A 144,179-nucleotide genomic window follows, 5' to 3' on the forward strand; every position below is an offset into this window, starting at 1 on the left:
TCAGTGCATGTCCTCGTGTTCTGCTGCTCCTCTTCCTGTGAAGAATGTCTCCCACCTGTACCTTCCTCCCCCCAGTGTCAGTGCATGTCCTCGTGTTCTGCTGCTCCTCTTCCTGTGACTAATGTCTCCCACCTATACCTTCCTCCCTCTAGTGTCAGTGCATGTCCCCGTGTTCTGTTGCTCCTCTTCCTGTGAAGAATGTCTCCCACCTGAACCTTCCTCCCCCTAGTGTCAGTGCATGTCCTCGTGTTCTGTTGCTCCTCTTCCTGTGAAGAATGTCTCCCACCTGTACCTTTCTCCGTCTAGTTTCAGTGCATGTCCTCGTGTTCTGCTGCTCCTCTTCCTGTGAAGAATGTCTCCCACCTGTACCTTCCTCCCTCTAGTGTCAGTGCGTGTCCTCGTGTTCTGCTGCTCCTCTTCCTGTGACTAATGTCTCCCACCTGTACCTTCCTCCCTCTAGTGTCAGTGCGTGTCCCCGTGTTCTGTTGCTCCTCTTCCTGTGAAGAATGTCTCCCACCTGTACCTTCCTCCCCCTAGTGTCAGTGCATATCCTCCTGTTCTGCTGCTCCTCTTCCTGTGAAGAATGTCTCCCACCTGTCTCTTCCTCCCCCTAGTGTCAGTGCGTGTCCTCGTGTTCTGCTACTCCTCTTCCGGTGAAGATTGTCTCCCACCTGTACCTTCCTCCCCCTAGTGTCAGTGCATATCCTCGTGTTCTGCTGCTCCTCTCCTGTGACTAATGTCTCCCACCTGTACCTTCCTCCCTCTAGTGTCAGTGCATGTCCTCGTGTTCTGCTGCTCCTCTTCCTGTGAAGAATGTCTCCCACCTGTACCTTCCTCCCTCTAGTGTCAGTGCATGTCCTCGTGTTCTGTTGCTCCTCTTCCTGTGAAGAATGTCTCCCACCTGTACCTTCCTCCCTCTAGTGTCAGTGCATGTCCTCGTGTTCTGTTGCTCCTGTTCCTGTGAAGAATGTCTCCCACCTGTTCCTTCCTCCCTCTAGTGTCAGTGCATGTCCTCGTGTTCTGTTGCTCCTCTTCCTGTGAAGAAGGTCTCCCACCTGTTCCTTCCTCCCTCTAGTGTCAGTGCATGTCCTCGTGTTCTGTTGCTCCTCTTCCTGTGAAGAATGTCTCCCACCTGTATCTTCCTCCCCCTAGTGTCAATGCATGTCCTCGTGTTCTGCTGCTCCTCTTCCTTTGACTAATGTATCCCACCTGTACCTTCCTCCCTCTAGTGTCAGTGCATGTCCTCGTGTTCTGCTGCTCCTCTTCCTGTGAAGAATGTCTCCCACCTGTACCTTCCTCCCTCTAGTGTCAGTGCATGTCCCCGTGTTCTGTTGCTCCTTTTCTTGTGAAGAATGTCTCCCACCTGTACCTTCCTCCCCCTAGTATCAGTGAGTGTCCTCGTGTTCTGCTGCTCCTCTTCCTGTGACTAATGTCTCCCACCTGTACCTTCCTCCCTCTAGTGTCAGTGCATGTCCTCGTGTTCTGCTGCTCCTCCTCTTCCTGTGAAGAATGTCTCCCACCTGTACTTTCCTCCCTCTAGTGCCAGTGCATGTCCTCGTGTTCTGCTGCTCCTCTTCCTGTGAAGAATGTCTCCCACCTGTACCTTCCTCCCCCTAGTGTCAGTGCATGTCCCCGTGTTCTGTTGCTCCTCTTCCTGTGAAGAATGTCTCCCACCTGTACCTTCCCCCCCTAGTGTCAGTGCATGTCCTTGTGTTCTGCTGCTCCTCTTCCTGTGAAGAATGTCTCCCACCTGTACATTCCTCCCTCTAGTGTCAGTGCATGTCCTCGTGTTCTGCTGCTCCTCTTCCTGTGAAGAATGTCTCCCACCTGTACCTTCCTCCCCCTAGTGTCAGTGCATGTCCCCGTGTTCTGTTGCTCCTTTTCCTGTGAAGAATGTCTCCAACCTGTACCTTCCTCCCCCTAGTGTCAGTGCGTGTCCTCGTGTTCTGCTGCTCCTCTTCCTGTGACTAATGTCTCCCACCTGTACCTTCCTCCCTCTAGTGTCAGTGCATGTCCTCGTTTTCTGCTGCTCCTCCTCTTCCTGTGAAGAATGTCTCCCACCTGTACTTTCCTCCCTCTAGTGTCAGTGCATGTCCTCGTGTTCTGCTGCTCCTCTTCCTGTGAAGAATGTCTCCCACCTGTACCTTCCTCCCCCTAGTGTCAGTGCATGTCCCCGTGTTCTGTTGCTCCTCTTCCTGTGAAGAATGTCTCCCACCTGTACCTTCCCCCCCTAGTGTCAGTGCATGTCCTTGTGTTCTGCTGCTCCTCTTCCTGTGAAGAATGTCTCCCACCTGTACATTCCTCCCTCTAGTGTCAGTGCATGTCCTCGTGTTCTGCTGCTCCTCTTCCTGTGAAGCATGTCTCCCACCTGTACCTTCCTCCCCCTAGTGTCAGTGCATGTCCCCGTGTTCTGTTGCTCCTTTTCCTGTGAAGAATGTCTCCCGCCTGTACCTTCCTCCCCCTAGTGTCAGTGCGTGTCCTCGTGTTCTGCTGCTCCTCTTCCTGTGACTAATGTCTCCCACCTGTACCTTCCTCCCTCTAGTGTCAGTGCATGTCCTCGTGTTCTGCTGCTCCTCTTCCTGTGACTAATGTCTCCCACCTGTACCTTCCTCCCTCTAGTGTCAGTACGTGTCCCCGTGTTCTGTTGCTCCTCTTCCTGTTAAGAATGTCTCCCACCTGTACCTTCCTCCCCCTAGTGTCAGTGCGTGTCCTCCTGTTCTGCTGCTCCTCTTCCTGTGAAGAATGTCTCCCACCTGTACCTTCCTCCCTCTAGTGTCAGTGCATGTCCTCGTGTTCTGTTGCTCCTCTTCCTGTGAAGAATGTCTCCCACCTGTTCCTTCCTCCCTCTAGTGTCAGTGCATGTCCTCGTGTTCTGTTGCTCCTCTTCCTGTGAAGAATGTCTCCCACCTGTACCTTCCTCCCCCTAGTGTCAATGCATGTCCTCATGTTCTGCTGCTCCTCTTCCTTTGACTAATGTCTCCCACCTGTACCTTCCTCCCTCTAGTGTCAGTGCATGTCCTCGTGTTCTGCTGCTCCTCTTCAGTGAAGAATTTCTCCCACCTGTACCTTCCTCCCCCTAGTGTCAGTGCATGTCCCCGTGTTCTGTTGCTCCTCTTCCTGTGAAGAATGTCTCCCACCTGTACCTCCCCCCCCTAGTGTCAGTGCATGTCCTTGTGTTCTGCTGCTCCTCTTCCTGTGAAGAATGTCTCCCACCTGTACCTTCCTCCCTCTAGTGTCAGTGCATGTCCTCGTGTTCTGCTGCTCCTCTTCCTGTGAAGAATGTCTCCCACCTGTACCTTCCTCCCCCTAGTGTCAGTGCATGTCCCCGTGTTCTGTTGCTCCTCTTCCTGTGAAGAATGTCTCCCACCTGTAACTTCCTCCCCCTAGTGTCAGTGCGTGTCCTCGTGTTCTGCTGCTCCTCTTCCTGTGACTAATGTCTCCCACCTGTACCTTCCTCCCCCTAGTGTCAGTGCATGTCCCCGTGTTCTGTTGCTCCTCTTCCTGTGAAGAATGTCTCCCACCTGTACCTTCCTCCCCCTAGTGTCAGTGCGTGTCCTCGTGTTCTGCTGCTCCTCTTCCTGTGACTAATGTCTCCCACCTGTACCTTCCTCCCCCTAGTGTCAGTGCATGTCCTCGTGTTCTGCTGCTCCTCTTCCTGTGACTAATGTCTCCCACCTGTACCTTCTTCCCCCTAGTGTCAGTGCATGTCCTTCTGCTGCTCCTCTTCCTGTGAAGAATGTCTCCCACCTGTACCTTCCTCCCCCTAGTGTCAGTGCATGTCCTCGTGTTCTGCTGCTCCTCTTCCTGTGACTAATGTCTCCCACCTGTACCTTCTTCCCCCTAGTGTCAGTGCATGTCCTTCTGCTGCTCCTCTTCCTGTGAAGAATGTCTCCCACCTGTACCTTCCTCCCCCTAGTGTCAGTGCATGTCCCCGTGTTCTGTTGCTCCTCTTCCTGTGAAGAATGTCTCCCACCTGTACCTTCCTCCCCCTATTGTCAGTGCGTGTCCTCGTGTTCTGCTGCTCCTCTTCCTGTGACTAATGTCTCCCACCTGTACCTTCCTCCCTCTAGTGTCAGTGCATGTCCTCGTGTTCTGCTGCTCCTCCTCTTCCTGTGAAGAATGTATCCCACCTGTACTTTCCGCCCTCTAGTGTCAGTGCATGTCCTCGTGTTCTGCTGCTCCTCTTCCTGTGAAGAATGTCTCCCACCTGTACCTTCCTCCCCCCAGTGTCAGTGCATGTCCTCGTGTTCTGCTGCTCCTCTTCCTGTGACTAATGTCTCCCACCTATACCTTCCTCCCTCTAGTGTCAGTGCATGTCCCCGTGTTCTGTTGCTCCTCTTCCTGTGAAGAATGTCTCCCACCTGAACCTTCCTCCCCCTAGTGTCAGTGCATGTCCTCGTGTTCTGTTGCTCCTCTTCCTGTGAAGAATGTCTCCCACCTGTACCTTTCTCCGTCTAGTTTCAGTGCATGTCCTCGTGTTCTGCTGCTCCTCTTCCTGTGAAGAATGTCTCCCACCTGTACCTTCCTCCCTCTAGTGTCAGTGCGTGACCTCGTGTTCTGCTGCTCCTCTTCCTGTGACTAATGTCTCCCACCTGTACCTTCCTCCCTCTAGTGTCAGTGCGTGTCCCCGTGTTCTGTTGCTCCTCTTCCTGTGAAGAATGTCTCCCACCTGTACCTTCCTCCCCCTAGTGTCAGTGCATATCCTCCTGTTCTGCTGCTCCTCTTCCTGTGAAGAATGTCTCCCACCTGTCTCTTCCTCCCCCTAGTGTCAGTGCGTGTCCTCGTGTTCTGCTACTCCTCTTCCGGTGAAGATTGTCTCCCACCTGTACCTTCCTCCCCCTAGTGTCAGTGCATATCCTCGTGTTCTGCTGCTCCTCTCCTGTGACTAATGTCTCCCACCTGTACCTTCCTCCCTCTAGTGTCAGTGCATGTCCTCGTGTTCTGCTGCTCCTCTTCCTGTGAAGAATGTCTCCCACCTGTACCTTCCTCCCTCTAGTGTCAGTGCATGTCCTCGTGTTCTGTTGCTCCTCTTCCTGTGAAGAATGTCTCCCACCTGTACCTTCCTCCCTCTAGTGTCAGTGCATGTCCTCGTGTTCTGTTGCTCCTGTTCCTGTGAAGAATGTCTCCCACCTGTTCCTTCCTCCCTCTAGTGTCAGTGCATGTCCTCGTGTTCTGTTGCTCCTCTTCCTGTGAAGAAGGTCTCCCACCTGTTCCTTCCTCCCTCTAGTGTCAGTGCATGTCCTCGTGTTCTGTTGCTCCTCTTCCTGTGAAGAATGTCTCCCACCTGTATCTTCCTCCCCCTAGTGTCAATGCATGTCCTCGTGTTCTGCTGCTCCTCTTCCTTTGACTAATGTATCCCACCTGTACCTTCCTCCCTCTAGTGTCAGTGCATGTCCTCGTGTTCTGCTGCTCCTCTTCCTGTGAAGAATGTCTCCCACCTGTACCTTCCTCCCTCTAGTGTCAGTGCATGTCCCCGTGTTCTGTTGCTCCTTTTCTTGTGAAGAATGTCTCCCACCTGTACCTTCCTCCCCCTAGTATCAGTGAGTGTCCTCGTGTTCTGCTGCTCCTCTTCCTGTGACTAATGTCTCCCACCTGTACCTTCCTCCCTCTAGTGTCAGTGCATGTCCTCGTGTTCTGCTGCTCCTCCTCTTCCTGTGAAGAATGTCTCCCACCTGTACTTTCCTCCCTCTAGTGCCAGTGCATGTCCTCGTGTTCTGCTGCTCCTCTTCCTGTGAAGAATGTCTCCCACCTGTACCTTCCTCCCCCTAGTGTCAGTGCATGTCCCCGTGTTCTGTTGCTCCTCTTCCTGTGAAGAATGTCTCCCACCTGTACCTTCCCCCCCTAGTGTCAGTGCATGTCCTTGTGTTCTGCTGCTCCTCTTCCTGTGAAGAATGTCTCCCACCTGTACATTCCTCCCTCTAGTGTCAGTGCATGTCCTCGTGTTCTGCTGCTCCTCTTCCTGTGAAGAATGTCTCCCACCTGTACCTTCCTCCCCCTAGTGTCAGTGCATGTCCCCGTGTTCTGTTGCTCCTTTTCCTGTGAAGAATGTCTCCCACCTGTACCTTCCTCCCCCTAGTGTCAGTGCGTGTCCTCGTGTTCTGCTGCTCCTCTTCCTGTGACTAATGTCTCCCACCTGTACCTTCCTCCCTCTAGTGTCAGTGCATGTCCTCGTTTTCTGCTGCTCCTCCTCTTCCTGTGAAGAATGTCTCCCACCTGTACTTTCCTCCCTCTAGTGTCAGTGCATGTCCTCGTGTTCTGCTGCTCCTCTTCCTGTGAAGAATGTCTCCCACCTGTACCTTCCTTCCCCTAGTGTCAGTGCATGTCCCCGTGTTCTGTTGCTCCTCTTCCTGTGAAGAATGTCTCCCACCTGTACCTTCCCCCCCTAGTGTCAGTGCATGTCCTTGTGTTCTGCTGCTCCTCTTCCTGTGAAGAATGTCTCCCACCTGTACATTCCTCCCTCTAGTGTCAGTGCATGTCCTCGTGTTCTGCTGCTCCTCTTCCTGTGAAGCATGTCTCCCACCTGTACCTTCCTCCCCCTAGTGTCAGTGCATGTCCCCGTGTTCTGTTGCTCCTTTTCCTGTGAAGAATGTCTCCCGCCTGTACCTTCCTCCCCCTAGTGTCAGTGCGTGTCCTCGTGTTCTGCTGCTCCTCTTCCTGTGACTAATGTCTCCCACCTGTACCTTCCTCCCTCTAGTGTCAGTGCATGTCCTCGTGTTCTGCTGCTCCTCTTCCTGTGACTAATGTCTCCCACCTGTACCTTCCTCCCTCTAGTGTCAGTACGTGTCCCCGTGTTCTGTTGCTCCTCTTCCTGTTAAGAATGTCTCCCACCTGTACCTTCCTCCCCCTAGTGTCAGTGCGTGTCCTCCTGTTCTGCTGCTCCTCTTCCTGTGAAGAATGTCTCCCACCTGTACCTTCCTCCCTCTAGTGTCAGTGCATGTCCTCGTGTTCTGTTGCTCCTCTTCCTGTGAAGAATGTCTCCCACCTGTTCCTTCCTCCCTCTAGTGTCAGTGCATGTCCTCGTGTTCTGTTGCTCCTCTTCCTGTGAAGAATGTCTCCCACCTGTACCTTCCTCCCCCTAGTGTCAATGCATGTCCTCATGTTCTGCTGCTCCTCTTCCTTTGACTAATGTCTCCCACCTGTACCTTCCTCCCTCTAGTGTCAGTGTATGTCCTCGTGTTCTGCTGCTCCTCTTCAGTGAAGAATTTCTCCCACCTGTACCTTCCTCCCCCTAGTGTCAGTGCATGTCCCCGTGTTCTGTTGCTCCTCTTCCTGTGAAGAATGTCTCCCACCTGTACCTCCCCCCCCTAGTGTCAGTGCATGTCCTTGTGTTCTGCTGCTCCTCTTCCTGTGAAGAATGTCTCCCACCTGTACCTTCCTCCCTCTAGTGTCAGTGCATGTCCTCGTGTTCTGCTGCTCCTCTTCCTGTGAAGAATGTCTCCCACCTGTACCTTCCTCCCCCTAGTGTCAGTGCATGTCCCCGTGTTCTGTTGCTCCTCTTCCTGTGAAGAATGTCTCCCACCTGTAACTTCCTCCCCCTAGTGTCAGTGCGTGTCCTCGTGTTCTGCTGCTCCTCTTCCTGTGACTAATGTCTCCCACCTGTACCTTCCTCCCCCTAGTGTCAGTGCATGTCCCCGTGTTCTGTTGCTCCTCTTCCTGTGAAGAATGTCTCCCACCTGTAACTTCCTCCCCCTAGTGTCAGTGCGTGTCCTCGTGTTCTGCTGCTCCTCTTCCTGTGAATAATGTCTCCCACCTGTACCTTCCTCCCCCTAGTGTCAGTGCATGTCCTCGTGTTCTGCTGCTCCTCTTCCTGTGACTAATGTCTCCCACCTGTACCTTCTTCCCCCTAGTGTCAGTGCATGTCCTTCTGCTGCTCCTCTTCCTGTGAAGAATGTCTCCCACCTGTACCTTCCTCCCCCTAGTGTCAGTGCATGTCCTCGTGTTCTGCTGCTCCTCTTCCTGTGACTAATGACTCCCACCTGTACCTTCCTCCCTCTAGTGTCAGGGCATGTCCTCATGTTCTGCTGCTCCTCTTCCTGTGAAGAATGTCTCCCACCTGTACCTTCCTCCCCCTAGTGTCAGTGCATGTCCTCGTGTTCTGCTGCTCCTCTTCCTGTGACTAATGACTCCCACCTGTACCTTCCTCCCTCTAGTGTCAGTGCATGTCCTCGTGTTCTGCTGCTCCTCTTCCTGTGACTAATGACTCCCACCTGTACCTTCCTCCCCCTAGTGTCAGTGCATGTCCTCGTGTTCTGTTGCTCCTCTTCCTGTGAAGAATGTCTCCCACTTGTACCTTCCTCCCTCTAGTGTCAGTGCATGTCCTCGTGTTCTGCTGCTCCTCTTCCTGTGACTAATGACTCCCACCTGTACCTTCCTCCCCCTAGTGTCAGTGCATGTCCTCGTGTTCTGTTGCTCCTCTTCCTGTGACGATTGTCTCCCATCTGTACCTTCCTCCCCCTAGTGTCAGTGCATGTCCTCGTGTTCTGCTGCTCCTCTTCCTGTGAAGAATGTCTCCCATCTGTACCTTGTTAACACCCTTGATATATGTGAAAGTTATATTTCAAATATATTGGCAGGGGTGGTATTTGTGCAGTTGGCGTTAGTAGGCTGGCTAAACAGCCCTACGCAAGGGTGCGCGCTACACTAATTGGGGGTCCAGGTCAACAAATGCCGACATAGACATCAAAAACATAAAAGATATTTGCTATGTTCACCATATCCATTGAGAAAGTCCGATGATGTAACGCATCTGTGCATGTCTGTTGACAGAACAGGCAGGGTGGAGAACGCTACAGATCAGCAGTGTGCTGACGGCGCTGAGAGAGACCGGACAGACCCGCAGTGACCGTATCTCTTTGGACCACACACTATTTTTACTTTGTTTTCAGATCTTAACCTGATCACATGAAGCGGTTATTGTAAAAGAAATGGAGGCAGGATATTTATAATGCTTCTAGCAGGAAACCGGCTACAAATGACGGTGTGCTCTTCTAGTTATTTCAGCCAACAGATCTTTAGCGCCACCTACCTGTAAATCACCGCAGGACAGTTCACCAAAAAACATTTCTATATAGCAGATTTTGACTTTATAGGAAACATTTTCTAAATAAGCTGAAGATAAAACCGTGATGGCGCCGTATGTATGTATTCCATGCTCTGTGTATATTCCAGGTGTAGACAAAATTGGTGGCAAATATATGCCCTGGCCCATGTGTTTAATTTATTCTCTTGGTTGCCCGTAGCAACATCCCATGTGAACCAGAACTCTCATATTAGTAAATTTCCCCCAAAGAATCTAGTATACCAGATACCACGTTGTGATTGAGGAACATCGAACACGGTTTTTATATTCCCAGCAGCTGGAGGGTGGAGGGTCCTACTGTGCTGACTGATCAGCAGTGATTGGCAGGGGTGTGGCCTAATTTGGGGGCATGGCCTACACTCGCGGCTCTCCCGCGAGGCCACTCCCCCCTTTTGCCGCTATGGGGGCATGACCCAGAGGCTCTGTGAGCCTCTAGCCATGCCCCCAGTCCCCTGGCTGCGGGAATAGACGCTGTGCGCATGCGCACAACGTTTATTCCCCGCTGCTTAGCTGCTGACAGGGGGGACTCCCAACAGCCCCCCCACACCGCGGGACACTGCCGCCCGCGGGTGGGACAGCGGGACAGGCCCTGATAATCGGGACTGTCCCGCTAAAATCGGGACTGTTGGGAGGTCTGGGGGGTGTACTAATTACCCGGGCCCAGGCTTGCTGGAGGGGCCCGGTGGGGACCCTGGTCTGACCTCCCTTCCCCCTCCATCCCTCCCGGGCACCATCCCTCCCGGGCAGCAGCACACACCTCTACAGCATGTGCTGTGCTGACAGCAGGCTATCACTGACACCATGAGAGCTCATGCTGAGCCTGCTGCTGCTGCTGCTGGGGGAGGGGGGGGGGGTGGACATTAACACACACACACCCCTTGACTTTAAAGTGTTTTTTAACCCCCTCTAAACATTTCGGGGGCATGGCCTAATTGTGGGAGGTCGCATGATTAGGTCACACCCCCAACATTATACCAGGTGCCCAGCATACCTCTCAGCGGCCCTGGTGATTGGCGGACACTGGGGGAGGTCTCCCTGAGAGCGGCAGCTCTCACATCACATCAGACAATACACTTGCTGACGTGGTTGCACTTGTTGACGATTCGGCTATGCCCGGCAAGAGATAGATTATGCTACAATCTACTACACAGCCAAGTACGGATTGTTAGAATTGTGTCGGTATGCTGTAAGAAGCGGACACAACACTGTAACACAATCTGGTGTATGTAACACTAATCTGTCCCTGGAAGTGTTTCATCAAACGTCTGCAAGTTTACACACGTAGCTTATTCTGCCAACCTGCATCATTCCGGAGGCGGCAAATCCCAACCCTAAGCAAACAGAAGACAATTGAATTGGCAGCGTCCCCAAATACAGTGACAGCCAAGGGAGGCAGAAATGTAAACATTAATAACAGTATATACATGGAAACAATTCATATTTATTAGAGAGAGAACAAAGATAACACACCCACTATACAAGTAATAAGCTCTTATGAAAAAACCACAGTGTAACAAAAATCATACACAAAGTATAGAAATATATGAAAGTCTGAAATCAGTGCACTCACCTAATCCCACCGCTCTAGTGAGAGATAAATTGGAAAGAGATAAAGTTCCAGCTGTGGAGTTACAGGCGGTGTTTGAAAATGTACACTTTGGATCTGATTCAGGTTGGTTTGCTAGGCAGCTAGTTCGCTAGTACATCTCTATATCTATCTTATAACAGAGAACGAGCCAGATGCACTAAGCTTCAAGAGTGATGAAATGTAGGGTGATAAGCAGCCAGCCAATCAGCTCCTGATATGTCACAGACTGTGGGGGAGATTCTCTAAACTAAAAATGCAGAAAAAACCCCGGCCGGGTTACCGCGACGGGGGGCATCGCCAGAAAAATCTGGCGATGCCCCATAGAAGCCTATGGCTTCTAATGCAACCCACCGCCGCCCCGCACTATGCTGCCCGGACCTGTGACCTCCTCCTCCCTGCACTGTACTGTACATCATCTTCCGGGTGCAGGGAGGAGGAGGAGAGCCATCCCCCCCCCCCCCCCCCCCGCAGCAGAAAAATTAGCCGGATAAGAGAGGGAGGAGCCGCCGGAACCCGCCGCTCATCGCCGGGTCACCGCAAAAGACAGCTCTTAACGCAAGAGCTGTCTTTTGTCATAGTTATCGCATATGTTAGGGCATATTTGATAATTATGTTAGCGGTAGCCGGCGATGGGCAGCGGTAAGGAGGCACGGATGTTAGAGCACCCCCCCCCCCCACAGTTTGGAAAATGTCAAGCAGGAGCGTATTGGCTGGCTGTTTATCACTCTCCATGTTATCACTTGTGTATCCGGCCCAACGACTGTTTGTTTGCCTGGTTGCGATAAACTCTGATAACACCGACGTAATGAGGACGCGGGTCTCATCAGTGTAGGTAATTTCCCCAGGCAGGTATTAGGCTAAGTATCATCACGAGGGGAATATGATGACGGGTCAGAAGTAACTGAAGCTACAATAGGAAAACCCAATAGGAATATCACATAATAAGCAGATTAATTAAACCTATATAAATAGATGCATTCGTTAATTCATCAAGTAACAAACATAATACAATGTAAATGAGACACACAGATGGCCGTGTATAAACATAGAGGACTAAGCAATTAACTAGTGTACATACTAAACGCACATTCTCTGATGGAAAGGGCCTATACCAGTGATTTTGAACCGTTTTACCTTGCGGCACACTAAATAAGATTTAAAATTGCCAAGGCACACCATGAGATCCCCACAGGGCAAAACACATTGGCCCCCACAGGAAAAATCAAACCTATTGGCCCCCATATAAACAAAAACAATCACACTGGTCCCCACAGGTAACAAAAATAAAATACATTGGCCCTTTATATGAAAAGAAAAAAACAGTAAATAGCAGTTGAACTGGTGGTGGCTGTTAACTGGTTCGGGCATCTCTAGATCTGGGGGCACACTTGAGAACAGCTCCAGGCACACTAGTGTGCCACGCAGAGGGGTTGGAAAACACTGATCTATACACTAATAGACTAATCCAAGCCTTATGCTCTGTAGAAGGTCGCAGGTTCTAGACTGCCTAGAGTCTGTGGGGAATCCATACTGACAACCGGCGTACAACGCCAACCTTCCTCGAACACTTGCATTTGTCATGCCGACAGTTGGGATTCTCCATCAAAGTCATGAGTCTTGGCCGCAAGTCAGAATTCTGGTGTCTGACTGTCGACATCCCAACAGCTGCTATATTAGCTGCATCCCATCTGGTCAGACAAAGATTTATTAATGACTCTGCATTATTCATTGTTATGTAGTACCTATTGTTTCTTATAATTATTTTTTATTTCTTTTGTTTAAAATAGTTTCTGTACATGGATCCTAATTATACAGATCAACATATTAGGGAAACATCCGGTCTCCTAATATAAAAATATCACCAGCAATGTGTGAGATACTGCAAAGTAAGGATGCCAATCCCGGGATCGGGATCGGCGGGATCCCGGGATATAGGGCATTTTTGATCGGGATTTGAATCCCGGGATTGGAGGCTCCAATCCCAGGATTACGGAATCGAAAATCACATGAGCATTTGATCCCTTTCTCCCGTGTAGCACTGAGTGGGCCGGGGAGGAGGTGGGTAACTCTGAGTCCGGGCAGACGTGACGGAGTGGGAACACTGTGTGGTTGAGCAGCGTGACCTTTAACATCACGCTGCTTGCCTGGCAACAAGGTTGTGTGGCTGCGCAGCGTGATGTGACTGATCACATCACACTGCGCAGCCACACACTGTTTCCCATGCCGCCGCGTCTGCACGGACCCAGAGTTACCCACCTCCTCCCTGGCAGGCGAGTCACCCCGCCTCCTCCACCGCACAGCTCCACCACCGCATGCCGCCACACAGCTCCTCCACCACCATGGTTAGAGGTAATATATATTCGACATTGGGCATATCAGGAGGCCAATCCCAGGAATCCCGGGAAAAACGGTCCGGGATTGGCCTCCCTACTGCGAAGTAAGAAGCATCAGTTCTTGGACTGGAGAGAATATATAAATCCAGTGGCGGAACTTGTGGGTGGTGAGACCAGGTGCAAATATATACGCAACCGAATTTCACATTATGTACCAAGGCAGCGGGAGACAGGGAGAGGCAGGGGGTGACAATGAGAGGCAGAGTGTGACAGGGAGAGGCAGAGTGTGACAGGGAGAGGCAGGGGGTGACAGGGAAAGGCAGGGGTTGACAGGGAGAGGCAGGGGGTGACAGGGAAAGGCAGGGGTTGACAGGGAGAGGCAGGGGGTGACAATGAGAGGCAGAGTGTAACAGGGAGAGGCAGAGTGTGACAGGGAGAGGCAGTGTGACAGTGAGAGGCAGGGGGTGACAATGAGAGGCAGAGTGTGGCACAGTGTGACAGGGAGAGGCAGAGTGTGACAGGGAGAGGCAATGGAGGCAGAGTGTGACAGGGAAAAACAGTGGGCAACAGGAAGAGGGTGACAGGGGCAGCAGTGGGCCCCTCAGTCCTCAAGGGCCCCTATGCACTGCACCAGCTGCACCAACGGTAGTGCCACATTTGGCGTCACACTTACTCTACATGTTTCCTGTGACAGTCTAGCATGGGGTTACATGCTCCAATGAAGTTCATTCACAGGGAAAATATGTTGCTTGACATTGATTTACTCTAAAACATTTTTCCTGAATGATTGATCATGAATGTGTCTGAGAACAATGCCGGAACACTCGTACACGTTGCTCTAATGTGTCTACCTGGGAAACCGGCCAGGAACATGTTGACTTATCGTTCAAGGAGAGGAAACCACAGACTTGTATACAAAGGTAACTACCTCCAGACATCAGCACACCATTTCTGGTCATACAAACACCACTGATGACATATCGTCATGATTAGAACATCAACAATACATCCTAGTGGTCTAGTGGGGACTTCCCTGGCGGTAAGATGATGACTTTCAGTGAAGGATCCGGTCGCCCTGCCATCAGGTAGTATTGCTAAACCTGACTCTTATCTCCCCTCCCATAGCATTACCCTGCCCTAGTGATTCAACCCGGGGAACACACTGGCCTATATATTGTTCTGATGTGGATCGGATCAATGGATTATAAACATTGAATTTTGTGCAGGGCTGATCGCGTGCTCCAACACCACTGGGTCGTGTAGTGTATACGGCGGCGCATTATATTGTACGATTGGTATATTAAGATGTCTGAATAAATTCATGTGATAAGTATAATTATTGCATTGCAAGTTTAATCAATAATTTAATTTCATAACCGTGATAACTACTGTGCGTATAAGGGACCATATGTTATGGTATAATATGAATGAGGGGAACTACATGTGGTGTAATGTGAGTAAGATTGTGCTACTGTGTGGCGTAAGTGTATAAGGGACAATATGTTGTGCTATAATATGAATGAGGGGAACTACATGTGGTGTAATGTGAGTAAGATTGTGCTACTGTGTGGCGTAAGTGTATAAGGGACAATGGCCCTTATTCTACTCGGCTCGGTACGGCCCGCGTGCGGCCGTACCGCCGATGTTTTTGTTCTGCACATGCGCAGAGGTCATTCTGCGCATGTGCAGCCCCCTTCGCCGCAGACGGATTTCGTCCGCCGCAAAGGGGGCGTATAGGGGCGTGAGGGGCTTCAGCCCCTCATTACCCTATGTGTACGCCCCGCGTTTCATGGGCGTTCCCATGCAAACGCGGGGCGTATGCATGGTAATGAGGGCATGACGCCCTCATTACCATGACATGGGGGCGGAAAGCTGACGTCGCCGGATGTCAGCTTTCAGCCCCCTTTCAAGCTCCCACACGGACGATTGTCCGTGTGGTCTGAGCTTGCGGGAGCTGCCGCGGCGTGCGGGCCTGCCTTCGATGGTCGTCGACCATCGAAGGCAGGGGGCAGCTCCCACCATGGTGGAGGCGTAGCCTCCACCATTTTTGTGCGGATCGCCAGCCGTCCGTGTACGGACGGCCGTGGCGATCCGTCGGGTGGGCGGCCCTTGGTTTGTGCGGTCGGAGCCCCGTGTGCGGCTCTGACCGCACCAACCAGAATAAGGGCCAATATGTTGTGCTATAATATGAATGAGGGGAACTACATGTGGTGTAATGTGAGTAAGATTGTGCTACTGTGTGGCGTAAGTGTATAAGGGACAATATGTTGTGGTATAATATGAATGAGGGTAACTACATGTGGTGTAATGTGAGTAAGATTGTGCTACTGTGTGGCGTAAGTGTATAAGGGACAATATGTTGTGGTATAATATGAATGAGGGGAACTACATGTGGTGTAATGCGAATAAGATTGTGCTACTGTGTGGTGTAATTTGAACTGGGAGTCCCAATCTAGATTTGCTTATCAAAAAAATTACGTTTGGTCCAGCTATTTCCGCTCTAAACAGCAGTCACACAATACCCTTGATGCAGGGTACTCATCAGTGTAGCAACAGCCCCCCGCAGACACCATTTTGGCTTGGAGGTGCTGGGTGGTCTATTGTTAAGTCACAGGCAGGACCTGCAATGATTATATTACTGGTAGTCCAATCCTCCCCCTCGGATTGGGCCAGCATCACCACCAGAAGTTGGCACAATTACCCATTTCATATCATGTTTGCCAGAGCAGTATATATCCTCTGTATTAGTAATCCCGTCATTTACTTTTGATGTTTGAGGGGAGTTGAAGGAAAACATGACATGGTCACGCATAAGGAGCTCTGTAGGCATGCCCAGGGTGGCGTTGTGGGTCTCATCTACCCCCCTTATTAATTCCTGGTTAGGGAGACATTACAGCTGTCAGCAGTTACCAGCCCTGCAGGCGTCGGGCCTTCAGAAAGGTTACCGCGCTATAAGCCCAGGGACAGGACTGCGCTCTTTAAAATGATGTTGAAAGACAATGACAGATTGTTTCTGCCACTGAGACCGTGGATCAAGAGAGAAATCGCAACCCACAAAAAAACACTGAGGCTGGAGAAGCGCACGGTGCTACGTGCTGGGTCTGACAGTCACTGGTCTGTATGCACAATGGTGATGGAAGCTGAGGACTGTGACCCGCATTGTTGCACGCTATGGGGCTTATTTATTAAGCATGTTTGGTGGGAAGTGCAATAGATGGCAAGCTTACACTTTTATTTATCACTGCGGTGATGACCGGTTGTGTGCGCCGCACATGGACCAGTAGCTCCAGCAAGACCAAACGCAGAAAAGCGCCATCGATCAAGCCGTCACATGACTTGTTAGACTTGGTAGGGACGGGCACCTATCAGGGTCAGTGTCCCTGCCAGAATGTATAACTCCCCACAAGACAATATTCTACTAATCAGGATTATTATTATTATATTTTTATTTATAAGGCGCCACAAGTGGTACGCAGCGCCGTACATATAGAACACATTATAACAGTACAGAATACACAGAACTAGACATAACAGTGACAGAAAAAACAAAAACAGAGCACAATTAACCCCTTGAGTGGTGGGTTTTGCTGGGGCAGGACAAACCTACTAGGGCAGGTTTGTCCTGCCCCAGCAAAACCTACCAAAGATAGTAGGAAGCCGCCGCCCCTCCGTTCCGGGGTTAGTACGCCCCAGCTCCCCTGTTGCCGCCTCCCCCTGCCGCCTGTCAGTCATCACACAGGCGGCAGGCTCGCGGATGTTTCGCGGCTGCTCGGGAGGACTCGGGCGCCTGAACTCTCCCGAGTCCCCACGAGCCGCGCCGACCATCCCGGAGCCTGCCGCCTACGTTACTGATGCAAACAGTGAATGGCGGCTGGTGGCAGGCGAGCTCCGGGGTGGGAGTGGGGGGCAACTGAAGGGGGGTGATGGGAGGACCCCTAAAGGAGGTAGTGCGCCAGTGGCGCTCCGCTCGCACTGGAGTGCACCTAATGCAAAGTGGTATGCCAGAAAACTTTCCGGGACAGCCTGCTGCGGCATACCACCCAAGGGGTTAACAGCACAAATCTTGTTACACAATACAGCTGAGATATAGGGAAGTGAATGAGAATAGATGCAGGTATAGATTGTAGGTGAGTAAGAGAGCTGTAATTGAAAGGCAAGAAGAGTACTGTGAGCGGGGCGGGGCTAAAATGATGCCATTTGCATAATTTTAGCCCCTCCCGGATATCATTCAGTAGCCACATCATGTAATGATGTCGCTGATGATATAGTCAGGATTTTACTACAGGTACAGGTGACAGAAGGTGTCATCAATGACCCGCGGAAGAGTGCAGCGCGTACACATTGGCCGATACGCACGACAATATTGTTTATGATGGTCGATATCGTGAATATCGTCTGTCTCCTAATATTTACCCAGCTTAACCCTAATAAAACCCAGCTACATAGAGGGAGAAACGCATAATTGCCTGGAGAGTGATAAAGTAGAGAGAGATAACGTTCAATCAGCCCCTAACTGTCCTTTTTTAATACATAGCTCCAGAAGTACTAAGCTTGAAAAGTGATACAATGAGGGGGTTATTTTGGTTCACTCTTTCTGACAAATTCCCTCTTAGATGGACAAACCATGTGCACTGCAGGTGGGGTAGATGTAACTTGTGCAGAGAGAATTAGATTTGGGCGGGGTTTTACTTCAAAGTGAGATCTATATTGCAGTGTAAAAATAAAGCAGCCAGTATTTACCCTGCACAGAAACAAAATAACTCACCCAAATCTAATTCTCTCTGCACATTTTACATCTGCCCCCCTGCAGTGCACATGGTTTTGTCCATTTAATAAGGATTTTGTCAGAAAGAGTGAACTAGAATATGGCCCTTAGAGTGATAGTTGCCAGCTGTGTTTGAAAAATGACAGGTAGGATCTGAATGATAGGTGGTTTATCACTCTCCATTTTATCACTTTTCATGGATTAGTACATTTCACCCATTGTCTGTAACATGGCAGTTAGGGGCTGACTGGTCTTTATCTCTCTCCACTGTTGATACATATTTATACAGAGGTTTCATAAAGGAATGCAGGGGAGGCATGTTCCTCTGGTTACCAATTATTACAGATTGGGGTAGCACCTGGAGCCATGCAGAGTTGATCCACAGATTGCTCCATCTGCAGTCACCCACCTGCTCCATTTCCCCTATGATCTGTTCCATCTCTGAAGACATTTATCTACACAGGCTGAAGCCCAGGCCTCATGACGGCGGTGCCATACCTCCCAACAGTCCCGATTTTAGCGGGACAGTCCCGATTATCAGGGCCTGTCCCGCTGTCCCACCCGCGGGCGGCAGTGTCCCGCGGTGAGGGGGGGGCTGTTGGGAGTCCCCCCTGTCAGCTGCTAAGCAGCGGGGGATAAACGCTGTGCGCATATACACAGCGTCTATTCCCGCAGCCAGGGGGCTGGGGGCATGGCTAGAGGCTCACAGAGCCTCTGGGTCATGCCCCCATAGCGGCAAAATGGGGGCGTGGCCTCGCGGAAGAGCTGCGAGTATAGGCCACGGCCTACGGCGCGCAGCAGCAGCGTCCCGCCTGCTAAGCTGCCAAAGTTGGGAGGTATGCGGTGCCGTGCTCGCATCTATTTATACTGTAACCAAACGCTGCTGTGATTACTACACTGCAAACAATAAAACGGTTTATAAGTTTCCAATTAATTCATATGTTCCTGTGATACTAGGAATACAGAGGAGGACATTGTAGCCACATTCAGAAAAGGTTTTGTTTTAATTGTCAACACTATATAAAAGAAAAAACTTCTGACACACACGGCGGCTTATTATACAGGGAGGTGTCACTTTCAAGAGGCTTATAAACTGTGAGCACATTTCATGGACTGCCCGAGTCATGTCATCCCTAAAACCAAAGTTTACCTCCCAACATGACCCTCTCCAGGAGGACACAGTGTTCTGCTCCTGGGCTTCCCTGGTAATGTATGATTGCCAGCACCTGTGGTGACACCTTTCTTATCAGTTACCTAGCTCCCCACAGGTGCTGGCAATCCTACATTATCCATACCTCCCAGCATGCCCCTCTCCAGGAGGACACAATGCTCTGTTCCTGGGCTTCCCTGGTAATGTATGATTGCCAGCACCTGTGGTGACACCTTTCTTATTAGTTACCTAGCTCCCCATAGGTGCTGGCAATCATACATTATCCATACCTCCCAGCATGCCCCTCTCCAGGAGGACACAATGCTCTGTTCCTGGGCTTCCCTGGTAATGTATGATTGCCAGCACCTGTGGTGACACCTTTCTTATCAATTACCCAGCTCCCCACAGGTGCTGCCAATCCTACATTATCCATACCTCCCAGCATGCCCCTCTCCAGGAGGACACAATGCTCTGCTCCTGGACTTCCCTGGTAATGTAGGATTGCCAGCACCTGTGGTGACATCTTTCTTATCAGTTACCTAGCTCCCCACAGGTGCTGCCAATCCTACATTAGCCATACCTCCCAGCATGCCCCTCTCCAGGAGGACACAATGCTCTGTTCCTGGGCTTCCCTGGGAATGTATGATTGCCATCACCTGTGGTGATACCTTTCTTATCAGTTACCTAGCTCCCCACAGGTGCTGGCAATCATACATTATCCATACCTCCCAGCATGCCCCTCTCCAGGAGGACACAATGCTCTGCTCCTGGGCTTCCCTGGTAATGTATGATTGCCAGCACCTGTGGTGACATCTTTCTTATCAGTTACCTAGCTCCCCACAGGTGCTGGCAATCCTACATTATCCATACCTCCCAGCATGCCCCTCTCCAGGAGGACACAATGCTCTGTTCCTGGGCTTCCCTGGGAATGTATGATTGCCATCACCTGTGGTGATACCTTTCTTATCAGTTACCTAGCTCCCCACAGGTGCTGGCAATCATACATTATCCATACCTCCCAGCATGCCCCTCTCCAGGAGGACACAATGCTCTGCTCCTGGGCTTCCCTGGTAATGTATGATTGCCAGCACCTGTGGTGACACCTTTCTTATCAGTTACCCAGCTCCCCACAGGTGCTGGCAATCATACAATAGCCATACTTTCCAGCATACCCCTCTCCAGGAGGACACAATGCTCTGTACATGGGCTTCCCTGGTAATGTAGGATTGCCAGCACCTGTGGTGACACCTTTCTTATCAGTTACCTAGCTCCCCACAAGTGCTGGCAATCCTACATTATCCATACCTCCCAGCATGCCCCTCTCCAGGAGGACACAATGCTCTGCTTCTGGACTTCCCTGGTAATGTAGGATTGCCAGCACCTGTGGTGACACCTTTCTTATCAGTTACCTAGCTCCCCACAGGTGCTGGCAATCATACATTATCCATACCTCCCAGCATGCCCCTCTCCAGGAGGACACAATGCTCTGTTCCTGGGCTTCCCTGGTAATGTATGATTGCCAGCACCTGTGGTGACACCTTTCTTATCAGTTTTCCTAGCTCCCCACAGGTGCTGGCAATCATACATTATCCATACCTCCCAGCATGCCCCTCTCCAGGAGGACACAATGCTCTGCTTCTGGACTTCCCTGGTAATGTATGATTGCCAGCACCTGTGGTGACACCTTTCTTATCAATTACCTAGCTCCCCACAGGTGCTGGCAATCCTACATTATCCATACCTCCCAGCATGCCCCTCTGCAGGAGGACACAATGCTCTGCTCCCGGACTAACCTGGTAATGTATGATTGCCAGCACCTGTGGTGACACCTTTCTTATCAATTACCTAGCTCCCCACAGGTGCTGGCAATCATACATTATCCATACCTCCCAGCATGCCCCTCTCCAGGAGGACACAATGCTCTGTTCCTGGGCTTCCCTGGTAATGTATGATTGCCATCACCTATGGTGAAAACCCTTTCTTATTAGTTAACCTGTAAAAAAACAGGTGATGGCAATCATACATTACCAGGGAAGTCCAGAAGCAGAGTATTGTGTCCATCCTGGCATGGACCATGTTGGGAGGTATGGCCAAAGGATCCAAAGAATAAATAAAGGATGAAAAAACAATGATTTAGCTGGGTAAAAACAGTTATTGTTGTGCCTATGGGTGCCATCATCCCTAAATCCGCCCCTGAGCGCAGAGAAAGGGTTAATTCTGTCTATATATATATATATATATATATATATATATATATATATATATATATATATATATATATAGTTTACAAGGTTGTAAAATCGTACAGGTTATGAAAGGTTATAATAAACTGAAGGATATTTATGGAATTTTAACCAATTACTCGGTATACTTGCCCAGTTGGCTGTATCAAGGGACAATACAATAAAAACATTTTTTTATAGACACCCTTAAACAATTAAATAACTTTTTATGACCTCAATTTATTAAAATAGTACTTTTACAAGGTATAAAATCTAACAAAGTTTGCAAAGTCGTCATACGATTTGTCACTTCTGCATAAATGAAATTCATCCTGTGACACTTGCCCAGCTGCTTGCTCCAAAGTATATATATAAATATTTGGAAGTCCAACCGCGCACAGTCACTTGTAATGAACGTGCATCCTTTTGTAAAAAGTATGGCTGCTCAGGGCCGGACTGGGACCAGAAATCGGCCCTGGCATTTGGAGCACACAGGCCCACCTATAGTAGGCGGAACCCTTGCGCAGCAAAAAAAAAGGGGCATGGCCTCATGGAAAGGAGGCGTGGCATCACAAAAAGGAGGCATTACACATTATGGAACACAGTTATGCCCATTTCACATTGCCACACACTGTATTTTCCATTACATATTATGACACACACCGTTATTCCCATTAAAGACTATGACACAATCCGTTATGCCCATCAGGGGTGTAAATACAACTTTTGAGAAAGTTGATAAGCATTATTTTGACCCCCCAAAGTACAAGTGGCACTGTGCAGGGCTACTTCTCACCTGCCTCATAAGTACCAGGCCTCCTCTGCTCCAGCAGGCTTGGACACTGGTGTTAGCAGGTGTCCTGTGCCCCGCATCGGCTCCAGCAAGCGCATGGTGGGTGTCGGGTGCCCCAATGCCAGAAGTTGCAGTGTCTTTCCTCCGGGGGTGAAAGGATTCCTGTGCCCGGTGCCAGCGGGTCTCTTTGGCTCTGGCACTGAAAGTACAATAGCAGAACTCCGGAGCTCGAGGGTCTCCTGCGCCCGGCACTGGAGTCTTTTCTGTGTCCTGGTGCCAGAAGTGTTAGTGGCAGGTGTGTTGTGCTCCAGTGCACGGCGTCCGAGGGTCTCTTGCGGCCGGCGGCGGAGGTTGTCCTGTGCTCTTGGGTCAGAAGTGGAGGTGGTGGGTGTCGTCTGTGCCCCTGCACCGGAGGTGTTCTCCCGCACTGTCTCTCTCTACTAGCAGTCGCAGGTGATGGCATCATGATGGGGGGGGGGAAGGCGGAGGTGAGGCAAAATCGGCCCACAAGGCCAGAAGTGCCAGATGGCCAGTCCGGCCCTGTCTGCAGCTGTTTTTCTCACAGGGTCAGACCACGACTCATAGATGTCCCAATTTAGGTATGTAAAGGTATGTAAAAGAAGAGAAAATAGCGCAACCAATAAGCAATCACATAAAAGTGTTTTACTTATAAAATCAAGCTCACATACATATAAAAAAGCAGCAATCGGGCGTGGTTACCTTCTCACAAAGACCGGTCTGGTCTCCTGGTCCAATTAGAGATGCACCAACGGTGGAGAACGAGTCCCGGCTTCTTCTGTCCTCTGGATGCGGTGGTGGACTTCATGTGTGGGGCAAGCTGATTGCTGCTTTTTTATATGTATCTCACATATAGTCCTTGATTTTATAAGTAAAATACTTGTATGTGATTGCTCATTGGTTGCGCTATTTTCTCTTCTTTTACATACATATATATATATATATATATATATATATATAAATGCAGGGGGAGCCGGCACTCAGCTCTGGGGAGAATTGTTGCCCTGTGCCCTCGCTGGCGTCCAGCACCGCTGGACCAGTATTAAAATGGAGGAAGATCGCGGCACTCGGGACTTATTAATGAAAACGACAGATAGCCAATATAGGTTGACAATTCAGCCCTTTATTTGGGCTTTTCTCAACCTATATTGGCTGTCTGTCATTTTCATTACTAAGTCCCGAGTGCCGCAATCTTCTTCCACTATATATATTAGGAGTTGGAGGCTAAACAAGGATCAGATTGACTCTGGTGCAAAAAAATCCCCCCCCCCCCCGCTCTCTCTATAGTGCCCAAGTCGACATCCTTCTGCACTGGATCGCTATTGAGACATTGAATTTTTAAGAATCTTATATATGTAAGATCGACATACCGTTCTTCTTGTTTACCCCGGAGGAAGTCTCTTTGAGACGAAACGCGTCGGGTTTTATCTATGCTGTTGTCCATCAACTAAAGTGGAAACAAACAGATTTCATATTTTATTATTTTGTTTTATAAATATTACCAACATTTATATTTGACTGTAATGCAATTCACTTAATGCAACCGCTTGAAGGTGGTGGTATCTGCCAGCGCTCTCTACTTACCATTTCCTGTTTTGTTCTTTTATTCTGTCTCCCGCTAACAGGGGAGATTTTGTAGAGGTAGCAGCCCATTATTGTTGGAGGCGCAACCAGGGTCAACCCCCTTTTCACACACACACACACATATATATATATATATATATATATATATATATATATATATATATATATATATAAAAATTATTAGAATATGCTAATCTAATAATAGTGGTACCACCCAACAGTTTTAAAAAAACAATAAAATATGTTAAAATCAGATCACAATATAAGTCACTCGTCACGTAACCCATGTCAGCATATATTCAAGTAAGACGCAGGATCCATATAGCCATTAATTTATAAAAATACCAACGTGTTTCATCTAACAACTTCATCAGGGGCATGACTGGGGGTGGTACAGAAAAAAGAAAGGGATTGTAAACATAATAATACAATATACAACATTATGACATCCATACATAAAAAAGCCGAACTTATACATATCAAAACGGATCTTAAAATTTAGACTAGGACATCAAAGAATATTCTTTATCATACAGATAGTGACAAGTTCTCATTCACTGCCGGCGCTCGCCAGATAGTCCACGCTGGCGAGTGCTGGTGGTGAGGGACACAATTAGAGTGGGAGGTGGGGGCAATCAGCGGGTGCCGACGGGGAGCACAGTCAGAATGGGGCGAATGAGTGTCTCGTGCGCCCCCTTCCAACTGGTCCTGGTTTTCTTGTCCTGGCATAATTTGGTACAGGTGTACCAAATTATGCCAGTAGGACAAGAAAACCAGGACCAGATTTGTAATGGTCACAAAAAAGATCCCCCCTTCTTTGCAATAGGGCCGAAAATACAATGGATAAACCTGAACATATTCAAAACGGTTGGTGCTTGTATAATCATTCCAACCAAACAGGTCCCATATTATCTGACAGATCAGTCAGAAATGGGGCTCTTTGAAGCAAATGGTATCTAATGACATAATTAAATATGACCTATTTTTACTTTGAAGCGTCTAATGGCATGATATTTTACAGATATAGATGAAATATAAACATCTATTAAACTATGTCCACCTTACATGACTCCACTGACAACAATCACAATGCAATGCAGCCTTCTGACCCACAAGCTGGGAGTGAATGAGAGGCATATTGTAATTGCTGACTAATTATAGACTTTATGACTCCCATAGGTGGGGCGCGCGAACATCCGACATGCGTTCCACCTAGCCAGCTTTGTGAAATTAGGGGTTTTGCCCCCATTTTCTGACTTATTTAGTACGTGGTACTAGGATATCCCGCATCTATTTGGTGTATATTTCTAAGGGGTAGATGTATGAAGCAGTGATAAGGAAGGAGAAGTGATAAAGTGCCTGGTACTTTATCACCGGCCAATCAGATCCTGACTGCTAACAGGCTGGGTTTCAAACGGTACAGTCAGGAGCTGATTGGCCGGTGATAAAATACCAGGCACTTTATCACTTCTCTCTTATCACTGCTTCATGCATCTACCCCTTTGTCCTTTAAGTACTGTTTTTAGGGCCATTCTGAGATCGGAAAGACGTCATTGGATGAAATCTGAAAGTATCTGGGGTTTATAAAATTTATATAGTTTTTGCTACTTCTATAATTACTTTATGAGATACAGGAAGTGATGTCAATGTTACTTCCTACTTATTATAGAGGGAGGGGGATGCTCTGTAATTGAAGTGACCAAGAAAAAAACTCATGGTAAATCCCTATGTTTGCTCTTAATAGAATAGTGCGCCTCTGTATCTTCTAATGTCCAACTCTCTACTGAATGATACAGTAAGTAGGAAAAAGGATACTTACCTCAGCAGTTCCGTGCCTAGCTCTTGGTGGTTCAACCATTATTCTGCATTCAATGTTCCAGCCATCGTTCTTGTCTATGTTCTAACCATCGTTCTGCATTCGATGTTCCAGCCATCATTCCTGTTGATGTTCTGACCATTGTTCTGCGTTTGATGTTCCAGCCATCATTCCTGACGATGTTCTAACCATCGATCCAGTTATCGATGCTCTAACCATCGCTCCAGTCATCGATGTTCTAACCATCGATGCGGTCATCAATGTTATAACCATCGATCCAGTCATCGATGTTCTAATCATCGATTCAGTCATCGATGTTCTAACCATTGTTCCTGTCATCGATGTTCTAACCGTCGTTCCTCTCATTGATGTTCCAACCATCGTTCCAGTCATCGATGTTCCAACCATTGTTCCAGTCATCGATGTTATAACCATCGTTCCTGTCATCGATGTTCTAATCATCATTCCAAGTCATCAGTATTCCCGGGCAACCCCAAGTAAGGTACTTTGCCCTCAGTGTGGTTATCGACTCATAGCGCTTATGAACTTCATCAGTGCGCTGTACTGCGTCTTTATCATCTTCTTGGTCATAGTCATCGTGTACCGTTCCTGTTGCCGTGCATATGTTACTCTCTGCCAGTTGCCAAGTACACTCTTCCTTATTATCATCTGTTTCAATAAAACTGATTGCACTTTTACTCCTGCCTGCTTCCTGCTCATCCTGCCTCTGGGTGCACTGCGGTACAATGTATGTACAAGGGTCTAATGAAGCCTTGCCGATTCATACATCGGTCTGAACCTATTCCTGAGGCCTTCGTCACACTGACTCAGACCCCAGGCGTGACAGCAAGAGTATAACAAGTCTACTGAGAAGCTGGAAATGCCAATGGGTAATCGTAAGAGACCAATATTCAACCAGGGATAAACCATCCCTGGTTGACAGTTCATCATGCCGACATATCCATGAAGACATACTGAATGTCAACATGGTCACTGTTGACAAGTCATACCACACCCATATGCTATGCAAAAATTTGACACAGCAACTTTCAAGCCATAATCCTAAATCAGATATATTGTGTGTATTGAAAATAATAACAAAGGGGTCGATCCGATTACGTACGGATGATTCATGAGTGCGAATCATCACAGCACCGAATTATGGGGGGCCGAATTCGCGAGGGTGCGAGATAGACTTAATTTGGGTGCCGTTTTCAGAGTTTAAACAGCACCCGAATGGCAACTCACACCCTTCTGCAATAATAGGATTGACCACATACTCTACTGGATATGCTATTGAGAGTTATTCATTCTACCAGTGGTGTCCAGCAGTACATACAGTATATGCCAATCACTGTGTTAATTACTAGGCAGGATTGATCAGCAATACTTTATTTCCTTTTTATGCGCTTACTGACCCAATTTAACAGTCTAATAATAGTGGACATCAAACAATGTGGTTTGTATAAAACTGAACTCAAAACACAACATAAAAAATAAGAAGACAATACTGTATGTGCAACATCTTTGAAACCTGTTTTTTTTTATCAAAGTTCTTGATTTTATTTTTCTAAACATTAGATTTATGTGTTTATTACAGCATAATGCACTTTATGTTAATATATTGGCTTATCTTTGGCATAATTATATGCTGTAATGCAGCCCAATCATGTTCATAGGGGATGCAAAACTGTTTTTCAGACTAATTCATGTTTAAAATAAACTGCCACAAGTAAAGACAATAAACAGAAGTGTTTCAAATACTGCATCTAAATAACAGAGCATAATGCATTGTTTATTGAACTTACTGAAGCATTCAGTAAAGAGTTTGTCACCGGCCAATTAGAAGACACATAGGGCCTTATTTTGGTTCATTCTTTCTGACAAAATCCTTCTTAGATGGCAAAACCATGTGCACTGCAGGGGGGGCAGATATAACATGTGCAGAGAGAATTAGATTTGGGTGAGTAATTTTGTTTCTGTGCAGGGAAAATACCGACTGCTTTATTTTTACACTGCAATATAGATCTTACTTTGAAGTAAAACCCCACCCAATCTAATTCTCTGCACAAGTAACACCTGCCCCACCTGCAGTGCACATGGTTTTGCCCATCTAAGAAGGATTTTGTCAGAAAGAATGAACCAAAATAAGGCCCATAGTCACATTATTCTATTAAGGGCAGAAAAAAAAGGATTTACCCTGATTTTTTTGCCCCAAGTTTTTTTTTTCTTGGTCATTTCAATTACAGAGCATTCTCTCCAATGACCATGAAAATGGGTCAATTATCAGGGATTTTTTCTCCCGCCAAAGGCAGTCACTTTGCACTAGGACAAGCTCGTACTCTTTTTTACTATGCTAAAGTATATTAATGAACCACTCCAAGACATCCTGACATAATTTTAATTAGATCGGAGCTTTTTCATACAATTCGTTATTTTCATCTAAAAAGCGAAACTTTAGGTGTCTTGCCAGAACAGAAGATAAAAATGCACGTTTCTTATTCAAGTCAAGTCACAACTTTTCCACACTATCCGATTTTGAATACCTCAATTTCAACGTTTTCACGCCTCCCTAGTGGACATACTTTAACAGATGTTTGTATATCTATATCTGTAAAATATGATGCCATTAGACATGCTTCAAAGTAAAAATAGGTTGTATTTAATTATGTCATTAGATACATTATGTCATTAGATACAATTTACTTCAAAGAGCCCCATTTCTGACTGATCTGTCAGATAATATGGGACCTGTGTGGTTAGAATGATTATACAAACACCAATCTGAGAAAGTTTATTTTGAACTAGCTGACCCGCCCGGCGTTGCAGGGGAAAACCTTGGTGGTTTTTTTTAATTTCCAAAATTGCTGTAAAATATCATCTTAAGGCCCAAGATTGTATTTTGTTCAAACCTCACCATGGGCCTTATCCTAGTTCACTCTTTCTGACAAAATCCTTCTTAGACAGACAAAACCATGTGCACTGCAGGTGGGGCAGATGTTACTTGTGCAGAGAGAATTAGATTTGGGTGGGGTTTTATTTCAAAGTGAGATCTATATTGCAGTGTAAAAATAAAGCAGCCAGTATTTACCCTGCACAGAAACAAAAAAGGGATTTTTGTAAGAACTTACCGTTCGATTCCCTTTCTCTGATATGGTCCTGGTGACACAGCTCAACACTGGGATGTAGGAGGGTCCGAAGGAGCCAGGCACCTATCCTAAAGCTTTTAGAGGGTAGGCTCCTCCCCTACTGCATCCCGGACTCTTCAGTTCAATCTTTCAAAGCCACTGGAATACATTAACTCAGTACAAACGCCTGCACATATTATATGCACATTTTTCAACAATAACTTTTAACCATATAACATGAAACATCATGAACCTGGCATACTTACTGAGCGTAAGGGAGGGATCGCTGTGTCACCAGGACCATATCAGAGAAAGGGATTCGAACGGTAAGTTCTTACAAAAATCCCTTTTTCTCTTTCAATGGTCCTGGTGACACAGCTCAACACTGGGATGTTCCAGAGCCGGTCCTTTGGGTGGGTACGCTCAGGTCTGCAGCTCTCATTACTGCTCACCCGAATGATGCGTCCTCCAACGCGAACTCATGGAACCTATAGAATTTGGCAAAGGTATGAACAGATGACCAAGTGGCAGCCCTGCAAACCTGCTCAGCTGTTGCCCCATGTCGAACCGCCCAAGAGGTGGCAACCGACCTGGTGGTATGCGCATTAATCCTGGCCGGTACAGGCCTACCAACTTTAGTATATGCAAACGCTATAACAGAGCGCAACCACCTAGCAATGGTCTGCTTAGAAGCAGGCCAACCAATTTTGTGTATGTCATACAAAACTAGCAAAGTATCAGTCTTTCTGACACTCTTAACTCTGTCCACATAAATGCACAAGGCGCGCACAACATCCAAATTTCTCAATTTGTCCCTTTTTCTAGAACCCTCTGGGGGTTGGAACACAGGCAGAACTATCTCCTGATTTAGATGGAAAGCAGAGACTACTTTCGGTAAAAATTGGGGTACCGTCCGAAGGACAGCCCTATCATCATGAAATATAAGGAAGGGAGACTTGCATGACAATGCTCCCAACTCCAATACTCTCTTTGCTGACGCCACTGCCAACAAAAATACCAGCTTCCACGTAAGGAATTTAAGATCAGCCGACCTTAATGGTTCAAAAGGCGCCTTTTGAAGGCACTCCAACACCAGCGATAAATCCCATGGTGCTACTGGTTGTTTGTAGGGAGGTTTCAACCGAGACACCCCCTGCAGGAAGGTCTGTACTTCCGGTAATAATGCAATCCTTCTTTGGAAGTAAATAGACAAGGCCGAGATCTGTACTTTTAATGATTGAAGGCTTAACCCGGAGGAAAAGCCATCCTGCAAAAATTCCAACATTTTTGCCAATTTAAAGCTTGATGTATGAGACTTCTGTCTTTCACACCATCGAATATAGGTCTTCCAGACCCTATAATAATTCGCTGAAGACACTGACTTTCTGGCTTTTATCATTGTGTTAACCACCGCCTCTGAGAATCCTTTATTCCTCAAAATGGCGGTTTCAACAGCCAGGCCGTCAAATTTAATCGAGCTAAATCCAGATGGTTGAACGGTCCTTGTTTTAGCAGGTCTGACCTCAGAGGTAGACGCCACGAGTCCACAGACAATCTCTGAAGCCTCGAGTACCAGGATCTCCTTGGCCAATCCGGGGCCACTAAGATTACTGGGCTTTCCTGGGCCTGTATCTTTTTCAACACCCTTGCCAGCATTGGAAAAGGTTGAAAGACATAAAGGAGATTCCCCTCCCAGGGGATAGTCATGGCATCCACTGCTTCTGCCAGTGGGTCCCTTGTTCTGGCATAGAACCTGGGTACCTGATGATTGAACCTGGATGCCATCAGGTCCACATCCGGGGTTCCCCACCTCCGTGTAATCTGGTGAAACACCTGTGAGTTCAGGCTCCATTCCCCTTCCATCAGCTCCTCTCTGCTCAGGAAGTCGGCCTCTATATTCTCCACTCCTGGTATGAATATAGCTGATAAGGCTGGAACATTCTGTTCCGCCCACAAGAGGATTCTGGACACCTCCCACATAGCCAGCTTGCTGCGTGTGCCTCCCTGGTGATTCAGATACGCCACAGCTGTGGCGTTGTCGGTCTGAATCCTTAAAGGGAGCCTCTGTAACCTGTCTCCCGCCAGAGAAATCACTTTCCACACAGCTCTCAGTTCAAGATGTTGATCGGTAAAGCAGACTCTTCTGGAGTCCACAAGCACTGCAGACGCTACTGCTGCCCCCCAGCCCCTGAGACTGGCGTCTGTAGTGACTACCAGCCAGCTCCAGGACTGCAGGGACTGACCCCACTGAAGGGAATCCACCTCTGTCCACCATTTCAGGGAGGATCGAGTTTCCGAAGACAACACTATCTGTTCTGACTTCATGGTCTGCGTGTTTCCTGACCAAACTGTTAATGCTGATGTTGATATGAACAAAGGACAATAAGTGAAATGCCTAGATTACGTATTGTGTCAGTAACCAGCGTACCTTTTATACCTAGCTACGTGCGAACAAAACGTGGCGCAGAGTAGCGTACCTTTTGTGTGTATTATACACCCAAGAACCAATACCTTAATAATAGATTCCTTCGCAGTACTCTGTCTCTAGTCTGCGAATACACCTTTAAGGACAGTGTTCGTAATATACCTTATCGCTATATGCGAATAACAGACGAGACCACAGTATAGAAGTAAGGAGATAGAAACTCCGTAAATGATGTATTAAAGTCCCTAATGGACAAAAGGGGGTTACAGGAATAGGAAATAACAGGTATAACAAGTAATACAATAGTCTAACAATGAGTATAATAAACAAGCTCTGCTAGGGGAAGAAAAACAGACACAGGATACAATCAGCCAACAATACAAAAAAAGAAAGTACAGTGAATGCAACCGTTTACCGTCTCATCAAATATGCGCAGCGCAGTCCGGTCGGAGCTCACTATGTTCAGGTTTGAACTATAGTCCGGTCAATGGTCAGGGAAAGGAAGATGTGCCGAAGTGACCAAGGCCGCCCTGGGTCACCTATCTTATAGGGTCAGAAAGGGGAGGTCAAAGGCCATTCCTATTGGTCAGGGTTCATATGTCAAGTCCTCTGTGATTGGGGTAAAATGAGGCACCTGGTTTGGATAGGTGCAGGGGAGTGACCTTTGGAGTCCTTTGTCTGTTGGTATCGTCGTCAGGGGTTGTAAATAGCAGTACGAACTGGTTACAACTAGATTCTTTTGTTATACACTTTTTAACAGGAACCGTCTTGGGAATATGGATTTTGTCCATAACTATCGGACCGTATGAATTGCGAAATATTCGCAATGACCGGAATACTGCGCATAAGAAACGGAACGTAACGGTACTAAACATTATACAGACGGATGTATGGAATGCTAGCTAAGCTATGTGTGGTGCTCTAAACCTTTAACTATATACATATTTAGTGTAAGAATTTTAGAATGTAAGCTCTCACGGGCAGGGCCCTCTCTCCTCATGTGCCTTTCTTAGAATATATAAACCACTGCCACCCTGATGATTGCTTCAGTGTCCTGTCCCCTGATGCAACTATCCATATTAACCATGTACTTGTCCTAAACTGTCTTGTAATGTAATTTGTTATGTGTTTTTGATTATAACTATGCTCTGTAAAGCGCTGCGGAATCTGTGTGCGCTATATAAGAAACTGTTAATAAATAAATAAATAAGTATGTTATTATGAATTTATGTGTAATAGTATGGTTGCGCTTCTGGTCCACTTTGTCACACAGACTCGGGTATGGAAACTTTATTTGCGCAACTCTGCGAACCAAAATGGCGGCCATACTATCCTAAAATGGCGTGTGTGCAACTCGACTTTAACAGTACACCCTTTGACAGTAAATATAAAACTGTCACAGTACAAAAATTTTACATAACAATACAGAAATTCATAATCCTAACAGAGAAATTGGGATCCGTGAATTGAACATATAAGGGGAGTAAACCATCTGCTCTTTGGCCGATCCAGGATCATGGATAAACGATGGGCCGCATTTATCGAACAATCTACTCACGGTGACGAAGGATAATGTACAATTTTTGGGATAAAAATATGAACAAGGGAGATTACAACATATACACTTTCACAAATATGGTTTCTTTAAAGGGTGGTGGTTTCGATTTTAGGGTCATATACCAAACCCTGGTCTTCCTCTGCATCTCTCGTTCTTACACTCATGATTTCAGTACGTTTTGTCTTTCCCCGGGTCACCACTTTTAAACATTTGAACAATAACACAAAGACTATGATTGCACCACCGATACAGAGGAGGAGTTTTCCGATGTTAGCTATAATTCCTTGCGCCCATTCTCCTAAACCGGAGAACCAGTGCATTGGGTTCAACCAGGAGGTCCATTCACTGACCTTATCACCTATTTCTGCCAGGCTGATATTGTGTTACCTTCTAAATTCCCATTTAAGCTGAAGAATCTCATCCATCCGATGATTGATGATTTCTTCTGGGTCTTCAGTATTGTTGGTGATGTATGTACAACATTTCACCCCAAACTGTGTAGAGAGGGTGACACAATATCCTCCTGTCATGGCTGTCAGATAGTTCAACACCATCCGATGTTGAACTAGCTCTCTTTTATATGCTTGTAACTCTCTCCCAGTGTATCTAAAGGTGTCATCATAAATCTCAGTGATGTTATCTACCAAGCTGGCTAATGCTTGGATATACTTAAAATGTATGACTCCTCTGGCGGTATGGGTGATATCTAATGCAATGAGGAGTTGGATGCCGAATGATTCGTGTATCAATTCAGAAGCTAGGGGTTCTTTCTTGATTGTTAAATCCCTTTTATGGATTTGGTCATAATGGGTATGAGTGTAAGGAGGAGGTACACCTCTGTGTATGCTTACCATTTCATCATGTGTAAGGGTCATCACTTCAGGTAACACTCTACCTAAATAACAAATTCCCACGTAGTTCATGGAGAGCCATTTGTACGCCCTTCTACCACAAATATAATAAACATCGTCAAGGGACAGAGTATTTCATGATTTTGTCACACATTATCCATAAGAACATTCCTGTCCCCTGCTCCCTGACCTGTTCCTCACAGATTTCTGGTTGTAAGGTCATATTACAATAACCGGCGGATACTCTGCTGGCCATCATTTTACTTTTCTTCACAGTGTAGACATATTTATAGTGTCTCCCACTGGTGCGGATCTTTAACAATAATTCCTTATCGATAGGCTCTCCATCTGGACGCTGGGAGTAAGTTATTGTCTGGTTGTGCCATGTCACTTCCCAAGTACCAATCATTCTGGAACTAGAGAAGTTCATACATACCAGGGACTTATCCACTTGGTATGGGTGTAATCTAAGACTAGGGGACCTGGTATACAGGTATCTCTTATCCAGGGGCCTCCCTTTATTTAAGACGCTTATCTCTGAGATATTTAGCGGGTATGGGACTAGGCCTACACTACTTCTTTTATGTAGTACTTGTGAACACACCCAGCATTCTGTTTGGTTTAAGACCTTACCCACTAGTGAGTGGTAATCACTCAAGGGATGTCGGCCCGTAGTTGCCTTACTCATCGACTGACATCGCTGGATGCATTCTTCTTCCATTTTCGGCTGACAATATCTACAGACACAGTACTCACCAGACAATAACTCATCGCATAGCCCTTGAACTACGTTTTCCCCATACCTTTTACCTTCTCCTGTTATGGGTAAAGTATCAAGCTGGTTTAGGGATTCTACTTCACCCATATCTGGGTCCATTATTACACTGTCAGAACTCCGCTCCGATCGCTCTAGAATGTGGCAGCCACCGAGTATCCTTGGATGAAGAAGAGGAAACAGGAAGAAAACAAAGAAATAGATATATAACTGTGAACCTGTTGCTTGGAGTCCTTCCATCATCTCTACCAGGGGACTTTTATTTGCTCTGTTCTTTGACCTTTGCTCGCTCAGGTTGCTTGACCTTGGCTGCCTTTCAGTCTTCCCGGAACAATGCTTCTAGCGATACTTCTTCTCTTTCGCTCTCTGCACACGGGAACTCTGGGTTACTGGCTTTCTTGCAGTGGGACGAATGTATCCAAGTCTCTCTCTCTGCGACTTTAATTGATGTAGTGCTGGTCAACAAAACTTGGTACGGTCCTTCCCAACGGTCTATCAAACAACCTGAGCGTAAAAAATTTCGGATCATAACAAAGTCTCCTGGTTTAAGATTATGACAGTTCTCGATAGGCATATCAGGTGTCAATAAATTCAGCTCCTTTTGTTGTTTCCTTAGCTGTTTGTTTAGCTTTAGGATATACTGTACAATTAGCTCATTGTTACACTTGAGATCATCCTGTGGGTCTATCATGATGTGTGGCTGCCGACCAAACAATATCTCGAAGGGGGACAAGTTGAGCGGAGCCCTGGGAGTGGTCCTAATGCTATACAGCACAATAGGCAGTGCCTCTGGCCATAACAACCCTGTTTCAGCCATAACTTTACCCAATTTGTTCTTAATAGTACCATTCATTCTCTCAACTTTGGCGCTCGCCTGGGGACGATATGGAGTATGAAGTTTACTATTAATCCCCAGGAGTTTACACATGATTTGGAAGACCTCTCCTGTGAAATGAGTGCCTCTGTCACTCTCAATGACCTTTGGGATACCATATCTACAGACAAACTCTTGACATATTTTCTTTGCTGTAAAGGTAGCAGTGTTGGAGGCAGCGGGGAAAGCCTCCACCCAGCTGGAAAACATGTCAACACATACTAACACATACTTCAAATTTCTACAGGGTGGTAACTGTATGAAGTCGATTTGTATTACCTGGAAAGGGCCTTCTGTAGGAGGGATGTGGGATGGCTCTGTTGGGATGGCTTTTCCAATGTTCTTCCTCAAACAGGTGAGGCATGACATTGCCACTCTACCTGCTTGAGAAGCGAACCCTGGTGCACACCAGTAGGCCTTTACCAGCTTGCACATACCTTCCTTCCCAAGATGTGTCAGCCCATGGGCCGCCTCGGCTAGACTAGGAAGGTATGCCCTGGGGGCCACTGGTTTCCCGTGTCCATCTCTCCAAAGTCCGGTGGACTCTTGGCCACATCCCTTCGACTTCCATACTGCTCTTTCCTGTGGGGAACACAAATTCTGCATGTCTATCAGTTTGGATGTGGATACCATGTTCAGTGTACAGAGGTTTGTAGGATGAGTGGGAATATTTACAGGGCATGCGGCCCTTTTCGCTGCCTCATCAGCGCGGCTGTTACCAAGGGACACCGGGTCCTTCTCTGATGTGTGAGCTTTGCACTTGATAACAGCCACTCTGTCTGGAAGCTGGATAGCTCCCAGAAGTCTTCTAATGTATGTCGCATGCGCCACTGGTGTGCCAGCCGCCGTCATGAAATTTCGGAGGGCTCCAAAATCATGTACTACTCCGAAAGCATATCTGGAGTCGGTATATATGTTAACTGATTTTCCTTTGGCCAGTTCACATGCTCTGGTCAGTGCCACCAGTTCTGCTACTTGTGCTGAGTGAGGTGGTCCTAAGGGTTCAGCTTCCACAATACCTTCTCCATCTACTACCGCGTAGCCTGTGCACAGCTCTCCCGTCTCCATTTGTCTATGACAGCTACCATCAGTGAATAAGGTTATGTCTACCTCACTTAATGGGCTGTCGCTTATGTCAGGACGTGCTGTAAAGGTCTGATTCAGGTAGGTCATGCAATCATGTTTGTCCCCACCTTCACCAAACTCTGCCTTACCATATTCAGCAACATTCCCATCACCCTCCACCCTTTGTGCCTTGGAGGGCACATGAGGAAGGAATGTGGCTGGGTTTAGTGTGTTGCACCTTTTGATGGTAATATTTACTGGGGCCATCAGCGCCAGTTCCCACTTGGTAAACCGTGCTGAGGACACATGACGTGTTTGGGCAGAATTTAGGAGGGCAGAGACAGCATGGGGAGCATGAACAGTTAAATCGTGTCCCAACACCACATCCTCACTCTTGTTTACTAGTTGTGCTATCGCAGCCACACTTCGTAAGCAAGTTGGGAGTGAGCGTGCTACTGTGTCCAGCTGGCCACTGTAGTACGCTACTGGTCGATTGGCATCACCATGCTTTTGAACAAGTACTCCTGCCGCACACCCAGCTGATTCAGTTCCGTACAGTTCAAAGGGTTTCCCATAATCTGGCATTCCCAGTGCTGGGGCCTTTGTTAGGCTCACCTTTAGTTCCTCGAAAGCCAGCTCAGATTCCTCAGTATGAGAGACCCGGTCTGGCTTAGTTGAGGAAACCATCTCTTGTAGTGGTAATGCCAGAATAGAGAATCCTGGGATCCAATTGCGACAGTATCCACACATGCCTAGGAACGTACGGATCTGGTGCTGGGTCTGTGGCAGTACCATGTTTTGAATCGCTTGGATTCGGTCGTCGGTGAGGTGTCTCAGCCCTTGGGTAAGGCAGTGGCCCAGGTACTTAACCCTGGTCTGACATAATTGTAGCTTATCCTTTGATACTTTATGTCCTGTCTCTGAGAGATGCATCAGCAGCTGTCTAGTGTCATCCACTGATGACTCCAGTGACTCAGAACACAACAATAAGTCATTGACATATTGTATTAGTATCGAACCACTCATGGGTTGAAAGGATTGTAAACAATCATGCAAGGCCTGGGAGAAGATGCTGGGGCTGTCTATGAATCCCTGGGGGAGTCGTGTCCAGGTATACTGTACTCCTCTGTAGGTAAAGGCGAACAGATACTGGCTGTCAGGGTGTAAAGGGACAGAGAAAAACACAGAACACAAATCAATGACTGTGAAATGAGTACAGTGAGGTGGTATTTGCATCAGGATGACAGCTGGGTTTGGCACTACGGGGAATTGGCTCTCAACTACTTTGTTTACCCCTCTTAGATCCTGCACTAGTCTGTAGCCCCTCCCCCCGCTCTTTTTCACAGGAAAGATGGGACTATTGGCCGTGCTGGAAGTTCTAACTAGGATTTCTTGTTGGAGCAATCGCTGGATCACTGGGTATACTCCTAGTTCAACTTCAGGTTTTAAATGGTATTGCGGTATTTGTGGGGCTATCCTGCCTTCTTTTAAGCGGATCTCTACTGGAGCTACATTTGCCATCAGCCCAGCATCCTGTCCATCTTTAGTCCAAAGGGAACTCGGTATTTGTGCTGTAATTTCAGCTACCCTAGATGGATTTGACTCTACAACAGTTGAATACAACATTAGCCTCTGAGGACTGTCCAGCATATCTTGCACTTCTTGTGTAAGATTTCTAGGAGTGTCCAGAAATACCCCATCCGGGGTGCAATAGATGACACATCCCATTTTACATAGTAAATCTCTACCCAGGAGGTTAGTCGGGGCCGCTGCAGCCAACAGAAAAGAATGTTTGGTATGCAGAGGCCCGATTGTAACCTCCGCTGGTTTCGTCAGTGGGTAATGTTGTATTTTTCCTGTTACCCCGATTGCTGCTACTGATTGGTCAGTGAAACCCAAGTGAAGAGGTGTGTTGAGAACAGATCTGGCCGCCCCTGTATCAACCAAAAAGGTTTGCCTTACTCCAGCTATATCAACCTTTACCTGAGGTTCCTCTCTAAGGTGTTGTGTTAATCTAACTGGCTGTAGGATACAGGTATGACCTGTTTCCTATTGTCTTACCTGGGTTGCCCTTAGTACAGTGTCAGCCATCAGATGGGGAGGAGGCATGTTGCGTAACCTGTCTGTCTCCTCCCATTGTCTAGGGGTTGGGTATCTCCGTGTCTCACCCTGGTGAGGCTCCCAGTCTCGCCTATGTGTTTTGTAACTCGACTCCACTGGAACACCCAAGAGTGGAACCTGGCAAACTGCAATGTCTCGAAAGACGCCACCATCTTCCCCAGCAACTTGAGGCACCTCCATACTGATGTGCTCTGAGAACCGAGAATCACCTGGACCAAGGCAGCCAGATCCCTGGCCTTTGCCTCTGGTAAAAATACCCGATGTAAGTGAGTATCCAGAACCACTCCCAGGAATTGAAGTCTCTGTGACGGCACCAACTGAGACTTTTGCAAGTTTAAAAGCCAGCCGTGCGCCTGCAAAAAACTGATGGCTTCTGCCAAATGACTCTGCAACATGTCTGCTGACTCCGCTTTGAACAGCAGGTCGTCTAAATATGGTATTACCGTGATTCCCCTCAGCCGAAGCACAGCCGCCATTACAGACATTATTTTGGTGAATACCCTTGGTGCTGTGGCCAGACCAAAGGGCAACGCCTGGAATTGCAAGTGCAGGTCTCCTATCGCAAACCTCAACAGGGCCTGATGTTCTGGGTGTATAGGGACATGAAGGTACGCGTCCTGGACATCCATGGACGCCAAAAATTCTCCCTGGTCCAGGCTTAGTAGCACTGACCGTAGAGACTCCATTTTGAAATGGTCTACCCACAAATGGACATTCAGAGACTTTAAATTCAGAATTGGTCTGAAGGACCCGTCTGGTTTGGGCACCAGAAACAGAGTGGAATAAAAACCTCTTTTTCACTCCGCTCTGGGAACCGGGATAACCACCCCCTTCTCTGACAGAGAGTGTGCCGCTCCCAAGAGGGCTGTACGGAGCCGAGCCTCCTTTGGTAGTGGTGTGGGAATAAATCTTCTCGGAGGAAGACCTTTGAAGGGAATTCTGTAACCATGGGCTATAATGTCTAATACCCAGGAATCCTGGTCTAGCAATGCCCATGCGTCCCTGAACTGTGACAGACGCCCCCCTACCCTGACCACAGCCGGGCATATCCCCTGGTAGTCATGCGGAGGGTTTGTCCTCTCCTTTGGTGTTAGGTTTCTTATGAAAGGAACCACATTTTGACTTTGGGGCTTTACCCCTGGAGGACTGAAACTTTCCCCTAAATGACTGTCCTCGAAAGGACGCAACTCCTCTAGGGGAGGGCCGAAAGGACGGCCTAAAAGCAGAAAATCTTGATGTCTGCTTGGCTGCGGGGGCAGGCAGGAAGGTACTTTTGCCACCTGTGGCCTGCTTAATAATCTCTTCCAGCTCAGAGCCAAATAACAGCTTTCCTTTAAAAGCTAATGCTTCCAAGGCTTTCTTAGACTCATTATCTGCCTCCCAAGCCTTAAGCCAGAGCACTCTCCTGGCATTGACAGACACTGTGGAAACTCTGGTAGCCATCTTGAGAGCTTCCTCCTCAGCCTCCAGTACATACTCTGCGGCCGCTTTAAGCTTTTCCGCCAGCAGCAACACACAAGGGTCAGCATGTAAAATCGTGCACAAATCATTTGCCCACTCAATCATGGCCTTAGAGACCCAGGCTGAAGCAATCAGGGGACGTAGGGTGTAACCGACCCCCTCAAATATAGCTTTGAGGTTACCCTCCAGCTTTTTGTCCACAGGATCCTTAAAAGCTGCCCCTCCTTGCACTGGTAATACAGTAGCTTTTGACAGACGTGCCACAGAAGCATCAACCACTGGAACTTTCTCCCAAAGCTCCGCGTGAGACTCAGGCATGGGGTACAGACTTAGGAATCTCTTAGGCATCTGCAGCCTTTTATCAGGTGCTTTCCAAGCCCCTTCCAACAAATCCTGTAAACCTTCATCTGAAGGGAAAGTAACAGCTTCCTTACGCTGCCGTTTAAATACACCTTTAGCAGGAGTTTTATCCTCCACAGACAATTTTAAAGCCTGTTTAACAGCAGTAATCAAATCCTCCACCCCTGCGGCTGAGGAATCTTCAGAATCATCACCCTGCTCCCAGGGAATGTCTGCATATGCTCCTTCCTCCTCATCCACCAATAAAGGCACTGAGTAAGACCTTTTAGGGGTCCCCACAGTATCAACATCAATTCTGTCTAGCAAGTCACTAAACCTGTTGATCCCCTTAGCAGTGTCCTGCATCACCTGTAGTAAAGCAGGATCTGCCTGGGTAAGAGGCAAGGAGCCAGAGGACTGCTGAGATGATGGCATAGGTCTCTGAGAATCTACCAAGACATCACTCTGTCTGTCCAGCAATTGCACTAACGCGTTAACAGACCTGCCCAGGGCACTAGCCCACGCGGGTTCAATTTGCTCTACCCTCTGGGGTTCACTCCCCATGGGTCTCACAGCAGCGCAAGCAATACACAAACCCCCCTTGGCCATCTGCTCAGGTACAAATTTTTGTGTACATACATTACAAGCGCTCAGTGCATTAAGGGCTCCCTCCCCCAAAACCACAGCTTGTTGTTCAGACATGATGTAAAGTAACCACACAGTGCATTCAATGTACCACAGCGTTTATACAGAGTCAATGCACCCAGCCACTTATCTGTCTGTCTGTTTCAAATGCGGGGAAACGATGCCCAGGAAATCCAAACACTCTGTCAGGATCTGTCAGCCAGCTCAGCTCCACTGCAAGCGTTCCGAATGGCGCCAAAACAGAGTGAGGGAAGAGACCAAGTCCCTGCTGCTGCGGGGTCCGTGACTTTTGGCGCCAACCACCCCCACACAGCCGCTCCCTTAGTAGGATCTCCTAGTTCCAGTATCTCCCCCTCGGCTGGGGACCACATGGAACATGCCTGTAACACACTGCTGTCCTCTCATAATAGGAGCTCAGTGTGTAAGCTCCGCAGAAAATGGCTGCCGCCATCACGGAGCGCCTGTCCCCCATGATCCCCACCTAGCGTGAAGCCGGTTTCAGAGCGCTCCGGAGCCCAGGCAGCTTCTTAAAAGAAGCTGTAAGCGCTGCACAGGGAGGCCAGACAGTGTCTCCCCTGTGCACAGCGAGCTGACAGGACGCGCTTCTGTCAGCTCCTGCTGCGCTAGCAGTGTGAGGATTCACTAATGAGAATCCTCACACTGTGCCTACCTAGCTAGAGTGAAAGTTAATAAAATAATAAAAAACCCTAACTACTCTAATTCTTCAGCTGCTCCCGCAGCCCTTTAGAATAGCACCCACTCCAGTGGGCACCTAACACGAACTGAAGTCCTTCGGACCCTCCTACATCCCAGTGTTGAGCTGTGTCACCAGGACCATTGAAAGAGAAATAACTCACCCAAATCCAGAGGTGGATTGGGATGGAAAACCAGCCCGGGATATTTCTCAGAGCAGCCCTAATGGTGGCGGAGCCTGTTAAGGGGTGGGGTCTGTCAAAAGGGGTGGAATACGGAGTTAGACACAGTTGCAGCCTTCCTTGCTAGTTTTAAATGTGAGTTTATACTATTGCCACTATAAAGCGTTCAAATATAAGGATTGAGACGTCCACTGTCACAAACATTGTCTGTCCACTGGAGAAAAAACAAAACAAACCCATTCGCCACTACAGAAAAAAAACATATAGGCCTCAATAATGATAAATAAAACACTCTGGCCCCCATTTTGAATAAAGAACACATTGACACGCCACAGGAAAATACAAACAAAAACATTTGACCTAGAGGTCAAATAAAACACATGGACCCGACATGTGGAAAAAAAAATAGTGGCCTTAATAGGAAGACACACAAACACACTGGCTTCACACTGCTTCCCCCTGCACACACACCATTCACCTTGCATTGTATCACACTTCCTCGCCATGTGCTCTATCACACTGACACTCCCTCCCCCTTCCGCCTGCACTCTATCACTAGGGTTACCACTTTGTGTTGAGTGATTGCCGGACAGTGATCCGCCCCTTGACACACCCACAGCACACCCATTGACATTGGCCCCACCCCCACCCCTTGACCTGCCTTATGGTTGTTGTTTTTTACACTTGCTTCAAATCTATTATTGATTTTGCACATGTAATGCCACATACACGTCACGTCACACACTGTAATGCCCATGACACATTATGCCACACACTAATGCCCATTATACATTATGGCACACACCGTGATGCCCATTAAATGTTATGCCATGAGTGGACAATGTAAGAAAAAAACAGTGACAAAATGGACAGTGCCCGCCGCAGGCGTGGACCAAAAATTTACACCAAAATGCCTATTACACGTCACACATCCATATTATACCACATGCCATAGTGCTTATTACACGTTATGCCAGGGCTCAACAATTTTTCTTGAAAGAAGGACAACAGTGACAGTGCGCACCAGAGGCCATAATGCCCATTACAAGTTATACCAGGGCTCAACAATTTTTTTAAACTAAGGACAACAGGGAAAGTGCGCGCCAAAAACACACCAGAATGACTATTATATGTCCCACACAACATTACATAAGTATACTACATGCCCATTACACATTATGCCCCACACCATAATGCCCATTGTGCCGCTGCCACACAACTGATGCCCATTACTATTATGCCTCCACAGTGCTAGGTATGACCCCACAGTGCCACACATATGCCCACACAGTGCCAGACTGTACCAAATATGCCCCCACAGTGCCACATATGCCCTCACAGTGCCAGACAGTACCAGATGTGCCCCCACAGTGTCAGATATGCCCCCAGTGCCAGATATGCCCCCCACAGTGATAGATATGCCCCCAGTTCGCGGTATGCCCCCCACAGTGCCAGATATGTCCCCCACAGTGCCAGGTATGACCCCCACAGTGCCAGATATGCCCCCCACAGTGCCAGATATGCCCCCAGTGTGCGATATGCCCTCCAAAATGCTAGGTATGCCCCCCACAGTGCCAGATATGCCCCACACAGTGTCAGGTATGTCTCCCACAGTGGCAGATATGCCCCCCACAGTGGCAGATATGCCTCCCCCCAGTGCCAGCGGCAGCACAGCATAACTCACCGGGCAGTGCTGGCTGGCAGTGTAGGTCGGCTGTCACACTGGGTCACTATCCTGAGAATTTCAAGACAACTTGAACTGTGCCACACAAACTCACACCGCGCCGACCGACCAGAGGCAGCTGCTGAGCACAGTGACAGCTCACAGCAGGTCACATGGCCGCAGCCCGCAGGAGTAGCCGGAGCCCGGAGGATGAGTGACACTGTCACTCTGACTCTGTGTCCCATCTCCTCCTCTTACCTGCTCTGCCAGCACCGGAGCTGCCCGCCCATCCTGATGTTGATCTGATCCACAGCGTGCGCAACTTTTCCTGCGCGCTGCTGCCTGCCGGGGATCAGATCACAGGAGCAGCCTCACACACACACAGGACTGCGGGAGAAGCTGCGTGCGCCCGCACATGCGCACCAGCCCTCCCGCGGCCATCTTGGCTGCTGTAACAGCCGAGGCTGGCAGAAGTCATAATAATTTGGGGCAAAAGTGCTGTGGCCATGGAGATGTCGGTTGCACGGTCCGCTGCGGCCCAGCCATGGGGCTGAGCGGCCACTACATTCCTGGAATCGGGCGGCCCACCGGGAAATCGACCGGTTTCCCGCCACGGCCAATCTGCCCCTGCCCAAATCTAGTTCTCTCTGCACATTTTACATCTGCCCCCCTGCAGTGCACATGGTTTTGTCCATCTAAGAAGGATTTTGTCAGAAAGAGTGAACTAGAATAAGGCCCCATGTTAGAATGTGTTTGATTTCATTGCTGTCATTGAGTATCAATGCAATCAGGTGTGGTGGTGTTGTTTGAAATACACTGCTCCTCACTTGATAGCTTGTGTGTGTCGATGGATTTCACATCTACTCCTGAGATGTAGCACCTACGATGCATTCATTTTTTGTGTGTATCTGTCCAATGTGTAAGTGTGTGAGGTGCGCTACTTATATATGTGTGTGTGTGTGTGTAGGGTGCTGTGTGTATCTGTGCAATATTTATGTGTGTGTTGTGTGTTTGTGTATCTGTGCAATGTTTATGTGTGTGTGTGTATCTGTGCAATGTTTAAGTGTGTTTGTTGTACTGTTTTTGGCTGTGTGTGTACTGCATGTGGTGTGTTATGTATGTGTGTGTTGTGTGTATCTGTCCAATGTGTAAGTGTGTGAGGTGCACGATGTATATATGTGTGTGCTGTGTACGTCTGGTGTGATGTATATGTATATCAGAAATGTTAGTACTTATGTATTATCACGGCGCCCACAAAATCGGCCGAAAATCGCATGCAAAAATCGGCGAGGGGACGCGGAAAACGATCCCGAAGCGTGGCAGGCGCAGTGAGCCCCGCGAGGGGACACGGATAACGGACGTGTATTCCGCTTCCGCTCGCCACGCTTTGGGATCGTTTTCCGCGTCCCCTCACCACGCTTCGGGTTCGGTGGCTCACTGCGCTCGCCACGCTTTAAAAAATCAACTCCGCGCCGACGTGGATAGTTAAATCGCTAAATCGTATGCGATATCGTATGTGATTTAGATAAAATTGGACGCCGTGATAATACACAAGTACCGAAATGTTTAAACCCCCCACCATAATGTAAAGGTGCAAACACACTGTACAATTTTTTTGACCAATTTCGTTGAAAGACATTTCCCTTGAACCCAGTGTTCTGGACGAAAGATGTTGACGACAGATGAAAGACGAAAGATCTAGCTACAGTTTATAGGCTCTTTTTGAAAGATATCCAAATTGAGCTTCATGCTAAGTTGACGAACAATCTTAATGAACAACTGGCGGGTATGCGCATCACCATTCGTCGTTCATCGCAGTCACACTGAAAGATATTTTTACCAATTTCGTTCAGAATGGCCGAAATTTGTCAAAAACAATTGTACAGTGTGTATGCACCTTTAGAATGTGATTGCATTCATACACAATGACAGCAATGAAACCAGGTGTGGTGTTGTTCCTTCGTCATCTGTGTCAGAGATCGTCAATCTTTTTTCCATCAATCAAGGCAAATCGAACCTTGGTGTTTCTGAAATTTCGCAAAATTGGCTTTGAGGTGCACACCACCGGGTCTAGAGGTATCTTGTTGCCAAATTTGGCCTCTCTGAATACCACGGTGTCTCTGCACTGTGACAGACACACACACAAACACAGACTCCAACTTATTCTATAGATATATGTTCAGGTTTATCCATTGTTATCACTACATCCCAAGAAGGGGGGATCTTTTCTGTGACCATTATAAATCTGGTCCTGGTTTTCTTGTCCTACTGGCATAATTTGTTAGGTGGAAATTCTCTTCTGTACGGCTATTGGATTGTTTTTTGCTTGCACACTCCTCTAATCAAGGACTTGTATATATGTTTATTTTAGATGATATGAACTAGTCACTATCTGTATGATAAAGAATATTCTTTGATGTCCTAATCTAAATTTTAAGATCCGTTTTGATAAGTATAAATTCGCCTTTTTTATGTATCGCTGTTGTAATGTTGAATATTGTATTATTATGTTTACAGACACTTTCTTTTTTTCTGTGTCACCTCCAGTCATGCCCCTGATGAAGTCATAAGATAAAACGCGTCGGTAATTTTTCTAAATAAATGACTCTATCCTACAATGGATCCTACGTCTTACTTAAATGTATGCAGCCATTGGATACATGAAGAGTGACTTATATTGTGATTGATTTGAACATACATACATATATATATATATATATATATATATATATATATATATATATATATATAAATATGCGTAGGGCAGATGGCGGCACTCGAAATAACAGACCACACTGTGGATGTATTCACCTATATATAAATGGGTGTCAGAAATACAATTTGCTTACACAAAGATATATACAAACACGACTTTCCCTTTCACACATAAATATGTATGTGTTGGTGATGAATTGATGTTCCTAAAACTGTATTATAATTCTCCGCTTCTATTTGGCCAGTCTAATACACTGCCAAGATAATATTGTCAGCGGTTGCCAGGACCTGCCTTCCGCTGTAACCCAATACATAGTGTTCTACAAACGACATTATGCCACATAGATGTTTTTGTTAATTAACACGGGTACAACAAACATACAGCCAGCCTGCAGACGCCACACCAGTTATTAGGTAACGTCATTTGGATGCAAGGGTAAATAATACAATTTAATCATTACTGTAATTACAGAGATGGAGACGTTGCTATGTGTTTGCATTACGGGCTGTAATTGTAGCTCAGTAACGGGGCAGCTGGCGGCTGCTACAGACTGTGCTCCGTGTATGTGACTGGCTCTCTATCTCTTCGTTCTAAATACGCTGGGTGAGTATGGTAGGTGATCGGCGGGAGAGTCTACAGCTGTGGGTATACTGTCAGCCAGCGCATTATCAGTTGTAACATCTTACTGGTCACTTCACGGTACCGTGGGCTTAGGTAATGTTAGCCCGCAAATACAATTGCGATTCTCGTGGCTAGACACTACTGTTAGCAAGTGCGTCTGTTGCACAGGAATGAGAAGAGACCGTTTCCATCGCAAACACATTGGCAATTGCGCACACATTCGCTGACTACACGCAGAAATGAGGAACGTCACACACCCTCCCCTAATACAGGTATATCCGGCCTGGTGCGGACGTCACACACCCTCCCCAAATACAGGTATATCCGGCCTGGTGCTGATGTCACACACCCTCCCCTAATACAGGCATATCCGGCCTGGTGCTGACATCACACACCCTCCCCTAATACAGACATGTCCGGCCTGGTGATTTCTCGGTTAGGCTTATCAGCACTAAGGAAGAGTTTTTGTTGTTATTGCTTCATTAAGAGCATCCATCGCCTACAGGGGGTTGTACCAAACCTTCTGAAGACAACATGTGGTTAGTTATAGTAACTACCAGCTTTCATTTGCCCTGAACCTATTATAAAGTAACAGAAGCGGATTGGGTTGCTATGGCCAATACCTTAATGCCAGGGGAGGCCAAGCTAGTTTTCAAGATCTAACACCAGTCTGTGTTTGCAGGCCACCTGTGTTTCTGTTGTATGTGTTGGTTAGGAATGGATGCAGCAAATTTAAAAATGTGAGTTAGTAATGACTGCACCTGTGCACCAGCTATATGGTTTGGGAAATGTGAGTTAGTAATCACTACACCTGTGCACCAGCTAGGTGACCTGGGAAATGTGAGTTAGTAATGACTAGACCTGTGCACCAGCTATGTGGTTTGGGAAATGTGAGTTAGTAATGACTAGACCTGTGCACCAGCAATGTGGTCCGATATATGCAAATTTCAGCCAGTAATGCCACTGTAGGCTGCAGCACACCAGGCACTCAATGGCTGGGGCGGTGGAGCCTTGCTGGCGTAGATTTCCATAGAAATAGGGGTGTCACATAGCTGCAGGTGATGCAGAACAGTATTGAGCTACAGTATGCATACAAAAAAAATCTGATCATCTCTGTGAAAGCCTGATGTAGTGTGATCAGACGGCCACAGGGTGTCAGCGCTGCACTGCCTGTAGTGAAGTGAATGGGGGTCTGTCAGAGAAGGATGTTTTACATCATCTGACCATTCCTGGACAATGACTTTGCATCCAAAGGGATTAAAAACCCTACAGAGATATATGATCAATTTATGAAATAGTGCAGGTTACCCATAGGTAACGGATAACGTGCAATAACCTGACCAACTGCATACAGGCAGCTTGCAAACTCTCCATCTGGACCAACTCTTACACCCTGAGCTTCAAGAATGTTCCATCTGCACTGTACAATCAGGATGGGCCCACTTCCATCATGGCATTACTGTCAATCAACTGCAGGCCCCCAGATATATATACCAGACAGGGATGATAACCTCCAGCCAATTACCGACGCAGCGAGTACGTGTGTGTGTATTCAGGACTACTGCTCTCCATCATAGCAACTGCTCACACAAAAGGATCCAGCTCCTGGCAGCAAGTGGCCAGACATGAGAGGACATCCTCGATATTAGATACCTGGAAGCAGGAGAACTAAACTTTCCCAACAGACATCTCCTCCTAAGTTACCCACCATACTGGAACTTTGGCTGCTGGATGGACGCCGCCTCAGGTTCACATAGGACAGCTGTATGGACACCCTACTTCTGGAGAACATACAGCTGAGTCTACAGGGGGGGGGGGTTCCCGCCTTTGACCTTATGCAAGAGTCCTTCAAAGCCCTTTCCCAGTGTACATGCGTGTGGCCGAACATGCAAGGGCCGAGACACCCACTTTTAGTGCCCGCTGTACCGTCCTTATACCCCACCAGCAGCCTTAAAGCAGCTGCAGTGTCTCAGTCAGGCTTCGGCCTCCTGATCCTGAGAACGCAGCGGCTCAGAAGGACACGTCCGCAACACTCCCGTTTAGGTGTAGACATCGCATCAAGATGTTTCTTAACCATCGATGATTCTTTTGATGGTAGTACTTTTACCATTTGATGGCGGCATTCCGATGTTTGCTGCCATTGTATGGCAAACATTTAATGGTGATTTGATGGTCCCAACCTCCTGGCCAGCCATGCTGCAGTGCTTCTGTGCATGCGTGGCTGTGCTGAAGATATTTGCGTATGCACAGATCATATTAACTTTTTTTTCTATCAAATTCTTTTGATGCGATGGTCAGTTACCATCACATCGAAAGATTTGATAATGGAAACTCAGCCATCATTTAATGGTGGGCTTCGGATGTCCATCCCAACTCTCGCCACAAGACCACCGCTTGAACTATTGCTGTTGCAATAGTGTCCTGATTATAACAGCACTGTGTGTACGGGGTTGAGAAATTTTCCGGGCCACGCTGCGGTGCCACAGCGGGCAGTCCCGGAAAATTTCCGGCCATGCCACAAATCTACAGGTGTGCACCACTGGCACATCACCTCACCAGCGACCCCCCACCAGGCAGCTCCCTTCCCACGTACGGCTCCACCTGCCGCGACCATTACTTCAGGAGAGACGGCGGCAGGCTCGGGGATGTTTGTGCCGTGCCGGCTTGGGGAACTCGGGATCGCTCGGGTGTTCGGGCGCCCGAGTCCTCCCAAGCCGCCCCGAATATCCCCGAGCTCTGCTAAAGACCGCTGGAGCGGAGGGGCTGGGGAGGTTCACAGGCGCGCTGGGACTCATCTACCCCATCAGTGGACAGTTTTACTGGGACAGTAAAAACCTGTCCTATTTAGGTACTCCTGCCCCAGAGAAACCCACCACTGAAGGGGTTAATCAGAGAATCAGCACTTGTGCGCCTCTGAGTGAGCTTCAGCTGTGCGCCGGATCCCAGTAACCAGCGCCTTGCGCACACACACACGACATGAATACATATATCCTTACAGGTCCCGCAGCAGAGTCCGTTTGCTGAAGAACCACCACTCCGCCATGTAAGTATATATCTATATTTATTTATTTCAGAAATGCTTGATAATATTTTCACACTTCATCAAGGAAAAACAAGAAAGTCATCTGAAAACTAGAAAATTCATTCAACACGTCATTTTCATAACTGCTCACAATTTGATTATTCTTCCTCTTAAATAAGAGCGAGAGAGAGAAAATAAAGAAAGTCACATTCCCCACACGTTATATTGGCATTAAAAAAGGCACTTTGGATTTAAAGTTAATACTGGTTTAAAGTTCCTTTGCATTCAAGTGTCTGGTCGATTCCTTTCCGTCGTGTTCCCGTAACGCGAAGCCTGAAAAGATCAATAAAACAAAACAAAAAAGTACAGAGCGCAGATTAAAAGATACAGGAAACCGATGTGGGGGGAGGGATCACGAGTGATTGACTAGGAAACAAGTCTGAGCGTCAGTCCACCGGGAGAGAGTGTCACATGTCCATTCCCATCCAATCAGCACCCGGGAAACTGGCCCGGGAAAATGTTGCAGACTTGCCGAAAAAACAGAAATGGTGAAACAATCTGAAACGTGCTTGTTGTGGTACAATCAATATTAAAAGAGCGATGCGCCGGAGAGAGAAAACATCCGGAACAAAACAAAAAAACAGCACAAATTGCACTTTCCGGAAACGTGTAAAGTTGATTAGATGGACATTGAACACTGTAGAAAGTCGCAGCACCACAGAAATAATCCTCGGCGATTTGCATGCGTCTCCTGCACTAGGCCGTGACCGTTCCCGGTAGATGGTGGGGGAGGGGCTATCCCTCGAATGTACTGACCTCTATCAGGGTAGCAGACAATTACACGTCACTGTACCACTAACCGGCGAACGCTGTATCCAATCTTTGGTTTCGCATTTCTCGAGAAAGGTAGAGAGAAGGGGGAAAACGTGAATGATGCATCACAACGTATTGTCCGCCAGACGTGAGCCCCCGCCTCCTTCCGTTACAGAGCGGGGGCGTTCTGGTGAATAGGCCACAGCTGGTAGGTGGAAGTCTGGTCTCACGTCAGGGGCTTAAAGCCTTTTTCTGAGCCAATGTCTACTGTGATATTTGTGTACAGCGGGAGGAGCTCCCGTGATAATAGGTTATACCGCAGAGAGTTCATGCCGTCTTGTCGCCAAGTTCGACGCGTTTTCGCCAGGAGGTTGAACCTAGAACAAGAGAATAAGAGCAAAGTTAGAAAATACAAAAACTTCTACCGATAAGCCACCTTCCCCGGCACACAGATGTGAATCCTGCTCTCTAGCACCCCTTGTGTTGCTCCTGGATATTGCGCCCCGGCAGCAAACAGAGGAGATCGCTACACAATGAACCCATCCTACTAATATCTGCAGACGTCATTATTATAGAAACGAATTAAGTATCCTCTGACACTAAATACAGTATTAGGTACTTGTGTACTATCACGGCTCCCATCTCATTGCATACCATAAGGCTTAAGATGGTATGCAATGAGATGAGATGTGCTGCGATGGGACCCGATCTTATACAATTTAAAATTGTATACCATTGTATATGGCATACAATGAGATGAGATGAGATTTTAAATTGTATAAGCACACTAATGGGTGCTTTCAAGGTCAATTGGCCCCCCTATAAGATTTTTAATTGTATAAGCACCCTAATGGGTGCTTACAATGTTAAGTGCACCCCCACGCCACCCCCACTATCAACGCCAACCCGAAGCGTGGCGAGCGCAGCGAGCCCACGAGGGGCGGCGGTACGCGTCCTCCGACCTTTTCATACCCCCACTATCCATGTCAGCATGGAGTTGATTTCATATAGTGTGGTGAGCCCCGCGAGGGGACGCGTAATACATGTAAAGTATTACGCGTCCGCTCGCCACGCTTCGGGCTCGGTGGCTCGCCACACTATATAAAGTCAACTCCACGCCGGCATGGATAGTGGGGGTATGAAAAGGTCGGAGGACGCGTACCGCCGCCGCTCGCCACGCTTCGGGTTGGCGTTGATAGTGGGGGTGGCGTGGGGGTGCATTTAACATTATAAGCACCCATTAGTGTGCTTATACAATTTAAAATCTCATCTCATCGTATGCCATATACAATGGTATACAATTTTAAATTGTATAAGATCCCATAAGATGGAAATTGTGGGAGCCGTGATAATACACAAGTACCCAGTATTATATTATATATCACAGCAATACAGGGAGATCAGTACACCTGGCATGCAGCTTTGCACAGAACCCTTGGATACCGCCTTAACTGTAATATTATAAAGTAGGAAGCGGTGTTCTTCCTGTTATTCATACACGCTTGGACATAGCAGCAATGCTCATCCTGCCCCAACCAGGCCACACTAAGGACAGCGGTTACCGGGCCATGTGTACAAACACTGACCTAGCCTTGTATGTACTATGGAACGTCACAATTACCTATGGTGAAAGTGACAGATGACATGGGGTGAGCTGGGAAGGCTCGCTGGAGGACACCTTTCTTTGTACTACCTGCGGCAGGGCTGCCTAAAGTCACAGCAACCAGCCAAGACAATGCTTGCTGATATAGAAACTTGTAGTGTAACCCTAGCGGGCGGCGGTGACCCGCTGGAAGCGCCGTTGGAAGGGGATGCGCACGCCTCTCATGTGCGCATGTCCCCTTCTCGCTATAGATGGCGCTGGCGGTGGATGGCGGCTGGCGTCGCCATTGCCACCCCCTGCAAAGATGGGACCTGCCCCATCTGTATCTACCTAATTCGCCATGCCTGTGTTTTGTTGGAACGGCCACCATTTTTATGGGGAAACCCATAAAACGTTGGCCGTTTCCTCCGCCCGCCCTTTCCGAAATGAACGGCTTGACGAGTGTGAAACTTGCTGAAGCCGTTCGCTCACGAACATCGGAAACGGGGAAGAATTCGGACCCAAACGGACGGGTCCGAATCAGCACCTATGTGCAAACAGTGACCGTGTACGTTATATGAATGCTTTTCCGATGGCTTCAAAGGTACAAGGCGGATGGTCCATGATTGGTCCACGTAAGGCGGGGGTCCGAACATTTTAGGTCGTGACACCAGTGGCCAAATAATTTACTTCTAGCCAGTAACTTTAATCTCCGAAAAAGACCAACGGTACTGAAGCAAATCCATACAGGGAAAGGTCACTGGGAAACTAGCAGAGATAGCCTACACCACGTGCCAGAGAAATCCGCCTTCAGCCACCACGCACCACCGGAATATGCCTACAGCCATCACGCACCACCAGAATATGCCTACAGCCATCACGCACCACCAGAATATGCCTACAGCCATCACGCACCACCAGAATATGCCTACAGCCACCCCTCGTCACCGCAATCCACCTACAGCCACTGGAATCTGCCTACAGCCACCCTGTGCCAATGTAATCCGCCTACAGCCACCCCACATCACCAGAATCTGCCTACAGCCACCCCGTGCCAATGTAATCCGCCTACAGCCACCCCACGTCACCCAGCTACAATGTAATGCTGTTTTTCATTGTAACACATTTGGCCAATGTAATGTTACCATATCCAGAAAAAGTCATCTTTTTTTTTTACACAACAAATTTTATTTGACTTTATATAACAAATGTAGGCGATGCTGGCAATTTTAGCGGATATTTTGCACATTTCTCGCAGAGATGTTGGAACTCAAAGGGTTAAAGATGCCCAGTGTACCAGGGCACACCTATACTGTACCGGCAGATCTCATCGCAATGCAAAAGTGGCGACATGGTGTGCACTTGGCTGAAAAATGGGCAGAAACTAGCAGATGGTGCAGCACTTAGTGCGGTACGTATATGATTCCGACTCCATTGTCTGTTCTCTGTTGTTTGGCGTACAAGGAAATATAGACACAGGAGGTGCTGTGGCAAATTAGGAACAATGCCATGTATTTGCACAGACTATAATCATTAATCGGGACATCTGCCACTAACATTGACTTTGGCGCTGGATCAGGGGCACCGTACGCATTCAGAGCCAACGCTAAAAAAACAGGCCTGGAAGATGCCTCTCTTACAGGAAGCAGGAGACGTTCTGCAAATGAGGCAGTGATGGAACACTTCCCACATGTACAGAGAACGTCATGTAAAACCAGCAGGCTGGGCTCCATCATATAACATTACATGTAACGTGTGTCCTGGGAGAAGTCTAATGGCTCTGCCCGGCCTCTTATTGAGGTGATTTGCAGCCACTTAAGCTTAAAAGTTCGGAACTGGCCACCTAATGGGAACTGGAACTCTCTCTGCGGAAGGGTAACCCTAGACTAAAGTGATCTCTCTCAGCGTGAGGCAAGAAAGAACAGAGGGGGGAGGTGTTATGGTGACCGATCAGATGCAACGCCTGCACCTACGCCATTTAAGCTAGTTCAACAAAAGCTGGTGTGTCAAAGTTAGCCATCACGGTCATAGAATATGTGGCACGATATGAAGATTGGGGTCTGTGTACCCATCTCTGCTCATCAGTGTTATCATGCGAATGGATGTTACTGTGAGTCGCCCTTGGGAATGGGTGGCACCAGCCAATAATTTGCAAGGCGGGGTTTGGTGGACTCGCAAGGCTGTGAATTTGCAGCCTTGTGAATCAAACAGAATAACCCCCTTTATCTAGTCTAGCCTATTAAATGACATATACTGATTGGTTGCTTTACAAATCTTCTCCACTTTACCTTTCTCCAAGGACTGATACGCCTCCGATGAGATCAATATTATTCCAGGATCAATAAGGAATAGTCTATAGGTCTGCTGTCTATGCCAGGATTTCCAATGTTAACGGCAGATTCAAATGTTACAAAAAACTGTGATTTAATGTGTACGGGGGTCACCTCCACCAAGCCTTATGCGGGCTACAACAGTGACATCACGATACCAATGACATCACTCTGCAAAGGAGGCCGGTACACTTTAAATGGCAAAGCTAATATCTCATAGAAGACAGACTGTCGCGGCTTAGTCTCTGGTCTTACCGTTTTGGGTTTTGTTCGTTTCCTTTGTCGTGCCCGTGCTTTATCATTTTATATTTCCCGTATTTGACTGCGGGTCGGGATATCAACATGCCGCTGAGCGCAACTCTTTGGGGGTAGGAGAGAAATCCAGCGTTAAAAAAAAAAAAAAAACCCTTACACCATATAAAAAATATATATATATATTTCTCAATGAATTGCATGCAGTTTCCCTAAATCACTATACCAACACTCTCGTACACACCGGTCCAACTGCCTCATTACCGTATGATCGCCTTGTGGCAAGGGACGGTTATGGCTAAATGGGACCTGTTCTTGGTTTTGCATAAAATAATGTAACACCTGAATGACCAATGCCGATCATTCTCCACAAAGTCAAAACCTGATTGGACGTGCTGGGAAAAGGAACAAGAACCTATTAGGTACCTAATGTTAACTCATGGGCAGTACGGACGGTATAATGATTAGGACATGGCTTGGAGTCCCACCACGGCCCTGTGTGGAGTTTGCAATGTCTCCCTGTGCTTGCGTGGGTTTCCTCCGGTTACTCCCACAATCCAAAGATATACTGGTAGGTTACCTGGCTCCCAACAAAATCAACCCTAGTGTGAGTGTGTGTACATTGTAAGCTCCACTGGGGGCGGGGATAAATATGTACTGTGGGGGGGGGGGGGGTGCTTCGCTGCTGCTAATTGGCCTGCTAGGGGCTACAGTGTAAGCCCCGATACCCATCGTTTTCAGGTATTGTACATTGCATTCCTGACCCTGGGATCAGGGACTTTTAAATTGGATAACGTGTTTTTGGCCCCCGCTAATTGGATATTGGAACAATGACTATCGGTCGTTAATTGAGACATTGGGGCTAATATATATTCTATATACTTTGGTAACCTCATTCGAAATGCTGCCTCAAACTCACCAATTGGAGGCTGCGCACTCAGAGACAATGGGCTGTAGGCTGAGCAAAGGATATGTAACCTACAAAGAATGCATTGTTCCTGTGTACTTAAGGCTCAGCGGGTCTTTAAGCAATGACATAGTGGAAATCAGATCTTGCTTAAGCAGCGTGTTGTGCAAAGCTTAGTCACGTTATTGTCAGCGCACTCACCTTATTGCAATGTCATCGTCCTCGCCTCCCCACCCCCAGTAGTTATTCGGGAAGCCGTTTATCTTCATGTACTGCTCGGGGGTGAGAGCGGAGACTCCCCCAAAGTAGGACTTGTAAGGCAGCCTGGAACAGGGAACACGTGTGAGTTTCAGGCATCGAACGTGCTTCAGCTTTACAAGAATACAATCATCACATTCCGGCTAAGGCAGGCATGTCCAAACTGTGGCCCCCCCAGCTGTTGTGAAACTACACGTCCCAGCATGCCTTGCCATGGTTTTAGCATTCCCTAATTGCAAAACTGTGGCAGTGCATGATGGGACTTGTAGTTTCACAACAGCTGGAGGGCCATAGTTTGGACATGCCTGAGCCAAGGTCACCTGTTGTGCCTTCTGGCTGAGTGCATGCTGAGAGTTGTAGTTCTACACCCACTCAAAAACTGATTGCTGATAATGTGCAATCGCTTTGTTGTGTAGCGAAGCCCTTGCACAACAGCAATGCACCTGCAAAATTTGGGCTGCTCGTGTCGGAGCGCCAGGTGTCTCACGACATAGGTCTATAAAAGGATAGGGGTACGAGTACACATCGGTAAACCTTCCCTCTCTGTCTCAAACAAATCGCGGAATTGTAAGAGGTCGTAGTGCTCCGCTACACATCTGTGATAGTGTTCACTCTAGCACCTGCCATCTTCAAAAATCCATGCAGTTACTGTTCCCTGCCTGGGGTGTTGCTGTAGTGCTTCTAGCACAGTGTGGTCTGTATATCAGCACTAATAGGCAAACCAGACCTGTGCTAGAAACACCACAGCAGACAGCGACACCCCAGGCAGGGAAGAGGAACTGCAGGGGTTTTCAAAGATACTGGGTGCTAGAATGAACACTACGTGAGATTATCTGCTTTTTGAGGCACAGGAACAAAACGTAGGTGCTGTGTTAGCTTCCAATCTACACCTTATAGCACGGTCCGGGTCCTGTCAAACTGGTTCCCCCATCCTCACACACACCCACTCTGAAATCCCTGCAGTCTACGGGCGAGATGTAAGATAACAGCAATTAGCACAATTATAATGTAATCACAGAGCACGAAACCATGCTCACAGGATAGTGAAAGCCGGCATTAGTAATTATCAGGGAGTAAACGCTTCCAGAATAATCACGGTTATCTTTATGCCATGGCAATTTGTAAGGTGAGGAAGTCGTAACATGTCTAATCATCGAGAAGAGTAAGCTGGTATGTTAGTGACGTGGGACATTACTGTACACCTACGCTTTCTTAAACATACAATCTGGGAATCAATCACGGAACTCAAGTTCTCAGAATGACACTATGAACCAAGGTTAGGATGACGGAACAAGCCCAGTTGGACAAAGGTGAGCCGCTTCCAAATGGGCATACGAATGGCCAGTGTTCTCCCCAGGCTTACATTTTTGGGTGGTCCGTCCAGCAAGAGACGCCCTGCCACCTGGCACTAATGGACCCGTAGTCCCCAGACAACAGGCACTCTCACCAATAAGACCTTGTCGCAGGGTGGACGCTGATTCCAGACGGACCGATCCATGTGAAGATCATGTGACTGACATGACCGAGTTACGACCGCTATCAGGAACCCCATGATGCAACAAGGTCAAATTGGCGAGAGCCGGGTGTCAGCTGCTTCGCATTTCGTGCGGGAATTATTTATTTTGGGTGCTGCTTGTCATTCTGTGGGCTACTTCTTGATACAACCCGGCTGGAAATAATTTCTGGGGAGAACACGGTCGGTCTTATAGACAGAACTACTCACTTGTATCCAAACTTGTCCATGGCGATGGACGCATGCTTGGGGAACTTGTCGCAAGTGTACAAGTTGCGATCGTCCTCAGGGATGAGGTCCACATCATGATAGAAGAGGCAGTTCCAGTCCTCGTCCTTCATGGCTTCTTTGAAGCCTACGTTCAGCAATTTAGCGCGATTGAAAGTGGCATTTCCTGCCTGGAGAGAAACAAAATGTTACGTGATAACAGCAGATACAGTTATTTGCACAGCAATCTTCCGGTCTTTACCAAAGCACTACCACATACTAAAGAGCCACCGATTACCAGCGACGTACTGGCTACACGGCGCGCTTTCGGTACAGCTGGACCTGCGCATTTCTGTTTGCTGCCCCATATGTCTGAGTACAGATCTGGGTTGAGATAGGGCCGCAAGTTGCAATAATGTTGCAGGACTTTTGTACACTGTTTCGGGCCAAGTTAATTGGAGTAACCCCTAAAGATTAAAGAATAGGGGTGGTGTGGTCAAACAGCTGCTTGTAACACTTTAAGAGGGATATTCAATACCAGGACACATTTCCTGGGCAGGTGAAAAATTGGCAATAATTCGCCAATTAGTACTCAATCATGGGCGGTTGCACCCGTTTTAGAGTCCATTTTTTTTGTGTGTGTGTGTGTGTGGGGGGGGGGGTGATGACCAGAAGTTCACCAAAACACGTGCATTTGTGGCAATTTTGCCGTTACGAGGTTTTTTTTTTGCCAATGCTGGCCCAGGCGAAAAATCAGCACGGGGATTGAATAGGGCGAGTCGAATTCACCAAAAATATGGACAAAAATTGCAGATTTTTCACCTGTCCAAAAATTTGCCTGGGATTGTATACCCCCCTAAATGTTCTAAAATATCTGTATTCAGCTCCATGCACAGAGCTAGGTACTTATATGTTAGTTGGGCGCCCAATTAGCATATGTACGGTAACTTAGGAAAATCGCATTGCATCGCATGAGCCATTTAAGGGGCATGCGATGCGATTTTCCTATGTAATTTATTCACTGCTCTTTTAGCCCTGGGGGATCGCATTGCACGTACCGCAAAATCGCATGCGATTTTATAGGGTGTGCGATGCCATTACATTAGGTATACAATAATATGATTATATGTCCTAAAAATAGCTTTTACGCACCACCCCCACCATTCACGCCACCCCAAAGCGTGGCGAGCGCAGCGCGCCCCGCGAGGGTCCTTTTCATACCCCCAATATCCACATCGACTTGGAGTTGATATTATATAGTGTGGCGAGCGCAGCGAGCCACTGAACCCAAAGCGTGGTGAGCCCCGCGAGGGGCCGCGGATTACTTTACATGTACTCCGCGTCCCCTAGAGGGGCTCGCTGCGCTTCGTGCTCAGTGGCTCGCTGCGCTCGCCACACTATATATAATCAACTCCAAGTCGACGTGGATAGTGGGGGTATGAAAAGGTTGGAGGACGCGTTCTGCCGCCGCTCGCCACGCTTCGATGTTGATAGTGGGGGGGGGGGGGGTAAAAGCTATTTTTAGGACATACAATCATATTATTGTATACCTAGTGTAATGGCATCGCACACCCTATAAAATCGCATGCGATTTTGCGGCAGATGCGATACCTTGGGGGCACACAGAGCAGTGATTAAATTACATTCAAAAAAATCGCATCACATGGCACTAAAATGGCCCATGCGATGCGATTTCCCTATGCAGAATAGCCCACTAAGCAAATAGCTTAGTGGGCGCCCAACTAACATATAAGTACCCAGAGCTGCAATAAGTCACCTTGCGCTCCACTCTGAAGCGGCTTTGTAATGTGGGAACGCAGCGATAAGGTCAAACCTGTAGGAAACGCAGTGGGCGGGTCATGCGTGGACCACTGTTACCTGAGCAGTAACACAATGCAGAAATAACGTGGCTGACTGTGGGCATGCTGCTGTAAGGCAGGGAGAGGTTACACAGACAGAAGGCTGCAAGAACAAAAATGTGCTGCAGATAAGGAACCGAAGATAATATTTCCGCTGTACCAGCAACGGCTTTATATGGAAGCGGGCTCAGGCCAAGAGAAAGCACCGGGCTTATCACTACTACATGGAATTCGGGGTATAACACGCATTGTCACATGTTGATCCCATGTGATCTAAGATGGTCGCTAAATATTAGTGAAGGGATCATGAAAAGCTGTCTAATAGCTGTCTTTGGATAAGGGATTATTCCAGATTTCGGAATTAAAAAAAAATATATACTCCCTTGGCGGTCCCCCTGTATCCACGGCGACCATCTGCTTTGTGTTCAGCAGCATCCCCGGTCCCAAGGATGTATTGCACATGTGCGCGGGTGCACCGGTGACGTAACCAGCGCACCTGCGCAATGCATCTTTGGGACAGGGAATGCCGCTGAAAACAAATCCGATGGCCGTGGTGGCCACCGGGGGGATGAGGGGAGTATAAAAAAAGGTGCGGGGGGATATCCGGATTAGGGATAACCAACCTGTATAAAGCGTGCATACACCCGATCATCATATTGTAAAATCAGTGGAATTTACAGTTAGGCCTCCTCTACCGCTCATGTTAAACCATGGAGGCTGTATGGCTGGGTGTTAGCGGTGGGTGTGGCTAATATCCTATATGCTAGCAGGACGCTATTGGGTCACTCAAGACCACCCGCTGTTCCATCAGTGGCCAATGAGCAGTCAGACAGCGTATTACTGCGGAGCCTTGAGTTTGCATGTGTAGGAGAATGGGCAGTGATTGTCCCAGAGGCCGCTGCTGTCTGCTTACCTGGTGTATGATATAGATCCCATAGTCCAGCTGCTGCCTCTGCAGGAACGGGTGCAAATAATACAAGAGATATTTGAGGTGCTGCTCCCGGTTGCGATGAGGAATGATGACGGCCGTCTTATGGGTGGACTCGCAGTCAGGAGGCTTGTAGCGGCCTCCTTTGGTCACGTAAGGGTTCTTGCGCACCACGTCTTCCAGCGTAAGGGTCTCTGGCAGCTGTACCCGGATGGGTCCCCCTGTAGTTTTGAAGGGAACGTTAGGTCAGTAAAAGGTAGCAGAATCACAGATCTCGTATGACACATGTATAGAAGTCATACAACAGTCCCATAACTCAGCAGGAACAGAATATACTGTAGAACCATTACTGCAGGGGGCGGAAGAGCAGCAACATCCTGTCAAAAAAAGCAAATGGCCTATAGGAGGCATCAATTGTACCATACAGATACCATCAATTGTACCGTACAGATACCATCAATTGTACCGTACAGATACCATCAATTGTACAGATCACCTGCAGGTGATACTGGTTCTATAATAATGTCCACGGATCCCACATTCTCTGCACTAGGAAGACCATAGAGACGGGGACCAAAAAGGACAAATCGCGGTTTGGAAGAAAAGCAAAAAAATTCCAGTAACTGTATCTGGTAGACACCAAATACATTGGAGCAAATACATTTATAGTTTTTTCTGTACAGGATAAATACTGGCTGCTTTTGCATGTAGCCCACAGATTTTTAGATTAGATTTAATCTACATTTTAAACACCACGGACCAAATCTAACTCTCTCTGCACATGTTACATCTGCAGTTACTGGCTTTTTATTTTTATGCTTTGCTTCTAAAACAGAAGCAAGCCCAACACGCAGAGCTTGCTGCAGCTAGTACCCCTTTTACACCATCCTAATAACCAGGGTTATTGCTGGGTCAGCCCGGTTCGTGGTTCAGTGTAAAATCGTCAACCCCAGGATGAGAGCCCATGCATCCAATCACGGCTAGTGAGTAGGGATGGACACAGGAAGAGATCCAGGGGCACGTTGCGGTGTCAACAGTCCAATCTAAATATTCGCTCCCAGGTCATTGGAAAAACTGCTGATTGGAGCTTGCTGGGCGCAGAGAGATGATGTCACCTGCCAGAGCTCCGCAGAGCACACTCTGCAGATGCAGGAGAAAGAGCCTAAATTCAGCATAAGAGGAGAGGAGAAGATGTTAGCAGGGGACCGTCCCCGTCGGTGAAGGATGCTGTTGTCTGCAAAAATCTCCCTAAGATGCCGGCTTCAAGGTGTATAGAGGACACAGTGAAAGTTGAAAACAACCCGTGCAAGTAATTTTCAAAAAAGTTTACGTTGCAAATCGAGCGGCCGTCCCGCAACCTCTGCTACAGTGTATCCGGCGGTAACACGGCACCGGTAAACCCCACCGCTTTGTCCCTCTCTATCACAATTTTCAAAATCACTCAAGGCACAGAACAGACCGTGTATAGTCAATTGCTTTCATGTACAATTTTCTTATTGGACAACGTTTTGATTGTTTGATATTCTTAAAAAAGTCTAATGCCCGGTACACACCAGGACGATGGTGCTCGTGAGCGGGTTGTCACAGGAATGTACGACCCCGCTCGCGATCCGATCACAACCCCCACCCACTGCAATGGTCGGTTCTCAGAAAAGATGCGCTGAAAGCTGATGATGTCACAGGAAGTTCCTCAGGCGCTCAATGAGGAAGGAAGCGTTCCTACCAGTGGCGGATCCAGGGGTTCAAACTGACGAGCAACACTAACTACCAGTGAGTCAGTTTGGAATGGCAGTTGGTGGCAGTCGCTGTGCTTCCCCTATTTGAATTTTGAACTGTGCTGCAGCTCCCCACTGGGTCCTACTCCTCCGCTACGGAGTGCCGCTATTTACAAGAGAATATGGTCTATAGTAGAATTTACACATAGAAGGTTGGTATCAGCGTTAATCCTTGGCTCCTAGGATGGCTCATTAAAGGCCATTATCTCACACACATTAACTACAATTACATATGTAATCTCTTTATGACCAGTAAGTGCTGACATTTGAGTTCCACGCTATCATAATTAGCTGATACCATTAGCTGTACACACAGAAGTCAGATACTAAAGGCTCATTTCGCTTGTAAGAATAATTTGGCTACGGTCCCTAGTCTAAGCCCCAGGGCCAGCAGCCAGTTCCCTGAGAATTCCGACATCCAATTATGTATTTGGGCTAAAGCAATGTATAACGTGACCGGGGGTCCGGGGCGGAGTGCCCTGCTGGATTCCTCCCTCTGCACACATGAATGGGAGCCCAGGGAATTATTAGTTAAAAAAAAAAGGGGGGGGGGGGGGGGGTGTCCAGGAGAGATTCATATTTATAAAGGTCTGAGTAATGATCACCAGACCTTACTGATAATGCTATCAGCATGGGAAAACCGACGGGTTACTACCAGCCCGCAAGCTCCGTTGTCAAAGAAACAAAAGAGCAAAGCGCGCCCGATTAAATGGACAATAAAAGCCGGAGATTAATTTTCAATTGAGCGTAGAGCTTCCAGCCAGACAATCAGCAGCCATGGGGCTGGGTACACTAATATAACTGCAGTGTACAGTGATAAATGGTTTTATGGCCTTGCTGGCAGGGAACGCTGTGTAACCACGTCTGAGCGGGTGCTAGAGTCAGATAAAGAACATGGTAATGAAGGTGCGTGACCATGGAGCGGATCTTATTTTATACGGCGGACGCACTTGTAATGACTGTGGAGCAGCCCAGCGAGGCACCCCCTCAATACCCCCCTAATCCTGAGATAACCCAGTATGAGGATGGTTTTGCCGGCTCTACTAACATCGGTCAGAAGAGCGTCGTAAAACGAGACAACTAAGGGTCCGATTCAGCACCAGTCGGCCCCGCATCGAATTCTGATGTTGTGGCTCTGCGCATGCATATCGGCGAATATACCCATGTGCAGGGTCGCAGCGCGAACATCTTCGGCGGCTGCCACAGTCGCCGAGGCATTCACGGGCCGAGCATTTTCTGGGCGTGCCAACTAAAACGCTAGGCGCGCCCAGAAAAACGCTGGGCGTCCCCATGCGAGTGCAGGCGTGGTGAAGCCTGCGCGGGACTGGCGGCTGATGTTCCGCAACGTCAGTGCCCGCCCCCTGTTCAGCAGTCTCCGAATCACCCCCTAAATCCACTGTCCCAGGTTTCTTCTTACACCGGAAAAAAAAACTGCTGTAAACGATTGACAGAGACCTCGACACCGCATTGGCCTGCTACAGAAAAGAGCGCGGAGCTTCGTCTTCTCCCCGATGGCCGCTGAAGCTTGGCAGAATCTCCGTCATCTCTGCGCAGTGCCGCTTCCGGATGGAAAACTGCGATCAGGTAAATACAGCCTCTGTAGACATCGGACTGCAGCAATTAGCATGCGCTTTATAATACTGTTATCATAAACCTGAGCAATGATCGTATACAGCTGTCATCACAAACACACGGACTGCAGAGATCAGTGACAGCTCTATGGTGTCATCTTCTATCTTCCACGTGGAATGATCGCTCATCTCTCAGCTGCCATCACAACCCCGATCTATGGCGGACTCACCAGAATGCTCAAACCGTATCCGTTCTAGGGGTTTGTCCGCCATCAATGTGTAATGATTCGCTGCCTCCGCGCGAGGTCTCTGTCCTAGATTGTTCGTAGCGTAGGGACTCTGTAGAACCAGTAAGGACTGAACAGATAATAGCTGCGTATCCCCAAGAGAAGGGACCTTCCGCAGAGAAGATTAGAGTTCTAAGGCTGCAATTCTGCCATCTTCCATGATAATGCCACCATAACCGAGGCGGTGCCATAGGCTGTCTGGGTGCCCAGGAACATACCCTGGCATCATATATCCAGATGTGTCCTGTTAGAACTAGTACGGTTCTATAGCTTTGCCGCGATCCGCCAACCGCAGTGAAACTAAGCGAGCAGTCTCGTGTGTATGCACCTGACCCTATGTGATGCATTTTGCTTCCTGCGGTAGGTACAGTACGTGGCTGAAAGAGGACATTAAATAGATCGACAGGGTCAAAAGACCGACATGGAAAAGGTAGACCGTCAAAAGGTTGAGAAGTTTTTTTTGGGGGGTCACTTTGTATGTTTGACGGTGTTAAAAACGTGTACACTTGGGGCTCAATTCGCTCGCAACGCTTCAGACAAGGTGCCTCGCATACGTGACTATATCCATCAGTTGTCTGCGTGGACGGTAAATGAAAAGAAAAGGTTGATAAAATAAATGTGTCAAAAATTGGCACGTTGACCTTTTTTACCAGTCGACATTTCACCTGGAGCCTGGCTGCCTGATCTCATCAAACTGTGCTGCTGGGGACCCTGCTCCTCCCACTATATAACTCTCAGTCTGTGGCTTCCTGCTGCCTCCATTCCCCTCCTCACATCATGTCACTGCCCCTGTCACATGCAGCCCTGTCCTCACTGACATATCACTCATCTCCTGATATACTCTGTGCTGCCGGGACCCTGCTCCTCCCACTATATAACTCTCAGCCTGTGACTTCCTGCAGCCTCCATTCCCCTCCTCACATCATGTCACTGCCCCAGTCACATGCAGCCCTGTCCTCACTGACACATCACTCATCTCCTGATATACTCTGTGCTTCTGGGGACCCTGTTCCTCCCACTATATAACTCCCAGTCTCTTGGCTTCCTGCTGCCTCCATTCCCCTCCTCACATCATGTCACTGCCCCTGTCACATACAGCCCTGTCCTCACATCCCTCATCTCCTTATATACTCTGTGCTGCTGGGGACCATACTCCTCCCACTATATAACTCTCAGTCTGTGGCTTCCTGCTGCCTCCATTCCCCTCCTCACATCATGTCACTGCCCCTGTCACATGCAGCCCTGTCCTCACTGACACATCAGGGCTGTTATCACTCAATCACAGCAATCTGAAGGCCACACAAGCTTGGAAATGGTACAACCAGCACGTCTCAGGCCACCAGTGAAAGTGAATGCTGCGAGATGGAACAAGTAGCAACAGGTCCATCTTCACGTAGCCTCCAGCAACAGCAGTTAGTGCAGGTAAGATGGGTAGACAGGGAGACCCCAGGTAGGTGACCTAGAGCCGTTATAGCACTATAAGTCCCAGCATGTCAGCAGTAGGCCAACAAACTGAATGTGTGTGTATAACACTGGGTGTGGTTCATCTATTATAAAATGGCTTGCACTTACCCAGAGCTTTCCTAACATTACCCGGCCTGCATTCCTCTCAGGAAACCACAGAACTAGACAGGGAGAGTGGATGTCAGCCACCAGCGTGATCACTAGTGCTCTCCCCATATGGGCAAGGAGGGGAGAGCACTAGTGCAGAGGGTGCGCTGTCTCCCCCAGCCACTGCGCCATCTCCGCCAGCCACCGCAGAGGGCGCGCCGTCTCCCCCAGCCACCGCAGAGGGCGCGCCATCTCCCCCAGCCACCGCGGAGGGCACGCCATCTCCCCCAGCCACAGCGGAGGGCGCACCATCTCCCCCAGCCACCGCAGAGGGCGCGCCATCTCCCCCAGCCACCGCGGAGGGCACACCATCTCCCCCAGCCACCGCGGAGGGCGTGCTGTCTCCCCCAGCCACCGCGCCATCTCCGCCCAGCCACCGCAGAGGGCGCGCCGTCTCCCCCAGCCACCGCGCCATCTCCGCCCAGCCACCGCAGAGGGCGCGCCATCTCCGCCCAGCCACCGCAGAGGGCGCGCCATCTCCGCCCAGCCACCGCAGAGGGTGCGCCATCTCCCCCAGCCACCGCAGAGGGCGCGCCATCTCCCCCAGCCACCGCAGAGGGCGCGCCATCTCCCCCAGCCACCGCGCCATCTCCGCCCAGCCACCGCAGAGGGCGCGCCGTCTCCCCCAGCCACCGCAGAGAGCGCGCCATCTCCCCCAGCCACCGCGGAGGGCGCGCCATCTCCCCCAGCCACCGGAAACTGTGAACGGCTTGCGACCTTAAATGACACCACCGTATAACATGACCCAGGTAGTGTTCATTCTAGCACCCGCCATCTTTGGAAACCCATGCAGTTCCTCTTCCCTGCCTGGGGTGTCGCTGTCTGCTGTAGTGTTTCTAGCACAGTGTGGTTTGTATATCAGCACTGATACGCAAACCAGACCTGTGCTAGAAACACCACAGCAGACAGCGACACCCCAGGCAGGGAACATGAACTGCATGGGTTTCCAAATATGGCGGGTGCTAGAATGAACAACAATCCAGGTCGGTGTGCGCACAGAAAAGGGGCAGATTGCTGGCACAATTCTCGCTAACCAGCCTGCACCTAGGAGGTTAGGCAACCGGAGACCAGGATTCACTTACTGCAAAAGTGAACTGCCCGATTGGTGACTGCTGTAGGCTTCTACCCACCTCTCCATTAAATGCACCCTTACTAGCTGCTGTCTCTGAGGTCTCCAATCAATCACCAATGCCACCGGCATCAGGGGGGCACGTCAGTAGCGGGTACGCATTGCATAGATAGGTTTACAAAACCCTGCCATGCAAAGAACAATGTAGGGTCAGGTGACCGGAGTTATGGTCCCCACAAACCACGGGCACCAGCGCAAGGGGGGTAAGTCGGCACGATAATGAAGCGGACGGGTGTTGTCCATTTCTGAAAAAGAGAGTTCTGAAATGTAGTCATTCCACCAAGTCTGAAGTGCAGGGAAAGTCACAGATGTCTACACACCACTGACTGAGCATCTGATTAATTTTTAACTTCCCAGCTGGGGACTAATGTTTCCCTGTTTTCCAATTGATGCAGAACGTGGAGCCATTAGTGTGATTTGCAGCAGAAAGCTGAATAATACAGTCCTACCCCACGTCTGAGAGGTGCCGGGTGAATCATGCACAATACGCTCATTTTCCATGACAGCTTGGGAACAGGATTCTATTGCCGTCTGTGGCAAACGTTTCACTTTATCCCTGACACTGAGCACGCCAGCTACCAATAATGGGACATATAAACACCCTGTAAGCTTGCGAGCAGGGCCCTCCTATTGATTTGACTGAGTGTAACTACCCGGTTTGATGTATTGCGGTTCCCAATGGGAAAGAACGGCGGCTTTTGATGCGCTATATAAAACTGGTGATAAGTAATGTGGACTTTATCTATGTGGTCGCTGAATGGGAATGGTAAAGTGGTCCAGATCTGCGCGCTATGCGATGGTACGCAGTACACTAATTTAGGGTTAACATGATGAAAATGTACAAATTGAAAACAAAAAAACTCATGTTGACGTTTTCATGTGTCGAAATTTCCATATCGACCTTGTGTCAACCGTTTTGTGTCAACCTATTATCGCCTACCATTTACACCATAACCCTCCAAGCATGTATGGCCAGCCTTGGGACTATTAGTTCAGCAATGTGTGGCACTTGGCTGCTTGGGGAACTTGGTCTTCCAGCATGTATGGCCAGGCTTGGGACTATTCGTTCAGCAATGTGTGGCACTTGGCTGCTGGGGGAACTTGGTCCTCCAGCATGTATGGCTAGCCTTGGGACTATTCGTTCAGCAATGTGTGGCACTTGGCTGCTTGGGGAACTTGGTCTTCCAGCATTTATGGCTAGCCTTGGGACTATTCGTTCAGCAATGTGTGACACTTGGCTGCTTGGGGAACTTGGTCCTCCAGCATGTATGGCCAGCCTTGGGACTATTTGTTCAGCAATGTGTGACACTTGGCTGCTTGGGGAACTTGGTCCTCCAGCATGTATGGCCAGCCTTGGGACTATTCGTTCAGCAATTTGTGGCACTTGGCTGCTGGGGGGAACTTGGTCTTCCAGCATGTATGGCCAGGCTTGGGACTATTCGTTCAGCGATGTGTGGCACTTGGCTGCTGGGGGAACTTGGTCTTCCAGCATGTATGGCCAGGCTTGGGACTATTCGTTCAGCAATGTGTGGCACTTGGCTGCTGGGGGAACTTGGTCTTCCAGCATGTATGGCCAGGCTTGGGACTATTCGTTCAGCAATGTGTGGCACTTGGCTGCTGGGGGAACTTGGTCCTCCAGCATGTATGGCCAGTCTTGGGACTATTAATTCAGCAACGAGTGCTCTTGGCTGCTGAGGGAACTTGCTTACTTAGAGAACACAGGAATGAATGTACAGTATACAGAGATCCAAGCCAAGGATCCATGAAGTTTTTAATCCCCCCGTACACCCCCTGCTGAGACAGTAGTTATGTCATTACCTTTACGACTTTCCGCCACAAAACACAGAAAATGACATACCGCGTTCTCTAAATCCAAGCCCGTGTTTCTATCTTTGCAAGCTCTAATTATTACATGTGTGCTGGTGAAGGGTTTGCGGTGGGCACAATGCCTGCGGAACAGTCACATCTCGCCGCAAAGTGAACAAATGACGCAGCCCTGTTCGCCTGAGCATTGTCCTTCGTATCATCATCAATGGACAGAAGCAGCGGAGACCAGCGGTCGCTGTGACAGGTGTATTTAACATGGAATTGCCCAGTAGTCGGGTCACAATATTGCAAATGCTTTGCTGTATATATAAACACCACTATAAACCCTCTTACGACTTTGTTACTCTGCTGTTACCATTTGTAACGTACAATGGTATATGCCGGTGCTATATATATATAGATAGTAACTTGTAACAAACAAGTCACATTTTAGAAGCTGAACTCACAAAACCACAAATAAGCCATTTATAATACCGTAGCATTTTTTTGCGTCACCGCAGAATCTCGCTGCAGTTCGGTTAGTGTTCAAAAGTTCAAAAATTTGCATGAAAACGCACCAGTTATGCGAAACCTGGGTGACTGATAAATGCAGCCCCGTGTCCGCAGAAAATCGGGCTACTTTCAGGTGTTCGGTTTTGCCTGCGTGTGATGCGGTTGAGCAGCCCGTGGCGACGTAATGACCTACAGTAATTTACCACGGGTAATTGGACACCCCCTATATTTCTACTAGTTACCAACCCATCAAAACTAAGGAACATCAGAACACTACTGTGCTCACCAGCGGCTGGGCGCACCTGAAAGGAACAACACTGGATTTGCTCCAATCTGGCACCATCTAGTGGCGACCGATGCGCAAAGCACTTGAATTCCCCGAATAGAGGTGAGGAGCAGATTTAGCCCTTTATTGTATAGAATACTTGAACCAACACATTCATTTTGTTTTCGATTTTATGCTGGGAAAAATACATACATACAATAAATTCTGGCCGGCTAATGACTTACCAATGAACGGAGAGGCCTCCGGGCAATATGGCAGCAATTCGACCCGCACAGCCGGCTTGGCGATCAAACTTAAATTGGCGTAAACGTCACCAGGCAGAGTGAGGTTCTGGGGGTTCAACAGCGTCACAGATTGGGGTTCATTCTTGTAAAAAATACCAAAGAAGTAAGCCACCCTCTTCCGGTATCCCTCCCGGTACAGCAAAGCCATAACCACCAGCTGGACGCACAGAAAGATGAGCAAATACCGGCCTTTAGCGATGGCCATATTTCGTTCTAGGGATGGCGGAATCCAGCGGACGAAACCAACGTCTATATCAGTATTCCACTTTAAGGTTCAGTAAGCAGCGAGTTCATACTGGTTTCCCACCCAAGCCAGCAAGCGAGATGTATCATCACTTTCCTCCGTGCAGGGAAACTTCAAAAAGGAATTCGATACGGCAGAGGAATTAAAAAGCCTTGGCGTTAGCCGTGGACTTGCAGGAGAGAGGCAGCAGTGAGGTGTAAGGCACAGGAGACTGGCTCTGCTCTTTACATGTCGGACATGGATCCAGGGCTGCCCGAGGAGTCATTTGCAGCTTGAGCCAGAGGTCTAACGCATGACAGACGTTCTGTGCCTGCAAAATACAAAAGAGGACAAGTCTCAGAGAAAGCGTTCATGACAGCGGCTTTATCCAGGGCTGCACCCAGCCCAGCATTTCGGGCATACAGAAATATAGTGTGCAGAGGAAGCTGAGAAGGTCTGATCAGTCAGCTTCCCCTCCCGCTAGCTGAGCTTGTGGCACTCACAGGGAAGTGTAACAGAAGAGGAGGAGGAGGAGGAGGAGGAGGAGAAGGAGCACAGCTTATGTGATGAATAGGGAAAGTGGAATGAAGGAGGAATAGAAGGAAAACAATGCACACACATAAGGAGTAGTCGTGCGAGTCACTCTACATAATCGTCACCTGACACACAGCACATTTACTCGGCTCCGTCCCATGCAAGACCTGGAGCACAGATGCCAAACATTGCAACAGAGGAACACACACATTGGGTTGACAAATCACGTCACACAGGTTCCAAATTCAAAGGCCACACCACACAAAGCCGAATTACACAGATCATTGGGAAAATCTATGCTCCGTCTACAGAAAGGCTCCGATACACCGTAGGTAGCAAAGTGCAGCAAGCCAACGGGGGTTTATATTACAACGGTCTAAGCTGATAAATATTAATGATTGCTACATGAAATATGTGAGCAAGCATTGGCCGGGCATGGGCTGCTGGACGTTAACCCTGCCGCCGCTACGGAGCTGTGTGCCAGCCTTGTGCCGGAACTTATTTGGGCTAGGAATTCAGTCTTTAGCACTCTTTGTGTTACACTAACCGAATCCAGGTGTTACGTAGAACCACGGACTCTGCATTCTCTGAGATACAAAATATTTATTTTATTATTACAAATACAGGTACTTGTTTCCTGGCACCCCCATTTTTAACGCCACCCCCACTATCAACGCCAACCCGAAGCGAGCGAGCGCAGCGGTATGCGTCCTCCGACCTTTTCATACCCCCTACTATCCATGTCGGCGTGGAGTTGATTTTATATAGTGTGGCAAGCGCAGCGAGCCACTCAGCCCGAAGCGTGGCGAGCGCAGCGATCCCCGCGAGGGGACGCAGAATACATGTGAAGTAATCCGCGTGCGCTTGCCACACTATATAAAATCAACTCCACGCCGACGTGGATAGTGGGGGTATGAAAAGGTCGGAGGACGCATGCGATGGCATAAGATTAAAATTGTGGGCGCCGTGCTAGGAAACAGGTACCCAAATACAACATTTGCTGGACTTTGGGAAATGGCGCTGAGAAACACTTGTGGCACCTTATAAATAAAATTATAATAATAATAATAATAATAAAATGGCAGAAAATAATGTTTTTTCAGAAAGTCGGACAAAGCCGATGATGGATTATTATAAGTTTCTGTATAGATGCAGATCTCCCTAGATCAGGGGTCCTCAAACTATTTGGCTCTGGGACCCCAGCAGACAATAAAAATAATTACGGGACCCCAGCAAGCTACTGCAGAAGGTCATCACATCACATGTGTAGTCAGCAGACAGCATTGTGGAGAAACAACATGATGGGAGGAGTCTAAAATAACAGACAATTCAACAGATTTTTTCAGACTCCTTTAATCACTGACTGAGATTAGGAAAGTTATCAGCTTGATGGTCAGCAACAAGGGGTCACGACCCCATGCTGAGAAGGTCGGGACCCACTTTGGGGTCAGGACCCACAGTTTGAGAACCGCTGCCCTAGACATACCTCCCAACAGTCCCGATTTTATCGGGACAGTCCCGATTGTCAGGGCCTGTCCCGATGTCCCACCCGCAGGCGGCAGTGTCCCGCGGTGTGGGGGGGCTGTTGGGAGTCCCCCCTGTCAGCTGCTAAGCAGCGGGGAATAAACGCTGTGCGCATGCGCACAGCGTCTATTCCCGCAGCCAGGGGGCTGGGGGCATGGCTAGAGGCTCACAGAGCCTCTGGGTCATGCCCCCATAGCGGCAAAATGGGGGCGTGGCCTCGCGGAAGAGCCGCAAGTATAGGCCACGCCCCCAAATTAGGCCACGCCCCTGAAAATTTCGGCGCGCCTCCGGCGCGCAGCAGCAGCGTCCCGACTGCCGGGATGCACAAGTTGGGAGGTATGCCTAGATGATGGTGGGAGCGAGGTTGCCACAGCGGTTAAACGCCAGCAACTGTGCCCGACCTCGCACCCTTCGCACCAGTAACGAGTTGCACCAGTGAAATTATTTGGGTTAATTGGATCAACCCGATATCTAGGGCGACAGTTCAACTTTTTTTATGTCGACGCCTGAGCTCACTATTCTCCGGGCCAAGTACATTGCTCCCCTGCTCTTGGCGCACTGTACCGTGCCCAACTGCAGTCCAGGGGATTCGTAATAAAAAAAAAAAAACAGGAAAAACAAAATTGGGAAATAGTTATGTTGACATTTTTCGTACGTTGATCTTTTGTCAATGTCAATCTTTTGGCAACATACTGCCCGTCGACCTGGATACCATCTGTCGCCCATCCGGATACCAAATGAATGTCACAGATTTTTATTGACTTTGCAAACTTGTAGATCCAGATAGGACTGCAATAGAAACAGTCATAAAATCTCCGCAAAATGAGTAAGACAAACTATTTGGGGAGTAGTCAGCCTATCGCATCTCGGCAATTACCTAACCAAAGGCTGGAATGCACTATAGATTCCAGCATGTGCGCAAGAGAGGAAAAGGTTTTGCATATTAACAGAATTTAAAGGATGAAGTTAAGGAATAAGGGTGAATTCAATTCGCCATAAAGCAGCGGTAATTTACCGCAATCTCAATTTTGACTCAGACTTGTCCCACTCATAAAGCACCTGAAAATATACTAGTCGCATATCTTGTTACCTAATCTCCATCATTTTGCACTTTTTTCACCCTACAAATGTCAGGTCATTATCGGCCAATTAAATATTATAGAAAAAACAATTCTTAAAGTCCTAATTAGTCATTCAGGGGTGTGTCCCAGTGGTTCTGCACCAATCCCAACATTTTTAACCCATTGAGTGCGAACGTTGCCGTGAGGGAAGTCCAAAATATCCCTTAAAAATGCTAGGGGTCAATGTCAAGAGATATAAATCACTTTAGTTATTGCTGGCAAATGATCTGAAGTCGGATGAAATTGAAGTTCTGTTAAACACTGAACCAAAAATATGTTGACACAGACAGTGCAAAAACTTGAAAAAGTAATGTAGACATTTTAAGCGTTGACCTCAAGCTTGTGTCGGAACTTCTGTTAATGTCGATCTATGGTATGTTGTCCAATTTTAGGTGTCCGCCTAGTCACTGTCGACTATTAGTGGCCGACTTACGCATTATCGACCTCCTATACCAGGGGTCCTCAAACTATTTTGCTCTGGGACCCCATCAGACAATAAAAATAATGACAGGACCCCAGCAAGTTACTACAGAAGGTCATCACATCACATGTGTAGTCAGCAGACAGCACATACATGGCAGCATTGTGGGGGCACAGAGTGATGGGAGGAGTCTGATATACCATAACCCATCACATCACACGTGTAGTCAGCAGACACCACATACATGGCAGCATTGTGGAGGCACAGAGTGATGGGAGGAGTCTAATATACCATAACCCATCACATCACACGTGTAGTCAGCAGACAGCACATACATGGCAGCATTGTGGAGGCACAGAGTGATGGGAGGAGTCTAATATACCATAACCCATCACATCACACGTGTAGTCAGCAGACACCACATACATGGCAGCATTGTGGGGGCACAGAGTGATGGGAGGAGTCTAATATACCATAACCCATCACATCACACGTGTAGTCAGCAGACGGCACAAACATGGCAGCAGTGTGGAGGCACAGAGTGATGGGAGGAGTCTAACATACCATAACATCACATCACATGTGTAGTCAGCAGACAGCACATACACGGCAGCATTGTGGGGGCACAGAGTGATGGGAGGAGTCTGATATACCATAACCCATCACATCACATGTGTAGTCAGCAGACAGCACATACATGGCAGCATTGTGGGGGCACAGAGCGATGGGAGGAGTCTGATATACCATAACCCATCACATGTGTAGTCAGCAGACTGCATATACATGGCAGCATTGTGGGGGCACAGAGTGATGGGAGGAGTCTAATATACCATAACCCATCACATGTGTAGTCAGCAGACTGCATATACATGGCAGCATTGTGGGGGCACAGAGTGATGGGAGGAGTCTAATATACCATAACCCATCACATGTGTAGTCAGCAGACAGCACATACATGGCAGCATTGTGGGGGCACAGAGTGATGGGAGGAGTCTAATATACCATAACCCATCACATCACACGTGTAGTCAGCAGACGGCACAAACATGGCAGCAGTGTGGAGGCACAGAGTGATGGGAGGAGTCTAACATACCATAACATCACATCACATGTGTAGTCAGCAGACAGCACATACACGGCAGCATTGTGGGGGCACAGAGTGATGGGAGGAGTCTGATATACCATAACCCATCACATCACATGTGTAGTCAGCAGACAGCACATACATGGCAGCATTGTGGGGGCACAGAGCGATGGGAGGAGTCTGATATACCATAACCCATCACATGTGTAGTCAGCAGACTGCATATACATGGCAGCATTGTGGGGGCACAGAGTGATGGGAGGAGTCTAATATACCATAACCCATCACATGTGTAGTCAGCAGACAGCACATACATGGTAGCATTGTGGAGGCACAGAGTGATGGGAGGAGTCTGATATACCATAACCCATCACATGTGTAGTCAGCAGGCAGCACATACATGGCAGCATTGTGGGGGCACAGAGTGATGGGAGGAGTCTAATATCCCATAACCCCTCACATCACACGTGTAGTCAGCAGACAGCACATACATGGCAGCATTGTGGGGGCACAGAGTGATGGGAGGAGTCTAATATACCATAACCCATCACATCACATGTGTAGTCAGCAGACTGCATATACATGGCAGCATTGTGGGGGCACAGAGTGATGGGAGGAGTCTAATATACCATAACCCATCACATCACACGTGTAGTCAGCAGACAGCACATACATGGCAGCATTGTGGAGGCACAGAGTGATGGGAGGAGTCTAATATACCATAACCCATCACATCACACGTGTAGTCAGCAGACAGCACATACATGGCAGCATTGTGGAGGCACAGAGTGATGGGAGGAGTCTAATATACCATAACATCACAGGTGTAGTCAGCAGACAACACATACATGGCAGCATTGTGGGGGCACAGAGTGATGGGAGGAGTCTAATATACCATAACCCATCACATCACACGTGTAGTCAGCAGACAGCACATACATGGCAGCATTGTGGAGGCACAGAGTGATGCGAGGAGTCTAATATACCATAACCCATCACATCACAGGTGTAGTCAGCAGACAGCATTGTGGGGGCACAGAGCGATGGGAGGAGTCTGATATACCATAACCCATCACATCACACGTGTAGTCAGCAGACAGCACATACATGGCAGCATTGTGGAGGCACAGAGTGATGGGAGGAGTCTAATATACCATAACCCATCACATCACAGGTGTAGTCAGCAGACAGCACATACATGGCAGCATTGTGGGGGCACAGAGCGATGGGAGGAGTCTGATATACCATAACCCATCACATGTGTAGTCAGCAGACAGCACATACATGGCAGCATTGTGGAGGCACAGAGTGATGGGAGGAGTCTAATATCCCATAACCCATCACATCACACGTGTAGTCAGCAGACAGCACATACATGGCAGCATTGTGGGGGCACAGAGTGATGGGAGGAGTCTAAAATACCATAACCCATCACATCACACGTGTAGTCAGCAGACAGCACATACATGGCAGCATTGTGGAGGCACAGAGTGATGGGAGGAGTCTAATGTAACATAACCCATCACATCACACGTGTAGTCAGCAGACAGCACATACATGGCAGCATTGTGGGGGCACAGAGTGATGGGAGGAGTCTGATATACCATAACCCATCACATCACACGTGTAGTCAGCAGACAGCACATACATGGCAGCATTGTGGAGGCACAGAGTGATGGGAGGAGTCTAATATACCATAACCCATCACATCACATGTGTAGTCAGCAGACAGCACATACATGGCAGCATTGTGGGGGCACAGAGTGATGGGAGGAGTCTGATATACCATAACCCATCACATCACACGTGTAGTCAGCAGACAGCACATACATGGCAGCATTGTGGAGGCACAGAATGATGGGAGGAGTCTGATATACCATAACCCATCACATCACACGTGTAGTCAGCAGACAGCACATACATGGCAGCATTGTGGAGGCACAGAGTGATGGGAGTCTAAAATAACAGATAATTCAACAACTTCTTGAATCACTGATTGAGATTAGAAAAGTCATTAGCCTGATGGTCAGCAACATAGAGTTGTGACCCCATGCTGAGAAGGTCAGGACCCACTTTGGGGTCTGGACCCACAGTTTGAGAACCGCTGTCCTATACTATAGCCGTGGGGAAGAGAAACTGCACTGGTTTTGAAAGATGCAGGCGGCTACAATGAACGCAATTATAATGGTAACATAGTACAGTAGATTATAACCAACTACAGAAGCAGTGGGAGAGCGACAACACAGAATGTCTTCCTGTATACATGGTCTGATTCTGCATGCAAAACCACATTCTCTAATGGGCAAACCAATGCTGCGCTGCGGGTGGGGCAGATGTAACATGTGCAGATAGTTATATTTGGGCAAGTTATTTTGTTTCTGTGCAGGGCAAATACCGGCTGCTTTATTTTTACACTGGAATATAGATATCGGTTTGAAGTACAAACCCGCACCCAAATCTAACTCTCTCTGCACATGTTACATCTGCCACACCTGCAGTGCAGCATGCTTTTGTCCATTAGAGAGAGAATTTGCTTTTATGAGTGAACCAGAATCAGTCCTATAAACCATGGCAGATAGGAGATCGGTAGGATTGCAGATATGTTGCAGTTGGCGCTGTAGAATGACGGTAACACAACAACTCGGGGTATTGACAAAATAAACGTCTGCTTACGCCTGACCTAATTTAAAAATTCTCAGATTGTGCAAATGTCAAGGTAATCTTCCTTTTGCCACTTCAGTTCTGGCACTGCCCCCGGTGGCATCATGCCACGCCACAGTGATGCAAAGAGATAGGATTTATCGGCGAGGATTATCCCACATGGCCTCAGCACTTCCTGTGTGCAAACAGGAGACAGAATGAGCAGCCCTCGTAGTTGTATGAAAATAAAAATAGCTTTGGTATTTCTTGTCCTTTCTGGCAGTACGAACATAAAGGTTAATGAGACGTGCTTCTAATAGTCCACATACCCACCTCGAAAAGTGTCAGAATAAAGGCAAAAAAAAAAAAAAAAAAGGGCAGTGTTTATACAAGGCTGATCCATATTACAGCGCACAGATTTCTATGCAGGACATTGGCTATTCAGTAACCTGCAGATCAGTCGGTTCTCCCGTCCCTTGTGACTGATTAATGCTGTTTGCTTTGGGAAGGTGGTTTCATGCAAATGATTGTTCCCTTCAGTCAAAGCGGAGATCTTTATCTTACTCCGCTAAACCCTTATTTGATTGACCCCTCCCCTCCCCCGCTCTCTGCAGTGATCATTCTGATTTAGGATATCTGAACATTAGGCGGAATATGCGCAAGCAGTGGCTGCAGACACGTCTGTAGGGTGTCACATAGTAGTAGCCGGTTTTCAAGGAAACCAAAACAAACAGACTAAGGGCGGTAATCAATCCCGCATTCCGACTGTCGGAACGCTACAGACAGTCCGAAACCGGGGCCGTTTATTCTTAACTCCACAGAAACTGTGACATCCGAAATTCAGTGTTCAACTGTCAAAAAGTGGGAGTGTCTGCAAAAACGGCCGTGGATTGTAAAATAAACGTCCGTGAATTCCAACAATCCACGTCCGTTTCCGACAAAACCGATCCGATTTGTTTTCAAGTTGTAGCGGTTTTGTTGAAATCTGCCTTCAATGCTGTTGGAAACTGCATTTCCACTGTTGGGCAGAGGGGCCGGAATTGAATACCGCCCTAAACTACAACATTTACATGTATTCAACACAGAAGGATCTTATACTGTGTAGTTTACATGCTATAATCCCAGCTGTGGGGGTACCAGCGGTTATAAGACTGACACCGGCATTCTGATACGGAGAATCCAGACAGGGGCTCCATTAGCCCCTCCCCCCCAACCTGACCCAACCCCCAACTTTGTATCTGGACCACACACATCCGGACACATACCATGTGGAAGGCAAAGTTTTATCAAAGTTGGAGAAACCCCCACCCTCCTGTTGCCTGTGTCAACTGTATGGACCATATGTATGTCGACAATCTGGTGTCGACATTTTTAATAGTTATTTATATAGCGCACACATATTCCGCAGCGCTGTACAGAGGATATTTGAACATTCACATCAGTCCCTGCCCCAGAGGAGCTTACACTCTATAATACATTTAATATTGTATTGTGCAGAGTTAACAATGGCTGCTTTATTTGTACACTGCAATATAGATTCACAGCCCCTACCTTGTCATTGATACTGCCGTTACCAGACAATAAGGGCGACTGCCCCTACACAGGACACTAGGACGTGAAAGGCCTTAATCAGTGACTCACGGATGTAACCTTGGTGCCGCACAGGTGACACTTACACAGCAGGACTCTCACATTACCGCTGCCATCATTACTTTCCAACACAGCCTCTGGCAATATCCCAGCTCAGGTGTGAAAGTGGTGTTTGGCGGAGACTAAGCAGGTCAGCTGAGGGGCGGACGTCCTTGGCAGTGAGACGAGGTCGCATTCCCAGACTTTCCTTTTTTTTCCCTAAACATAGCATTTCAATAAAATAATACTGAATTAGGCACTAGGGGGTTATTCAATCTGTGTCGCTCTTTCTCGACAGGGGAAATAACGGCACTCATCTAGTCAACGCTGCCATTAACGGAAGGGTGTCAGTCGACTTTTTAAAAGTCGGATCAGTTTTGTCAGAAACGGACGCATATTGTCAAATTCACTGCAGTTTTTTGACAATCTGCGTCCGTTTTTCGCCGAGTCACAGACTTTCCGACACTCGGAACATAGAATTCCGGGCTGCCGCGTTACATTTGGAAGAAAGTCGGAATCCAGGATTGAATACGCACCCGGGGGTTAAATTTACAAAGATAAGAGTTTTTTTGAAAATGGGATGTCGAGAAGGTGCTAAATAAAAAAATATATCAGCCCCTCACTGTCATTTTTCAAACTCAGCCTGTAACTTGACCGTTAAGAGCTGATTGGCCGGTGCGTTAATCACGGGCACTTGATCACTTTCCCAGGCTTAATAAATTTGCCCCAGTATCCGACTTTCTATGGGTAACTTGCCATCTTCAACAGAACTCCCGTCTCAGAACAGTTACCCCACAAACAAATTGGCATATAGACCCAGATTAAGCAGAAGGACGCATTGGCATGCGCCACGCCATCAGCAGTGTGCAGGGCACGGCCCTACGTGGCACCGAGCACTTTCATGCGAATTCCAGCTGCTGTAAAGTGCGCCCGCTGCCACGATGATTCGGACAAACGGATGCATTGCATTTAATAACATCGACCGCTAGGGGCATGGACATACCGCTACGTAACTATTCAATGAACCAAGAAAGTCAGCAGAACGGTTTACGACCTTAAGAGAACAACGTTCTAAGGCACCTTCAAGGTGAGTAAGAGGCGCATTTCCGACATCCAGCTGTCAAATTTGAATTCTCTGACCAGATCGAGGACGCAGAGACTACGGGGCTGTAAGGAAGTGACAAGAACTTATACTGCCGTCGCCAGGTACTTCTCCGTTTTTCTTTGATATATGTTGACGACTGCTCAACGGTTTGCACAATATCGAGTATCTCTATGCGAACGAGGCTCTGACACAATACAGTGAAACATTAATACAGTGAAATCCAACATTAAATCAATACACAAGACCGGAAGGTGCTTTGTTTACAGAGAACACGGGGTAATCGGATTTCTGAACGTCTGCTTTTACGTCATGGAACATCAAAGTGTAGGGTCTTGCCCGGACACACAATAACCCATTGAGCCCCTGTAATTGATGGTTGGATTGCAGGGTTTTGAAGACAAACCAAAAGGAAAGATAAGGCCTTCAAACAAATGTTCCAGCGTTTCACGGCTGAGCTGAGCTGAATGCACGCCGCATGTGACAAGCTGTAAAGCAACAATTGCTGGTCTGTCTCACATGACGGTGAGGACTTTGCAGGTCACTGAATAACCAGCCAACACATTCCCAGTATTGCTGCAGCGATGCGCATATGCGAATCAGTAACTATCAGATCATGGCTTTGCAACTCGCCCTCATCGGTTATATTCTGCCTGCGGAGGGTGAACAGTACAGCGGTGACCCATCACCAGGATGGCGGGCATGTGGAAGGACCTGCGCAGATTTTACTTTTTAACGTCGATATTGATTAAAAAAAAAATATTCAGTTCAACAAATATGCATCTAAAACAGGCATTCCCAACCACGGTCCTCAAGGCACACCAACAGTGCAGGTTTTAGTGATATCCAGGCTTCAGCACAGATGGTTTAATCAGAATCACTCAGGTACTAATTAAGTCACCTGTGCTCAAGCCTGGATATCTACAAAACCTGCACTGTTGGTGTGCCTTGAGGACCGTGGTTGGGAATGCCTGATCGAAAAGGTCCAGCAAGCCAAGAATGCATTGCGATATATGACATCACAAAGACCGGTTTCATGATGTAATTTGCTAGAAAAATGCCTGTTCCATCCATTATCATTATTCTCCGATGCCAGTGGCTTCAGTATGCAAACGGGATTAAGCTGTTTCAGCGCTTTCTTTTGGCAGAGCAAGAAAGAGGTTGCCTGAATCTTACGCGTCAAAATAGCGAATTATGAAAAACTAATCGCAGGTCCAACTACTCATCTCAGGGTTAACGTTCGCCCGCAGCGGGCATAACGTTCGCCCGCAGCGGGCATAACGTTCGCCCGCTATGAGAGAAACTGGACATTACTCATCTGTGACCAAGAGCAATGCATTGTTGTTATTCAAAAGCTACATGGACAATCAAATAATGTGACAGGTCACTACCACGGCACAGAACACCGTAATGATAACCGTATATAAACTAAGGCAAATTCTAGTATTGCCCACTGACCGCAAGGCGAGATGAAAGCAACTATAAAGGCCCCCATACACTATGCGGTCCATTATGCATACAATCTATTGGATGTGGTACCAGTCACGAATCCTAGTGGCAGCCATAATGATTTCTGGATCTGAAGCACACGTCCCGTGTGCTTGGATGGGAAGTCAAATACGATATGTCACTTTGCACACAATTTATCGGCCATATGGGCTAAAATCGTGTGAAAAGGGACCATATCGTACTAGTGTATGGGCACCTTTAGAATACAGCAACAGCAGCAGGCTGAGTATTATCAGATACACTATATTTCATGAACTGTAGGTGGCGCTGTGTCTTGCATGGTCACGATTGTACTTGACTCAAGTTCCACATTACTCTGAAATTTTCCCTGCCCTGGTCGCTGTAAAGTTTATGCCACAATATCCTGATATTATGAAAGAGTATCCGTGTCTCGTCACGGAATATTCTACGTAGACCGCGTCTTCCGATTTTGAGATTATTTTCTGGTTCTCGTGAACTGGACGAGACGTGCGGCAATGTCTCCGTACAGCTGCGCTCCAGAGACCGAGGTTCTGTAATGAGGACGGAGTACGCTCCGAGCACATCTGTCATACGAGTCCGCACAGATGTTCCACAGGAGAAGTATTTGCCTTAGCACGCTGACCGTTCTTTCCAAAGGCCAACTGGCATCCGATGAGAAGACTTTGCACTATTTATTGATTTAGAGGCGACCGCAAGAAAGCCTGGAACGCAGCCTCGCACCTTCCAGGTTATTGCTGCAGCAATTTAGGAACAGTGTCCTCAATAACTACAGCGCTCCTCTCCTGCAGACCTCCAGCTTGAGGTTATACGGAGGGTGGATACAGAAGGAATGTGCAGTGCCATTCATCCATCATTCAGATGACAGTTTGTAGCATTTCTCCTGATGGAAAGCAATCAGAGATTACTGCAGCAAAAAGCCAGTGTACTGTATCTGCAAGTAACCGTGAACATTTTACAGATGAAATTAGAAAACGCGATATAATCCAATAACGGTATACAGACATAAAATCTATCCCCCGAACCGGTAGCATTTAACCAAGTTGTAGCGCCTATCCGATCATTATCGAACTTTCCCAGGTTATGTGTTTGCTGTTTATACATTTGCATTTTACGTCCTGTTGTCTTTACAGCTGCTGTAGTCTCCGCGTGGTTTTGACGTCTGACTCGCGCTGGATTTAATGTGGTCCTCTTACAATAACCGGTCAGATCTAACAGTTTTAAATAAACCGGTCTGGCAAGCCCCGCGGCAGATCACATCTATTGCTGCTGAATATCTGAATCCTCATCATCCCACCCGCCCCTCTTCCAACATCTGCTAAAAAAACCTTATTAGGAGAGATCAAGCGGAATTCGCTGACCTGGATCGTCATCTGTTTGTAATGAGGTGGATTGAAAGATGATTAATATTTAATGCACGAGATTCAGAGATTCCTGCCATTCAAGGGTTACAGATTAAACCAGAATTACCAGACAATTCTAAAGAGAAATTATTTTATACTTATTGCTTTTGTCTAATCAGTTTCACCACATGACTATATATGAATGCTATTACTGTACTAATTGGTCACTCCCTAACATTGAGGCCTTTATACAATGAAGAAGTCCCCTCTGGGAAAGGTGCCTGTTTAGGCTAGCGATGAGGAACATTTCCTACACTATGGCCGAAATAGATAAAGCTTTCGATTTTTTATTGTACGAGATGGGCTGGGTACAAAATGCCAATGATCAGGATCCTGACAGTAAAGTCCCGTACACACTAGACAAGTTTTTAAAAGATATCGCTCAGAAGGTCCCTTCTGCACTTAAAAAATAAAAAATAATCCCAATGTTTATGGAGCTCAATGTTGACTACATAGTCAATGATGGAGCGAAGGTTCCAGTGAGGTCACTATATCATTTATCCACGGCAATATACTGTAGCAAACAAAATCAGCCATGCCGCTAATTGTCTAAGAGTGTACAGGGCTTTAGGAGACAGACCACGTTATCCAGACGGACAGTCCAAATACAAGTATTTTATCGCTAACCCAACCCCAGGAATAATTTGATCTTTCCGGGATGTTCACAAAATGTTGTGGTCAAGGTAGGATGCTGGCATCTCTCAAACGCAAAGATCACTAACACTTTCCCTTGCACCAGCTGAAGGTGCACAGAAAAATAAGCGATGTGAGTCTACGGCAATTCCCGGGGGTGTACGAGAGTAAAACAATACGCCAGTCACATTTCAGCAGACAAAAACTATTACAGAGACGTAAAATACCGCATTTTGTTATCAGTGTATTTAAACTAGAGATTAAAGTGAAAATATGAAAATTGTGGCATTAAGTCTTCAGGATAAAACACATGGAGAATTGGCGGCTGGCGAGGGCCTCAGTAGAGTACAGTTACACCTTGGCCTCCAAACAGGATTCCTGTATATTTTACAGCAATCCACATGGTAAATCCTACTTTGCCTGGGATCTGGATCTGAAGGGACAATCCGGGGTTACTAGTGCACGAATAGTTCAGTGTTTTTTTTTTTCTGTGGTGTCATTCCAGGTTTGTTTGCCGTTCCGTTGGGTGCTGGCCTATCTGGGGAACAGGTGCATTTGAAAGGTTATCCATGCATTGTGGCAGGACTATGTACGTATGGCGGGGGAAACACTATTAATCTTTCAGCCAATGTTTATTTTGGAGGTTCTGACAATTTACAACATAAAAGTCATTCTTAGAATGCACCAGAACATGCAGCATCCCTCTATTACAGAGCCAAGTACGAGCTTCTGAACACTGGCACATGGGCAGATGCAGCATGGATAGAGACGGGTGAGCACATGGCATGGATAGAGACGGGTGCTGCCAGCCAAGCCAGTCACACTGCAGGAGGTATATTAGATCACAAATGAAAACCAAAATGTGTCCCTGTTTGTTGTTATAATGATCGGTCCCGAGAAACCAAAACATGGAGACTCCATTCATTTTCAGTGGGGTACACTGGCTCCAGGTGCTGAGAATTTGGAGTATGGGTGGTGGGAAGTCAGGTTGTATAACAGGGATGGGTGATGGGAAGTCAGGTCATATAACACGCCTGGATGATGGGAAGTGAGGCCATGTAACAGAATTGTCTGGTTTTAGGCTTTGGCTTCTGCTGGACCGCTGACTGATTAATGCAGGGCTGGGCAACACCGGCCCTCCAGATGTTGATCAACTACACATCCCAGCATGCCTTGCATCAGTTTCAGCTTGACCACATAGCAAAACTAATGCAAAGCATCCTGGGATGTGTAACTCATTAACATCTGGAGGATCGGTGTTGCCCAGCCCTGGATTAATTAGAAGATCATGCTTATTATTTAGTTCAGAATTAAAATGTCACAATTTTAAACTCAACCTCCTGTGTAATATCGGGAGAATGTATAAAATGTAAATCCAGTGTTGAGGTACTTAATGACTGAAGGTGAGAGCTAGTGATTTAAAGTATTAGTGAAGCTTTAAAAAAAAAAAAAATATATGAATACCTCTGCCAACTTCCCCTTCCTCCCCTCGTGACCTACCTCTGCCAACTTCCCCTTCCTCCCCTCGTGACCTACCTCTGCCAACTTCCCCTTCCTCCCGTGACCTACCTCTGCCAACTTCCCCTTCCTCCCCTCGTGTCCTACCTCTGCCAACTGCCCCTTCCTCCCCTCGTGACCTACCTCTGCCAACTTCCCCTTCCTCCCCTCGTGACCTACCTCTGCCAACTGCCCCTTCCTCCCCTCGTGACCTACCTCTGCCAACTTCCCCTTCCTCCCCTCGTGACCTACCTCTGCCAACTTCCCCTTCCTCCCCTCGTGACCTACCTCTGCCAACTTCCCCTTCCTCCCCTCGTGACCTACCTCTGCCAACTTCCCCTTCCTCCCCTTGTGACCTACCTCTGCCAACTTCCCCTTCCTCCCCTCGTGACCTACCTCTGCCAACTTCCCCTTCCTCCCCTCGTGACCTACCTCTGCCAACTTCCCCTTCCTCCCCTCGTGACCTACCTCTGCCAACTTCCCCTTCCTCCCCTCGTGACCTACCTCTGCCAACTTCCCCTTCCTCCCCTCGTGACCTACCTCTGCCAACTGCCCCTTCCTCCCCTCGTGACCTACCTCTGCCAACTGCCCCTTCCTCCACTTGTGACCTACCTCTGCCAACTGCCCCTTCCTCCCCTCGTGACCTACCTCTGCTAACTTCCCCTTCCTCCCCTCGTGACCTACCTCTGCCAACTTCCCCTTCCTCTCCTCGTGACCTACCTCTGCCAACTGCCCCTTCCTCCCTTCGTGACCTACCTCTGCCAACTTCCCCTTCCTCCCCTCGTGACCTACCTCTGCCAACCTTCCTTCCTCCCCTCGTGCCCTACCTCTGCCATCTTTCTCCCCTTGTGACCTACCTCTACCAACCTTACTTCCTCCCTTCTTGCACTACCTCCGCCAACTTCCCCTTTTCTCCCCTTGTGCCCTACCTCTGCCAACATCCCCTTCCTCCCCTTGTAAACTAACACCAACCTCACTTCCTCCCCTCGTGCCCTACCTCCCCCAACTTCCCTTACTCCCCTCATGACCTACCTCCACCACTTTCCCTTTCCTCCCCTTATGCCCTACTTCCGTGAACTTCCCCTTCCTCCCCTCATGACCAACCTATGCCAAATTCCCTTCGTGACCTACCTCTGCCAACATCCCCTTCCCCCCTTGTGACCTACCTCCTCCACTTTCCCTATTCTCCCCTCATGACCTACCTCTGCCAAATTTCCTTTCCTCCCATTGTGACCTACCTCCTCCACTTTCCCTACCCTCATTACCCACTTCTACAATTTCCCATTTCCATCCATCATGACCTACCTCCCCTTATGACATACACCCCTTTGTGCCCTACATCCACCAGCTTCCCCTTTACCCGCTAATGCCCTACCCCCCCTTGTGCTATACCTCTGTTAGCTTCCTCCCATCATACAATATTTCCCTGCCTCACCTTGTGCACTACCTACCCCCAATGACCCTTTATCCACTCATTCGATAACTGCCCTTGTGCAATACCTCCGGCCAGCTTAATTGCCTCATGCATGGATAGATGGCATGCTAAATCCAAAATTATGTGATGGTATGTGTTCAACAGCAATCGTGGGGCTGCTTAATGTCCACCCCTGCCTCATAGCCTCTGCCTAGGACCACCCCTTACATTTTTGCTACACTTAATCTGTGATTTTGTAGAAACAAAATCCCACCTCAGTTTGCATGAATTTGGCATCGTGAGCGACCAACCCCAGCCCACTGCCACCAATTAGAGACTGCTCATTAAGCCATTTACTAAAGGATATGATTGACACAAACGAAGGCAAACAGGAGGGCTCTGGGACAAAGGTAAGCATATTTTTGTATAAAGAAAAAAAAACAATAGATAGAAAAGGCCAGGTGGACTTTAGAAGCTGGGGAAATTCCAGACACGTGACTACTGCATTTCAGCCCTATCAGTATGTACAAGAGACACACAAAGAGGATGGTCCGCCTGTTGCAACATGACACGCATGCCAGTCATCTCAGGAAACACTTTTACATCTAAGTAAAGACATGAAAGCACAATAGTTATAGGACAAAAAGGGTCCAGGCATCCAACCAGGGGGTTATGTGGCGATTAAAAGTTTTAGAACGGCATCTTCTATACATGTTCTAGGTTAGTGTGAACAATGGGCCTAGTCAGACCTGACCCCTGCTGTGCGAATGCGCACAGAGGCTGATTATCGATACTGCGTGTGCGTCTGGGCCTGCAATGCACATGTGCATTGCCTGATAGCGAAGGAATCCTGCTGCGCTTGGGGAGGTAACCAGCTGTTTTGTGGGTGTGCCCAAGCATTTTAGGAGATGGTGTGCGACGTCCGCTCCAGGCCGGATATGCCTGTATTAGGGGAGGGTGTGTGACGTCCGCTCCAGGCCGGATATGCCTGTATTAGGGGAGGGTATTTGATGTCAGCACCAGGCCGGATATGCCTGTATTAAGGGAGGGTGTGTGATGTCAGCACCAGGCCGGATATGCCTGTATTAAGGGAGGGTGTGTGATGTCAGCACCAGGCCGGATATGCCTGTATTAAGGGAGGGTGTGTGATGTCAGCACCAGGCCGGATATGCCTGTATTGGGGAGGCTGTGTGATGTCAGCACCAGGCCGGATATGCCTGTATTGTGGAGGCTGTGTGATGTCAGCACCAGGCCGGATATGCCTGTATTAGGGGGAGGATGTGTGACGTCAGCACCAGGCCGGATATGCCTGTATTGTGGAGGCTGTGTGATGTCAGCACCAGGCCGGATATGCCTGTATTAGGGGGAGGATGTGTGACGTCAGCACCAGGCCGGATATGCCTGTATTAGGGGAGGGTGTGTGATGTCAGCACCAGGCCGGATATGCCTGTATTAGGGAGGCTGTGTGATGTCAGCACCAGGCCGGATATGCCTGTATTGTGGAGGCTGTGTGATGTCAGCACCAGGCCGGATATGCCTGTATTAGGGGGAGGATGTGTGACGTCAGCACCAGGCCGGATATGCCTGTATTAGGGGAGGGTGTGTGACGTCAGCACCAGGCCGGATATGCCGGTATTAGGGGAGGGTGTGTGACGTCAGCACCAGGCTGGATATACCTGTATTAGGGGAGGGTGTGTGATTTCAGCACCAGGCCGCATATGCCTGTATTAGGGGAAGGTGTGTGACGCCAGCACCAGGCCGGATACGCCTATATTCATCGCAGCCGCCGAGTAAGTCTCTGGCTGCCCTGAGCTTGGAATTAAAATCTGATGATGGTGAGCATCTAACGAAGGATTTTGGACATCTTTGCTCGTCTTCGCTAGCAGTACACATCTAATCACACGTTAATACGCAAGGTGGAATTTATACTCTGGCGGGACGGTGTCTACTAGTTGAGTCCGAAGGGTTAAAAAACAAACACAAATATATTTATATAACACACACACTTTTTACAGTATAATAGGACAATGATTGGACTTTATGGCCCCGACTCTATTGTTCCCATGTCTGCTGCACAGAATACATTAAAACTAAAGAGCTTTACGACTGAATCAAATTATACAGGTCAGTAAGTTAATGGCGCTTATAAGACTCCAATGTAAAATGAGACATACGTTAATTTTATGTCTTAGGGAAGGAGAAAGCGATGATCATTAGCAAGCTGATCAATCCGGAATAATGGGCAATCCTGCGAAGTAGCGAACCCCATCGCACTGCAGGAAGAGGCTCACCACAAACAATAGATAGCCAGGAATAAATAAGGTACGAGTACATCATAGGGCGTATGAGGGAATTCAATTGTATGAATGGACGCAATGTGCCAGATGCTATATCTCATCTAGCTCTATATCAGGGTTGCCGACCCTCCCGGAATTTCCGGGAGTCCCCCGAAAATCGGGTACCCCCTCCCGGCCCCCGGAAGGGTGGGCAACCCTCCCGGATTCAGGGGGGACCCCCGCTGACCCCCGGATCGCGGCATTAAAATGCCGCAATCCTCGGGTCTCAGAGGAGGGGGCGGAGCTAAAACAGCACAATCGCGTCATTTTAGCCCCGCCCCCTCCATGGAAGATCCCTGAATTAGCTGCTTTTACCAGTATGGAGGCGGGACTTAGTGATGTCACTCGTAAGCCCCGCCCCCTGAGCGGCTGCTGAAACTCTCCTCTCCGGGCTTCTCCCGGAGAGGAGAATGTTAAAGTCGGCAACCCTGCTCTATATCTCAATAAGCACAGTGCAATTGTCGTACAATAGTCCAGACAACAGGCACGTTTCAGCTGGCTGCGAATCTGCAGTCCTGACGATTATCAGAGGACCATGCATGCGCAGGACCTCTGATCACAGGCCGCACACTGGCTGATTGACAGCCGGATAGCATTTGTGGGCGGCATCTCAGCCCTTTCTGGGAATGGCACAAAAAAATGTGGCCCGATCTCTCCACGGCCATTGCAGCACCAAGTATTAGTGTTTACACTAGTTTTTTTTTTTTTTTAGCAGGATGCCACGCCCTGCCCAATTTTTAATGTTGGGATCATTTGGTCTACAGTATGGTCGACATGGGTCTAGGACGACACAAGCATTAGGTCAACAGTGTCTAGGTCGACATGGGGTTTTCACTGTTTTTTTTTACCAGAATGTCGACAGTCAACATGGACCCAGTTTAAAGTGCACCACGTCGCTCGCAATGCTTCGGGCGCGGTGCCTGTCAGCACATGTCGGCTCAAAACACAGTGGAAAAACACGTCGACCTTTTCACTGTCGACCTAATGACCATGTCGACCATCGTGCTGTAGACCAAATGACCGCATCCCGATTTTTAAAAGGGAAAATGTGCCCTGCTAGAACAGCCTGCAGTATGTCCCCGTCGGTGCCCGCGGCGAAGCCCAGCGCCACCGTAGATGCCCAGCACTTACCCCACAGTGACTTTGGAGGGGCAAGGCCCACCCCCAATGGTAACCTCGGCGGGCCCAGCCCTAACCCCGTACCCCAACCCCCTGCAAGATACTAGAAGGATCATGTAGCACACTGGGGGTGGGGGATTCAATGGGTAGTGAATTTCCCCTCTTCACAGCATCACAGGGGCGGCCCTCCTTTCAGGCGGGGAGGGGCTAACTGGTCGCAGGGTTGCAAAAAGTTGCAGCCCTGCAATCAGGTACGAAATGACCTCAAAGGGCCTAATTCAGGATCCAGTGCAGCTTTGCATAAACTGCATTTGCATTGCCAAAAAAAAGGACACAGCAGAAGCAAACGGCTTCCCTTGGACTGGGGCTTTTTTTGTAACTGGGAGCCAGCCTGGCAAAACAAGTTGGATATTGGACAATTTCAGATTTGCCTCAAAGGAGCCCTGGACCAGGATCTGGGCACTATGGTTTGGTTTAAATTCGGGGGGAAAAAGGGGAAAAGGGATTTTTGAGCACGGCGGCTGCTCGTGGCTCCCAGCTCTAACACAAGATCTCCGGTAGCAAGGTACCCACATATTTTTTCTCTATACCAACACTTATAGATTGTGTCTGCTATTGAAGCATATATTGACTATTTAAATACCGGAGACCTGGGAGATCGGGGGATTACCCCAATACCTGCCTGCACTTTTGGGTCGTACCTGTCTAGGAAAGAGAATACTCAATGTTGATGAAATATTGTTTTCATTCCCTATTTTTTTTTCATTTTTTACTTTATCATCTTTGTTGTGTGATTTTTATGCACGTGACCAATGATTATTATTCCCAGACTCATTACCAACACAGTGGTAGAAACTATGGGATGTATGAGGATCACAACAGGTCCAGGTGCCTAAAATCACTCTCTCTTTCCACAGCTCCCAGACATTAAAAGTCTGACAGACACTATACACCACAATATATTTTTTGCACAGCGCTGTAAGGCCCCATACACACCAGAACGACCAGGATCGTCTAACGATCGGCTACCGATTTGGCGTGCACTTTCCTGGTGCGCTCTCCCGCTGCCGGTAAACGACTAGGGAACGATCATGTTCCCTGGTGCACACGATTAGCTAACGATCCGACATCGGTAACGATGGTCGTACGACCGTCGGATGTGCGGATCGTTAGTAAATCGCGAGTACAGTGGTACAGTCGTTTTTAAAATGTTAATAAGGGGCAGGGCTAGCATAGTGGGGCAAGGGGGAAGGAAAAAAGAAAACAAAGAATATGGGCTGGGCTAGCAGAGGGGGTACAAAGACTAGGGGCCATTTTGCAGGACCTCATTTCTGCTTTGTGACTAGTGAGGCTTGGTGTATACCTGCTGAACGCTGCACATTGCTATTTTTGGCTGCTTTGTTTTTGCTTTGCACTACAAAGTTTGCTTTTTGCTTTTCCCATACTGCTATTTGCGTTATGGATTCTGCCCAGCAAGATTTCCTGCTTTCCTACGCTGTGCTCAGGGTGAGGAGGATGAGGGCCCAGCGCAGGAAGGCTCGATCTTGCTGGACCAAGCAGTGGCTCCTGGGCCGACAGGCGCGGTCTCATATGCCCCTGCTGATGGAGATTCGCGAGAATAATCCCCAGGATTATCGGAATTTCCTTCGCATGGACGATGAGACCTTCCAGGAGCTGCTGCGTCTGGTCACCCCCCACATCCAGAAGCAGGATACCAAGTACCGGATGGCTATCCCTGCTGAGGACCGGCTGGTGGTGACCCTCCGTTTCTTGGCTACAGGACGATCGCTGGCGGACCTAAAGTTTGGATCCATCATTTCCCCGCAAGCGTTGGGACTCATCATCCCGGAGACCTGTAAAGCCATCGTGAAGGTCCTGCAGCATCAGTATTGCAAGGTAAGTAAAAATGTACTAGACACGTGTAGTGAAAATAACTGTTTTTTTATTAAATAAGTAAAAGACTGCAATATTTTTTTACAAATGTACTGAGGTAGAGACAATTTTTTGTTGTAGAAATATAAAAAAGGTACAAAAACAGTATTGCTACTATTACAGCTCTGTCCTGGCATGAGGTAGAGAAAAGTAAATTTTTTTGAAAAAAATGCACTTTTTGGCTACATCACGTGTTGCATAGTGCAGATGCAATGGTCCCGGCACCATTGATGTGCACTATGCACCACGTGAAGCTTTGAGGCATCTGCAATGCTGCACCCTGCATGCAGCAATGGTGACATCACGAATAAAATATTAGCAAAGTGCCCAAAAAAGTATAATACTGAACATACAACCAAACAGAAGTCACCTTGCCATGCGGTCACAGGTAGCATTGCAGATGCTGCATGTAGCACAGATCATAAAAACACCCTCATGCATCTGTGGTGCATAGAACAGAAGCAATAGTCCCGGCCCCATTGCTCTGAACTATGCACCACAGCTGCAGGAAGGTGTTTTCAGTATTTGTGCAACAAGCAGCATCTGCAATACTGCACCCTGCATGCAGCAATGGTGACATCACGAATAAAATATTAGCAAAGTGCCCAAAAAAGTATAATACTGAACATACAACCAAACAGAAGTCACCTTGCCATGCGGTCACAGGTAGCATTGCAGATGCTGCATGTAGCACAGATCATAAAAACACCCTCATGCATCTGTGGTGCATAGAACAGAAGCAATAGTCCCGGCCCCATTGCTCTGAACTATGCACCACAGCTGCAGGAAGGTGTTTTCAGTATTTGTGCAACAAGCAGCATCTGCAATACTGCACCCTGCATGCAGCAATGGTGACATCACAGATAAAATATTAGCAAAGTGCCCAAAAAAGTATAATACTGAACATACAACCAAACAGAAGTCACCTTGCCATGCGGTCACAGGTAGCATTGCAGATGCTGCATGTAGCACAGATCATAAAAACACCCTCATGCATCTGTGGTGCATAGAACAGAAGCAATAGTCCCGGCCCCATTGCTCTGAACTATGCACCACAGCTGCAGGAAGGTGTTTTCAGTATTTGTGCAACAAGCAGCATCTGCAATACTGCACCCTGCATGCAGCAATGGTGACATCACAGATAAAATATAAGCAAAGTGCCCAAAAAAGTATAATACTGAACATACAGCCAAACAAGAAGCTGCAACATGCAGCATCAGAAAAAATGCATAGCATCTTACGACAAATCCTGTAATAAAACAGGGGTGTCATCAGTCCCCGTACCCTCTTCCAGCAATGAAGAGTACAGATGGGTGTAGCGAGGAGGTGTGGTTGATATGCTAGAGGATTGTCCGCTAGTTGGTGTTGTTTCCTGCAACGAGGCAGGGATGGGCGATGTTAATTCGGTACTGGTGGATGGTGTATCTTCCCACGGTACAAGGCCGGCCAAATGCGTCTGAAATGACAAACGGCGAATGCGACCCATAAACACCAGCTCACTGCAGACACGTTCAAAAGCCATCTGTTGTGCGGGTTCCAATTGGCGTAAGCTCTCTGCCACATATTTCCCATATGTGTCAAAACGGTCTGGGGGCCTACGCAGCACCTCTTCAGCTCGCTGTAGCAATTCATCCTCTGGTTCATGGACCGGCTTACATCTTTTTTTTTTTCTTTTTTGGGTCGTTACCGGCGGTGTGGGTGTTTCTGGCACTCCGCTAAATGTACCTGAGGATACAGGGCCAGACTGTTCCAGGGGTGGGTTTGTGCAGATCTCTTTTTCTGTACTTGTGGTCTGTTGAAAAAAAAACACAAAGACATGTCAAACTAATGTTTTTTTTCTATTTCTTTTTCTCCCAGTTCCCCAACACCGTGCAAGAGTGGAAAGATATTGCTGCGGAATTTGAGGACACTTGGAATTTCCCTAATTGTGGAGGAGCTATTGACGGCAAACACGTGCGCATCAACCAGCCACCCCACAGTGGATCTTATTACTTTAATTATAAAGGGTACTTCAGCATAGTGCTGATGGCTGTGGTGAATGCCAATTATGAATTTATTTTTCTGGATGTCGGCAGGAATGGGCGAGCCTCAGATGGTGGAACTTTGAAGGACACAAAGTTCTACCACAGGCTCGTCTCCAACAGCATGCACTTGCCGACAGTCCAGGAAACCAAACATGGTCTGAATTTTGTGTTCGTGGCGGATGAGGCATTTGGACTTCATGAACACATCATGAAGCCATATGCCAAAAGGGGACTAGACCACGACAAAAGGGTCTTCAATTACAGGCTGTCCAGGGCACGGCGGCTTGTGGAAAGTGCGTTCGGTATCATGGCTAGCCGATTTCGCATTTTCCACACGGCCATAAACCTGCGCCTGGACAAAATAGATTGGGCCGTCATGGCGTGCTGTGTCCTGCACAATTTGTTGCGCCGGAAAGAAAGGCCCAATCGCCAAAGTGGACCAGCGCCTGATGAGGACCCAGAAGAGCCAAGGGAAGTAGCCCCAATCTCATCCCTGCAAACGCCGGCACTGCAGTATCGAGGGAGTGCGCGTGCCAAACAGGTCAGGGATGAGTACAAGGCCTACTTCAATGGAGTGGGTGCTGTCCCTTGGCAGGAGGACCACATATAATTGGCCGGCAAATGAATTTAAAGTGGAGACAAAAAACTGAAAAAACTTGTGTAATCAGTGGGATGGTACTTACCGATAAGGCCTGTGAACTTTCATCCTGTACTGGCACCACGTCATCTGTTTCGCTCTCTACCATGAGGCAAAGCCCCGTCCTTGGTAACTCCTGGCTCAAGGTGAAGCAAATCAGGTCGTAGTACCAAAGGGACGTTTCATAGACATCTGCTGCTCCTGCCCCTGATTTTTTGGACGCCTGTATCTTTTTGTGTTCCTTGAGGAACACAGTCCGCAGGTTTTGGATTTTCTTTTTGACCCATTCGGAGTTGGCATCTGGGTTGTGACTGCGGCTGAACTGGACAAGGTCCTCCAGGGCTTGACTGCGCTTTACTTTATTGCTGTAGTCCTTTGATTTGGTTTTCCAAAGGCACTCATGTTCCCTGTATTGTTCGATGAATGCCTCAATGAACTCTCTTTCTTTTTGTATGGCTTGTGACATGTCTGCCCAAAAAAAAAATATTTAACAATAAATATACATTCACACAATGAAGGAAAATTAAATGTATTATTATTTCTTAAAAGGACATTAGGAAGACAGTACAGTTGGGGTGGGCTGCTGTGTCCTAATTAGCAGGCCAGTGGATACACAGTACAGGTGGGGTGGGCTGCTGTGTCCTAATTAGCAGGCCAGTGGATACACAGTACAGGTGGGGTGGGCTGCTGTGTCCTAATTAGCAGGCCAGTGGATACACAGTACAGGTGGGGTGGGCTGCTGTGTCCTAATTAGCAGGCCAGTGGATACACAGTACAGGTGGGGTGGGCTGCTGTGTCCTAATTAGCAGGCCAGTGGATACACAGTACAGGTGGGGTGGGCTGCTGTGTCCTAATTAGCAGGCCAGTGGATACACAGTACAGGTGGGGTGGGCTGCTGTGTCCTAATTAGCAGGCCAGTGGATACACAGTACAGGTGGGGTGGGCTGCTGTGTCCTAATTAGCAGGCCAGTGGATACACATTACAGGTGGGGTGGCCTGCGGCGGCCTGTTTACATTGCTGCGCCTGGCACACTGTGCAACCTGCGGTGGGGCACCATTGGTGGACAGTGGGGACACATACAGGTGGGGTGGGCTGTGCTGTGACCAACAAACAGTGGTGGGCAGTGGGGACACATTACAGGTGGGCACCATTGGTGGACAGTGGGGAAGGGCTTTTGTAGAGGGCTGCGTGCAGTTCACATACCTGTTTTTTGTTTTGGCAGCTTCCCACGCCGAGAACCTCCGTAGCTGTGCTGTCTGCGGCATCCACGAGGCAAAATGGCTGCGGTGGGAGTGTCTTTATAAACAAGCCGGATTGGAACGACGGTCCGTACGACGGGAGCACACACAATGTGCTTCAGATGTGCATACAATCAGCACCCGACCTGCGGTCGGATTGGAGATTCTGCTGCAGGAGGCAAAATCTCCAATGCGACACACGACGTGACGGGAGCGCGCATCCCGTCGCAAACGATCCTGATTGTGAGTGAAAAACGAACGATTGACCCACAATGCATGCACAACCGTCGTTACAACGGTCGAAATTAGCCCTAATCGTGAGCTAATCTTTCTGGTGTGTATGGGGCCTAAGGAGCAGGAATATAAAAATCATGGTTCTTAATTTTATAATGATACCAATAAAAGCTATATTTTAACTGAAGCAAAAACAGCCATTTCGTAGTCTGTGAGATAAGAGTGCCCCCACCAAGAGACCAATGCTGTCACGTGTGTCACAACAGAGCATGTTTACACCTTCCCCAACACGGAATTATAAAGGTCAGCTGCAATGAAGGGGGTGGGGCAGTGAGGGAGCTTACAGGTAGATCAGGACAGTACAGTCCCAAGGGGTGCTGGTCCGTATACGTCACTAAGAGGAGAAAGCAAACTCATGTGACATCACCAAGCACCGCAGCTATCTGGTTACATGCCGGAGTCAGCAGTTGTAATTTAAACCCAACTCTTCTAGAAGGGAGAGTCGCACAAGTCATCGCATCCTGGGAGCCGCCGTGCAGGAGGCCGGCGAGACCCACAAATCATCTGTTTGTATTCATAACTGAACACGATGCGGTTTGTTTTCTATAAATATATACATGTACACAAATCCGTTCCGTATCTGCCAAGGCTCATGTCACTATTTCCTGGTACAACCATATGCCGATCCGGCAGCAGTGAGTCGGTGCGCGCAACTGCCAAGGACTTGTTGCTGAACGAGGCAACCTTGCAAAATGCTGGCATCTCGGCTTAGACAGAGCGCATCCCGCAACGCAACCACCTCCAAGTGTCCAGAGGTTCCAGTCGGTCTTATTTGGCTGAAGCTACTGGCCTCGCCCAATTCTGCACTGTTGGAGGAAGAGGGGGGGGGACGACAGCGAAGTGCGCACCAAGCGTGGTGCATGCATCATGTGGGCCCCCAACTGAACTGAACATTGGTGTCATATTGATAGGTCATGATCTTTCCATTGAAACAAAACCATCTCCTAACTGTACATCACTTCTAAAAGCAGGAGGGTTGGACTGTTCCACAGGGGTGCAGGGGACACTACTGGTGGCCCCACCTCCTCTAGAAATCAGGTTCCAGACTCTGCACTTATACAATGGGTCACCAGCATGATGGTCGACAAGTCTTAGGTCGACAGGTTTTTTTTTTACTGTTTTTTGAGCCGACAGGTGGTATTTCATGCCCTACCATCCACTAGGGCGTGGTGGGAGAATATAATCGTGTGCCCGAAGCATGGCAAGCGTAGAGCGCGATGCGAGGGGACGCGGTGGTACGTTTTGTGTCCATGTTGACACGACATGTGTCGACAGGTGGTATTTCATGCCCTACCATCCACTAAGGCGTGGTGGGAGAATATAATAGTGTGCTCGAAGCATGGCAAGCGTAGAGCGCCATGCAAGGGGACGCGGTGGTACGTTTTGTGTCCATGTTGACACGACATGTGTCGACAGGTGGTATTTCATGCCCTACCATCCACTAGGACGTGGTGGGAGAATAAAATAGGGTGCTGGGTTTAGCGAGGCACTGAGCCCGAAGCATGGCGAGCGGACGTGGTGCTACGTTTTAGTGTTTATGTTGACTGCCTCGGGACTCCCTGGGTGTCCCAAGGCACACCCCAGGGAGCCACGGCACAGTTTGGGAACCACTGCCCTATACGATATACGTGTTACCATATACTGTACAAGACTACAAGTGCATTGGTGTTATTGGTCATTATTTACTATATAACAGACAAAAGGGCAGCACTCACAGGACGAGCTTTGCAGTGAATCAATCAGCAACTTTAATCCAACATGTTTCAGCAAAAACCCATCAGGGAAAAATGTGCAGTGAAACAGGACATATATATATATATATATATTCCCGCTAGGCTATTTTAGCGGGGTGTAGTGCCGATTTTTAAAGGGCAAAATGCACCCTGCCCCTCCAGCAGCGCCCCGCTAAAAGAGTCTGCTGCCTGTCTTGCTGGTGTGCCCGGGGAAGCTTCAGGCATCGCAATCTCGGAGGCGCTAGGCTTCCTGGGCAGCTCAGGAACTTCGGCGGGTCCAGGTCCGCCACCCTTGCACAACGGTGGCGGCCCGGGCATGCCCCCTTTAGTGATGCGGCGCCCCGGGACCGCCTACAACGATGACGTGGGCGGCCCCGGTCAGCACCCATTGCGCTGCCACCATGCAGCTGCACCCTGCCCCCAAAAATTCCTAGAGGGAACACACACACAATATATATATATATATATATATATATATATATATATAAATATATAAAAGAAGTAGATAAAGATAGCGGCGACTAATTGCTGAGCTGGATATAGTAAAAAATATTTATTTTAGATGACAATATAAGACAAAAAAGTACGTATAAAAAGGAGGACTATTTTTAAGATATAAATATAAAAAATACATACAAAAAATACAAGGAAAAACTGGAGTAGAATAAAAACACAATCTTCCTAAAATCAAATAAAAAGATATAAAGGAGATTTGCTTAACTTAAAAAGGATGGAGATCAGAGGTTGCCCAACGCGTTTCGTCGATGTGACTTCATCAAGGGGTAACAGGCAACTGAGACCAGACCGGTATTTATACCTGTATGTCTGTCTCCTGGCTATATGACATCACTTCCTGTGATAAATTGGTATGCAGGGCTATAAGGCTATTTAAACAGTTATTTTCTTTATCAAAGTGCTGTTAGTATTACTGGCTACATGTAATCAGACAATCGCTTGGTTCAGAAAGAACAGAAAATAAATATAAACATTTATATAAGTCCTAAAAGCATATAAAACGGTAATTCGCGGCACTTCCGCCACGTTTCCGGCATCCAGGCAGTCCTACTGCGCATGTCCAAGTTTGTATAAGGCTCGTTTTGACCTTCTTTGCGCATTGCGCATGCGCCGACCGTCAGACGACCAGATATAGTCCTAGGCATTCTCAGGATGGAGTGTCCGTTTCACTGGGTGCCGGCGGCCATTTTCTAGTGGATCTTAGTAGCTTGTAGGAAAGATTGATTTTGTACGGCGGCCATCTTGGTGGAGGTAGCTTGTTGAATTCCGCGATATATAAAGGCAGATAAAGGGGGACATCGTAAATATATAAAACATACTTTCGTATCTGTGTATTCAGCGCTTATATGGTACACTTAATGGGGGATATTTCAAACGTTGGTGTTCTGAATAAAGTGCTAAAATGCTTTACATTGATAATACAGTACATTGCGGCGGCCATCTTTGTTGAGGCATTTAATCAGAGATATATTTTACTTCTATGTGAAAAAAGGGGACCGTGGATAATAAAAATCTATAATTCAGTAGAATTGCACATATTAGTGCCTATGAAAACAACTAGTGAGGATGCTCCAAATTAGATGGATATTTTAGATAAAGGTCTGCATATTTTAATGCAGTGAGATTATTCTAGGTATTTATGCATGAATAACAGGATTTTTCGGTGTATTTTGGAAAGAAAAAAGAAGGTGATATTCAAGAAGCGTGAGGACTAGACAATAATATTTATTTAGTATGTGCATATATACATGTGTTTTCTAGCTGTGGTATATATAGATGGATAGTGATTATACGTGAAGATAGGTTTATGAGAGTTGGTGATACTTAATAGGTGAGAATAGTTAATAGTGTGGGTTTAGAAAAGGATAATTGGTGATTTTATTAGGACAGCTGATATATTAACATCAAGGTCAGTCGTCATTTTTGTCACTACAGCACCTGGTTTTCCCAAGGGGTCTCCCTTCTTGGTACTAGCCAGGCCCAACACTGCTTAGCTTCCAAGATCGGACGAGATTGGGCGTCACATAGTGTGGTATGACTGTAGATAAATGCCATGACAATTTTTAGATGTTTAGAGACTTTATTTTATTAATAATTTAAAAAAGATTTTAAAAGAGTGTACATGGGTTGTGATAGGAGAAGTGCCAGTAAGAGAAGGTAGTGATACGTTTTTGACCTTATAAGAATGGTGCTATTTCGTAGCTGTCATTGAAACCCTGTGGGTGCATGGTATCCAACTCGAAGATCCAGAACATTTCTCTCTGGGATAATCTTGTCGCCAAATCTCCACCTCTAGGTCCCATTTTGACCAATTCGATTGCCTTAAAAGTTAGTCCATCAGGATTGGCGTTGTGATGACTTTCAAAGTGTTTGTAAATGGCGTGGCTGTCAATCTTGTTCTTGATATTTCGGTTGTGTTCTTGGATCCTCAGTTTCAGCGGTCTCTTAGTTTTCCCAACATACTTCAGGTTACAAGGGCATTCCAGAAGATAAATTACTGAGCTTGTGTTGCAGTTGATGAAATCTTTTATGGTGTAGTCCTTTGTGTTATTGTGGTTGGTGAACTTTTTTCTGTTTGGATGAACAAACTTGCATATGTTGCATTTCCCACATTTGTATGAGCCTATACACTTAGTTCCTGTGTTTGTTTGTGGATTCTTTAGAAGGCTTGGTGCTAGAATATCCTTCAGGTTTTTAGATTTTCTGAATATAACTTGGGGGTTTGGTGGTAAGATGTCCTTCAAGGTGGGATCCATCAGGAGTACGTTCCAATGTCTTTTCAGGCTCTGTTTAATCTTATATTCGTGTTGATTATAGGTGGTGATGAAAGATACTGTTTCCTTCCTCTCTTCTTTTTTGTTGTATTCCAGTAGGTCATTTCTTTGGATGTTGTTAACTTTAGATAATGCATTATTTAACACTTCGGTGGGGTATTCTTTTTCTTCAAATCTTTGTTTGTACAATTCAAGTTGGGTGGCACATTCTTCTTCCTTGTTGCAATTCCTTTTAATGCGGTTAAACTGGGAGAACGGAATGTTCTCCTTCCATTTCCGTAAGTGATTACTTTTATAGTGGAGGTAGCTGTTTGTGTCAACTTGCTTGATAAAATTCTTTGTGTGTACTTCGGTACCCTCACCTACCAATATTAGGTCCAGAAACTCGATCTGGGTTTTGTTAATGCTTGACGTGAATTTGAGGTTCATTTGGTTGTTACTGATGTATTTTAAAAAATCGGAAAACATAGCTTCATCGCCTTCCCACACGATTAAAATGTCATCAATATACCTTCTGTAAAACTTGACATTGTCCTTAAAAGCATGGTCTGTGTATATAAAACGTTTTTCCCAGTACCCCATAAAAAGATTGGCAAAACTTGGTGCAAAGATAGTGCCCATCGCTGTACCGCATCTCTGTAGAAAAAACTGGTCTAAAAACTTAAAATAATTGTGACTTAAAATAAACATCATGATGTCACATATAAAAGTTTTATGTTGAGGGGTGATTGTGTCGTCCTCCTCCAGGAATTCTTTGCATGCTTTGATTCCGACTTCATGTTCTATGCATGTGTACAGCGACTGGACATCTATCGTGGCCCAATAAAAAGAATCCTTCCATGTGAAACTTCTAAAAAGATTTAAAACTGAGGTTGTGTCTTTTAAAAATGCGGGTAGGTTCATCACATATTTACGTAAAAAAATATCTACATACTCAGAGAGATTAGAGGTCAAGGAATCTATTCCTGCCACTATTGGACGTCCCGGTGGATCGACTAAAGATTTGTGGATCTTTGGCAGGAAATAGAATATAGGGGTGATGGGGTTGGACCTCATAAGGTATTGATACTCTTCTTTGGTTATTATTTTGTCCCGTAGGCCTTGTAGTAGCAGTATTCTGAGTTCTTCAATGAAACCTTCTTTTGGGTCCTGTTTCAGAGTCATGTATGAGGTCTTGTCATTCAGTAACCTATTTGCTTCGCGTACATAGGCCTCCCGATCCATAATGACCAAACCTCCCCCTTTGTCAGCTTGGGAAAAACGTTTTATATACACAGACCATGCTTTTAAGGACAATGTCAAGTTTTACAGAAGGTATATTGATGACATTTTAATCGTGTGGGAAGGCGATGAAGCTATGTTTTCCGATTTTTTAAAATACATCAGTAACAACCAAATGAACCTCAAATTCACGTCAAGCATTAACAAAACCCAGATCGAGTTTCTGGACCTAATATTGGTAGGTGAGGGTACCGAAGTACACACAAAGAATTTTATCAAGCAAGTTGACACAAACAGCTACCTCCACTATAAAAGTAATCACTTACGGAAATGGAAGGAGAACATTCCGTTCTCCCAGTTTAACCGCATTAAAAGGAATTGCAACAAGGAAGAAGAATGTGCCACCCAACTTGAATTGTACAAACAAAGATTTGAAGAAAAAGAATACCCCACCGAAGTGTTAAATAATGCATTATCTAAAGTTAACAACATCCAAAGAAATGACCTACTGGAATACAACAAAAAAGAAGAGAGGAAGGAAACAGTATCTTTCATCACCACCTATAATCAACACGAATATAAGATTAAACAGAGCCTGAAAAGACATTGGAACGTACTCCTGATGGATCCCACCTTGAAGGACATCTTACCACCAAACCCCCAAGTTATATTCAGAAAATCTAAAAACCTGAAGGATATTCTAGCACCAAGCCTTCTAAAGAATCCACAAACAAACACAGGAACTAAGTGTATAGGCTCATACAAATGTGGGAAATGCAACATATGCAAGTTTGTTCATCCAAACAGAAAAAAGTTCACCAACCACAATAACACAAAGGACTACACCATAAAAGATTTCATCAACTGCAACACAAGCTCAGTAATTTATCTTCTGGAATGCCCTTGTAACCTGAAGTATGTTGGGAAAACTAAGAGACCGCTGAAACTGAGGATCCAAGAACACAACCGAAATATCAAGAACAAGATTGACAGCCACGCCATTTACAAACACTTTGAAAGTCATCACAACGCCAATCCTGATGGACTAACTTTTAAGGCAATCGAATTGGTCAAAATGGGACCTAGAGGTGGAGATTTGGCGACAAGATTATCCCAGAGAGAAATGTTCTGGATCTTCGAGTTGGATACCATGCACCCACAGGGTTTCAATGACAGCTACGAAATAGCACCATTCTTATAAGGTCAAAAACGTATCACTACCTTCTCTTACTGGCACTTCTCCTATCACAACCCATGTACACTCTTTTAAAATCTTTTTTAAATTATTAATAAAATAAAGTCTCTAAACATCTAAAAATTGTCATGGCATTTATCTACAGTCATACCACACTATGTGACGCCCAATCTCGTCCGATCTTGGAAGCTAAGCAGTGTTGGGCCTGGCTAGTACCAAGAAGGGAGACCCCTTGGGAAAACCAGGTGCTGTAGTGACAAAAATGACGACTGACCTTGATGTTAATATATCAGCTGTCCTAATAAAATCACCAATTATCCTTTTCTAAACCCACACTATTAACTATTCTCACCTATTAAGTATCACCAACTCTCATAAACCTATCTTCACGTATAATCACTATCCATCTATATATACCACAGCTAGAAAACACATGTATATATGCACATACTAAATAAATATTATTGTCTAGTCCTCACGCTTCTTGAATATCACCTTCTTTTTTCTTTCCAAAATACACCGAAAAATCCTGTTATTCATGCATAAATACCTAGAATAATCTCACTGCATTAAAATATGCAGACCTTTATCTAAAATATCCATCTAATTTGGAGCATCCTCACTAGTTGTTTTCATAGGCACTAATATGTGCAATTCTACTGAATTATAGATTTTTATTATCCACGGTCCCCTTTTTTCACATAGAAGTAAAATATATCTCTGATTAAATGCCTCAACAAAGATGGCCGCCGCAATGTACTGTATTATCAATGTAAAGCATTTTAGCACTTTATTCAGAACACCAACGTTTGAAATATCCCCCATTAAGTGTACCATATAAGCGCTGAATACACAGATACGAAAGTATGTTTTATATATTTACGATGTCCCCCTTTATCTGCCTTTATATATCGCGGAATTCAACAAGCTACCTCCACCAAGATGGCCGCCGTACAAAATCAATCTTTCCTACAAGCTACTAAGATCCACTAGAAAATGGCCGCCGGCACCCAGTGAAACGGACACTCCATCCTGAGAATGCCTAGGACTATATCTGGTCGTCTGACGGTCGGCGCATGCGCAATGCGCAAAGAAGGTCAAAACGAGCCTTATACAAACTTGGACATGCGCAGTAGGACTGCCTGGATGCCGGAAACGTGGCGGAAGTGCCGCGAATTACCGTTTTATATGCTTTTAGGACTTATATAAATGTTTATATTTATTTTCTGTTCTTTCTGAACCAAGCGATTGTCTGATTACATGTAGCCAGTAATACTAACAGCACTTTGATAAAGAAAATAACTGTTTAAATAGCCTTATAGCCCTGCATACCAATTTATCACAGGAAGTGATGTCATATAGCCAGGAGACAGACATACAGGTATAAATACCGGTCTGGTCTCAGTTGCCTGTTACCCCTTGATGAAGTCACATCGACGAAACGCGTTGGGCAACCTCTGATCTCCATCCTTTTTAAGTTAAGCAAATCTCCTTTATATCTTTTTATTTGATTTTAGGAAGATTGTGTTTTTATTCTACTCCAGTTTTTCCTTGTATTTTTTGTATGTATTTTTTATATTTATATCTTAAAAATAGTCCTCCTTTTTATACGTACTTTTTTGTCTTATATTGTCATCTAAAATAAATATTTTTTACTATATCCAGCTCAGCAATTAGTCGCCGCTATCTTTATCTACTTCTTTTATACCTTTTAAAGTGTTCTACCGACACTAATTCTTAAAGAATTGGCAGACACCCTCTATAATATAAGGGAAAATTGCTGGTGATATTATTATTTTTCTTGAGGAGCACTAGTGGCGCCGCTCATCCAAAATACATAGATATATATATATATATATATATATATATATATATATATATATATATATATATATATATATACATATATATACATATATATATATATACATACATACACCGCCAGCCTGGGGCTCTTGCTCCTTGCTGCAGCAGCTTAGCCTGTGCACCCTTGTGAACAGTGACCCTGTTCTACTCCCCTGCACAGACCTTACATGTGTTCCTCTCTGTACTCAGACAACCCCCTGACCCCAGATAACCTCAAGCATCAATCTTCTGTGGTCCATAAGTCGGCAGTTTCCTCCTCTCACTTCTGTGTCTGTTATGACCAGTGTCATGGTGGTTATCAGCGGTGATGGGGTTAGTCCGCTGTCATGGAGTACCAGCTCCGACACTGCGACCTCTACCGATAAAGAAGTAAAAGAGTAAACAGGCGTCAGTGCTGGTAATGTGCGAGTCGGCGACGTCATTGCCCAAAATGAGTTATGTCTACGGGGGGATTTATCAAGAGATAAAGTACCGACCAATCAGCTTCTGTCATTTTACAAACACTGCCTGTAAAACGGAAGCTAGGGACCAATTGATCGGTACTTTATATCTCACCAAAATGTGATAAACCACCCGCTAAATGTTTAGCGGGTTGCCCCATATGTGCAATACCACACAAGGCTGGAATAAAAGAACACATCTGACATCCGGCTATGGAAGAAAAATGCACAAACCGATTTATTTTTACCTAGATCTATAAGTACCGAAGTCGAACTTGGATGCACCAATACTGGAAGGATTCACGCTGGCGATCGATATAAAGGTGTGTACAGACACATCGGTTTGCTTTTGCTTTGCGATTTGATTTTCCCTCTTCGCCTCCTTTCGAATTTGCATTTGTTTTCACATTCCATCTGCACTTCTGCATTCAATTTGATTTCAATATCGAATTCGATATTTCCTTGGCTGCATAGTATATTTTTTTTTTCGATAGAGAAAAACGGGAGCGCGCATCGAATCAAATGCCAGTTGAAAGCATCCTAAAAACCATTCGATTTTGCTTCTACAAGAAAAATCAAATCAAAAACAGGGAAAATTGAAGCATGTGTACATAGCTTAAGTCAGCATCTGTACCAGACCAGCCTGGGCTGATAAGTGCCAGCCTTGCCAAGTGGCCCCATCGGAAACCTGCCACAGACTGTAAACTGGCAGGTACCAGACCTGCTAATACAATAGCTCGTAGCCAATGAATTAACTGAGTAACCCAACAAGCCCCTCCTCCTGCGCTCGCCGGTGACCGGTACACTAAGACTCTCTGTCACCAACACAACAAGTTAGCGGGCCATCAGTACTACGAGGAGTCCTGGACCTTTACGTGAGGTAGCCGATACAGCAGCAAAACAGTGTTTGCACGGGAGCAACATACCTCCGCGCCTAGAATTATCTCTGATCCCTGATTACTACACCTAAAGATAGGAAGACCAATATTTACTAATCTGCGGCTACAGACAACAATAGACAAAAGTTACCACAACAAAACCACAACTAAAGAAAACAACACATTACTAATTAGGCATATTATAGGGAGCGGCGCCCCCTGCGGCCTAATGACCGGACAGCACATACTAGGCCCATTATCCTGAGCTTACTTTACCGCACCTGGCGCATGGAAATTCCCTCTCACCGTGATTGGCCACCTGCTATTAACTCCTCCTACTGCATCATAAGGGGTCAATTCATGACACCACAAGGCTCATACACTGGAACCTGGAAAGGCTTACGTCTGGGTATGTGTGGTCAAGCTTCCATGGACATGGGTCATTGGGTTGACCACTGAAGTTCGACAGGGTCAAAACGTTGAAACAAGCATTAGGTCGACAGTCAAAAGTTCAACATGAGGTGTTCAGTTTTTTATGGTCCCGAATGTCAACACCGTCAACATGGACACAGTCTGAGTACTGCTGCACTCACAATGCTGAGATTGGGCGCTGAGAATGCTACTGGCACTTGAATCTCCCCCATAGAAGGGAGGAGCCACGTTCGACTTTTATTATACAAGGCGAAGGGAGAACCTATATTAGCTAGTACCACACACGAACGGTCAAGCCTGCCTGCATTACTGCAATCAATAACAGTTTACCTTCTTGTCTACACTCGGCCTGAGTGGTAAAAGCATCCTCTGTGCTGCCCGGCTGCTTATTAATGGGTTGACTCACATACAAAGCTTAAGAGCTGCCAACAAACTAGTCCATTGAGGTGTAGTATGTTCATCTTAATTTGACAGTTTGAACAATGACTTGGAACAGTTTCATGAAAGGAAGTAACAGCCAACAAATAGACAGCAAACAATGGATTAAATCATTGTAGCCCATTCCAGGTTTCATGTTTTAGCACTGGGAGAATATAGATTTTATTTTTATCCTTCATCCTTGGGACACTGAAACTACTACACTGGGGATAGAGTGGTGTATTGGAGGAGTCGGCACTTTACGAAATTGAAATGTGGCATGGCTCCTCCCCCTCTATCCTTCCCTCAGACTCCAGTCTTAGTTAAGTGCCCGGAGGAGTCGGATCGTTGGGCAGGGGCTCCTACTAAAAGGGGCTCTTATTGCTTTTAATTTTATTTACAGTTTCTTATATAGCGCAGCATATTCCGTTGTGCCATATTTTATATTTAAGAGTGACAGAGGCAGCCAGGGGACCATACTGGCTGCCTGCTTTGTGGGATGCCCTCCGGGGGGTCAGAGCGACACTGCCTGCGGTGCACGCTGCTGACCCCGGCCACTGGTGCATCGGTACCAGAGACCTGCCACAGCCACTCGCGGCTAGTGTTAAGGGTCTACGGCCGCGTCACCTGCTGGAGGGTCCAGGGACTATGGCTAGACCAGCATTGCGCACTGGTCTAGCGGGGAGAGTTGTCAATCAGCGTCACGGCCAATAGCGCACACTGAGCAGGACGGAAGGGGTGGAGTTCAACAGCTTCTCTTCCCATGTCTGTCATCGGTGCGGCACCATTACCAGCCCACGCTGCCTCTTCACTCTTGGTGTGCCTCCACAGACCCTTCAAGAACCGGACATCCAGGCGCCTCTCCTCCTCCTCAGTGGTAGACACTGCGCTGGGCGCTCCTTATAGGATTCCCCTGCTGGAAACCAGCTTTTAATGGGTTAAATTCGGGGAAGGTGGACTCCTCTCCCCCTATTGTATTCTTCCCTTCTTCACTGCTTTATCTCTCTCAATCTGGTTGGGACAGCCTGTCAATTTTGTGGGAAGCTTGTGGTGTGTGTGTGTGTGTGTGTGTGTGTGTGTGTGTGTGTGTGTGTGTGTGTGTGTGTGTGTGTGTGTTGCAATTCACCATGACAGCACAGAGTTCTCTCTCCAAGGCCTCTCAAAAACTGTTCGTGTGCAATGAACAATTTACACAACATATCAAGGGTGTGTCTCAGTGCAAAGATGGTTATGGAGGGGAAATGTACAGGAGCAGCCTCCTGCCCTCCTTAATGCTGAGGGGGTCACCAGTGTTTTATCCACACTGGCATCAGAGCTGGCAGCGTCCTGCAGGAACAGGGAACTTTTACATACACAGCTGGCTTCTATCAGTTCTGCCTAGCCCTCCTGGGCCAGGGATCTGATTAATTCTGTGGACTCCCTAGTAAGGTCAGCCAGGGCACCCACGCAGGCTAGGAGTGCCCCCCCTCCTCCCAAAAAGAGGAGTGTCCCCTTATTACTGCAAGTTGACACTTCGGAGGAAGAACAAGATGACCCTCTGGAAGAGGGTGAATTCCAAGAGGAACCCCTTCCCCCTGTGGAGGAAGATTCCCAGGAAGGGACTCAAGGGGTAGAAGCCCTCAGTCAGGCTCTTAAGTTTACTCTCAATGTAGCGGAGCCGGAGCCTCCGGCCATTGTGTCAATATTCAGCCGATCCACAAAATCCGTAGTTACCTTCCCAGAGTCCATACAGCTAGAAAAGCCTCTATTGGATATTTGGAAATCCCCATATAAAAAGTTTAAACTATTAAAATGCTTTAAGGTTTCATACCATTTTTCCCCCACCAGAGGCTGGGGCCAGATGGGAAAACCCACCGTTGGCAGACGCTTCCGTGTCTAAGCTTTCAAAGAAAGCGGCCCTTCCCATTCCGGGGATGGTGGCGTTAAAAGATGCACCTGACAGACAGGTCTTAAACATATTTACACCACAGCAGGTGTAAGTCTACGCCGTATTGTTGTCATTTCCTTGGTCAGCAGGGCCATGGAAAAATGGGAGGAAATATCCAGGGGTCTGACGGAACAAGGTTCGCTGGAAGAATTGGCTTTACTAGCGATCATATGCGTGAATCCGCTATTTACATAGGGGAGGCCGCAAGAGATTCAGCAGCCCTGGTTGCTAGAGTTTCGGCCTTATCAGTTATTGCCAGACGTTCCCTATGGCTACAATCCTGGCAGGCCGAAGCGGACATAAAAAAAGGCGGTTGGAGCACTTACATTAAAAATGAGCTGCTAATGAAGTCACATGTTCTCCAGCATGGCTATCCTGAAAACCAGGACGGTTATAGGGCTATGAGGACCGTGTCCAGGCAACGCTATATTGGATCGAAGTTTCGGGGCCTCGAGAGGACAATCTGATCACAGAGCTAATCTATGGCGTTCTACAGGTTTATTTATACTGTAAATAAAACAGAATCTGTATTTGGTATTACTGAGCGATTACCGTCGTACGCTGTAATAGTGTGTACAGACGGTACGATTTGGCTTCCGATGTTCCCGGAATAGGGAACATCGGAAGCCAAGTCGCATGCTTTTTTAGGGCTTGTAAGCCCCACGTGCGCTCCCGTGTGAGCGCATATCGGCAGCCAGATAGAGAGGGCAGGCAATACTATATAGTTCAGATCTGCATTATATATAGTCTAAATTGGGCCCCTCTAGCATGCCGTGAGATGCGAGTCCCGATCCGATCTGATCGCGTCGGGACTCACATCCCACAGCAGTATCTGCCGTGTGTACACACCATAAGACTGGAAGCAGAGTTATTTCAGTCTAGTAGGGGGATTAGGGAACTTGTACAGCTATTAGAATACTATAAAGTCCATTTAAACCCAGCACTGAATGGAGTGCAGCGAGCAGTGAGGCAGAATTCGATCCTGACGATTCCACCTCCAGGAACCGTACTGCCGGCACAACCGATCAACAGCGTACTCTTATCTACATCAGCTGTAAGCACGTCTGCAAGTTCATCAGTTACACAGAGATGCTGGCCGGCGTCCCCTCCCCGGAGGACTTCTCAGACAACTGTCTCGCTATAGGAAATCAATGAGCGATGAATTAAATATAACAAGTAACAATTCCAGAGAAAGAGACTCAGACAACACAATACGATCCGTTCACCACAAGGTGCAATTCCACAGCGTGTATGTAAAACACAAACTGGCCAATAGGGGAATCCCTCTTACAGCTTGTTACTGACTCCACCCACTGCGCAGTGGGCTGGCATGATATTGCCACCACCAGGTTGCTTTGTGGCACCTGGAACCGCGTGCTGCAGTGTATGTGTAGACATGCAGCCAACACCCCTCCCTGACTGGTATCTGTTCACCCCTACTGGTCGCTGACCTGGACCAGGCCCTGCACTGTACCTGATGCAGAGCATACTGGGATGTGTAGTTCAGCAACAGCTGGCGTGTCAATGTTAGCCATCAAGGATCTAGGCCATGTGGGCCTGTTCTCCAGCTACCTTGCAGCTACTGTAGTGTTCATTCAAGAACAATGCATCTTTCAAAACCCATGCAGTTTCTCTTCCCTACCTGGTTGTGTCGATCTCTGCTGTGGTCCTCCAGCACAGGCCTGGTCTGTATATCAGTGCTTAAACACAGATCACGCTGTGCTAGAAGTGATCAATCTGTGCTAGAAGTAATAATCACGCTGTGCTAGAAGTGATAATCAGACAATAACCGCAGGACTGTCGATAAATGCAGGTGTCCTGGTTTAATGACAATTCTGAGACAATCTAATTTCAACAGAAGAGTTCCCCCTTACACACCATATTTCCCCTTATTCGTTATTGTCGGACAACTCCAACTTCCTTTTCAGACAATGTCACAATTTCCTGACATGTCACAGGGTTCAATGTCCCCTGTCTGGGGTAGTGTTCCTGCTAGGCTGTTTGTTTGTCCCTCTGGCAGTGTCCCCCTAAAACAGCCTGTCTCCGACCCCTTTGGTGTGGCCGGGGAAGCCCGGCTCCACTGTAGATAGTGATGCTATCCCGGCAGTGCAGAGCCTTCGGAGTGGCCGGACAGGCCCGCCCCTTTTCATCACGGTGCGGACCGGGCACACCCCGTTGGCAGCCCAGGACCGCCCAAAACAGTGACTTTGGCGTGCCCGGTCCGCACCCCTTATGCTGCCCCCATGCAGAGGCGCCCTTCCCGCCCTAGAAGGAACACTATGGGGTCAAATAAATATTGGGGGTCATTGGATGCTGTAAATATTCTAGTTTTTAAACTCATGTGCCCTGTTGGGCCTCTATATTACTCCCACATAATGGTACATATTGTCACTCCTTGTACCCAATCAGTGATGACAGAATATTTAAATGAGGGGAAACTTTTAAACGTAATGTATCGCTACAGATACAGAAGCTTGAGAGATACGTCACTTCTACAATGATGCCCTTCAAAATTAAAAATACGCCCTCATCACTGATTGGGCGCAGGGTGCTAAAGTACTATGAATCCTAGGATCAACAAAGTCCAGTGACGACACAAGCAAAAGGTTCAGTCAAAAGAATGCATTACATTGAAGACTGTGAAAAGGAGAGAAAAAAAGAAATTTAAACAGTTTTTTTAAGTGTGGAGTTTATGAAGAACACACCTAGAACCAGACAAAGCCGAATCAGCTCACAAGACCCATTTTCAACCACAACACAAGATCTGGCTGCCGAGATGGGCTGCTTGGCGCGACCGCAGCCACAATGTATGAGGACAACCTGTGTATCCCTAATATACAAAAATGTGGAGTATTACTGTAGGTCTCAGCACAACAAAGACTAAAAAAAAACCTTTAGAGGTCTTGAAAAAGTTTCAGGGTGCAGCTAATTTGGACGATGGTAAATGCAGCCAAGCTTGTGCATGTGAAAGGACTGAAGCCAGATAAAATGCATACACAAAGTACACTACACAAACCGGTTCATGCAGAGGATCTGGTGTCCGCTTGCTGGAACCGTTACTTAACCAGCAGGGATTAGACATGCACACATTCCTTTCTGCTATATAGAAAAGCTGCAAAGTTGCTACCAGCGGTTCACACAAGAGACACTGTTACCCTCCCACATTACATCTGCGCTAGATTACAACAGAAGCCAAGTTTTACAGTCTCAGAACAGGAAATAACAAAAGGTGTGAGAAGACGCGCTGTAACGACCAGCACGTGAGCCAGGGGATAATAGTACAAACCCCCAAACTGATATCCAGCTCATTGCAATCGTTATAAGGAAAACGCATAAGACCGTCGCCACAGCGCAAAGCAGATTGCGCAAAAAGAGAGGCAGAAGATAACTACACAAAAAAATAAAACAAAAACACTTCTGCGGTATTCCAAAAACCCTATTTAACATGTGAGAAAATTATTAATTGTAAAACGCGTGGGTATTAAAACCAGGTGAGCTCCTTTTGCACAAAAAGGTGCCCATACACTATGTGATTCCCCCCCTCAGAGAGGATGCATACAATCCCCCCCCCCCCCTCTATACATCGCATACAATCCCCGCTTATAATCTCCTGGTCCCATCCGATGCGCATGGGACCGCGCATCAGACGTCAGACACATGCGATTTAGGCAGATTTCATGCTTGATCTGCCGGAATCGGGCCCAAACCGCATAGCGTATGGGAATAAAAGGGGAGACTGTCATTCGGTTGACCCATTTAGGTCGACATGCATTGGTCTGTCTACTGAAGGTCGACAGGGCTTAGGCTGACAGGGATGGAAGATCGACACAAACATTAGGATCAACAATGGGAAGGTGGCCAGTCAAAATGTCGTCATTCGTTTTTTTTTGTCGACAGACAAGCGGTATCCATCCTCTACGGCATGGGTCTTCAACCTATGGCCCTCCAGATGTTGTCAAACTACATGTTCCAACATGCATTGCCACATTTTTTCCTATAAGAGCAAGCCAAAACTGTCAGGGAATGCTGGGAAATGTAGTTCCACAACATCTGGAGGGCCACAGGTTGAAGACCTGTGCTCTAAGGCATGGTGGGAGAATAAAATAGTGTGCCAAGCATAGCGAGCCACCATGCCCGAAGCATGGCAAATGCCCCTTAAAACAGACAGCCAATAAGACACGCCCGGACCCACGAAACAGGAAGATCCATTTACAGTGGGCTGATGCATAGCCGCACATCTTGGAACACGTTGGGTGGAGCGTTGCGACACAGAAGCAACGAGCTAAAGGTCCACTTTACTTTTTGCTTAGACAAACATAACTTTTAAGCTAGTGTTTGACTTCTAAAGAATTCTCCCACTCCCAAGATTGAGGCGCAAAGCGGACACACCCCTATACTCTGTACGGCGTGCGCTGCAATTCATCACCATAAGGAAAACCCAGAGACATCGGATTCAAAGTGTCACAGTATTTCTCATTATCACACACAGAGAACCTAAAAATAGCAAAGAATTTGCCCATTAGACCAGGTCACTTCTGGCAGAAACGCCCATATTGCAGTGAAAGCCTGTAGGCTGCATGTTTAATAATGTAAAGATTTACACAGCGTTTAGAGCGAACTCTTAGCGGCCTACACTGCTGGGGGAAAAATCCCGGTCCCCCTGGTGATGAACAGAAAACAATGGAGTGGGGAGTGTTGGCGCTCTGGGGTTATGGGATCAGTGGGTTAAAGTAAATATTTTTTAGTGGAGGTGAACTGATGATGGGGAGCTGGGAGCAATTACTGTAGGCTGGGTGTTAAAATGATGTCCCCTCCCCTCACATGTCCTCCTACTTGCACTGCATGGATACTTCAACCACAGAGTGAGATTCGCTGACACATCGATACCGAACAGTAAGCTACTACTACCTTATCTGCACATCACTTGCATACCGGATTCCTGCTATTGTCTTTGGTGGTACATGCACCCATTCCAGGGTTTGTTGTGAGGGAACCAGGTTACCGGACCCCCGTCGTTAGCCTGCCAGACATCAGGCATTGCCGCACCGGGGGCAGGTTACTATACTATCACACACAGTTGGCAATTCTTCTCCTGATCACCACCATCAACACCCAGCCTACAGTTATTGCTCCCCATCGTCAGTTCACCTCCACTATAAAATATTTACTTACTACCCACCGATCCCATATTAACCCCAGAGCCCCAACACTCCCCACTCCTATTGTTTTCTGCATGTTTAATAAGTGCACATATCACGTGTAAGAAAGTGACAGCAGACATCCCAGAGGGGCCGAATTATTCACATAAAAGGAACAGGGCGCTGAAGAGAGCTCTCTGTAAACTACAATCAGCTCCTGTCAATTTACATATTGGAGCTGATTGGCTTGGAGCATTATCATGTAACGTTCTTTATCGGGATCAATATCACTTCTCCAAGCTCCATACAGCTACCCCTCACACGTCCCTTAATTGTTCCAAGTGTGGTGGCTCCGCAGCTGTCTTGCTGCATTGCCTGTGGTCCCGCCCTGTTATACGAGGGTTCTGGGACTGCATCTAGAGGCTGGTATTTAATGTTTTACTCTGTGGTATTCGGGTGCCTGATAGACCATGTCTTGGTCAACACCATATGGTAAAAAGGTGACAGGACAAGCTTGACGCGAGTTTTTTTTCAGGTTTTTTTTCTTTCTTTATTTTCTGAGCCTTTTTCAAGCTTTGCCATTTACGTGATCTGCAAATGGGAACGGTAAAGTGTGTCAAGAACAGCGGCAGCGGAGCCAGGCACAGCGAGCAAAGCGGTACACAGACTGGGGGTCCACGTGACACATAAAATATAAAAAAAAAAAAAAAACTCATGTCAACTATTTTTTTCCGTGTCGACTTTGTTCATGTCAAACTTCTGGGCTAAACCTAGACATTGGGGAGTATTTAATCACAGGTCCCAACAGTCATGACCCTGGCCCGTTCTCAGGCCGCTCGCCTGTTATTCCGCAGGCGGGGTTCAATGTCCTGCCTGCCGAACCACAAAAAGGGGGCGGGTCTGCAGAAACGACCATGGATCATCGAGACCTGGCCGTTGATTGCTTTTAAAGTTGGTCCGTTCTGCCGAGATGCCTCTTCAACGCTGTTGAGAAACACAGCATTGAATAGACACCCTTCGCTATTTCCCCCATCAGGAATAGCGGCGGGTGATTGAATACTGCCAATTGTCTGTAAGCTATACCAGGCAAGAAGCCTGGGTATGATGCGGGACATGCTTGGGAACCAGAGGGCTATAGGCTTCTCAAGAAAAAAAGTGACGCACACAAAAGCTTTTCTCGGTGTGGGAAAGGCTCATTGACGCACAGTCCGCGTGTTCAGTATGATTTCCCGACAGCCGGAATTCCAGCCACTGACAATCGCTGGCGTCCACAATACTGCCCGTTACAGGAGCTCGATGTCGCAATAATATCCTGCCGTCTTTATACTTTACCATTTGCTTCACTCAAAGACTGAAGGCGCAAAATATGCATCTGCGCTTATAACAACCCAATGAATAGAATATCCTAACAGCCGGAACAAAAACCTATTGGAGTAATTCAAGACACTGGATATCGGAAGGAGATGGAAGGCGAAGGCGTGTATGAATGGGGGATAAGTTATTTAAGAAAAAGTACAATGGTGGGAGGAGGCATTTAAAATAAAATATTGAACAATGCAAAAAATTAACGGACTCTGCCTAAAACATCCAGTTCTGTCGCTTGATCAGTTTTGCAACAAGGGTGAATATAACATCTGGTTGGCAGAAACTTTTGGTTCACACAGTGCTTGAGACCACAGTACATGAGATATGGACAGACTGGAAGAGCAGAATTATACACCCTTCTTCTCCAGCAGACTGTCTTCCATTTAAGACAACAAAATGGTTGTATTGTACTTGTGCTCAGCATAAACCAGCCCTTATTTAACTTTCCGGTACAGTAAGATACATTCAGGGCAAGGGGGGGATATACATACATGGCAGGGGGGGGGGGGGGCGGACACATACATAGAGGGCAAGGGGGGGGGGGACACATACATACAGTGCAAGGGGGGGGGGGGACAGATACATACATACAGGGCAAGGCGTGGGGGGATACATAATACATACAGGGCAAGGCGTGGGGGATACATACATACATACAGGGCAAGGCGTGGGGGGATACATACAAACAGGGCAAGGCGTGGGGGGGATACATACAGGGCAAGGTGTGGGGGGGATACATACATACATAAAGGGCAAGGCGTGGGGGGGGATACATACATACAGGGCAAGGCGTGGGGGGGATACATACATACAGGGCAAGGCGAGGGGGGATACATACAGGGCAAGGCGAGGGGGATACATACAGGGCAAGGCGAGGGGGATACATACAGGGCAAGGCGAGGGGTGGTACATACATACAGGGCAAGGCGAGGGGGGGTACATACATACAGGGCAAGGCGTGGGGGGGATACATACATACAGGGCAAGGCGTGGGGGGGATACATACATACAGGGCAAGGCGTGGGGGGGATACATACATACAGGGCAAGGCGTGGGGGGGATACATACATACAGGGCAAGGCGTGGGGGGGATACATACATACAGGGCAAGGCGAGGGGGATACATACATACAGGACAAGGCGAGGGGGGATACATACATACAGGGCAGGGGGGGGGGAATACATACATACAGGGCAGGGGGGGGGGAATACATACATACATACAGGGCAGGGGGGGGGAATACATACATACAGGGCAGGGGGGGGGGGGAATACATACATACAGGGCAGTGGGGGGGGAATACATACATACAGGGCAGGGGGGGGGGGAATACATACATACATACATACAGGGCAGGGGGGGGAATAGATACATACATAAATACAGGGTAAGGGGGCGGATACATACAGAGCTGGGGGGGTACATACAGGGCAGACGGATACACGGGGATAAAGGAGGCAGGGGGATACATACAGGGCAAGGCGAGGGGGGGTACATACATACAGGGCAAGGCGAGGGGGGATACATACATACAGGGCAGGGGGGGGGGGAATAGATACATACAGGGTAAGAGGGCGGATACATACAGAGCTGGGGGGGGGTACATACAGGGCAGACGGATACACGGGGATAAAGGCGGCGGGGGGATCCATAGAGGATGGAGGGTATACATACATACCTCCCAACATGACCCTCCAGGAGGGACACATTGCTTTGTTTCTGGGCTTCACTCATAATGTATGATTGCCATCACCTGTGTCACACAGGTTAATTGATAAGAAAGGTGCTTCCACACAGGTGCTGGCAATCATTAAGTGAAAAGTCCTGAAACAGAGCAATGTGTCCCTCCTGGAGAGGGTCATGTTGGAAAGTATGTACATACAGGGCTGGGGGGGGAGGTATGTACATACAGGGCTGGGGGGGGAGGTATGTACATACAGGGCTGGGGGGGGGGGGAGGTATGTACATACAGGGCTGGGGGGGAGGTATGTACATACAGGGCTGGGGGGGGGGGGTGTACATACAGGGCTGGGGGGGTACATACAGGGCTGTCAGGGTGAGTTAATCACAGGGTGGGACCGGGACATAACGGACTCGGAGACCGGGTGGATTTCCATCACTCGCCACACTCCATCCTCCCCCCAGTCACATTCCGTTACCTGAGGCCACCGGGGCTCCCGGGATTCCGGTGTTTCCCTCCTCCTCCCCCCAGCAGCCCGGGTAACGTGCGTACGATCGGAGGAGGCGGGGGGGGGGATCGCCGCCGGCTGCGGGCGCGTGCCAGTCACATGGGGGGGTGGAGCGCGCGCCCCCGCAGGCCCCTTCCACGTCACGTGACGCCGCACGCTGCATCCCCCGTTCTCCGGCCGCGCGTGCTCCCCCCTTCCGGGCTTCCGCTCTCTCCATCCATTCCACCCAGCACCCACCGCGCCCCTGCTACGCCCACCCGATGCCCCCGTCCGCCTGCTTCCTCTCACACTGTGCCCTGGCTGGGGATGGGCACCCTGCACTGGCATCAACAGTCTGCTCACACAGATGCCAGGCACCCATGCCCACAGCCATCCCTGCCCATACCCTGGTAGTAACCCATGGAAGGAGTAACCCATGGGGCAGAGGCGTACCTACATATTATACCCCATAGCAAAAGTTTGTAGGGGCCCCCTATCAGGGCCGGCACCACCACTAGGCAGGTCTAGGTATTTGCTTAGGGCGCCGGCCACTGGAGGGTGCCAGTGTGCAGCAGGGAGCAGAGAGGGGAGTGGCACCAGGTGGGATACATTGCGCCATGCAGAGGCTGCTGCAATACTGGGCCCGGGCAGCGTAGGGATGGCCATCGGCACATCCCCCATCGATGGTTGCCATCGATGGCTTCTAGAGCAGGAACCATTAATGGCTATAAACCATTCTACCTCACACCATCGATGGTTCCTGCCATCGCTTAGCCCCGCATGTGCAGTGCAACAGGACAGGTCAGTGCGGGCAGCCTGCCCGGCCGGGATTCATGTGCAGAAGAAACTTTAGCCATCAATCCAGTTTAACCATACCTACTGCAGCGTCACCACCATCCCCCGGAGCACCATGGTGGCCTGCCGACGCAATCACCAGCACCCCTACCCCTCCTGTATAGAGGCCGGGGGAGCAACGGAGCACCCCCCCCCCCCCCTGCCTGGGGCGCTCCCGTGCCTCACACCGGCACTGCCCCCTATTTAGCAACTGATGGTGATAAATGTATGTAAAACATACTAGTTAGCCAGCAAAGATGGGCCCCATAGCAGCTGCACCCCTTGCACCTATGGTAGTTACGCCCTTGTCCTGGGGTGTCCATCCACCACCTACTCTCCATAATGCTCCACTGGTCCCTCACATCAATGATGGCAACACACTGGGCAGTCAGGTCCATAAATATCGGGACAGTGACACAATTATCATATTTTGGGCTCTATACACCACCACGATGGATTTGAAATGAACCAAACAAGATGAGCTTTATCTGCAGACTTCCAGCTTTAATTTGAGGATATTAACATCCAAATCAGGATAACGGTGCATGAATAACAACGGGTTCTATATGTGCCTCCAACTATTTAAGGGACCAAAAGTAATGGGACAATATAAACAATCCTAAATTGAACTTTCACATTTTAATACTTTGTTTCCAATTCTTTGCAGTCACTTACAGCCTGAAGTCTGGAACGCATAGACATCGCCAGACGCTGGGTGTCATCCCTGGTGATGCTCTGCCAGGCCTCTACCGCAAATCAAACTACAACAAGACCGCAAATGTCTTCTATTCCTGCTTGTTCTTGGGGCATTTTCCCTTCAGTCTTGCCTTCATCAATTGGATTCAGGTCAGGTGATTGACTTGGCCATTGCATAGCATTCCACTTCCTTGCATTAAATAACTCTGGTTGCTTTTGAAGTATGCAAAACTGTCATTGTCCATCTGCGCTGTGAAGCGCCGTCCAAGGAGTTCTGAAGCATTTGACTGAATATGAGCAGATATTATTGCCCAAAACACTTCAGAAGTCATCCTGCTGCTTTTGTCAGCAGTCACATTATCAATAAATACAATTGAACCAGCTCCATTGGCAGCCATACATGCCCAATACACCATGACACTTCCATCACCAGGGCTGGACTGGGACCAGAAATCGGCCCAGGCATTTCGAGCACACAGGCCCACCTGCAGCAGGCAGGACCCTTGCGCGGTGAAGCCGCGCATCAAAAAGTGGCCTCATGACCTGAGCCCTGTAACCTCTTCTCAGTGCCCACCACTGGGTAAAAGCCATCCATGGGAAGCAGCAGTCAATGGATGGCAACTATCACAAACCTACTGTCCAAGAGAGAAAGCATCTCCATCGGATCAGGAATAACATTGACAGCCGCCAACCATTGGTTTCCGACATCCATCCCTAGGAAAAAGCCACTGGGCATAGACTATCCCAACAGAATGCCTCTTTTATCCTGGACCGTTTCTTCTGTCACCCATTTGGTGCCTACAGGCCACGGCCAGTACACATATTGTGAATTCTGAATAAGCGGAGACCAGTGTTTCTGGCCATTTTAGCTGTGTTTCTGCCAATTGGAGGTAGGGTAGCAAGTATGTGAGAAAAGCATAAATACTAACTTATTGCTCAGTATTGAAGAAAAACAGAGGCCGTTTGGGTGTCCTTATGCTGGGTACACACCAGGACGACAAGGGTCCGATCCCATCAATCTAGATCCAATTCCGACCGATTGGATGTAGATTATGTGGTGATTGGGCCCTTTTCTGTCCTGTGTGGACCGATCCGATGCGCGGGTCGGTCGTTATTCAGAACCTACCTTCAGCAGGTAGTATCTGGAAACGACCATACTCCCAGGTGCGGGTCGCCATCGGATCGGACCGCTCACGGTGCACATTGTGAGCACGTTGTGTCCACCGCGTCATCGTGAGCGGGTCGGAAGAAACACTGACGATCCGCTCACATCGTGCATCGTGAGTGGGTCGTCTTGGTGTGTACCCCGCATTAGAAATGCTAGGAGGCAATTCCCTATTATTGGGTGATCTACATACCCCCCCCCCCCCCCCCCCGTACTGGACAAGAACCTATTGCAAGACCACTGAAATGGCTTCAAAAGGACAGCCAATAATCATGGGAGTCTTTATTCTATCTACATGATCTACACTGGGAGGGGTCAGCTGCAACTTTCACTAGAAGTGGGAACACATTTAATTACTTGCAGGGAGCATCTCCAGTACTTGGTAAGGGAGAGCATTCCTAAAGACGTGACAAAGTAATGACTGAGACCAACTCATCTCATACAAAAAAAAAAAAAAAGTGTTTTTTAGAAGGTTGGTATTCTAGGGCTTCCAAAATGTATAAACCCCTCTCACATCACAAATGCCAGGTCGCACAGGTTCGTCCCTGGAGCAACCCAGCATTTGTAATGTTTAGCCCCCACAGAGACCCGGCAATAAGCCAGGTTGCTGACATCAGAATGGGGGCGGAGCAGCAGTGCGTCATCGGGGGTGGGGGAGGAGGCAGAACTTGGAGCTCACGTTGCCTCTTCCCTATAGTGTAAATGGGGCCCGGGTTCCCGTTCACACTGCCCAGCAACCCTGGGCTGACCGGTAATTAACCCTTCTTTTAACTCAGGTAGAAATGCTGGGTTCCTGGACCCGGGTATTTTCAGTAGGCCCTTTCACGTCAACCCAGCAACAACTCGGTGCAGACCAGGGTTATTAGTGCAATGTGAAAGGGGTATCAGTGATTGTTTGGCAGCATGGAGGAACTTGGATGGAGGGCAGGAGAGGTGGGGAATATTAAAGCTTGCAATACTGGCAGCAGACCTTTTATCAAAAGGGTTACAAAAAGCACAAGGAAATGCATGCCGTTGGGGTTTGTGAAAGAAGTAGCTGCTAGTGTAAGGCGGCCTTTAGGAAATATAAAAAGACAGAAGGAGGCTAAGAAGGTGATCAGGTGTGCAAAGGCATAATGGGGGTTATTCTGGTTCACTCTTTCTGACAAATTCCTTCTTAGATGGACAAAACCATGTGCACTGCAGGTGGGGCAGATGTTACTTGTGCAGAGAGAATTAGATTTGGGTGGGGTTTTACTTCAAAGTGAGATCTATATTGCAGTGTAAAAATAAAGCAGTCCGTATTTTCCTTGCACAGAAACAAAATAACTAATTCTCTGTGCATGTTACATCTGCCCCACCTGCAGTGCACATGGTTTTGTCCATCTTATAAGTAATTTGTCAGAAAGAGTGAACCAAAACAGCCCCCAATCTGAGGAGAAAATGGCCCAGTCATTTGGAAAGGGAAGCTAAACTGGAGCAAATACAGTTGAATGCAAAAAAAAAATAAACATGGCCCTGGGTGTCAAAAAACCAAAGGTTAAATATAGTAATAATAGCGCTCTAATGGGAACTACTGTGAAGGAAAGGGAACTAGGTGTGTAACAATTTAAAGGCTGTAAGCTATGTAACTCTAAGCAATGAGGAAGGCAAGTCAGATGTCTGGTTGCATAGGGAGAGGAATTGGCAGCAGAAAGAAGTAATAAGAAATAAGAAGTAATAATGCCACTGTATAGGTCATTGGTACGGCCTCATCTAGATACTGTGCCCAGTTCTGTATAGGTCATTGGTACGGCCTCATCTAGATACTGTGCCCAGTTCTGTATAGGTCATTGGTACGGCCTCATCTAGATACTGTGCCCAGTTCTGTATAGGTCACTGGTGCGGCCTCATCTAGATACTGTGCCCAGTTCTGTATAGGTCACTGGTGTGGCCTCATCTAGATACTGTGCCCAGTTCTGTATAGGTCATTGGTACGGCCTCATCTAGATACTGTGCCCAGTTCTGTATAGGTCATTTGTACGGCCTCATCTAGATACTATGCCCAGTTCTGTATAGGTCATTGGTACGGTCTCATCAAGATACTGTGCCCAGTTCTGTATAGGTCATTGGTTCGGCCTCATCTAGATACTGTGCCCAGTTCTGTATAGGTCACTGGTGCGGCCTCATCTAGAGTACTGTATGCAGTTCTGTATAGGTCATTGGTACGGCCTCATCTAGATACTGTGCCCAGTTCTGTATAGGTCACTGGTACGGCCTCATCTAGAGTACTGTGTTCAGTTCTGTATCGGTCTCTGGTGCGGCCTCATCCAGATACTGTGCCCAGTTCTGTATAGGTCACTGGTGCGGCCTCATCTAGAGTACTGTATGCAGCTCTGTATAGGTCACTGGTGCGGCCTCTTCTAGAGCAATGTGCCCAGTTCTGTATAGAGCACTGTTGCGGCCTCTTCTAGAGCAATTTTCCCAGTTCTGTATAGGTCACTGGTCTGATCTCATCTAGATATAGTGCCCAGTTCTGTATACGTCACTGGTGTGGCCTCATCTAGAGTACTGTGTGCAGTTCTGTATACGTCACTGGTGCGGCCTCTTCTAGAGCAATGTGCCCAGTTCTGTATTGGTCACTGGTGTGATCTCATCTAGATATAGTGCCCAGTTCTGTATAGGTCACTGGTGTGGCCTCATCTAGATATAGTGCCCAGTTCTGTATAGGTCACTGGTGTGATCTCATCTAGATATAGTGCCCAGTTCTGTATAGGTCATTGGTACGGCCTCATCTAGATACTGTGCCCAGTTCTGTATAGGTCACTGGTACGGCCTCATCTAGAATACTGTGTTCAGTTCTGTATCGGTCTCTGGTGCGGCCTCTTCTAGAGCAATGTGCCCATTTCTGTATTGGTCACTGGTGTGATCTCATCCAGATACTGTGCCCAGTTCTGTATAGGTCACTGGTGCGGCCTCATCTAGATACTGTGCCCAGTTCTGTATAGGTCACTGGTGCGGCATCTTCTAGATACTGTATGCAGCTCTGTATAGGTCACTGGTGCGGCCTCTTCTAGAGCAATGTGCCCAGTTCTGTATAGGTCACTGGTGTGATCTCATCTAGATATAGTGCCCAGTTCTGTATACGTCACTGGTGCGGCCTCATCTATAGCAATGTGCCCAGTTCTGTATTGGTCACTGGTGTGATCTCATCTAGATATAGTGCCCAGTTCTGTATAGGTCACTGGTGCGGCCTCATCTAGATATAGTGCCCAGTTCTGTATAGGTCACTGGTGTAATCTCATCTAGATATAGTGCCCAGTTCTGTATAGGTCACTGGTACGGCCTCATCTAGAGTACTGTGTGCAGTTATGTATAGGTCACTGGTGCGGCCTCTTCTAGAGCAATGTGCCCAGTTCTGTATTGGTCACTGGTGTGATCTCATCTAGATATAGTGCCCAGTTCTGTATAGGTCACTGGGGCGGCCTCATCTAGATATAGTGCCCGGTTCTGTATAGGTCACTGGTGCGGCCTCTTCTAGAGCAATGTGCCCAGTTCTGTATAGGTCACTGGTGCGGCCTCTTCTAGAGCAATGTTCCCAGTTCTGTATAGGTCACTGGTGCGGCCTCTTCTAGAGCAATGTGCCCAGTTCTGTATAGGTCACTGGTGCGGCCTCTTCTAGAGCAATGTGCCCAGTTCTGTATAGAGCACTGGTACAGCCTCATCTAGATACTGTGTCAAATTCTGTATAGGTCACTGGTTATTCATATAAACAAATCCCTTTGGTTAATCCTAAAGGTCCTGATTCGAGGGCTGAGCTGGGTTTACACACAGGACTTACCATTGCAGCTGTATTGGTGACAGTGCATACTGAACTGTACACAAGCACTGGACTTTCAAGTTGTCTTCAGCCAAAGGACTGAGCTTAATCCACATGTAGCAGTGATAGCCGCAATATGTAAAAGGAGGCAGCCATAAAATCGGCAATAATATAATAACCCGATCCAAGGTACAGTAGAATCCGTAGTCTGCTACTGACCGCCATGTGCTGATTGTTTTATTTATTTTGGCAGGTTCCAGATTAATAACCCCACTTCCAATCATGGCTATTAATCTGTGGTTTATATTGACTCTGCGGGCTGGGTAGTTGGTTGGAAAATATTTGCTTCTGTTTTAAAAGCTCTATCTAGTAATTTTCCTTTGATGTGGGACCTGATTAGATCTGATCACTGTGCTGCAAACACGCACAGTGGCCGATGAACTGCGCATTCGTATGGGCCGTAAAGTGCTTGTGGGTGTGCGACATCAGCAGCAGGCCGGATTTAGCTGCATTCATCCCGGTTGCCAAGTAAGTCATAGGCTACGTGGCAGCTGTGATGACTGGTGCCCCGTGTAAGAATCATATGATTGTGATCAACTTCCAATGGTATTTGGACATATTGGCTCGGGTCCCTTACGGTCTGGCAGCCAATCAGGAGCCACCGCTTCTGATTGTCTGCTAGAACGCGAGCAAGCTTGGTTTGACTATTTTTTTCTTAACTTACAAACGTGAATGAGGGCCATACTTTGTATAGTGTACTGCATAGTTGCCTACCCTCCTGCATTCTGCAGGAGACTCCCTGACATAGCAGCAATCTCCCTCTCTCTCTTATTAGTCTAGCAATCTCCCTCATGTCACCTAGCCCACATTACACTGTTACACCATAGTTACCTCCCTTCCTGCATTCTGCAGGAGACTCCCTGACATAGCAGCAATCTCCCTATCTCCCTCATTAGTCCAGCAATCTCCCTCATGTCATTTAGCCGACATTACACTGTTACATCATAGTTGCCTACCCTCCTGCATTCTGCAGGAGACTCCCTGATATAGCAGCAATCTCCCTCTCTCCCTCATTAGTCTAGCAATCTCCCTCATGTCACCTAGCCCACATTACACTGTTACATCATAGTTAACACCCCTCCTGCACTCTGCAGGAGTCTCCCTGACATAGCAGCAATCTCTCTCTCTCCCTCATTAGTCTAGCAATCTCCCTCATGTCACTTAGCCCACATTACACTGTTACATCATAGTTACCTCCCCTCCTGCATTCTGCAGGAGACTCCCTGACATAGCAGCAATCTCCCTCATTAGTCTAGCAATCTCCCTCATGTCACCTAGCCCACATTACACTGTTACATCATAGTTGCCTACCCACCTCCATTCTGCAGGGGACTCCCTGACATAGCAGCAATCTCCCCCTCTCCCTCATTAGTCTAGCAATCTCCCTCATGTCACCTAGCCCACATTACACTATTACATCATGGTTATCTCCCCTCCTGCATTCTGCAGGAGACTCTCTGAAATAGCAGCAATCTCCCTCTCTCCCTCATTAATCTAGCAATCTCCCTCATGTCACCTAGCCCACATAGGATCTCAATATTGAATTCTCTACTAAGGAAATAATATTGAGGCTCAGAAAAATCAAAACAAATAAATCACCTGGGCCAGATGGGATTCATCCTAGGGTACTATTGGAATTAAGGGAGGAATTAGCTTCCCCTCTACATTATATCTTTGATAATTCACTATCATCAGGAAAGTTACCAAAAGACTGGAGAATAACAGAGGTAGTGCCATTATTCAAAAAAGGAAAACTCCCGCTAATTACAGACCTGTTAGTTTAACATCAATAGTGGGTAAACTATTTGAAGGATTTTTAAGAGATGGTATCCAGGAATATTTAGACCTTCATAGTTTACTCAGTAATAACCAGCATGGGTTCGTGAAAAATCGTTCATGCCAAACTAATCTACTGTACTTGGTTTCTATGAAGAGGTTAGCAAAAACCTTGATAATGGAAACGCTGTAGATGTGATTTTCCTAGTTTTTTCTAAAGCCTTCGACACAGTACCACACAAGAGGTTGATAAATAAAATGGAGGACATGGGATTAGGGGCAAATATCTGTAGATGGGTAGGGAACTGGCTGTGTAATAGAGAACAAAGAGTGGTCGTGAACAGTGCCGTATCTAATATGATACCAGTACTAAGTGGAGTGCCACAGGGTTCGGTTCTTGGGCCCATTTTATTTAACATTTTTATTAACGATATTGGGATGGGGTTACTCAGCAAGGTATCCATCTTTGCGGACGATACAAAACTGAGCAGAGTTATTAAATCATCAGAAGATGTCACCATGCTTCAAAATGATCTTGACAATCTAGACGAGTGGGCAAAAAGTGGAAGATGAGGTTCAATGTGAACAAATGCAAGGTCATGCACCTTGGGAGACATAACCAGTGTGCTAGTTATTACCTAAAGGCCCCCATACACTAGGGCGACTTGTCCTTAGGACAAGTCGCCCCCGACTTCCCCCTGAGCTTCCCCGGCTGCTCCCCGGGGGAGCTTGATTAGATTGGCACTTGATGTGCCATTTTTTACATGTGATAAATCATCTCGATTTATCACATGTAAAAAACCCGGGGAGCAGGGGGGGGGGCTGCTGGTGGGAGCAGGGGGGCTGGGGGCGCTGCGGGGACACAGACGCTGCGGGGGACACAGACGCTGCGGGGGTCACAGGCGGCATAGAGCCGGGCAGAGGGAGCCGGGAGCTGTCAGTGCTAGAAAAAAAAGCCTACTGTATACAATGAATGGGCAGTCTGTGATTGGCTGAGCGCTCTCTCAGCCAATTGCTGACTGGCTGAGAGAGCGCTCAGCCAATCACAGGCCGCCCATTCATTGTATGGGCTTTTTTTTTTTTATTCAGTGCTGACAGCTCCCGGCTCCCCCCGCCCAGCTTTATGCCGCCTGTGTCCCTCGCAGCATCCCCAGCCCCCCCTGCTCCCTCCACCGCCGCACCGCCCCACTAGGTCCCAAGTCGGGTGGTCGGACGTGCAGCAGGTCCGACCACCCGACGCAGATCCGATGCGCACGGGACCGCGCATCGGATCTGAGGGGACATCAAAACTAGCCGATTTTGGTCCGATTTAGGCCAGATCCGACTGATCTGGCCTAAATCTGACCAAAATCGGCTAGTGTATGGGGGCCTTAAGTGGGGATGAATTGGGTAAATCAGTACTCGAAAAGGATCTAGGAGTCCAAATAGACAGCAAACTGGGGTGTAGTGCTCAATGTAATATAGCAAAAAAGGTCAACAAAATTAAATGTATTAAAAGGGGCATGGAAACTAGGGACTCAAAAGTAATTATGCCTCTGTACAAATCATTGGTTAGACCACACCTCGAATATGCAGTGCAGTTCTGGGCCCCACACTATAAAAAGGACATCATAGAATTAGAAAAAAGCCAAAGAAGAGCAACAAAGCTTATTAGGCGAATGGATAATTTAAGCTACGAGGAGAGATTAAACAATTTGGGACTATTTACACTAGAGAAAAGACGTTTAAGGGGGGATATGCTCAACATGTATAAATATATTAGGGGCCAATATAAGGAACTGTCAAACACCCTTTTTTCTACTAGAAAGGAATCTAAGACGCGAGGGCACGAGTTTAGATTAGAAGAAAAAAAAGATTTTTTTCATCTTTAAGAAAAAATTTCTTTACAGTCAAAGCAGTCAAACTATGGAACTCTCTTCCTGGAGAAGTGGTGTCGGCAGACACTATAAATATGTTTAAAATAAGGTTGGATAAACATTTATTAGTTAAAAACATCCACGGGTATGAATAAGTAACAAAATCTGTCTTTAAAATATCATAACATACTATACAACAAGGGATTAGCTACTATAAACATAGGTTGAACTAGATGGACGCAAGTCTTTATTCAGCCTCACCTACTATGTAACATTACACTGTCACATTTTTTGGGGAAAAAAGGAATAAGAGATAGATAGATTTACACTGAATCATCAGCACCATTTCCCAGCACTTTACCAAGTATAGTAGCTCTTACTAACTGCTTTGAGGCTCAACTACATTTGGAAATAATTTATTTTACAATATTCCTATCAGCTGTAGCAGTACACACCCACGCTTCTAGGTGCCGCGTTCACAATCTCTCCATATATGGAAGTAGACACGCCCTTTTGTTGGAGCATGACACCCCCCTCAATGGGGTGCTTTGCAAACTTCTACTACCAACTATAATCTCCCTGAAACTAGTTTTCAAAAGTAGGCAAGTATGGTGTACTGTATATGTATTTATTATTATAGTGTATATTTTAGTGTCTGTGCTATGTTTTTTTTTTTTTTTTTGCATATTTTTCTTTAATAAATAATCATTATTTTTCATTTCTTTCATTGAAGTTCATTTCCTGCGCTCCTTAAACTCACCCTTAAGTTATTTACTTTAGGTTTACACTATGAAAACAGATTGTGGTATTTATTTAAGTGAACAAACAGGTTTTACAGTGGGGCTAGGTGGATAATGGAAATCCCTAGGAATGTTGCGTCACTGTTTGTCCATAATGTATTTCTGCCACCGACATGGCCATTGATCCGTGCAGTGGTCGGGAGTTGTATAGGTTTATAACTGGGAGAATTGTAGTTCATAGCTTGCATCCAAGTTCGTTGCGGTCACCCAGAGACAGATTTAGACCATGCAGGGCCCTAGGCAAAATACTGCTATGGGGCCCCTCTCCCTCAAATCCATCCATAGCACTATATATTCTTTAATATCTGAAAGTGTCATCACAAAAGTAACTTGGCATATGCACACTGCCTGATTCAGGCCTGATTGCTGGGCTGCGAGTCTTCGCAATGAGGTGCCTGACGTTAGTACTCCAATAAGCATCTGAGGTTTGCACAGAGCAGCAGAGTGGGCAGGGGAGTCCGTGTGATGCGGGGCAGCTAGCAGGATCCCTGCGGCGCCGGGCACTCAGTCAGTCAGGTCCATGTGGCGGTTGGGACTGAAGCGCTATTTGCCGGGCGGCGGGGCAGATAATCGCTGCTGAATTTGAAAACATTTTCAAAAGACTGTCCGGACGCTGATTGGCTGAATTTCACACTGGGAGAATTATGGGGAGTGAGCCGTGGTAAGCAATTCACAGGCTTGCACAGTGGTGGGATTTCACTCTGGTGGGTGGAGTATACCTGTTCACAGGAATTAGCAGAGCAGCGATCCGGTCTGAATAACCCCATAGTCTGTACACATAAGACAATGTGCCCAATATGTTCCTCCGAATTGTGTACTTAGGATGTGTACTTAGGATGATGATAAGTGATGAAGGTATTGGGTACATCCGGATGGTTGTTTTAGCCATATCCAAGCCACTTATAGCACGCAACGCGCCTTTTTTGTATATTGATTACTTTAAATGTCACCTCTTATTGGTTGTCCGATGGCGTCATAATGCCGTCATCTGGGGCGAAAACATATTTTTAGAATTTAGCGATTAGATTATAAATCAGCTTCAAAGCACTTTACATACTGTATGCTCAGGTACAACATTCTGCCAACGCCTCAGGTCAACAAAACCCTCTTCCATTATATCTACATACCGTTCTATGGGGGTTATTCTGGTTGGTTTGCAAAAGCCAAATTCCTTCTTTAATGGACTAATCCATATGCACTGCACTGCAGGTGGGGCAGATGTAACATGTGCAGAGAGAGTTACATTTGGGTGAGTTATTTTGTTATTCTGTGCAGAGTAAATACTGACGGCTTTATTCTTACACTTTTAGATTTCACTTTGAACACACCCCAACCAAATGTAACTCTCTCTGCACATGTTACATAAGCCCCACCTGCAGTGCACATGGTTTATTCCATTAAAGAAGGAATTTGCTTTTGCAAACACACCAGAATAACCCCCAATGTTCCTTTATCTACTGCAGCAAAAAATCATGTTGATAGTTATCTATGATTTACATACATTATGGGGGTTATTCTGGTCTGTTCGTTATGGGATCCGATGGTGGGTGTATGTGCATGTGCAGATGCATTACTGCGCAGGTGCATACGCAGGGTGCGTGCAGGCAGGGGGTGGTATACAAACAAAAACAGAAAAATAGAAAAGTCCCAAGGCGCAATCGATCCTTGCAGCCTCACTTTCAAATATAGGACCACCCAGTAATCCTCGCTCGCCAACTCTCCAGAACAAATAAGAAAGTGCAGGCGCTTGACTTGTATGTTCCGTAATGTGATTTTTTCTCTCACGTGAAAAATAAACAGAGAAAAAAAATGTGTATCAGTGACACAATCTTAAATATTAACTTATGAGGGTACCCTGCACCCAGGGAAGAAACTCGTACCAAAACTCACTCTGCAGTGAAGTGTGACAGGTGTGCAGCGGTTTCTTTAAAGGTTCACCACAGTGATGAATTAAAAATATGTACCAAAATTAGGTGTCAATAAGCTCAGATGCATACCGTACTCACTAATAATTCAGGAGTCTTCAAGCATATAAAGGTATCTTTTAACTCTAATACCAGAATAGTCTTCAGACAATCAAATAACAGAAATGAACAAGGTCACTTCGTACCGTACTCACTATAGAGGTGGATATGATACACCTATCAAGGTATCTTTGTGGAGTAGGTCCTGTTACCACTGACTCCTCTTACAATCAGCTCCCCCAGGCAGATGGTGTGCCGAAAAAACAGAGGGGATGACCGGTCTTAGTTCCAAAATTTATTGCTGTATAGTGGCCCAATGGCTATAAGCCTCAAAATACAGAAAGAAAAGATAAAATACAATTAAAAATCCTTGAGAAAGGCGTCTGGGACCGTCGAAACATGTCGGAAGATAAGTGAGTTTGTTTTTAATTGTAATATGTAAATATGTAAATCGGGCATATTTAGCTCCGCCGCCTCATCGGAAACCCGCATATTGCAGGATTTGCATCACTGGGGGCAGGGACTGACGATGTCTCCATCAGGCCCCACCCCCATAAGAGATACTGACAGTCTCCTCTCTGGGGTTCTCCCGGAGAGGAGACTGTAAAAGTCGGCAACCCTGCACTAGATCTATGAGCAGTATATTGCTCAGTTGCCCGATTTCATCAGTGACCAGAGATGGTTGCTGATAAAAATGAGACTCTCTGCCGGGGGAAGCCGCTGGTCGCTCAATGACCATATCCCCGGCGATTATGGCTGAAATAGCCCTGTGTGACCGGGGCTTTACAGCTATTTCTTTATTTGTTGCGGTAGCCGGGTTTTGTATTGCGGTGGTACAGAGAGCGCACGCTGACTCTCCCTTACTATTATGGCGCCTCTGGATCCGCCGTTATCTGTGCCCTGCAGTTGAAGCCGCAGATAACAGCAGATCCGGAGGTGCCATAATAGTAAGGGAAAGTCAGCGTGCGCTCTGAGTCTCTGTACTACCACCGCAACAAATCAAAAAATAGCTGTAGCATTCCAATCTCTTTGATTTATTGATTTTGTTTGTTATTGAGTGTTTATTTGACTGCTCTTTCACACACCATATTTAATTTTGTGTAAATATTACAGAGCTCCTTCAATAATGATGATGACTACACACAGGCTGGCTGCTGTCTCCCTCTGCAGAGATGAGCTCCAGGCAGATACGGCAGTACTAGGCACCAGACAGGTAGATACGGTAGTACTAGGCACCAGACAGGTAGATACGGCAGTACTAGGCACCAGACAGGTAGATACGGCAGTACTAGGCACCAGACGGTGGATACGGCAGTACTAGGCACCAGACAGTTAGATATGGCAGTACTAGGCACCAGACAGGTAGATACGGCAGTACTAGGCACCAGGCAGGTAGATACGGCAGTACTAGGCACCAGACAGGTAGATACGGCAGTACTAGGCACCAGACAGGTAGATACAGCAGTACTAGGCACCAGGGGGAAGCCACAACACAGAGCGCGGAGATCACCTTGCCACGCAAGGTCTGTGCTCAGTGCAGACAGGAGACAGCCGAGCGACTGTGGCCTTCACTGTATGCGGCGGATGGGCACACACAGGCGCCGCACAGCTGGAGAGACCCCTGCAGCGGCTTGCTGCACACAGAGGAAAACACTCTCCACACCCAGTCGGACGGACAGCCAGGCAGCACACAGAGACACGGGGGGTAAGACACAGAAAAAGCTATGCAGGTTACAGGCAGGCCGCTGCCGGGCTCCGGGACCCTTCAGATAACAGGGGCCCGTCACACATGTCCCCCTTGACCCCCCCTGTTGTCGGCCCTGTAAGCAGAGAGGACAGAGTACACAGCAGCACTGAGGGAGCCCCAGCAGACAGCCCCAGCGACAACTTCAGTTCAAGCCCCAGCAGCAGCACCAACACACCCTCTCCCAACCCGCTCCTAGACTGGAGTGAAGATGGCGGGCGCGGGACCCGCTATTTAAAGCATTGCGTGAATCCGGCGCCGGGCGATGACGTTTTGCTGGCTGGGATCTGGGAAATCCGAGCCCGCACATCCCTAGTACAAAGTACAATTGTATACCTTCCAGGTAACTAGTTATATTTCACATATAATTCATCAACCTGTCATCTACAAAAGTTCTCTGATGACTCTGCTATTGTGGGCCTTATTGTAGATGACGAAGATAGGGAGTACAGAGAACTTGTGCAGAACTTTGCTACTTGAAGTGTCAGGGGAACCATCTTCAACTCAATACAAGGAAGACTAGGGAGTTGGTAGTTGATTTCAGGAAACGTCAGCATACCCCCCAAACTCCTGTGAGTATTCAGAGAATGGATATTGAGATCGTAAGAACTTACAAGTATCTGGGTTTTCATCTGAACAATAAATTGGACTGGACTGATAATTCTGCTGCTCTGTATAGGAAGGGGCAGAGTAGACTTTATCTGCTGAGGAGACTGAGATCCTTTGGAGTGCAGGGAGCGCTCCTGAAGACCTTCTTTGACTGTGTAGTGGCATCAGCCATATTCTATGGAGTGGTCTGCTGGGGCAGCAGTGTTTCAACAGCCGACAATAAGAGACTTAACAGGCTGGTAAGGAAGGCCAGTTCTGTCCTAGGAATGCCTTTGGATTCTGTAGAGATTGTGGGTGAGAGGAGAATGATCAGCAAGATAACATCATTATTGGATAATGCTTCACACCCTCTCAAAAATATTTTGACGGATCTGTGTAGCACTTTCAGTGATAGGTTGCTTCACCCTCGATGCTCAACGGAGAGGTACCGCAGGTCTTTTCTACCTGCTGCAATCAGAATGTACAACTGTCATGGTCTGTAGAGACCTACATGTTCTTAGATTCTAGATTTATATTGTTTGGACTTCTTATCTTATTTGCTATTTTCACCCTTATCTGTACTTGAACCTTGCTGTAACAATTGTAAATTTCTCCATTGTGAGACGAATAAAGGAATTCTATTCTATAGGTGTGATGTATGTACCAATGCATCAACCAATCCGCTGAGTGCAATTTGTCATAAATTTGTGAGAAATGCTGGCTAGGAAATATTTCTCTTTGGGGCAGAGGGTTCTAGACTGACGTCACTGCTGAGCAGCAGGTTCATTGCGAGAAAGAACTAGTACATTATAACAATGGGCCTGATTCAGACCTGAACATGGGGTTCGGGGCCGAATTCGGCCCCAAAGTTTGTTAGTTGTTTTTGTTTTTTTAATCAATTGTTATTGGCTCTCATTTTTCAAGAACTGTACCGTTGTCCCACTTTACTCACTGCTGACGCCCCCCGTGTAATACAGCATCTTGCCACTACACAAATGATTACAGGGGCATGGCTGCACTCTCAGAGCGAAGCCATACCCCTGTTAACAAGGACACTCCCCCTTTGCAGGAGCTCACGGCGAGCCATGCACAGGAATTGGGTTTACGACCGATGTTGAATCGTTTTGCCATCGATGGTAGAGAACTAGATGGTTTCCCCCACAGGCAAAAAAATAAATAAAATTTGGGACATGGATCATAGCTGTGAAGCCCCGCCCCTGGGCTGTAATTGGCCCGTCGGCCATTCACTGATAGACAGGGGTGAGCATGGATGGATGCCATGGTGACTCAATCACATTTCCATTAAAGTACCCTGGTCCAAAATGTGGTCACAATACAGTAATAGAATGTCATCACAAAATCCATCCAAGATGGCCACTGTAATGTTCAAATGCAGCTGTATGTAGCATGCATACCTCCCAACTTTTGAAGTTGGGAGGTCGGGACGTTCGCGCGGCGAAGCCGTGCGCGCTCCCGAAAAGGGGGAGCGGCCTTGAGAAAAGGGGGCGTGGCCTCACGGGGTGACGCGAACTCCGACCACGCCCCATTTTTGCCGCTCATCGGCGCTGAATAGACGCTGTGCGCATGCGCACAGCGTCTATTCTTGGCAAGCTGGGGGGGCTCCCAACTGTCCCCCCCACCGCGGGACAATGGCGGCCCCGGGCGGGACGCGGGAACGTCCCCGAATATCGGGACGTTCCCGCGGTAAGTGTGACAGTTGGGAGGTATGAGCATGTGGCTTGCCGGTGCCCAAACCCTGGTACATGTTGGGTGCAAAAAGAGATAAAAGCTGCTGATTTGCAGAATATAACGATTTTGCTTCAACTCCTCCCCTCCTGCACTCTAATTGGTCAACAGCCAGCACCATCCTCCAATCAGTGTTATTTCTGTACTTTTGCGATGCCGCTCACAAGGAGAATTTATTAATTTACTGCGCCAGTGTAGCGGCTACTGCGGCAATTCTGCAAGGCCATAGAGTCACCCAGGGAGTTCCACACCGCTCCAATTACAGCCCGAGCCGGGCCTAGGGGGCAAGTATCCCTGGGTCCCCGTGAGAACTTACACCCCACCCCTTACCTACTCATTGCCGATCCTGCAGCCTGCGGCTCGGTGACAGGACAGCGCGCAGGCTGCAGGGAGGTAATGCGCGGGAGGAATGGGAAGACACACAGCACCGCATGTGAAGAGGAACACGCTGCTCAGCCGCTGCAGCACTCCTCTCTTCAAGAGTAGCAGCCCCGTTTTCTTGGGTGGGTTCCAAAATGTATCTTGCCCCCAGGCAAATTCAATAAAGTTACGCCACTGCCTTGTAGAGTAATAAAGTGGAGAGAGATAAAGTACTAACCAATCAGCTTCTAACTGCCATGTAACAGGCTGTGTTTGAAAAGTGACAGGAGTTTTGTCGGCTGCTATTGTAGGGTCTATTCACTTTATCTCTCTTTTTATCTCTCAGTAAATGAGGATTGCCACTGCAACGGGGCAGTGTGTGGGGCATGCAGCCGCTTTAGGTGATTATTAGGTAAGCTGAGGGCAGAGAGAATGTGTGAATAATAGCGATTTATTACACAAGCAGCGTTCGCCCGGCGGGGCTGAGATAACATCTGCTCCCACCCAGGGGCGGATCCAGGATAAAATGACAGGGGGGGCACCATGATAAAAAATGTTTTAGGTGGGGAGAGGGGCGGTGTTAGTGGTGCCAGTGTACATGCTAAGAGAGCGGTAGAGAGAGGGTGGGAATGGGATTAAAAATAGGCCCTGGCATTTAAAGAAAGCAGGCCCACCATGGGGCCAAATTGAAGGATGTAGTTGTGTGCACTCCGAAGGCGCGCTCCGGAAAAGGGGGTGTGGCCACTCAAAAGGGGTGTACAACACCATATACAACTTCTACACATTATGAAACAAAATACTAGACCCCATTATACTTGCTCCTTACACGTGATGCCACACGGATTGAGCCAAAATTCACATAATGCCAAATGGATTGAGCCAAAATTCACATAATGCCACATGGATTGAGACAAATTCATAAAATGTCATACGGATTGAGCCAAAATTCACATAATGCCACACGGATTGAGCCAAAATTCACATAATGCCACACGGATTGAGCCAAAATTCACATAATGCCACACGGATTGAGCCAGAATTCACATAATGCCACACAGATTAACCCAAAATTCACAATTCGCTTCATAAACAGGAACATTGTCCACCAAAGGCGCGCATTAAACATTTACACCATATTACATCTTAAGTTACACGCCATTATGTCCATTATGTATTATGCCAAACACCATAATGCCAATTGAAAAAGTATGCTACATAAGTGCTGCTTATATACATGCTCATTGCCAAGGGTCCCATGCTCATTGCCAGAGGTTCCATGCTCATTGCCATGTGGGATTACATGCTCATTGCCAAGGGGGAATACATGCTCGCGGTAAATGGGGACAGCCGCCGCCAGGCAGAAGTGATAGCCACTGACAGTGGCAGAGCCTGGCTGTATTCAGAGCACTGCAGGTCCCGGCTATTTGAAATAATACCCCTTTCACACCAGAAAATGCATTCCCAGGTTGGGCCCTTTTACACCAGCCTAGTCCCTGCATTTTCTGTTGTGAGGGGGAGAGAAACCCCCCTCCTCCCCCCCCCCCCCCCCCTTTAACCAGTTATCTCATTTAACCGGCTATATCTTAGGATTTCTCATTTACATGAGACAAGTATCATATTGAAGAACTTTTGAGTGGGCTTTGAATGATTTTGGTCCAGTGAAACAGGAACGTTTGTTTCCAGAGTAATCTGCCCTCAAAGAACATGAACAGCCATGAAATTACATTTCAAAAATAAAAAATTGATTTACACGCTATATCTCTGGAACCGATTGACCGATATGGACCATCCTGATATCATATTGAAGGCCCAGCGATTTGGAATTGAATGAGATCAACCCAAGCTTCTGTGATGGCAGACGTCGGAACCGGGAGGGGGTCGGAATTGACGGGTCCCATATTATCCAATGGGGAAAAAACGTTACAGCTTTGCCATGCGATATCTCTGGTTCCCGAGGGGCTAGAGACACGGGGCTGGGCTCGTTGGAAAGCCCTGGTTCTCAGCTACATAATGAGGGGGGCACGTGCCCGGGTGCCCCCCCTGAATCCGCCACTGCTCCCACCTGATTACGATCTGCTGCCTGGTGAGCAGACATTGGAGACTGAACGCAGGAGCGCTGCCCGACAGATGATGACCAGGACGTGGGACCGAGGCCAAAGATGTGTCCTAACAACAGGAAACAGATGCTGGCCGGCCGGCGGTTCTAGGCCCACATGTTATGGGACAGGTGGTGGGGGCAGTACATGTGCAGCAGGATATATCTGCTCTCTATTCAGATCCTCTAACGTCTGTCAGGGGAGAGCCGCGCTGGTAGCGCTACTCAGAAGTACCGGATTCCGGGAGCGATGGCGAGATGTGAGGACTAAACGCCTGGCAACCAGCATAGGAAACCCCCGGTAACAAGCTCAAAACACTTTGCATCAAGCACAGACTGTGGTGTTCTGCTGCAACCATTCCCCTCCTCACATCATGGGTGAGATTTAATAGGATGAGAGATTCAGAAAGTGAGAGATTTGGTTAGAAACCTCTAGTTTTTTTTAAAGCGGCAATCATTTACACTGCAACACCAGTTTGATTTTGAAGTGCAAATGATTGCCGCTTTAAATAAACTGGAGATTTCTCACCAATTCTTTCACTTTCTGAATCTCTCATCCTATTAAATCTCACCCCATGTCACTGCCCCTGTCACATACAGCCCTGTGCTCACTGACACATCACTCATCTCCTGATCTACTCTGTGCTGCTGGGGACCCTGCTCCTCCCACTATATAACTCCCAGTCTGTGGCTTCCTGCTGCCTCCATTCCCCTCCTCAGGTCATGTCACTGCCCCTGTCACATACAGCCCTGTCCTCACTGACACATCACTCATCTCCTGATATACTCTGTGCTGCTGGGGACCCTGCTACTTCCACTATATAACTCTCAGTCTGTGGCTTCCTGCTGCCACCATTCCCCTCCTCACATCATGTCACTTCCCCTGTTACATGCAGTCCTGTCCTCAATGACACATCCCCCATATCCTGATATACTCTGTGCTGCTGGGGACCTTGCTCCTCCCACTATAAACCTCTCAGCCTGTGGCTTCCTGCTGCCTCCATTCTCCTCCTCACATCATGTCACTGCCCCTGTCACATGCAGCCCTGTCCTCACTGGTACATCACTCATCTCCTGATATACTCTGTGCTGCAGGGGACCCTACTCCTCCCACTATGTAACTCTCAGTCTGTGGCTTCTTGCTGCCTCCATTCCCCTCCTCACATCATGTCACTGCCCCTGTTACATGCAGTCCTGTCCTCACTGACACATCACCCATCTCCTGATATACTCTGTGCTGCTGGGGACCCTGCTCCTCCCACTATATAACTCTCAGTCTGTGGCTTCCTGCTGCCTCCATTCCCCTCCTCATATCATGTCACTGCCCCTGTCACATGCAGCCCTGTCCTCACTGACACATCCCTCATCTCCTGATATACTCTGTGCTGCTGGGTGACCTGCTCCTCCCACTATATAAGTCTCAGTCTGTGGCTTCCTGCTGCCCCCATTCCCCTCCTCATATCATGTCACTGCCCCTGTCACATGCAGCCCTGTCCTCGCTGACACATCCCTCATGTCCTGATATACTCTGTGCTGCTGGGTGACCTGCTCCTCCCACTATATAAGTCTCAGTCTGTGGCTTCCTGCTGCCCCCATTCCCCTCCTCATATCATGTCACTGCCCCTGTCACATGCAGCCCTGTCCTCACTGACACATCACCCATCTCCTGATATACTCTGTGCTGCTGGGGACCCTGCTCATCCCACTATATAACTCTCAGTCTGTGGCTTCCTGCTGCCTCCATTCCCCTCCTCACATCATGTCACTGCCCCTGTCACATGCAGCCTCTTCCTCACTGACACATCACCCATCTCCTGATATACTCTGTGCTGCTGGGGCCCCTGCCCCTCCCACTATATAACTCTCAGTCTGTGGCTTCCTGCTGCCCCCATTCCCCTCCTCACACCATATCACTGCCCCTGTCACATGCAGCCCTGTCCTCACTGACACATCACTCATCTCCTGATATACTCTGTGCTGCTGGGGACTCTGCTCCTCCCACTATATAACTCTCAGTCTGTGGCTTCCTGCTGCCCCCATTCCCCTCCTCATATCATGTCACTGCCCCTGTCACATGCAGTCCTGTCCTCACTGACACATCACTCATCTCCTGATATACTCTGTGCTGCTGGGGACCCTGCTACTCCCACTATATAACTCTCAGTCTGTGGCTTCCTTCTGTATTAAAGTAATACAGTAATAAAACGGCTGTGGCACTGACCACGCACAGTAATAGTAACAGCAGCTGTGGCACTGACCACGTACAGTAAAAAGTCCATACACACCAGGAGATTTTGAGCGTCCTGCAATGGAAAGTCGTCCACCCCAGAGAAAATTGTTTGGAAGGGCAGAAATCGCTCAGTGTGAATGAACCTTTACAATAAAAGCAGCAGGATTGACAATGTTTCATAGTATAACCTATTATTAATACATAGTAAACAGTTCAGCGCTTTGTTTATATGAACTAGTAAGTACGTGTGTTCCCTGTGGGTGCGAGGATTACTGATGACATTTTCTTACATGCATCTTTGGAATGTCACCGCACCTTACTACACTGTACTGTGATAAGGAACAGCCACCATCCTCTGCATGATGCACCATCAACAATCTATCTGCAAGTCAATAAATAATCACATAAACAAAAATTACTTCCTCCTATAGATACCTCCCAGAACTGTCTTGATTTTCACAGACCATCCAGTTTTTCTTTTTGGGACAGTCCCGCTTCCTGCCTGAGGCCAGGACTATCCTGCGGCGGTGGGGCAGTAATAACCTAACCAGGGCCATCTATTTGTATGGGCTTAATGGGCACTTGCCCAGGGGCCCCAGGTGTATAAGGGCCCTATGCTGATAGCAGAGGATCCCCTTTTTCCAGGGATACCAGAATTTTGAAAATCGGCCCTGGGGAACTGGAGATATCCAACTTCAAAGCAGCAGTCCACATCCGACCTGTTAATCGCAATTCCCAGTCATATTTCTCAGGTTCTCTCCCCTTTCTGTTGACACTAATTGCTTGTCTCTATCTTGGCCAGAACCAGAGATATCAGCCTTCCAACAGCCGGTCCCTGCTCCAGCTCCAAATGTCTGGTGTACAGTTTCATATTTTTGTCAATGGATTGCTCTGGCTCCTGATCTCTGATCCCCAAGTTCCCAGCACCTCCTGAAAGTTGGGACTCTAGGTTTTTATACTATTGAAGGCTAAGAAATCTATTTCCAGATAATGGCAATATCTGCAATCAAACACCGGAAAATGACGGATATTAAGCCCACTCCATTATCCAACCCTCACCTGCTTATAAAACACCCCCTACCTCCCTGGAAGTAATTTACAAGGGACCCATCATTCAGCTCAGTGCCCCCCTTCCACACGTTAGTGTTCTCCCTCCCACCACCTGTGCAGTAAAGGAGTAATTAGCAGAAGTTACTGCTCCAGGTCCTACATGTTGAGTGGAAGAGAGAGCCCCCCTGCCACCCGTGGGACATCAAAGCTGCTGATAGCACCCCCCACCCCGAGGAGGGGAGAATGGGTAAGGGCCCCAGTGCATTGCTTTGCCCAAGGACCCACACTGCTGTTAAGATGGCCCTGGACCTAACTCTGTAGCCTTACCTCCTATTTTGACAGCATCTCTATATCGAACACACGCATCCTGGCCGCCAGGATGCTGACGTATCCCATCTAAGCACCATCATGATTACAGATAGATATTTGCCACCAGAGGCGGAAATACCATTGGTGCAGCAAGTGCAGTGCACCAGGGTCGCTGAGGAATAAGGGGCCCACTGCTGCTCCTGGCACCCCTTGCCTCTCACTGGCACCCTCTGCATCTCCCTGTCAACCACTGCCTCCCCCTTTCACCCTCTGCCTCTCCCTGTTACACTCTGCCTCCCCGTGCCTCTCCCTTTCACCCTCTACCTCTCCCTGTTACACTCTGCCTATCCTGCCTCTCCCTATCACCCTTTGACTCTCCCTGTCACACTCTGCCTCTCCCTGCCTCTCCCTGTCACCCTCTGCCTCCCCCTGCCTCCCTCTGCCTCTCCTTGTCACACTCTGCCTCCCCGTGCCTCTCCCTTTCACCCTCTGACTCTTCCTGTTACACTCTGCCTATCCTGCCTCTCCCTATCACCCTCTGACTCTCCCTGTCACACTCTGCCTCTCCCTGTCACCCTCTGCCTCTCCTTGTCACACTCTGCCTCCCCGTACCTCTCCCTTTCACCCTCTGCCTCTCCCTGTCACACTCTGCCTCTCCCTCTCACACTCTGCCTCTCCCAGTCACCCTCTGCCTCTTCCTGTCACACTCTGCCTCTCCATGTCACCCACTGCCTCTCCTTGTCACACTCTGCCTCCCATGCCTCTCCCAGTCACCCTCTGCCTCTCCCTGTCACACTCTGCCTCTCCATGTCACCCTCTGCCTCTCCTTGTCACACTCTGCCTCTCCCTGTCACCCTCTGCCTCTAAATGTCACACTCTGCTTCCCCCTGCCTCTCCATGTCACCCTCTGCCTCTCCCTGTCACCCTCTGCCTCTCCTTGTCACACTCTGCCTCCCATGCCTCTCCATGTCACCCTCTGCCTCTCCCTGTCACACTCTGCCTCTCCATGTCACCCTCTGCCTCTCCTTGTCACACTCTGCCTCTCCCTGTCACCCTCTGCCTCTAAATGTCACACTCTGCTTCCCCCTGCCTCTCCATGTCACCCTCTGCCTCTCCCTGTCACCCTCTGCCTCCCCGTACCTCCCCATGTCCCTCTCTTCCTCTCCCTATCACACTTTGCTTTCCCCTGCCTCTCCCTGTCACACTCTGCCTACCCATGCCTCTCCATGTCACCCTGTGCCTCTCCCTGTTACACTCTGCCTCCCTGTGCCTCTCCATGTTACCCTCTGCCTCCTCCTGCCTCTTGCTGTCACCCTCTCCCTGTCACAATCTGACTCTCCCTGTCACCCTCTGCCTCTCCTTGTCACACTCTGCCTCTCCTTGTCACCCTCTACCTCCCTGTGCCTCTCAATGTCACCCTCTGCCTCTCCCTGTCACACTATGCCTACCCGTGCCTCTCCATGTCACCCTCTGTCTCTCCCTGTTACACTCTGCCTCCCTGTTCCTCTCCATGTCACCCTCTGCCTCTCCATGTCACCCTCTGCCTCCTCCTGCCTCTTGCTGTCACCCTCTCCCTGTCACAATCTGACTCTCCTTGTCACCCCCTGCCTCTTCCTGCCTCTCTCTACATCTTCCTGTCACCCTCTGCCTCTCCCTGTCACCCTCTGCCTCTCCCTGTCACCCTCTGCCTCTCCTTGTCACACTCTGCCTCTCCTTGTCACCCTCTACCTCCCTGTGCCTCTCAATATCACCCTCTGCCTCTCCCTGTCACACTCTGCCTCCCCGTGCCTCTCAATGTCACCCTCTGCCTCTCCCTGTCACAATCTGCCTCACGCCATCACCCTCTGCCTCTCCCTGTCACCCGCTGCCCAATAAACTCTTTCCCCATTAAAATAATACACATGATGACACCCCACCCTAGGTAACCCAAGGTTATTAAAAAATAGAAACAATCGCACACATGCCTACCCACTTACACACGTTTCTATTTTTAATACTCTTTCGATAATTAGTGCAAGCAATCAGGAACTGCCCATACCTTATATAATGCAGTGAAATAACATTACTGAGAGGCACTATGATTTACTATCTCACTCCTAATAAAACTATTAATGCCCTGTCCTCGTTTCACAGGGACCGATTAAAATTTTTGTAACTAGGCCAGCGTTAATTGCGGGTTCCAGACATGTGTATGACAGGAACCCTTTGTTTCCTGGTTTTAGTGTCAGGCGTCGCTCACAGTTGATCCCCTCTATACACAGATGCACAACAGCAAATATTTGATAGAACCTGTAATGCTGCATCTTAGATAAATCACCCAAACATCATTATGCAGAGATTGCTGTGCGCACATAATACTGGGTGTATTTCCCCAGTGTCTGAGATCCTTATTGTATAATCCTCATCACCCGCTAGTCCAGGACGTCCTCACTTATGAGTTGGGTGGTGAGCTGGAACCAGTAAGATTATAGTAATTGTCCCATAAGCAGGAGACTTCATGATGGTTCCAACAGGGAGGCTTCATTCCCTAACCAAAATGGCAAATGCTTTTAAGACTCTCACCAATACAAAACTAATATTGTGCCCCATTCAAGATTACCCATGATTCATCAAATCAGAGCACTGAAAAGTCTTTGATGCAGGGGGATTGCTGTGCACCCCTAGGCCTTGCCTCTCGTGGGTAGTGAGAAAACCAGCACTACTCACTGGCTGGGGAGCTGTATAACTATGTGCTCCGTTCCTTCCATGCAGTGTAAAGCTGAGTGCAGAGGCTTCACTGATACTGTTCAAATCCAGAGCGGCATCTCCCGTGTGCCAAAGGTGCATGAAATGGATTGACGCAAAGGGGTCCGACAATACGCAACCTCAGGGTAATGAGCACAGTACCCCTGAGCTCTTACCAAGTACGGACACCCTGGCCCCATAGACTGGCACAGTACTCCTGAGCTCTTACCTAGTACGGACACCATGGGCCCATAGACTGGCACAGTACCCCTGAGCTCTTACCCTAGTACAGGAACCATGGGCCCACAGACTGGCACAGTACTCCTGAACTCTTACCTAGTACAGCAACCATGGGACCATAGACTGGCACAGTACCCCTGAGCTCTTACCTAGTACAGCAACCATGGGCCCATAGACTGGCACAGTAACCCTGAGCTCTTACCCTAGTACAGAAACCATGGGCCCATAGACTGGCACAGTACTCCTGAACTCTTACCTAGTACAGCAACCATGGGCCCATAGACTGGCACAGTACCCCTGAGCTCTTACCTAGTAGAGTAACCATGGGCCCATAGACTGGCACAGTACCCCTGAGCTCTTATCTAGTACAGACACCATGGTCCCATAGACTGGCACAGTACCCCTGAGCTCTTACCCTAGTACAAACACCATGGGTCCATAGGCTGGCACAGTACCCCTGAGCTCTTACCTAGAACAGACACCATGGGCCCATAGACTGGCACAGTACCCCTGAGCTCTTATCTAGTACAGACACCATGGGCCCATAGACTGGCACAGTACCCCTCAGCTCTTCCCCTAGTACAGCAACCATGGGCCCAAAGACTGGCACAGTACCCCTGAGCTCTTACCCTAGTACAGCAACCATGGGCCCATAGACTGGCACAGTACCCCTGTCTTCTTAACTAGTACAGAAACTATGGTCCCATAGGCTGGCACAGTACCCCTCAGCTCTTCCCCTAGTACAGAAACCATGGGCCCATAGACTGGCGCAGTACCCCTGAGCTCTTACCTAGAACAGAAACCATGGGCCCATAGACTGGCACAGTACCCCTGAGCTCATACCCTAGTGCAGAAACCATGGTCCCATAGACTGGCATAGTACCCCTGAGCTCTTCCCCTAG

At 47.7% G+C, this 144,179-nt stretch overlaps 1 protein-coding gene and 2 pseudogenes across 3 annotated transcripts; 1 reads left to right on the top strand and 2 right to left on the bottom strand.

Moving 5' to 3' along the window:
- Positions 1 to 49,509: 49,509 nt before the first annotated feature.
- Positions 49,510 to 117,426, bottom strand: LOC146042155 (beta-1,4-galactosyltransferase 3-like). Of its 3 annotated transcripts, none has more exons than XM_083162073.1 (7): positions 117,254 to 117,418; positions 69,339 to 69,952; positions 60,122 to 60,357; positions 57,353 to 57,540; positions 55,573 to 55,695; positions 54,468 to 54,572; positions 49,510 to 50,677 (listed from the first exon to the last, which is right to left on the bottom strand). In XM_083162073.1, the coding sequence occupies exons 2-7, from the start codon at positions 69,601 to 69,603 to the stop codon at positions 50,527 to 50,529; spliced, it is 1,068 nt and encodes a 355-aa protein (XP_083018199.1). In that variant the 5' UTR covers positions 69,604 to 69,952; positions 117,254 to 117,418; the 3' UTR covers positions 49,510 to 50,526. The 3 variants fall into 3 exon arrangements, with proteins under 3 accessions (XP_083018199.1, XP_083018200.1, XP_083018201.1); XM_083162074.1 differs by lacking the exon at positions 117,254 to 117,418 and adding an exon at positions 70,281 to 70,401; XM_083162075.1 differs by lacking the exon at positions 54,468 to 54,572 and having other exon boundaries at positions 117,254 to 117,426.
- Positions 99,367 to 99,486, bottom strand: LOC146044216 (5S ribosomal RNA; annotated as a pseudogene).
- On the top strand, positions 102,768 to 102,887 carry LOC146044218 (5S ribosomal RNA; annotated as a pseudogene).
- Positions 117,427 to 144,179: the final 26,753 nt, after the last annotated feature.

This window comes from Crinia signifera, chromosome 19, assembly GCF_055691185.1.
Source record: "Crinia signifera chromosome 19, ASM5569118v1, whole genome shotgun sequence".
In the NCBI taxonomy this organism is placed as follows: domain Eukaryota; kingdom Metazoa; phylum Chordata; class Amphibia; order Anura; family Myobatrachidae; genus Crinia; species Crinia signifera.

Coding starts and splice junctions, on each gene's coding strand:
- LOC146042155 (XM_083162073.1), bottom strand. CDS start 69,603: ATGGCCATCGCTAAAGGCCGGTATTTGCTCATCTTTCTGTGCGTCCAG. Junction 55,696..57,352: donor ATGGACAAGTTTGGATACAA/GTGAGTAGTTCT, acceptor TCCCTGTTCCAG/GCTGCCTTACAAGTCCTACT. Junction 54,573..55,572: donor GACGATGACATTGCAATAAG/GTGAGTGCGCTG, acceptor CTACCCCCAAAG/AGTTGCGCTCAGCGGCATGT.